Consider the following 144179-nt stretch of genomic DNA (forward strand, 5'->3'; position numbering starts at 1 on the left):
TCCCGTTGTTAACCAAGTGGCAGGTAGTAGGGTGGGGGTTGGGGGTGACGGTGGTGGTGGATGAACTGTCCAACTGAGAAAGGGGGATGACGGAAGTAGTCATCCCCTCCTCCTCCTCGGATGCCGCGTCAGACACTTTGATTCTAGGCCCAGTTTTTAGAACAAGCTTCCTCCCAGGCTCCCAGACCCAGGTCACTTCTTCCGGTCCTGCTTTCTTCACCGAAAGTCTCCAACCTTGACTTCAGTACCCCGCACGCAGCAGGGCAGGACAATGCTCTGCTGACCCCTGGTGGTCACAGGGAACAAGGCAACGCATTCTCTGCAGGCTCGGACTGATGCCAATGCTGGCATCTCCTGCACCGGTCCTTACAGGTGCATGTGATTGATATTCAACGGAGTCTGTTGCTTGGACCTCTGAGATGCACAGAACCCCACTTCTCCTTTCAATGCTCACATTCCCACTGTGTGCTAATTCACTCAGCTCTCAGCTCAGCACCCCAGGCTGGGATTCACTCAGATCTTTTCTGGCTTGGGCTCTGATATTCTCTATCCCTGGTTACTGACGTTCTTAGTGATTTTATTTTTATTTTTGAGATCAGGTTTCAAATTGCCCTTAAACTCAGAGTCCTCCTGCCTCAGCCTTTTGATTGTGGGGATTGTGGGCATAAGCTTCCATATTTGGTTTAAGACTTTGCTGTTCATTATGGAATATTTTGCCACTTATTTGCTGTGCTGAGGATTGAACTCAGCCTTCTTTCTGCCTTGTGCATGCTAGGCAAACTCTACTACCGAGCTACACCCCTAGCCCCTCACTTGGGGAGTCTAGGTATATGCTCTACCATTTAACATCCCCAGCCCTTTCTATTACTTCTTATTGGGAGACAGTCTTGAGTTCCTCTGTGCCCAGGCAGGCCTGGAAAAGGCTCTTCTCTCGTCTCAGCCCAAGTAGCTAGGCTGACTGGTCTATAACACAGGCTTGGCTACTTTTCATGGATTTATTTTAAAATCATGTGTGTGTTACATGTGAGTACAGGGGCTGATGGAGGACAGAAGAGCAAGAACCGGTAGTTAGCAGCCAGCTGCAGGTCCTGGAAACTGAACTCGGCTCCTCTGCAAGAGCAGTATATGCTCCTAACCACTGAGCCACCCCTCCGGCCCCGACTCTGCTCCTTCTTCTCCTGGTCCCTTCCTTTTCACTTCCCCACGGAGGCCTTCTTGAAGGCCCACTGGTCGGCTTGGTCACAGCCGGCGTACACACAGCTGGAGCTGCAACTGACATCAGGAGGCTTGTTCTTCCATTGGGGGTGGGCTCTGGGATTCTGTTCTAAATGGGTGGAGCCTACCTCAATAATCCTAAATCGAGTACATTAGAGAAGCTTCCCAGCCAGGGGTGGGTGAGTGGCAGGAGAATCAATTCAAGGTTACTTTCGGATATATATTGAGATCCTGGCCAACATGGGCTCTACCAGGTTAAAAAACAAAAAGAACAGAACAACTCGTGGGAACCACTTCTCTCCTTCCACTGAGTGCCCCAAGGATCACACGCAGGTCTTCAGGGCCTGGTGGTGCTTCTACCTTATGAGCCACCCCACCAGCCTGGACTAAGGTGAGTGAGTGAGGGCGTTCTGGATGAGCAGACAAGCCAGACATGCCTCTGGACTTGGGTGAATGGTGCCTTACACCTGCCACCTCAGTACCCAGGAGGCTGAGGCAGGAGGGTTGCATGGAATACAGAAATCTAGGCTACACATTATACCTCGGGGCTGGAGATGGTCCAGTGGCCCAGAGTGCTTATACAGAGGACCAGAATCCTCTTCCCTATGTGAGACAGCTTAACAACTCTTCCAGTTCCAGGGGATCTTATGCCCTCTTCTGGCTTCCACAGGTACTGCATTTACCCACAAACATTCGTATAAAAATCTTTCATATCATGTCTCAAAAACTAAAATTTAGGGCTGGAGAGATGACTCAGGGGTTAAGAAAGCTTGCTACTTTTGCAGAGGACCCAAGTTCAGTTTATCAGGTAGCTCACAACTGCTTGTAACTCACACTTAGCAGAGGTAACGGGTAGGTTTGTTTCGTTTGAGGCTGCCTGAAGGTGTCTCCCCATCCATTGGTGGGACCATGTCTGTTATGGTCACAAGGCTGAGAAAAGACATCTTGTATGAAAAGTTTCTGAGCCGCTGCCATAGGAAAAACCAAATTAAGCAGTGGTAGCACACATCTTTAATCCCAGCACTCAGGAGGCAGAGGCAGATGGATCTGAGTTCAAGGCCAGCCTGGACTACAGACTTCCAGGACAGCCAGGAATTACATAGAGAAACCCTGTCTCAAAAACAAAACAAAAAACAACCAAAAACCATAAGCCCTAAAACTTCAAAAAACCAAACAACAAAAAAAACAAAACCCCCAAACCTTAAACAAAAACCACCCCCCACCCAAAACCAAACCACTGGTCTTGGAGTAGCACCTGGGAGGTAGAGATCACACAAGTAACAGGTAAGGTAGATCCAGCATGGATGATTGTGTGTGTGCACATGGGCACACACACACACAACAGGGTCCCCCTCTACAGCCCAAGCAGACCTTACTTGAAATCCTCCTGCCTCAGTACACCCAGTCCTAGGATTACAACAGGGGCGGGTGGAAATGCCTTTGGTGGTGGTTTCTTTGGAAGGCGGCCACACCTGCTCTTGTAGATGGTTTAACTGGCTGACTCCATGGACGGGCACTTCACCCAGGCCGGTGGGGGGCTGGCCTTCTGACTTCCGTCCTGGGGGACACTGCTGCAGAGGGTGACTGGAGGACAGGCTGCCCCTAGCTCACCCCCAGGCTGCGCCGGAGACTGCAGCCCCTTCATATCTCTCAGGCCTGTGTTTTTATTTTTTATTTTAACAAGATTGATTTATTAACTATGGTACATATCACATAAGGCCTTTTCATTTTTTACACCATTCCCATTGAGACAAGTACAATACTTTGTAGCAAATACATCATTTTAAAAAACAAAACCAAACAAAAACACCTCTGTCAGAGATGCCTTGGCTGCCAGGATGGCCGCCCATGCACTAAACAGGCAGGAGCCTCGGAAACCCATGACTTGTTTAAAAAAAAAAAAGGCCTGGAAATGAAGCAGACATTCCTAACGCCGACTAGAGAGGTCCTGGTCCGAGCTGCCACGACAGCCAACCACTGTTACACTCGCTTTACAGACAGGTTTCCACTTTCGCTGCAAGACAGAAGTTTGGGCACACAGCCAGACTACCAATACACTTCAACACCATCCACGTTCCTGTGCGTTCTCAGGAAACTCAAAATATTTGTTAATCCAACACATATTAGGATCATAAAACATGTGAAAATACAAGTACCAGAAAAAGAAGCCGACAGAAGCACTATTCCAAATTTTCAAACAATTTTTATTCCCATACAATCCCGAGACGTTTCCTTTGCTTAAAATGTACACAGGGAACATGATTCTTTAATGTGAACAATAACTTATGTCCTGGCTCCACTACTTGGGTGGCTTCATGGCTGGGGTGGAAGGTAAGGGGCCATCTAGGCCTCTAGCCTGGACCTCTGAGGCGTCCTCAGCTGGCGCAGTCCCCGCCCCTCCCCTGCGCATGTGGTGGGTGTGGAGTGGAGACCCACCCCTCCTGGACCTGCCATCTGTGGATGACTTTGGAGAATGAGGATTGCAGCTGGCCCACTGTGAAGTCTTATCTGGGGGCGGAGTACAAGGTACCCTGTGGGGTCCTCACTCAAGGGGTGCAGGCACAGATCACAAGAGGGCTCACCCCACGTAGTGGTAGACAGTGTGAAGGTTCTAGAAGTCTGTTGCTGCCGCCGGCGCCTGCCTCTCCTGGGGAAAATGGAGAGCACAGGGACAGACACAGCACCAGACCTTCCACGTCCCTTCAAGGGCCGAGATGCGAAGGGTGAGACAGTGCAGATCTGTCTACCACCCAATGTGCAGCACAAAACCCAGCCCTGGAGCTCTGGTGGTGTTGGGTGGCACTAGGCTCATGTCACCTCCAGGGCTGCTTTCCAGGCAGGGCAGCAGCTGACCTGGCCACCCACCCAAGCCCTGAGTGCTCTCTTCTGTAGGTCCCCAGGATGCCTTGCCACGGTCACTCAGTGCCTCAAGAAGCAGGAGTGAGGTGCTCCAGCCTGGTGTTTGCAAGGTGAGGACCCAGGCAGGGCTCTACTGGCCGTGTGCCTGCCTCTCCGTCTGCCCCTCACTGCTGACATTACATATAGGCACAGGCAGCAGCCTCAGGCAGGGGGCCGGGGTCAGAACTCTGTTCATGGCAGGATGGCTCCGCCTCCATCTCCTTAAAGACCCAACACAGAAGCTACTGAATGGAAGCCACTTCAATAGCATGGGGCTCAGGGCATGAAGTCATGGGTGGGGACTGTCTGACCTTGGTGAACACAATCCACATTATGTTCCTGCTGACCCCAGGCCTACAGCACCCAGCACAGACCTTGAGGAGGGAAAACACTTACGAAGACCATGTTTGTACCTTGGGTTTGGTTTGGTCTTGGAGATTACACTTTGCAGGGGCAGCGTAGTGTTTGCAAGCACCTTAGGTTGCCAAGTACTAGACAGGGAGACAGCCAGCTTCTCCAGGGCAGGACCCTTGGCCAAGGGCCAGCCATCCTCCTGCCCTACAGAGGAAAAGGCAGGGTGGGAGTCCACCCGGGGACCCTGGGAACACCCCCACATGCTATTTCTAAAGTGCAACGGTGAGACCCAGGGCAGTGCTGTGCGACCCATGCCCTCTTACGCCCGGGGTACCTTAGTGTCAGGTTTCATGGCCCAGTGCTAAGATTAAAGGAGGCGGCAGAGGCAGGAGCCGGCTAGGGCTGCCACATCAGGAGCAGAGTGGGGAGGCTGCTGGGGTAGGGTGGGGTGGTGACAAGCCAGGCACGGTGCCTCTGCCTGGGAACAGGATCCTCTGCATACAACCAGATGCTCACTTCTGGAAGGTGCCATGCCTGCCCATGTCCCAGATACCCTTGCTGGTTACATTTACAGCATGGGATGACATGACCTCACTTCAACCCCAAGCATGCCAACCTGGGTGCTGTGTGCACACACCTGCAGTGTTTCTATAGATGTAGTGTTTCTGTAGTGTGCTGGTTAGCAGGAGGGTAGGGACCCGCTAACATCCCTCGGGGTGGGTCTATGGGGGCCCAGGGGGTTTGCAGTCACTGCCCAGGTGTCCGTCCTTTGCTGTTACACACAGACAAGGGGGCTTTGTACCCAGTGTCCACCTGGCAGGCGGAAGTGGAGACTTGAGGTCTGTTTTCTTCCGTGTTTTCTGCCTTTCTGTCTCTGTGGAGGGTTCCATCTTTCTTCCAGTGTTCCTTTGCTGCTCGGAATGGATCAGACGCCCGGGAAGGGGCTGGAGGGAAGCCACACACAAGGTCTAGGCACAAAGCTCTCGTCTTGCTGTGCTGATGGGCCATGCCAGCGCCCCAACGTGGACTGTGGGGCAGCAGAGCCAGAGCCTACATGTTTCCAAGGACCCCTTTGCAGGTGTGTGTAGGTATGGAAAATGAGAGAGGACAAACTGGGAAGTGTCGTCCTCTCTAGAGGGGCCAGCCCTGCTGGGGTATAACCTCTGCCCCTGGCAGAGGCTGGGGTGATGTCCCGACATTGGGGCCCTGACGCTGGTGCAGGCAGACAGGCTGGGCAAGGGGTCCGGGGAGCAGTGCGGGTGGGCCGCTGTCTGGTCAGTTCAGTCCTCAGAGTGGCCGGGCCAAGGGCAGGGCCCCACAGCCTCCACAGCCAGTGCCAGGTGAAGAGCAGGCTGCAGGGCGCTTGGCTGCCCAGCCATGGTGGACCCTGGCTAGTGACACCACTGAAGTCTTAAAAAGGCGCTTGGCTGCGACCTCCACCCCAGGGGACCTGATTGTGTCCAAGGCCAAGTGCCACCCTGTCAAGAAGACGACTGGTTTTCCTGCCTCCTGGACTGTGGTGGCTCACAGCGTGTGTTCGGCTTGGAGCTGAGAGGAGAGCAGTGGCTGCATTGGGGACTGAGGGGTTGGAGGAGGTGACTGGGGAGGCGACGGCTGACTGGTAGCAGGTGTAGAGGTGAGGAAGGGGACAGTGGGAGCCACAGCTGAGGGGGAGCCGGGTGCAGCCCCTGGAGGCTCGCTGATGGGCCGGTTGTAGAAGAAGAAGGGGCACTGCTGGATGAAGAGCTCGATGATGGTTTGGTAGGAGCGTGTGGCTGTGAGCGCGTCCATGCTGCTGAAGTCGGGCCGCATCAGGGTGGGCCAGAAGCAGATGGACAGGTTTTCACTGGTCATAAGGTTCACCTTGTTGTTGTGGCTGACTCTGCAGGTGATAGCAAAGCCAGGTCAGATCTGCACAGGGCTTCCCTGCCTCCTAGCCCTTGGCCTGATCCTGCCACTAGCTCTAAGGAGCTGCAGGGTCCAGGGGGTGAGGACACATGGAGCCCCTACATGACCTGGAAGGTGCAATGCACAGACCATCAACCAAAGTGGTGACGATGTTTGGGATGGGCAGCAAGTTAGTGCATGGTTCCAAAAACTACCCGTCTGCCAACAGGCTCACCATGAGTGGACAAACCTGTCCCCAGGCCCTCCCGACACGTGTTCTGCCTCACACCAGTGCACCGGAGACACGGACAAGGAGCAGCTGTGAGAAGCTCTTGAAACTTTTGCTTCTGGGAAGTTTCTAAAGGCACCAGCACCTGCCAGGACGGACACCCACCCCCCCCCCCCGAGGCTTGGAGTCGGAGCCAGAATGGAGACTACGGAGGCCGCTGCAGCCGAGGGTGGGCCCTGCTGGCCTTCTCCCTCAGGTAACTAACTCAAGATGCCTGTTTATTACAGGAGGAAAACCACCCAGCAGCACGGAACCTACTTGTTCAGGTGGGAGATGACGTATTTGAAGACTTCGTGGTTTTCCTTTGGGAATTTCTTCAGCACCTCCTTAAGAGCATGTAACTTCTGTTCTCGGTCGTTGATTTCTGAGAGAGAAAACCACAGGCTTTCAGGGCTGTGTTTGGTGGGTGTTCTGGAGGTGTAAAGCAGCTGTGAAGCAGCAGTAGGTGTGCGGCTGGCGGCCCCCCAGGTGCACTTCCTGACAGCTCTATCCCACCCTTATGCCCGGAGCCTGCATCCATGGCTGCACACCTGGCCTGGGGTCCAGGCCACTTCTATGTCCCAGGCCCCTACTGAAGGACAGTACTGTATGCCTGGGCTTCCTGCCCCCCTCCTGCCCCCCAAGATGAACCATCCACAGACTCCACCATAAAGAACACCATTCTTTGCTCATCGGTTGCCCCTGGAGACAGGCACCCCGATGCAGAAAGACTGTTTGCTTCCTGGCCAGACGGGAGGGCGCTGTCACCCACCCACACTGACAGACCAGGAAGGAGGGGTCTGCCACAAGACCGGGGCTCTGTCCTTCCCTGCAGACATGAGGAGCTTTGCACATGGTGCTGCGGAGGGGCGGATGCAGACAGTGGGCGATTCTTATGCAGCTCATCAAAGGACCACACGCCCCTGTTCTTACTGCCGCCCACTGTGCCCACTGAGGGTTCAATGTGCTGTGACAGGAAGCATGTCATCCATGCCACACCAGGTCAGCCATCTCTACAATCTGCACTGTTCTGAGGATAGGAAACAAGAATCTGAACTGACCAGCTGCAGATGAGCTGAGTTTGGCTCATTCTGACAGGGAGGCAAAAATGGTCCAGACTCCATCTAGAGTGACACCTGGTCAACCCAGATTCCTCTGCACACGGAAAGACATCTTTGTGGCCACTGAAGTGTGGGCTGACAGTGGCTAGTAGACTGCTAAGTCTGATGACCTGAGCTGGGACTCACAGGGTAGAAAAAACTGACTCCTGTAATACATCTGGTGACCTCCACTTGCACGAACATGCCTAAACACATACACGAGCCCTTAAAACAAAACAAAAACAGACTACAATGGCCTTCGTTTGTTTTGGGCACTATCTCCTTGGACACTGATAAAACTGCCATGTCCTCTTGCTTCAAACTCCTGGTGGTTCAGAGACTCTCACACTACGGCTCCTAGGTAAAGGTCATGCAGGGCATGTGGTATGCATCTGTAACCCCAGCCCTTGGAAAGCTGAAGTGGGAGGACTGTCAGGAGGAGGTCAGCCCAGGCTATAGAATGAGACCCTGTCTTAACAACAACAAACTAATATAATTAAAAATGATTAAAAATAGGGTAAGAAGCCCACCCCTAACCCAGAGGCTATTTCCAACTGATTAAGTGGCATGTGGCAGGTTCTCTCTCAGTGCCTTGTCAGCCCTACCGTCCCCACCCAGTGCTCTCCACATATATTGTGGTTTCTCATTCTGTGTTGTTTGTTTTGTCCTGTTCTGGTTTGTTTCTATTGTAGCTTATTATTATTATTTTTTAGATGCTTGTTTGTTTTCTAATGAGAGAAAGGGTGGAGAAGTGGGGAGGAGAAACTATAATTAAAATATTGTATTAAAAACAAAATCTGGCCGGGCGGTGGTGGCGCACGCCTTTAATCCCAGCACTCGGGAGGCAGAGGCAGGCGGATCTCTGTGAGTTCGAGGCCAGCCTGGTCTACAGAGAGAGATCCAGGACAGGCTCCAAAACTACACAGAGAAACCCTGTCTCAAAAACCAAAAAAAAAAAAAAAAAAAAAAAAAAAAAAAAAAAATCTGACTGGATGGTGGTGGCGCACACCATTAATCCCAGCACTTGGGAGACAGAGGCAGGCGGATCTCTGTGAGTTCGAGGCCAGCCTGGTCTACACAGTGAGTTAGTGAGTTCCAGGGCAGCCTGAGCTACATAGTGAGGGCCTGTCTTAAAACAAAACAAAAGAAATCTGTTTTCAGTTAAAAAAAAAAAAAATAGAGTAAGGCCACGGTTTCCTGGTTGGGAACCTTACGGTGGAGGACACTCCAGGAGGCTGTAACCGGGTGAGTCACACAGGCGTGTGCTGCAAACTGGCTACAGTTCGGAGCCCAAATCCAGCTCAAGCCCTGACCTGGATGCCAATCCTGTCTCAAGCACCCAGAGGCTGTGAACCTGGGCTAGTGACCTGTCGGCAAAGGAGGTTGGAGGCAGCAAGAGGGCCAAGGTAGACTCAGAGGTGGGCACATGAAGGGCCTAGAGCTCCTTTGACCTGCAGGGACCTGAGCAATGGGAGCTGTCTGCCTGTCGAAGCCACAGGAACTGAAGTGAACCGTCAGTGTCGCTTTCTAACCCAAGAGTTGTTTCAGAGGTTCAGCCTCCCTGGCTCATCTGTAGCCCCGAGTTTAAAATCATTTGCTGTGGTGTTTCAGGAAGCAGTCTGTTTGGCAGAAGGAAGCCCCGGGAGGGAGGATGGGTGATTGATCACAGGAGAGCACGGCTCGCTCTCACTTACTAGAAGTAGTGTACCCCTTCCTTTCAGATGCAAGCATGCCTAGGTCCCTGTGGGTACCCCGTGACACAGACACAGCAGTGCCTCTTTCCATCAGGCACCTGGGTAGCAGCAGTGATGGCGTTTCCTTTCCTTCTTCCCTGGGGGTAGTGATGGAGCCGTTCGGACACTCACTTATGCCCCTCCCTGGGAAAGCTCACCCTCCTCGGCCTCTTGAGTCACATGCCCAAGAAAGGCCTAGATGGTTCCTGACCTGTACTCCCTCTGCCTTCCCACCTGATTCTCTGCTGGGTCCCTGCATTCATTACACTGAGGAGCACCAAGTGTCTGGTGGGAGGACCACAAAGGGAGCTAAAGGACCTTCCTTGCCAAGTCTGGCCCTGGGCCTATGACACTAAAGCAAGGCTGATTTGCCTCTTCTAAGGTGCTGGGGATGGAACCGAGGACCTCGCACACGCTAGGCAAGCGGTGTACCGCTAAGCCGGATCCCACTCCACCCCTGCCCTTTTTAATTTGGCCCATACTCTCCTCAGCCAGTACCTAGCATGAAATTCCTCCTGTGGAGGAGGCTCACACCTAACCATGTCCAATCAGAAAGAAGCTGGTTTGAGCTGTAACTGTCATGCCACTACTGTAGCAATGGCCACACCTTGCCAGGCAGGATGGTACTGTGACATGCAGGGCTGGATCCTAGGTGAACTACTGATATCTTTCTCCCACAGCAGCCTGCACAGCACCTTGAGCACCACGCAGGCTGGCCAGCAGGGAGTTTCTGCTCAGCTGAGGCTCAGCAGCAGGATCCTGTTGAGCCATGTGGGCAATGAAGCATCATGGTGATATCCTGTGGGGTTCTGGGTGCCTCCCTGACCACTAACTGGTAGGGAGGAATCCCATGACTGGCAGTGAGATTTCATTTAGTGCCCTGTCTTCTGGGAGACAGAGGATGCGTCTCTCTGCAGGTGTTTCAGTGCCCTCAGGACCAGGTGCTCTCTGTGCAATCCTCAGCAGGCATCCAGGCAGAGAGTGGGGCTGGACCTCAGCCCCGCGCTCTGCTCCAGACCCGTCATGTCGTGGAGCCAGTGAAAGGAATGGACTGGAGCCCTGAGCAGGCACTCAGGGGCCAGATGAACCAAGGTGAAGTCTACATACACACGATGCAGCTGCTAAGAGTTGAGTCCTCAGGAGCCCATAAAGAAGCAGAGGGGAAGGCAGGACTATCAGGGCCCTTACAAACACCCTCAGTGTACACAAACCAGGGCTCTAAAAGGTACAAAGAGCCAGATGTAGGGCACACACCTGAAATTCCTGCACTGGAGAAGCTGGGACAGGAGAATCTAGAATTTGAGGGCAGCTTGGACTATAGAATGAGAGACCTTGCCTCAGGAAAAAAAAAATAAAACAAACAAACAAAACCCCAAAGTAGCTGGGCAGTGGTGGCTTACACCTTTAATCCAGCACTCAGGAGGCAGAGGCAGGCGGATCTCTGAGTTCGAGGTCAGCCTGGGCTACAGAGTGAGTTCCAGGACAGCCAGGGCTACATAGAGAAACCAAACCAAACCAAACCAAACCAAACCAAACCAAACCAAAGCACCACCACCACCACCACCACCACAATAACCCCAAACTAATGAAAAAAGGTTCAAGAACTTGCTCTGGCCACAAAACCTGGCAAGGGCTCTGACCCTACTGTCCACCGTCCCCACCCTGGCTGCCATCTGAGGTCCCCTCAGGGCCGAGTGGCGGCTGCTGGCCCTCTGCATGCTTGTGGGCCTGGAAAAGGAGAAGGCTGTGCAGAGGCAGGCAGGCCCAGGTGTGTCTCCATCTTCTCCCATGTGGCACACAAGGTTATGGTAAGGCCAGGCCGGGGCCACCCTCTGCTTGTCTTAGAATGGAAATTCCAGACTGTTCTGGAGGCATGATCATGCAGCAAGCTGGCAGTGTCCCTTCTCCACCAGACTGCAGTTGGACACCTTCTGTCTGTCACTGTCACGTGTCTGTCCACACAGGGCCTCACACATGCATGTGCTTGTGGTGGGGACACAGCACCTCTGAGCAGCTATGAGGACAGACAAGAGAAAGCAATGTCCTGAGGTAGTGTGGGAACACGAGCCTACAGGGTAGTGAGGGCCGTCTACCCCTCACTACCAAACCAAACCAAACCAAACCACCTGGGCTGCCTCGTCTGCCCAGGGGGAAAGGCAGACGAGAAGCCTGCACGGAGAACAGTTTCCCTTGGACGACTACACACAGTAGCACAGGTCCTTGGCCTGGAACCCTGTGCCCAAGGTGGACCTAGCTCTAGGACTCCTGTCAGTACAGAGGCCACAGGCAGCTTGTGGGGACCGGTGAACTAGAGGGACTCTGGACAGGGAAGGGATTGGGGTGCTGGGGTGCAGAAGAGGAAAACATGCAGGCTGGGACAGTTCCAGCTGGAAGGAGGCGCTGGAGAAGAGAGTAACCCAAAGGCCTCCTCTCTTGCTGCCTTACAACTCTGGCCCACCTGAAGCTCATGATCCTTCCTCCTCACTACTCCCTGCCTCTCCCCCGTCATGGGGCTTTCTGCACTTGCAGCTCAGCTTGCTTGAATCTGTCACAGAAAACACCAGCTTCCACCCAGGGAAGCAGGGACTCAAGTTCCAGCTTGCCAGTTCCCAGCGTGTGACCCGGGCCTCCAGCCAAGCTGGGTCACTCTGAGAGCCTCAGGCTCCTCTGTGCCATGAAGAGACAACCCTCTACCTCACTGGTGACTAAGAACACGCACCAATTCCCAGCAGAGCCTGCTGCACACAGCAAGCAACGATCTGTGAGCTCTGCTGGTGCCTGCGTCTCCGTGTTACCTTGACTAAGCTGGGAAGACAACTAGCAAACAAACACACAGATCCCACTTGGTGGGCCCTCTTCAGTAGTGCTCAATATTGTGAAATTCTGATGCTTACACAGCAATCAGACAATGACCTTGATATCTGTTGTGATGGGATGTGGAGCCGCATGCAAGCCTGAAAACACAGACACTCTGAGGCAGAAAGGGAAAAGAGCTGGTCAAGTTGCTGTTGCCATGGAAACCTGTGCTTCAATAGGGCACGGCAATCTTCCTCCTGCCATGTCCCTCGACACAACTTTGGTATTGCCTGGAGTCTGACTCTGCTAAGTCCACCTTGATGCCGAGGAGCCCCGTGCTCCACTTGCCGCTTCGGCTGCCAAGTGCCATGCCAGCGGTGCCCCCCTCCCTACCTCTTCTGTCAGGCTGTCAAGAAAGCATAGACAAGAGGCGGCCCAGCTCACTAGCAGGGCCCAGAAAGCATACAATGGAGAGGAAGCTATGAGACTCCACCCTTCCCAGGCTGCTGCAGCCACCTTCTGAGCTGTGGGAACCTACAGAGTGGGTGGCAGAAGTGAGGGGAGGAAGGGAAGTGGCCCCTACCAGCAGCACCCTCTCCTGGCCCTCCCCAAACAAAAAGGTGCCATGTCAGCTGTTCCAAGAAACAATGGCATTCTGTTGGGTGCCATTACTCAACATGCCTCTAGATGGCGCCAGGTCAAGACAAATGTGAGAACTGCGTTTTCGGCAGCTGGGTACCAACCAGTGCACACCTTTTGAACTTCCTCCAACTTCCTTTAGAGACAGCATGAGTCTGAGATGGTCCCCACCCTAAGTGCTGCCTCCCAGCCTTGGTAGGTGGGTGAAAAGGAGAGGCTGGCAGATGTAGGAACAGACCATGTGCAGGTAACCTGAGTTCCACAGCTGGAATGGCATCCTTAGAGGAGCAGGGACTTGACCTACAACCTCACCACAGCCTTGAGAATACACTGCCCGAGTCAGGCATGAGCTAGCCCAGGACCACACTTCCCCTTTTCTTGCCTCACCTCTTTCTTGTCACTCTCTCTCCAGGCATCCCCCCCCCCCCCCCCCCCGCTTAAATTTTTATTTTATGTGCATTAGTGTTTTGCCTGCATGTATGTCTGTGTGAGGGTGTCGGGTCCCCCGGAGCTAGAGTTACAGACAGTTGTGAGCTGCCATGTGGGTGCTGGGGATTGAGCTTGGGTCCTCTGGAAGAACAGCCCGTGCTCTTAACTGCTGAGCCACTCTCCAGGATGTCTTATTATGTATTCTGGCTGTCCTCGGACCCACAGACGGATACTCCTTTCAGCAGCTGTGGAGGAATTGCTGTTTCTGGGTCTTCTTGCTCTTTCCCCTGCAAGGGCAAAGGCTTCCTTTGGCTAAATAGTAAGTGCCCTGTGGTGGGCAGCTCCAAGAGGTCAGGCCCTTCATGGCACATGACAAACCCAGACAGTGAGAAAGCGTCCCACACAATCCTAGAGCAGTAGAATTCTCACCCTTCCTAACGCTGTAGCCCTTTAACACAGTTCCTCATATTGTGGCAACTCCAACCACAGAATTATTTTCATTGCTACTTCATAACTGTAATTTTGCTACTGTTATTAATTGTAATGTAAGTATCTGATATGCTTGATATCTGATATGTGACCCCCATGAAAGGGTTGTTGGACCTCTAGAGGGGTCATGAACCACAGGGGGAGAACCGCTGCCCTAGAGACCGCCAGTAAAGCCGGAGGTTCCAAGTCAGGTATGTTGGCACATGCTGTGATGCTGGCCCATGGGAGGCAGAGGCAGCAAGGTAAGGAGTTTGAGGGCACCCCGGGATATACAAGCCACTACCTCAAATAAACAAATCCCGGAGTGCAGCCCATGTGCTACAGAGCCCTGTGATCTTCCGGCTAAGGCCACTGGAGAGCATCCCCCTCCAAACGTAATTTTTTCTTTTTTTTAAAAAAAATTCATCTTTTAGATTTGTGAATTCTACTTTGTATTTTGCCTGCATACATGTTTGTGCACCACATGTACGCCTGGCACCTCAGAAGTCAGAAAGGGGCGTTAAGATTCCCAGGAACAGGGTTATGGATAGTTGTGAGCCACCCTACCAGTGTTACTAGAAACAGAACCTGGGTCCTCTGGAATTCCAGCTCCAGAGGTAACTTTCTGAGAGTTCCTTTGGCCTCAGATGACGGGTTTGCTGCCTTACATGAGGCAGAAGAAAGAGAAGGGTCCAGGATAACCTGCTTCAGAACAGCAGCTGCAGCTTTACCCCCCAGAGCACACTGGGGCGGACACGGGGAGGTCAGCCACAGCAGAGGGACAGGGACGGCACCCGAGTCAGATGCCAGGTCGGGGGCCTGCAGCTGCCCTGGGGACTCTCAGAGAAGTGCTCCTGTCAGAAAGGCAGGGCTGCCTAAGCCTCTCTCCAGCGGCCTGTACTCACTGTGCGCTTCCACCAGGTCAATCTGCATGCTGTACGGTACCAGGGGGTCTGGCAGCTCCGAGAAGAAGCTCTTCATGGCCCCCGCCACAGTGTTCACGGTGAAGTCTTTCTCTGCCAGGTCCAGATTGTGGTCTGAAAGCAAGTCAAGAAGTGAGGCAGGATCCACCATCTAAGTTAGCAGACGCCACAAGAAAGCTCACAGAAAGGGTTTCTAGATGCTCCTCAGGGCTGGAACTCTAGAGGAGCTGGCAGCCTGGTTCACAGACATGACTGGAGAGGTTTCATCTAGTTCCCCAGGGTACCTGCTCACCCACTGGGTTCTGATGAGCTTCAGCTTTTTCTTACTTCCCCTTCTTGCTGGCCACGCGGCCGCTGCCTCATCCAGATCCTGCCGCAGGGGGAAGAATCCCCAGTGTTCTTCCCCCTGGTTCTTCCCAGCTCATGGCTCTACTGACCCCTCCTCTCATTTTCCTTCTTTCTCTGGCCTCACTCATGCTTGATTCCCTAGGACTTGTCTACAGATGGACATCAAGTGTCCCTTTCTGGACTACCCGCTGGTAGTCCACTCTTACAGGTGCAGTCACGCACGACAAAACCACTCTGGTCGGCCAAGGTCCTATGAGGTAATTCCATGTGGCTTATTGAAGCGTGCTATTTGACACTCGCCCGATGAAGATGTGTTTTCTCAGGACACATTCCTGATGTTCTGACAGTGGCACATCGTCACAAGGCGTCACTGTCTGCTGGTCCTCCTGTCCCTCCACTTTGCCCACTCTGGATGCTGACAGCTGAGAGTATTAACTCTTCTGCTCTGGTCTGGTGGCATGGTGTGGCATTTCTCACATTAAGAGCTTAGTCCCTAGCTGGGAGCCTCTCACACCTGACCTAACTTAGGAGCAGGGCAGCCACACCCAAAGCTGGTGTGACTAAGATTTCAGCTTCGGAGCTGAAGTCCAGGTGCCTCAGTTATCTTGAAATGTTGCCTTACTTTCTCACCCACAGGCCATTTTGAGGAGAAATGTAGTTGATATAGACACCTCTGGCTTGTCAAAAAAAATATATTGGATCATTAATTCAAATGCTACTACCCCTGGCCCCAGCCCAGGGAGGCCAGGCCCTTCCTGAAGTGAGCCAGGGCCGGGGAAACCTCTAATTGCGGCTGTGAATGGCAATGGGAAGGAACAGCCTTGGCAGGGACAGTATGTTGATGGACCTGGCCCCCCACAGGGGGCACATGTGGCCTCTGTCTCTGAGCCAGGACCTCTTGGTTCAGGTTCAGGTTTATGGGTGGCAGGAATACCCAGGCCCTGTTGGCAATCCAGCCATGGCATCTGTTTTGGACTAGTGATGTACAGCCAGGCTGTGACTCACCTTGATCGAACTGTCTTTGCAGACTTTCCATCTCTGACTTGTTCCCGCTGACCCGGTAGATGCCCTCAGTGCTCAGTCCTGTGGAGAAAGAATAGGCAGGTCCATGAACCAGAGCCAGAGAGCTGGACAGGAGCTGACTGGGAGGCTACAATTTCCCACTACAGTGGAGGGAGGGCGGGGCTAGCAGTGCTTTCTTGTTTGATGCTTCACGTAAAAACTCCATAGTACCGGGACCCAGCCTCCTTTTACTTTTAAAGGTAAGGGCTCATGTAGTTCAGGCTGGCCCTGAACATCTCACCTTCTTGCCTCCAGTTTTCAAGTGCTAGGACTGCAGGTGTTTGCTACTACACTTGGCTAATACTTGTTGGAACTTGATATGTAGAGCAGGCTAGCCTCAAACTCCAGAGATCCACCTGCCCCTGTTTCCTGAGCATGCAATACCACACTCCACATTTTAATGTACAGTCTTGAGTATTTTACTAAAAACACAAAACAAAACAAAACAACACCCCCCCCCAAAACAAACATATATATGTATGTATGAATAAGAATTTTGCCGCCGGGCGGTGGTGGCGCACACCTTTAATCCCAGCACTTGGGAGGCAGAGCCAGGAGGATTTCTGTGAGTTCGAGGCCAGCCTGGTCTACAGAGTGAGTTCCAGGAAAGGCGCAAAGCTACACAGAGAAACCCTGTCTCGGGGAAGAAAAAAAAAAAAAAAAAAAAAAAAAAGAATTTTGCCTGAGTATATGCCTGGTACCAATGAAAGCCAGACAAGGGTTCTAGAAAATTGAACCCAGGTCCTCTGGAAGAGCAGTCAGTGCTCTTAACTGCTGAGTCATCTCTCCAGCTCCTTTACCTTTTTCTAAAAAATAAAAAATACTTAGTTTCGTGTATGTGTGTACATGTCACATGAGCTGCAGTGCCCATAGCATACCAAAGGAGCTGGAGTTATAGATAGTTATGAGCTGCCTGACTTCAGGTCCTCTGGAAGAGCAGCCAGTACTCTTAACCACTGAACTGTTTCTCTAGCCTGAGTGTTTTTCTGTTAAAAATAAAGATAAAAAGCAAGGCATGGTGTACACACCTGCAATCCTGGATCGTAGGAACAGAGGTAGAAGGATCATAGCAAGTTCAAGGCTAGTCAGAGATACATAATGAGCTCGAGGTCTCCATGGCTGACAGAGTGAAACCCTGTCTCAGAAAGCCAAAGAGGGGCTTGGTGAAGACAGATCAGCAGGCAAATGCACTGCCAAGGTTGACAGATTGAGTTTTTTGTTTTTGTTTTTTTTTCCTTTGAGACAGGGTTTCTCTGTGTAGCCCTGGCTGTCCTGGAACTAAGCAGACCAGGCTGGACTCAAACTCAGCGATCCGCCTGCCTCTGCCTCTGGAGTGCTGGGATTAAAGGTGTGCCCCACCACCACCTGGCAACAGCCTGAGTTTAATCCATAGAACCCACTTACCTCCATCCCCAACAAAATAAATAAAAAGGCCTAGAAGTGTGGTTCAGTGCTAGAGCACTTGCTTGCTTTCAGTGGGCTGCTGTCCCAGCGCCAGAGCCACAGAAAGCATAAAGGAAGGCAGGCGCAGTGCGCCTCACCTCAGCTGCTGCCTGGCTGGGCACTCAATAAGCTTTTTTTGACCCCAAAGAAATGAAAAAACACCTTCCCTTCCTTCATATACAGAGCGTCCTGTGAACTTTTCCTGTATGATTCAGTGTGTTCATATTTTTGTAATACAGTAATTCTTAGAAGCTGGAGTGCAGCTTAGTGGTAGAGCACAAAACAAGAAATGTCATGAACCATGAGCTTAAAGATCCCAGTGTACACAATGACTCCAGAAACAGTTCCATCTTTGATTAGGTTTTCTCAGGCTTCCATAGGTAGAAAGCCTTAAGCAGCTTTTTTTCCTGGTGTTTCTGAAGTGCTGGGAAGGAACCGCCCAGGTCAAGCGCTCTCCCACAAAGCACCCCCCAAGCCCCAGCCTAGGTCTATTTCTTACTATTCATGCTGCTGATTTTCCTCTGCAGTGCTTCTCACTTTGCACTTGAAAGAGGTCTTTGAGTATTAAATGTTTGTTTTCCTACCCCCTTTTCTATTACTTTTCTTTTTAAAGAAAATATTTATTTTCATCCATCTTCTTTTCTTTTGCTCAAGTGTCTGCACAACAAGTGTCTCAGTGCAATGTTGTTCTATCTACTCAGTGGCCCGAGCAATGGGAACTCGAGACCAGTCCTCAGTGGCGGGAGGCACCCGTACAATGTCAGATCAGTATGTGAGCTGAGGAGCTGGTGTGGTCCGTTCACCCAGACATTCTTCCCTTGGTCACAGCCTTTTTAGCTTTGCTTGTTCTTTCTTCTCCATTTCTTCAGGATCTCTGCAGAGGTAAAGATTGAGCATAATCTCCCACGGGTGCTCATGGGAGATAGTGCTACTCATGTGCCGAACTTCTGGGGCCATCAACCACATCAGACCCACTGAGTGAGCCTGTTGCACGGGATGGCAATGTCCACACAGCAGGAGAACCTGTGTCACACAGAGCGATAGCAGGCAGACTGATGTAAGACGCCTTAGGGAGGGCTGGCAGTCGGCCCTGAGATCTGTCACCACCAGAAGCTGTGGCTTCCTGAAATTCCTGAAGGCTGCTTGGATCTGGTAAATCAAGGACATGAAGTCAAGGGGCCAGCGTTCCTGGAGACGCTGCTGCTATCAGAGCTTCCCCAGGTCTTCTTCTGATTTACGATGCAGATGCCATCACCTTCCCGTTTGTAGATACACTGCTCCACTTGGAAGCCAAGGCTGCTTCACCTATTCAGGTTCCTGCTGTGAGGAATTTAAGAAAAGGCTCCTCCACCACTGGCAGGACATCAAAGACTGGATATGGTGTGAATTTTTAAAAGTTAAGACAGGAATCTAGAACAACATTGAGCTGGGCATGGTGGTGTACACCTTTAATAATCCCAACATTCAGGAGGCTGAGGCAGGCAGATGGATCTCTGTGAGTTCCAGGACAGCCAAGGTTGCACAGAGTAACCCTGTCTTGAAAAACCACCAGCACCATGAACAAAAACCCTAAACAAAAATTTGTGTGGCTGGGGATGTCCATGGGAATGCAGGTGTCTTTGGAGGTCAGACATATCAGGTCCTCTGAAGTTGTGAGCCACACGGTGTGAGTGCTGACAATCAAACCTGGGTCCTCTGTTCTTTTCTAAGTTTTTAAAAACTCATTTACATTATGTGTGTGTGTTGCCTGCATGTATGTATGTGCACCACGTAAGAGCCTGGTGCCCTGAGGCCAGAAGAGAGCCTTGGAGCCCCTGCCATCATCATTTGAAAAGGCTGTGAGCCACCACGTGGGTGCTGGGAGCCAAATTTGAGCCCTCTGCAAAAACTGAAGCTCTATTTGAGACCGGGTCTCACGTACCCAGGCTGGCCTTTAGTTATCTCTGTGTGCTGTGTCACCAGAGGCCTTTTACATGGTAGGTAACGATCCCCACCAACTGAGCTACATCTACAGTTTTTTCATAAAACAATGCTGTTGCTGCTGCTGCCGCCGCCGCCGCCGCCGCCACCAAAAATGGCTGCCTTGACGATCATGGTGTCTCACGAAGTAGCCCAGGCTGGCCTTAAGCTCATGGTGAGATTACGGCACATGCCATTACGCTGGCATTAGTCAGTTTATGATGGACTCGTTCTTCAGTGACTTACAAATGTTCTCAGACACATTTAAACTCTCTACCCATTTCACGTCTTAGGTGACACATCACCAGTGTACAGATGGAATTGGACATATGTTGATAAGCCCTGGATAAGTGCCAGCAGTTTCCAGTTTTCATGAACTAGTCTGAAACCATTTTCTAAGCTCTCTTCCTTGTCCCTAAATATCAGCACCCTTACCATGGTGATATGATGGAGTCCTATGTCCCAGGATAGAAAGGCACTCTTGGCACTGTACAGGAGCCTAACAGCTTCCACTGGGTTAGGCGTCCCCATCCTCTGCACAAGAGGGCAGAAAAGAAACCACACACTGGCTGTCTGGAAATGAACCAGGGTGTGGGCTGCAGCTTCACTACAGGATCATTACAGGGATGGCACATCTGAGAATAAGAGGCTAGCTCCAGAACATCAATTAATCATCAGCTCAGCATTTCCTGTAAGCGGCCTGCCTGTTTGTTTTACCAAACCTCATTTTAAAATAGCAATCCTGCTGCTGTTGTACCCAACGCCATGGCATAATTTAGGAAAGGTATCATTAGCCCAGTGAGCACAATTTATTACAACTACCACTTAGAATCAATTAAAAACAAACAGCACTGAAAGCTGACTGTGCCTATCATGATGTCTAAAAGTGACCAGTAGCTGGCAAATGGGTGGAGACCAGGATGCAGGGTCACTTGACTAGGGCCTAGGACTACCCAGAGAACAGAGGGACTGAGCAGAGTCCCATGCACATACCCCAGAACCCAGCAGGGTAAGCTGGGATCATCACAAACATGGACAGGGAGTCTAGGGTGACAGCTAACACCTGCCAGCAGGATTCTCACTAGTCGTGGCTGGTATGCACTGTGCCACTCTATCAGAGGACACCAAATGGAGACGGAGGCACCCTGCCTATCCTAAGTCTCCAAAGAACCCTCTGTATTAAAGCCCATCTCACCCAGCAGCCTTCCATCTTTTTTCTTTTTTTTCTGGTTTTTCGAGGCAGGGTTTCTCTGTGTAGCTTTGCGCTTTTCCTGGAACTCACTTTGGAGACCAGGCTGGCCTTGAACTCACAGAGATCCACCTGCCTCTGCCTCCCGAGTGCTGGGATTAAAGGCATGTGCCACCACTGCCCGGCTTCCATCTTTTAAATACCTCTATTGGTTTCGAACTTTTTCTCTGGGTGCTGGAGAGAGGTGGATCCTGGGGGCTGGTTGTGCAACCAATATAGCTAAAACAGTGAGTTCCAGATTCAGTGAGATCTGGTCTCAAAAAATGAGAGCCAAGTGAGAAAGACACTTGATGTGTTAACCTCTGGCCTATGCGCGCGCGCGCGCACACACACACACACACACACACACACACACACACACACACAGAGTTGACAACATCACTATTTTCAGAGCAACTGCCATGTACAACAGTCTTGTTCCAACAGATCTAGAGAGCAGAGGTATGATTAAGAATGGAAATTACCGGATGGCAAATACTCTCTCAATACATAAAATAACCATTAATAGCCATGGAAGTCATTTAAAGAATGGTCCAGAACTTTTCATTTCCCGCCTTAGTGGATAAGCATCTGACTGGGATGCTATTTAAGATTAGTATCTGGCCCAGGGAGGTGGTACCCAACAATAATGACAATAATGAGCCATGTCCTGAGTGCTCACTCAGAACAGGCCCAGGTGCTCAGTGCTGGCTATGCATCTGTACAGGAGTTCTCACAATATCCTTAAGGCAGGCTGCCACCAGGTCCACTGCACGGATGGGGACACCGAGGTTAACAGATGAAGTAGCATATTCGAAGTGGAACGCTTCCACAGACATGATCTTCATTAATCCTGCTCTAGTCTACCATTTTAATTGGGTATTTCAATACACTCTGGCTCTCCAGTTTCTGAAATGCAGCCTGCATCAAGAGTGGGGAAGGTCTTGTACAGAACAGGCACCCTGGTCTACTTTGGAGGGGAACACCACATTCCTAAATGTGGCTCTAGAAGGGGCCATTCCAGAATTTAGGTCTCTCCACTACCTAAATTCCATGAGTATCAATGAAACCGGGGCAGTACAGGCAAAATAAAAAAGATGCTTTAGGAATAAAGCTTATTCTGGAAACGCTGTGACTGCTTAAAAAAAATTACTTTAAATTGTTTATGTGCGTGCATATGAGTGCAGGCGACCCAAGCCAGGTGTTGGGTCCCAGAAACCAAACCCAGGCCTCTGGAAAAGTAGCACACACTCTTAACCACCATTTAAGCAATCTCCCCAGTCACCCATAATTGCTTTTTCTATGTAACCAAGCCCGTAGGTACCACTAAATTTTTAACCATGGTCACATATGATACTGATTTAAAACAAACAAACAAACAAAAAAACCCAGCCAGGTGTGGTGGTGTACACCTTTAATCTCAGGATTCCAGAGGCAGCTAGATCTCCATGAGTTCAAGGCCAGTCTGATCTACATAGTGGGACCCTATCTTGACTACTGCCCACACCACGAAAGAGACAAAAGCAAAATCTATTCCTTTTTTTAGTAAGAAATCACTATTGCTTCTGTCCTTTTGGCTGTGACCAAGTGTGACACCGTGAACTTACTGAGTGTGCACATGGCAGGCAAATTACTTTGCAGAGTTTTTAGGCTTGCTCAAAAACTAGTTTGTCTATGAATGGCCCATTTTCACTCCTCAACCTTCCAGTTCCCGAGAGAAGCCAGAGGCATGAGGTCTTACAGGAACCTGAAAACTGAAGGGGAAAATTGGCTCTTGGACTAATTCCCCTTCCCCAACACAGGGTTTTTCTGCATAGCCTTGGCTAGCATGGAACTCACAGAGAGCCATCTGTCTGCCCCTGCCTCCAGAATGCTGGGATTAAAAGAGGCATACAGTACCATGCCCCGATTTCTGGGCAAAATTTTAATATCCAAATGAGCTTTTCTCTCCCCACTCGCAGCCCGCCCTCGGGGTCAGAAGTCCTTCTGTAAGGCCCTGCAAGGCTAGTGCACTGTCCCTGCATCACCACCACTCAGGTTCTTCTCACTTCCTTTTTAGCAATGAATCAATGCTTCCTCCGAGACAAACTTGGAGTTGCTTATGTTTTTACTTTCTATATTTGGCTATATATATTAAAAAAAAAAATCAGCACTTTAGCTTCTCTCTCTCTCTCTCTCTCTCTCTCTCTCTCTCTCTCTCTCTCTCTCTCTCTCTCTCAAGTAACTAATGCTGTTAGCATGTTAAAAACAGACAGGATGGACAGCAAGCGTTAGTGAACTTGCCTGAGGATTGGTCCTCTGGGGCCAGCAGTAGCTCTTCCTTTGGGAAGAGCCCACAATCTGCCACAGTTGCAACTCCTGCAGAGGACCTGCTGTGCACTGCCGTCAACTCACCAAACAGGGTATGGGGTGGTGAGGGTTGGGCCCAAACCAAGAGCAAGCAAAAGAGCTACATCCCCTTCTCTGGGCACCGAAGGTACAGCCGCATCGTAGCAGAGTGGTTTGTGTCTAGAGTGACTATTATTCTAATGTAGCACTAGCAGGTGTGCAAGGGCACAACACTGAGTCCCACTGCCTGAGCTCCTCCATCGAGCTGCTTCCATAGTGTGCATTCTTTTCTGTTTTTGGAGATAGGGTCTCATGTCTCCCAGTCTGGCCAGAAACTTGCTGTTTAGCTGACGGCCGATCCTGAACTCCTAATACCCCTGCTACTACTTCCCAAGTGCTGAGATCACAGACTATGACATCATGCATGACTTTGCAGCCTGTATTTTTTTTTTTAATTTAAAAAATATTTATGTATATGAGTGTTTTGCCTTCACATATGTCTATGTATCATGTATGTGCAGCACCCTTGATCCAGAAGATGGTGTCAGATCCCTGGAACTGAAATTACAGATGATTGTGAGACATCATGTGAGTGCTGGGAACTGGACCTAGGTCTTCTGCCAAAGCAGCAAATACTCTGAATCACCAAGCCACCTCTCCAGCCCTGTGGCCTGGGCTGTCCTGGAACTCACTCTGTAGCCCAGGCTGGCCTTAAACTCAACAGAGATCGGCCTGCCTCTGCCTCCCGAGTGCTAGGATTAAAGATGTGCGCCACCACTGCCTGGCTTGTAGCCTGCACTCTTAACAAACCTTAAGAATATGCCTGTAGGCACAGCCTGCATTTTGAAATAGCAGAAAGCACTCAGAAACACTTGGTGCCTGGGTGGGTGATGGTGGAGACGCCTTTACTCCCAGCACTAGGCCAGCCTGGTCTACATACTGAATTCCAGGCCAGCAAGGGCTAATTAGTGAGATCTTGTCTCAAAAACAAACACCCAACCAAAAAACCAAACCCACACAAGTGTTCTCATTCAGGAATACAGATACTAAAATTGGAACAATTCAAAGAAGATTAGCAAGGCCTCTACACAAGAATGACACACTGATTTATGACATGTTCCATATTCTCTCTCTCTCTCTCTCTCTCTCTCTCTCTCTCTCTCTCTCTCTCTCTCACACACACACACACACACACACACACACACACACACACACACACACACACACATTCCCTTGGTTCACATCTGGCTCTGCCTTACAGCTGAGCTGGGCAGCTAAGAACACACTGCCTGTGCATCCTCTGAGCCTGGAGATCTTCACTGAAATCAAGATAATTGTGAGCCTGGAGATCTTCACTGAAATCAAGATAATTGTATCATTAGTAAGTCTGTTAAGAAGGTGTGAAAGCAGGGAGATGGTGGCGCACGTCTTTAATCCCAGTACTTGGGAGGCAGAGGCAGACAGATTTCTGTGAGTTCGAGGCCAGCCTGTTCTAGAGTGAGATCCAGAAGAGTCAGGGATACACAGAGAAACCCTGTCTGGGGGGAGAGGGGAAAAGTATAAATATAAGATTATATAAATCAAAGGCATACTGAAATGATACAAAAATGTCAATAACAATCACAGTTAAAATGGCAATAATAATCTAACTTTCAGGTGAAGACCTATATGGGCCAGACACTGTACTAACTCTTAACTAGAAGCAGAACGCCAAGTCTTCCCTCCCACTAATTCTGACATAGATTACTGCTGTTGTCATGGGTTTGTAAAGCAGGAAGGTTTTCCTTTGGTTCATAGTTTCATGGTGGAAGAGTGTGGTGGGATTTGTCTGTGGTTCTATGAATGTGAAGCAGTTTGAGTTACATCTTGGAAGATCAGGAAGCACCAAGGGGCAGTAGATTTGTTTTTTTTTTTTTTTTTTAAAGGGTCTCATGTAGCCCAAGCTAGCTTTAAACTATTTATGCAGCAGCGGATGACCTTAAATTTCTGATCCTCCTGCCTCTACCTTCCAAATGCTGGGACAACAGATAAGTGCTACCACATATAACTTATACATTATTTTTATTCTCATTTTTCAGAGCAATAGAATGCTCAGAGGCTAGGCTGTTGGCCCAAGGCCACAAAGGTGGCTAGGTGATGGAGCTGGGATGTGGCCAAGCTAATCTGGGTGTATTTCAGCTGATGGAGCACAGAAGCAACATGCTATAACCAAAGAGGACCAGACTCAAATGGTTACCAGGAATCCCCTCCCCAGTTCTACTTCAGGGATTCACCTGTACCTAAGGGGAACAGATGCTCCTAGATACCCCTTCTCCCCAGCCAGTCCTGCTTTGCAGGCTTCCTGCTACAGTGTGGGAAGGTCAGAGGAACCCTACTCGCCGGGTGGCTGGCCCTCCAGTCTCTGTCAGTTGTCCTCCCTAGCTAGGTTCCTTCTGCCAACACCACACCTTTCTCCCCGACAGTGTCACACACACTGCATTACGACAAGCCTTGTATCAGCTGCAGCACTGTAGGCAGTGTGACCATACATTTCCAGTGCCATGGTACATCTGCACAGCATGCCATCAATCCCAGGACTGAGGAGGAAGGGCAGGGTGATATGAGGAAGACACAAAGTCCTTGCTCCCAGTTTGGGCATCAGACGGTTTGGACATCTGGGTGGGGCTTGCTGTGAATTGTGAAGCAGGGCTTTTGGATGTAGCTCTGAGCAGAACACAAGCCCTGTGCTCCCCTGATGTCCAAGGGAACACACCCCAGGTCCCGAAGTGTGAAATGGGTATAACCCACAGTGGAGACAAGCACATTTCTCTCTGAGGAACAGGAATGAAAGGACAGCTCAGAGAGCCCTCCTGTGAGAATGTGAGGTGCCCTCTCACTCTAAGTGACTCCTATCACCATACCCATATGAGCCTCGTGGCACAGGGGTGGCCCAGCGTGATCATGAGTGGGGCCGGTGTACTACTCCAAGGGAACTCATGGATGAACAGACCTGTCAAAGCCACAGTCTCCTAGTACCTGGCTGCACTGAGTCACTACACTACTGTCACTGTCTCTACACAGGGTGCCAAACTCCCCAGAGCAGCCAGGTGGAAACGCATCTCAAGGTCACAGACACACGTCTCCAATGCTGCAAGGAGGGTAGAGGTTCCTGATGCACAGCGGCCCATGAAAAGTCACCTCTGGTTTCTAAGGAGTGCTTTTCATAGTCAGAAGCCTCTGTGACAAAAGCAGGTCCCAGGTTTTGAAAAAAACAAAACCCAAACTTGTCTCTGTGTGGCCAGGGGAGGGTGCTGTCACCTGACTTTACTTGAATGTTCACAGACTTCTGTGGAACATCCCTTGCTCCTGTCGACACTTCAGTTAACTTTGTGGCTAGACAGAAGGAAAAAGTTCTCTGTTATAATAACATCACCTCCAAGGTGCAGCACTTAACAACTCTGGGGCCAAACCAGACCCAACCCTTCCTATATCCTCTGCACAGACCCTTCTAGTTGTCCAGAGTTCCAGAATAAGGAAAAAGAGCAGAGCAGGCACGAAGAAGGCAGAGCTGGGGAGAAGTGGGCAGCCCAGGCCATACACCACCTTTTCTGCACAGCACCAAGGATGTCTACAAGCTACTGAATACTGGTTATCTGTGAAGTGCTGGGCCAGGGTCCCACAGTCCAAGAGGGCCACTAGTGCTTTCCGATGGCTGTGTTTAGCATGCTCCAGCACCTAGAAGCTTCAGTGGCTGTGAGAGGAGAAGGGTTGATGTGCAGAATTTCTGGGGCAACAGGAGGGAGGTGGTAGGCGGCAGAAGGCCATCATTCTATCAGCCATCATCTCTTCTGCACGTACATGTGCAGCCTCCACCTTCCCAAAGGCCTTCCTGCCTCCCTGAATCTAATGTCTTCTTCATTAGTTCACTAGCTGCCATTTTCTGCTCTCCACGCTGGTTATGAGCACAGGGCCATGGCTTGTTGGTATCTGGGCTGTCCCACAACAGGTGGCACTCCTCTGAGAGCTTACCTACGCTCTTGGCCTCTTGGCCCCTTTGATACACTCAGTCTTCCCAGTCAACCTATGGGTCTTCAACATTTTTACAACTGGCCTTAAAGAGAGGAACAGGGCCTACTGCAGAGGTTTCTTGGCTTAGTGATGCCAAATGACCTGCCCTCCCAACTGCCCATAGTCTCCCCTCAGATCTGTATGTGAAAAGTGGGAAACTAAAAGACCTCCGTGCCAAGGCTATTGTGCCCGTGTTGCCTACAGAGCATGAGCAATGAGCTGTGCTTGCAAGAGCACTCAGGACCCAGGAATGGCACACTAGGGTGGCATCACCTGCCAGCACCCTCCTACTGCCACCACCAGGAGGCGGGACACCCAACCTTTAGTTCCTGGAGAGTTCAAATGAGGTTGGGAGTGGAACACTCCACCAAAGTAAGATGGAAGGATGAGAGGGAGGGACAGACACCTCAAAAGGTGGCCAGGGCCAAAGGAATCCCCCAGATCCCAGCTAGATGGAGCATCAGGCCAGCTCTAGGAAGGGACACTCATATAGGACAGCCTGCTGTCCCCAGGACCCTGCTTGTCTTGTATGGAACAAAATCTCCTCTCTGTTCACTCAGGGCTGAGCATCCTGTCTTTCTGATCTTCCCCAACACACTGAGGGCCAGGACAGTCAAGACAGCCAGGCAGAATGGGCCTGTTGGAACTATGTTGGGGACTCGGGCTGACACCCAGACTATTTCTGTCTTGGATGGAAGGCAGGGTTACTTGGTGAGACACGCTCGACTTCTCTTTGGCTGCTGGGCTCTCCGGGCAGCATGCCAGGGCACGCTGTTCTGATCATGAAGGGCACTAGGTCCTGAGGAAATCCTCTAGCAAGGCAGAGTCACAAGCTAAATGAACTCCACTCATCTGGATCACGCAAAAGCTGGCGAGCCGACCGCCTGGATGTGTGGCAGTGAAGAATTTTTGGAATGTAAGCGACTTGTGTTTGCTTCACTTACAAGGAAGCAGGGAAACAGGAAGGTGATGAGGGACAGGTACGCAAAGGTAGGGGAAAAAAAGCAACCTAGGACAGGAGGTGATATTAACTCACACAGAGCCCTCCAAAAACAGTGTATGAAATTACATACCTTATATTCTAGCATTTTATTAGCAACGGAAAGGCCACAATGAAAGCGATCACTTGCAGTGAGCTTGCTAGTGTGTCCAGCCTTGTACTCACACCTCCTATAGGCCACAGTGCATTTGGAGGCGACTCTAAGGCAAAGAGCCCCATGAGAAGCAGCTCCAGAGCATGGGCCTGACGGCCTCAAATAGCTCATCTTGAGGCTCTCCCAAACAGCTCTGTCACACCTAGTGAGGTGTGGAGGCTTCCTGGGTTAGAAAGAGCTCTGGTAGTCCAAAGACTGTAAATCATAGTCCCATTAGCTCAAAGCAGAGGAAGGCCTGCAATGATTCTCCGAGCAGCCAGTGCCCAAAGGACCCTGACATTTTTGTTTTCTATTATAAGAAGGGATTAGTGCAGCTCAGAGGAACACTGTCCAGATCACGGGAGATTAGCTAATGTACAGTGAAGCCGGTCGGTGATGAAAAAGCTCTTAAGGAAGAAGACTATGTTGATGAGGATCGTGCTCCTCCCAGCGCACTTTTCAGTTTCAAGTCACGGCCTCTGGTCTCCTTGTGGTTCCCCTCAGGGGCTGGAAGAAGCCCACCTCCAAGGTATGGGATGTAGGAATACTGAGGAGAGGCTGGGCAGGGTGTGTAATAGGTGCCTGGTACAGGCTTCTAAATGCTCTGGAAATTTCCCGCTAACGCTGGGAGGCAGGCTCTGGCCATGTTGCCTGCAGATGCTGGGCTGGCACCTTGTTCACCAAAGGTGCTGCGCAGTGTGCTAGGTCCAAATAAAGTGCATTTCCTAACTGGACTGGGCAATCTGGGAATTCACCAACAGCTGTGAGGAGTCAGTTCAGGCAATAGTTGGCCTTTTGTCCCGTTGTCCCCCATCAGGGTGACACTGTAGTTTGCTCTGTTAGTTATAGAGCTGAAAATATTTGCATATCTAAACTCTTAGCAGCTATTTTCCATTTCATAGCTTGGTGGAATTTTTTGGAGACTAGTTCCAGGAAAAACTGGGCTGGTATTTTCTGAACTGTGCATCACACTCTCAAGTGCTCCATAATGCTGGACATTTATTTCCCAAGATCATGTGGAACCTAGTACAGGAGTGTGCTACTGAGGGGAGATAAACTGAAGCTGTCTTCAGAGTCCAACACTTCCAGATCAAAGTCTATATAGATACTTGTATTCCTTCTGTTACATGGAGGTGAGATGTGGGAGGTAAAGCCAAGGGCGAATCTGGCACTCTGCCCAAATAGTTACTGTCCGCACTATCCATGTTTATTGCCAGTACACTTGGCCACTGACTATATTTTAGAAAGGGTGCAGCTGCAGGAATGGCACTCAGCACTACTAGAGGTTGGCTTCAGTAACATGGGACCTGCATCAGGTCACTGGGACTCCATCAGGCCTCCCATCTTGGAGAGCTGTGAAGAGCAAACTACAATTCATAGGCTCAGTCACCCTGACTCCTTCCTCTTGGGGTTTCACCGATCTCTTTACAACATTATGTTCTTTACCTTTGAAGACAAGGATCTTTGTCTACACTGAACCACATGGTGGGTAGTCCACAAACACTTTGGTCAGATAGTATGATGGTTCACATTCATTGATAGCTGGACTAGATTTACTATTACCTAGGAGACAGGCTTAATGGAGGTTGAGAAGATCCACTGTGAATGTGGATGGCACCATCCCAAGGAAAAACGGAAGAGGCAAGCTGAGCGTCAGCCCTGGACATAATATAGTTAACAGTGTTATACTTCTCATCAAAATAAACCTTTCCCTCTTAAAACTGCTACTGTCACAGCAATGAGAAAAGTAACTAATACAGACAGTGCCCCTGGCAGGTGGAGACATCCTTTGTTTTTATTACCAGAAAGAAGGATGTAAACATTTTGTAAGTGTGGGCATGGCATCTCCATGGTGACTTGCAGATTCAGATCTCCAGAAACTCACCCCAAACACCTAACCAAAAACACCAAGGTCAATACACGCGATCAGTCTTCCAAATGAAAGGTGGCAGGGGTCTGACAATCGGCTATCCCCTTGCTCTGTACTATGCTGGGGACTCCATAGAGCAAATGCTTAAGCAAACTCTAAAGATAGCCCTAGAGCAGCAATACCTTGTAACACAGACCAACACTGTCTTCCTCCCTAGTCTCCAGTGCTCCAAGATGTGAACAACACCGTGAGCAGGCCTCTTCTCTAAGGATCCATCTCAAATCAAACAAGCAACTGTAGACTCAGTGAAAAATGACCAATCCTAGAGGAAAATATCTATTTATTTACCCTCCATTTACTGTTACTATTAACCAACAATTCATTTATTCAATTAATTCAAAATATACAACATAACAGCTTTCCTTCCCCGCCCTCGGCATATCCAGAAAAATCAGTCATTAGTTTTACAGCTTTTGTATCAGTCCATGAAGAAACAAACTGTCCCCCATAAGCAGGCACTCCAAATCCCTGCTTCCCCGCAGCTGCTACCCTACCTTCTGAATGGCGGGTTTGCCTATCTGGACATTTTGTGTAAATGGGAGCATACATCCTGGTTTTTGTAACTGGTCTATTTCACTGACTGCACCTGTTCAACGAGATTTTAGGTAACCCACCATTCCATCCCCTCTGTGGCCAAGTGGCAGGCTAGTGTATGGATGGATGCTACTGTGTTTTGTTGCCAGGCACGGGCTTGCTAGCTGGGCACTTACTACTCTGGCTGCTAAGGATAACAACGCTCACACAGTATTTTATTGCTTTCCTTTTCCAGCCTGAGGCAGCTATCTTGGACTCTCTTGTTAGCTCCCACCTAGAGGACACTAACTATGTTTCCCATCAGCCTGTCCCAGCTGATTCCCTTTTGCTCCGCTGGCTGGCAGCTACAAGTCTCAGGCATGCCCCCTGTCTGTAATCTTCCCTTACCCCCACACCAAAGATAGCGGGCATTTGTTCCCACCCAGATACTGAAACCTTACTTAGGACCTTAGCATGATATGCATCACTCCCCTTCTCCTTTTCTATGCACATAGTCCACATTTCCACAGCTAAATAGAGCTTTTGAGGGATGGGGTCTTTTGAATGCTTTACACTATTCAGTCATTCATAATCATTTACTAGAGTCTTGTGCACTTGGCTTGAAGGAAACAATGAAAAGCCAGTTTCTTCTCTCGAGGAACTTAGGGCCTATTGAGGAGACAAACAATAAGGGTCTCGTACATAGAGTGCTTGTAGAGAAAGGTGCAGGGCACAACAGACAGTCAGTAGGGGCTCTGGCTTGGAGGACAGGGCAGAGAAGGGTTCTAGGTAGGACTTTTGAGGGATGGCAGCGGTTCTGATAGTGACCTTAAGTTCGGGGTGAATGAAGAAAACACCAAGGGGCAAGGCTGGATGTGAGAAGACAGCAGACTCAGTTTTGTCCAGGATGATGGAGAACACTGACAGGGGAAGTTGACAGAGGCTCCACTGATGTTAGAAAGACACTGCAGCAACTGGGAGCTGGAAAGATGAGACCAGAAGCAGAGAGACCACTCAGGAAGAAGCTATGCTAGTAAGTCAAGGACAGAGGGAGACTACAGCTGGAGGCAGGAACCACATTCAGGATACCTGGAGCACGAAGACACAGAAAGACTGGCGGACAAAACTGATAGCTGCTGGAGTCATTCCCCGGGTCAACTGAGGCAGGCCAGCAACTTCTCCCACACAGCCCCCTCCTCGAACTCAACTTTTCAAAACCTGTCTTCTCACTGGACATAATGATGGGGAAGTGAGAGAAGAAAAAACTATTTTCCCCAAGACAATCTTGAACAGACCTGTAAGAGTGTAAGCGCCCCAGCACCCTGGTGGTACGGCCATCCTTAGACTCTAAAGAAGAGCCCGCAAAGATCTGAGCAGCCCCAGGCGCTGCAGGCTGCCCTTCAAAGGATGAGAGTAGTGTGTCGTCTCTACCTGCCACCACTGACTTGCACTAGCCCACCTTCCCCTCTACGAAGATTCTCCCATCCTCGGTCAGAGGTAAGCCTCCACCAAACATGCCTGCTGCCTTCCTCAAGTTTCAAGCACTGAAGGCCTGAAGCTACACAGAAACTCCCTTTGATACACCAGCTGGCTCTAAGACATACCATTATTCTTCCAGAGCTCAAGGTGTGAAAGATACCGTCATATGGGCAGAGCCTCCCCTGTGCCAATATTAATAAGGCCTATATTGGCAAGACAGGCTCTTAGCTGCTGTAGCTAGCAAGGAAACCCTACAACTCCCAGGTCTTAGCTATATAATGAAGAACTGGGTTAGATGCTTAACCCAGACTTTTATGTAAGGTACCCTATGTCCAGCAGTTTACAGAGGTATATGGTGATGAAGTCTCAGGCTGACCACACCCATAGGTCAACAGAGATGGACACACATGAGATTTAACCACAAGAGCCGGTGTCTCCTCAGCTATAGACAGCTGCTGCAGTGTGACCTGCAACAACACCACACAAACACACACCGTTCAGCTGCCAGCTGATTAAATAACCTGATACATCCAGACAAAAAAAGACTATGCTGAGGAAGGGAAGGTGTGGGGAAGGAAGGAGGGACTTATATAAGATGGGCTTAGGGGAAGAGGCCCACAATCCTAACACTCAAAAGACCGAGAGCTTGAGATATTAGTGAACGTTTTGTCTCAAAAAAAGCAAAGCAAACAAACAAAACCCATCATACGACTGTATTGTGTCATTTCAATTGGCTGTTGTTTTTTTAAACAATAACAACAAAACCAAGATTATATGTACATGTAAAAATTTCTTTAAGGGGTGGCTGGAGAGATGAGCCAGCAGTTAAAGAGTGCATATTGCTCTCAGCACCCACAAGGGTTGGCTACAGCCCCTGTAACTGTAGCTCCATGGGATTCAACATCCTTTCCGTGGACTCTGACCAGGACTCACAGGTTCATAAACCCATATACAAATAAACATACATCACAAAATTAAAAATAAATCCAGAGGCTGGAGAGATGGCTCAACAGTTAGGAGCACTTGCAGAGGACCTAGATAGAGGACCCAGCACACACAACACATACACACAAATAATAAATTAAGTAAAAAGTTAAAAAGACAGAATTCCAGTTCCAGGGGATCCAATATCCTCTTCTGATCTCTATGGGCACCAGGCACATATGGTGCACAGATATACATGCATGCAAAACACTCATACACATAAATGTCTCCCGAGTGCTGGGATTAAAGGCGTGTACCATCACTACCCAGCCAAAAAAAAAAAAAAAAAAAAAGGCCAGGAATGGTGGTACAATCTTTTAGCCTTAACACTCAGGAGGCAGAGGCAGGCGGATCTCTGAATTCAAGGCCAGCATGGTCTACATAGTGAGTTCTAGGTCAGCCAGGGCTATGTAGTGAGACCCTGTTTTTTAAAAACAAAAACCAAAAAGCAACCTTGGTTAACAAGGACAAAAAACAAAACAAACAAACAAACAGAAACCCAAAACCTGTCGCCTGCTATCCTTACAATGTTAAGTCCACGAAGGCTGGGAAGACGGCTCAGTTAGTCAGGAGATGGGGAGTTCAAATCCCCATCACGCACACAAGCTGGATACAGCAGTGTGCCTGCGACCCTGGCACTGGGGTAAGAGAGAAGGCTGAGACAAGTGGGTTCCTGGAGCTTTTGGGCAGCCAGTCTAGTCAATCAGTGAGCTTCCGGTTCAGGGAGAGACCCTTTCTCAAAAAATAAAGTAGAGCATGTTTGAGGAAGACACCTGACACCCATCTCGGGCCTCCACATGTATGTTTCATGCTCATCCACATGCTCACCCAGGGGGGGAAATATATATATGGCCAATAAACACGCACGCACGCACGCACGCACGCACGCACACCACAGGATATAGAATAGGTCACCCTCGGGCTAGAAAGATGGCTCAGCCATTAAAAGCTAGGCTCACAACTAAAAATATAAGAATAGGTCACCCTCAGTTCGTCTCTCTCTCTGTATGTATGTATGTATGTATGTATGGATGGATGTATCTATCTAATTTTTTTTTTCGAGACAGGGTTTCTCTGTGTAACAGCCCAGGCTATCCTGAAATTCACCCTGTAGCCCAGGCTGGCCTCAAACTTACAGAGATCCCCTTGCCTCTGCCTCCCGAGTGCTGGGATTAAAGGTGTGCACTACCACTGCCCGGCTCACTCCTTGTTTTTTAATGGCCTCTAATCTTGCTTGTTTTGCTGCTCAGGCTCCAGGCATGCAGGGCATGTGCTGTCACTGAGCTGTAAGCACAGCCTTACTCTCAATCCCTGTAAATCTTTATGTCCTGTCAGAAGTCAGCCTCCCAGGGCTGTTGCAAAGATCAGAAGAGACAGACCCAGTAAGGACCTAGGTTAAGTAGTGGAAGTCCTACTTCATGTTTTCACATCACGAGACTAACATAGTCTCAGACAAAAGTAAGTTGTGAGATCACCTTTCTTCCTAGGCAGAGAAGACAGGGCCTCTACTTTGCACACAAATTAAGGACAAGAGAGATAACTAGTAACAGTACCCTTCCCTGCTCAGGTTTTATTTTTATGGTGCTAGGAATACAACCCAGGGCCTTGAGTACATGCACACACTGAGCTACACTCTGGCCCTTTCATAGCCATCTGAGCACAGGCAATCTCCATCCAGTATCATCCATTTCTGTTTTCTAACTGCTAGGGACTGCCAACTGTGCCCTGGTCACTCTCCTCATTGAAAGAGACCATTAAATATCTTCACACACAAAAACAAAAGAATGACAGATCCAGAGCTAAGACCTGGATGTAGTCTGACACTGACACATAATCACCTTGCCACCATCCATAACAGTCACAAGGTTCTAAGGTCACAGAGGAAGCCTGAATCTGAATGAATATATCATCTATTCTAAACCATACCTATAATAACTCAAATAACACCCCCCAGAAAAAAGAACAAAGAGGAAACCATTTTAAATGATTTTTGTTTTTCAGTGATGACCAGGCAATCATTCTACACCTAAGCCACACTCTCAGCCTCAGTGGCAGATTACACGCAGGAGGCTCTACCACTGAGGCACACCTCAGATCTGTTCCTGCTGGGGTCTAAGCAAGCACTTCTGTCGCTGAACCATGCCTACAGCCCCACTTCCTAACTCAGTCTAACTTGTAAATTTCTGATGCTCCTCTCTCCACCTTCCAAGTGCTGAGATTGCAGACATGTGCTATCATGCTTGGCTTTAAAAATCTTTTTAAATGTAGAGTGTTAAAACCTATAAACAAGTGTTTCCTAAATACCTAGAAACAGTTAAACAAGGACAAGCAGATGCCATGGCATGCGCCTGTAGTTCCAGTTACTTAGGAAAATGAGGGTTAAGGATCTTTAAGTTCACAAGTTTAAGTCTAGCTTGGGCACCCTAGTGAGTTCTTGACTGAAAAACTAAAACCTCAAGACAACATAATATGAACATATTAGAGTCAATGAGATGGCTGGCAGATAAAGGCATTTGCCAAGCTTGATGACCTGGAATTCCATCCCTGGGATCCAAATGACTGAAGAAGAGAACCGGCTCCCTCAAGCTGTCCTCCGACCTCTCCATGTATGTTGTGGTACTTTCATATCCTGTACCACAAAGGGGCGTGGGGAGAGACTGCATGTCAATAATACAGCAATTTCTATTTTCTGGGGGGAAAAAGTAAAAGAAAAAGAAAACATATAGTCCTTTCCTTCAGAGATCATTCTAAAGATATAGCCTCCCTGCCCAACACAGGAAGTATGAACCAGTGACGGTCAGATGAGGAGATATGGGACTACTGTCAAGTAGTAAACATTGCAATCGTCCTTATTATTAAAAGAGCTATTACCACCTTCTCCTCATCTAGCCTACACCCATTTTAATGTTTTCCAAACTGGGCAGATTTAGTATTAATGCCTCAGCCCCCCACTACCACCCATCTCAGCCAACTTTAAGAGCAACTATGGAGGAGGCAGCTTGGGATAGATCAGAAAAGTGTTCAGGGGCTAAGGAAATGGCTTAGCAGATAAAAATCAATCCCCTAGAACTCACATAAAACAGGCAGATGCAGCAATGTGCATCTCTAAGTCCACCACTACTTTGAGATGGAATGTGGAGAATGCTTGGTACCTCCCAGGCCAGCCAGAATCAGAGCCTGAACCTCACCATGGTAGGTGAGAGTAGATTCCTGAAATTTGTTCTCCGCCTTTCACATTCATGCACCAGTGCCCATGCCCATGCCCATGCCCATGCATACAGCACACACAGAGAAACTATGCTTAGGCTGAACAGAGTGGTGCAAGCCTGTCCTCTCAGCACTTAGAGGAGAGCCTGTGGCAGGAGCATTGACAAGTTCATGTCTGTCAGAATCGGTAAGTGAAATCCATTCCTACTTTGGAATTTCTACTTTGTTTTTCCTACTCTACCACTACACAACTTGTTGTTCTAGCATGATGCGCTAGGGCCATGCTGAAAATCACCTCAGAAGACTTGTGGACTTAGGGTCCTGGAGCACCTTCTAGTTAGAAGAAAACACGGGCTTCTCTCCTCTCAGAGCAGCCAGCCACAAGTGAACACCTCTTACAGACCAAGCTGCTCTGCAAACACTGTCTTGCTGTCACTGCCCAAATGCTGGCTCCTGACGACCACAACAGAAGAAAGAGTTCTCTGTTGTGGCTTTAAAACCCGCAAAGTAGATCACCAAGCACAAACAGCAACTGTAGTCTCACTTATCAGGAGCGCTGAACCACGTACTAGAAAGGTCTCATTTCAACCAAACCGCTGCTGACGTGAAAAGATAAACTGTGTTTTGTTGTGTTTTAAGCTGTCAGGAGGTCACTGAACTTAAACAGCTGAAGGATTCCAGCCAAGAGCTAAAGTACCCAAACCAGGGTGAAATCACAAGGTCTTGTGCCACCTCTGTTTGCAAAAGTGGGGTTCCATTATCCGATTCCCAAGTCATCTTCCATTTCAAACCAGCTCAGCAGCTGAGAGCCAGGCACTATACAAAGAGTACCTTTATCTTTTCTGCCTGGGGTTCTCAAGTATACACCGCCCATCTCCATCCCCGTCTTGTCCTTCTGACTGTGGCCTCAATTCCCATTCCTGCTGACCCACTTCTCTGCTGTGGTCATATAGGCTGGGGCTGGGGCGAGGCTTCACGTGTTCTGACGCCTGTAGCAATCCTTGTGCTTCTGACCCTAAAACAATACTCCAGGCACTGGGAAACAACACAGCTGGAAAGTTCAAGATCAAACTGACAACTTAGTTTGTGGTGAGGTCCTCCTCCTGGCCTGCAGAAGGCCTCCTTCTTGCTATACCCATGCATGGTCTGAAGAGAGCAAGAACAGGCAAATTCTTCGGTGTCTCTTGTATGAACGGCAACAGACAAGGCACATGACGCCCATCTACAAAGAGAGGTGCGCTATACTTGCAGCCTTCCAGAGTGGATGGAAGGACACAGCCCATCAGACAGGAGGAAGTGATGAGCAATGATGTGGAGACATGGCACTGAGAGTGATTGTGTAAAGACATCGAGCTTGGGCAGACAAGCTCCACTCTCCCAGGTTAGGCTGCATCATTTCATCTGGGACTGCAGGTCTGGGGATGTAGGCTAGTAACGAGGGGGACCAGGACCTCTATGCCTTCTCTCCTTCCAGAGAAGGAACAGAGTGAGACATGTAGAAAGGCAGCTACAGCAAGAGCCCTTGTGCCCTCTAGAGTTAGGTATTCTACACAATGGTGGAGTTGCTTTACTAGAAGGAAGCCAAATCCCACCTCTCCACTCAAAGCCCTCAACCAACAATGACCTGCCTCAGAGTGCCCTGGGCTCTGCCAACAATATCCCAGTCTCAGGACATTCCCACTTACAATCTCTCTGTCTGAAGGACATAAAATGACTCCAAATTTCACCACTTTTACCCTCCTCAAAAGCAACTCAGCCTAATGTGGTAGCACATGCCTGAAATCCCAGCACTTGAGGAGGAGACAGAAACAAGGATATCCCAAATTGGGAGTCAGCCTAGGCTACATAGTGAGTATCAGATCATCCAGAGCTGTAGTGTAAGTTTCTCTGGTCCGGCCCGGCCTTGTGGTCCACCCACTGCAGTCGCTTACAAAATAATCACTCAGAGGCTTAATATTATTTACAAACTATATGGCCTATGACAGGCTTCTTGCTAGCTAGCTCTTTCATCTTAAATTAACCCATTTCTATTAATCTATGTTTTGCCACATGGCCATGGCGTTACTGGTCTGCTGGCATCTTGCTGATCCTTGGGCGGTGGCTAGGCGTCTCTCTCTGGTCCCTGGAATTATCTCATTACAGAGCCACATAGCAAGATCCTGTATCAACAAACCAATCAATTAACAAACGAATCTATTCAAAAGCCTATTTCCCCAAGCCTTATTACATGAAACACAGAGGCTCAATCCAGAGAGTTCATATTCCTGGGGAGAGGCTTCATTTCTTTTCTCTGGAGTACTAATGAGACCCTTCCTATTTTACTTATTATCAAGCACTGCCCTCCTCTTGCTCGATTGTACTGTATGCTACAGAGGGCAGGAGTTGTGTCTGTTGTCCAGCAGTGGATGTCTAGTGTCCTCAACACAGCACTTGGGATGAGATGCTCAGTCTCTACTTGCAGAGTCTCCATCGCCTGGGCCTTCTACTTTGACTCTCTGGAGCAGGCAGAGAATTAAACACACAAGAATGAGATAAAATGGAGGCATGAGACCTCTGGGGGAAAGCCAATTCCTAACTTACATGGCAGGCCTGGACAGCAGGGAGGACTATGAACAGAAGACCAAATCCTAACTACAAGAGTGAGCAGCAAGAAGTTCAAAGTGAAATTCACAGCATGGCTAAAAAAAAAAAAAAAAGTTTCCCACTTCCTGTTCTGCGGTTGACTGAGCTAGGCAAGCATCTCACACACAGAATTTCTGAGTTAGTCCTAAGAGGTGGGTAAGGAGGCTTTGTAGACAGAAGCAGTTCAGCCTACATACACAGTAGAACTGGGATTTTAAAGCAATTACAAGGGTTCCAGAGTCCATGCTGACCCACCCTGCTATGGTCTCTAGCAATTCATAAAGGAGTGTCCCTCAGGCAAGCTACTCTGTGTGGAGTAGCCTATTCTGGACCCTGAAAGCTGGCACCTCTGTGCACGGGGGTAGATAAGGGTGCAGTATCCTGGACAACGTCAACAGAAGCAGCAATGGCTATGAGCTTACTACGTATGGCCACAAGCTACTGTAACAAGGTCTGTAACATGAGTCATCCTACTGACTCAAAGTGCTTTAAACATTAGTCCCATTTTATAGCCAAGGGAGTGAAGGCAAGGCAAAGTTAAACATCTGCTAGTAAGCAGCAAAGCCGAGGCTTGCCTTGAAGTTCATCCTGTACAGAATATCTACTAGAAAGAAAACCACCACCGAAATGTGTGGAATGTACAGCAGGGGCCTATGCTGAGGGCCTCTGCAGCAGACGCACTGTTAATGACAGCAGCATTCTATGCCCTGCCCCCACAGGGATGCTCAGTTGGCCCTGAGAGTGTTTGTTGCCAGGCTGTCTCCCAAAGGCCTCTATCTAATGGCAAGAGCTGTTCCCTGAAGATGTTTCCATCAATTAGTAGTGAAACCTGAATCTGCCGCACAGACAGCACTCGACACATTTACCCAGGCAAATGAGCTCAGGGGAAGGTCACAGTTCTGAGTCTTTCTTTTTATGGAGGGGTTCACTTGAGTTGAGGAGCTGGGAGTTGCCTCTGATGAGGGACATAATACCGAACCACATACATAAGTGCACAGGGAGTGACAGAAGTGTGGCTGCGGGCCACTGGATTAGCTAAAGCTTGCTTCCTAACTCGTCTTCCCATACCACCTGAGAGCTGACCCTTCTGTTCTGCAGTCTTGGGAAGACCTATACATCACTGTGAAGTGCCAGGGAGAGTGTCACTTGTCTGTTCCACACATAGGCAACATTTAAGCTGACAGCAATGGCTGGGCGAGCCGGATCCTGGGATCATCAAGATTGTGTGTCAGTCTGAACTGGAAACCACAGAGAGCCACAGTCAAGAGAGTCACTGCAGGGCACAGGTAGTAAAATTCAGCTACTCCAGGAATGCAGGTCACTGTGGCATCCCCATTCTCATCCCTGATCCTAAAAGACAGCAAATTACAAAGCCCTTATATTCAGCATGCTAACCCGAATTCTTCAACTCTGCTTCCTTCTGGGCGTGTGCTGAGTTAAGTGTACCAACCTGTGTGCACAGAAGTGCTCACTGCACACTATTCATAACTGCCCCACAGATGCAATGCTGAGGGAGAGAAGCCAGGGCAGTGCTTATCCTTCCTGAGGAAAGAACTACAGGGCAGTGCTCCGGTGCTGCTCTCCTGCTCCCTCTCTGGACTAGCTGCAGTGGCACAGACATACTCCACCACGCACATCTGTATTCATGAAAGGTACAGTCAACTTTAATGATAAGTGGTGGTGCTGGACGCCTTTAATCCCATCATTCGGGAGGCAGAGGCAGGTGGATCTCTGTGCATTTGAGGCCAGCCTGGTCTACAGAGAGAGTTCCAGGACAACCAGAGCTACCCAGAGAAACCCCGTCTTGAAACAAACAAACAAACAAACAAACAAACAAACAAACAAACAAACAAACAAACAAACAAACAGAAAAAGAAAAGAAAAGCAATCTACTGGGGACACAGTCTGTGTCATTTAGCCTACCGTTCTGGGGAGATCTCTAGTCTGATGCTTACCCCACAAGTCACTGTTATGTGCCACTGAAACGATGGCTAACATCGAGCAAGCTATCACCAGGCCTCCTGCTAAAAACACAGACAAGATTTTTGATTCTCAGAATCTGCTGACTGACAGTCTGGGTACAAGGGTAAAGCTGGTGTGACTTCACAGCCATGGCTTAACACTGGGCTATGCAGAGAAAGGGGTTCACTGACAGAGAAATCATATTAGGTCCCCAAACTCTTCTTCACAACACTGACTTTGTTGAGGCTGGGCCAGTTGTGTTGTAAATACAGCACATCTGCTTTGTTCAGTCACTGTCTCCTGAGAAAGATTCAGATGAAGTATTTGGCAAGGGAGCTCATAGGTTAGGGTGCACTGCTAGTGTGCAGGCTATGTCCAGTCATGCTATCAGCATGGCAAGCTTAGCCCTCTCAAGCATAAGGTACTCCAATCACTAATTAATATGTCATTGTTTTTTCTTTTTGGGAAGACAAGGTCTTACTGTATAGCCTTGGCTGGCCCAGACTCATTACAGAGTTAGACCAGGCTGGCCTCAAACACATAGATCCAACTGCCTTTGCCTCTTGAGTGCCAGGATTAAAGGAATGTGCCACAACCACCAGTTATTTATATCTACACACACAATAATTTGTTGTTGAAACAGCATCTCCTGCTTTAGTCTCCCAAGTGATGAAACTAGAGGCATCAACTGTCACAGCTAGCTTAGGTTGTAAGATCATAATCATCAAGTGTTCTAAACCATTCAGCCAGCAATTCTTTGAGAATCTTAAGATCACCTTCCTTCACTAAAGCAAGATTTACTGAGGTATCTAAAGTGCCAATTATAGAATGTGTTTATGAACAAAATCACCACAATCAAGACACCGAATGCTGCCCCCCCTCCCAGTTCCATTCCTGCGCCAGCTTCCAGGTTGCACTGACCTGCTTGCCACAGAGTGGCCCTCACTCTACAGTCATGTCTGTGCTTTTGTGCCTAGCTTCCATCATTCTTGGCAGAGTGGCAGTCTATCATTCAGTGGGCGTGGCAATGCTAGTACCTTTGGGTACCAAGTTGTATTCCATGGGGTGAATGCACCACAGTTTGTTCTTTCACCTGCTGAGGGATGTCTGGGTTCTTTCCAACTTGGGGCTCTCAGGAACAAAACCACTACAAACTGTGGCGTCTAAGTCTGGGTGAACATATGTTTTTATTCCTCTTGGGTAAATAAATACCTAGAAGTAAATGGTAAGTGTATATCTAACTTTTCATAGTGTGTCAAAGAGCTCGGCACAGCCGGGCGTGGTGGCGCACGCCTTTAATCCCAGCACTCGGGAGGCGGAGGCAGGCGGATCTTTGCGAGTTCGAGGCCAGCCTGGGCTACCAAGTGAGCTCCAGGAAAGGCGCAAAGCTACACAGAGAAACCCTGTCTCGAAAAACCAAAAAAAAAAAAAAAAAAAAAAAAAAAGAGCTCGGCAAAGCCACCCGCCTCCTCTATGGCCCTGGGTGGTTTCTAGAGGGTGCTAACAGCTCCACCTCCTTGCCAACACTTGATCCTGGCAGTAGCTTTATTCCCTAATGATTTTAAACCCCAATCATTTTCTGTGACGTTTAATTATGGATGTATGATTATGTCTATCTCTCCCATCCCGGACATGATGAAGGTAATCCAAATTCAACACAGTGCTTAGCACACAGCAAGTACTTAATAAAAACATCCACTGAGGCTGGGCGGTGGTAGTGCACGCCTTTAATCCCAGCACTGGGGAGGCAGAGGCAGGTGGATCTCTGAATTTGAGTCCAGCCTGGTATGAGTTCCAGGACAGGCTCCAAAGCTACATAGAGAAAGAAACCCTGTCTCAAAACCCCAAAACAAACAAACAAACAAACAACCCAAAACAAAACAAAAACCAAAACCAAACATTCACTGAATATAGACTGGATGAAATCTGCCACCTCCACCAGCAGATTATTTTTAGACCTACTCATGAGTTCTCAGGAAGTTTCCATCTCTACAAGTATGTGGTCCTATATCTGGGACTTCACCACTCAGGCAAGCCTGACCAGTGTCCCTGAAGGCGAGATAGGACAGCACCACTTGTCTCACAGAACCACTAAATGGCCACACACTGCACCATTACCAAGGAAGGGTGGTACGGTTCCATTCTAGCACTTCCTATCAAAGTTTTTTTTTTTTTTAATTAATTTAATTTTTTGAGACAGGCCTTCACTCTGTAGCCTTGGCTGGCCTATAACTCACTATGTAGACCAATCTAGCCTTGAACTCAGAGAGCTCACCTGCCTCTCTGAGTGCCTGTCACAACCACGCCAGCCCACAACGAGCTTTAAAGGCACGGGACTCAGCTGCGGCACTGCACCTAACTAGGAGCAGCCCCGTAGGGTGCCAGGTTGTCCTAAGGTTTATGCACCACTGTTCCTGAGATCAGGGGATGGGAACACACACATTGCCGTCTTTTTGCCAGTGATGCTAACCTTGTACTGGGATGACACCAAGGTCGTCCCAGAAGGACTACAAGGTTAAGCTGTCCCTGCCCCATCCCAAGGGCCAGCTTTCCACCACACCCAGGTTTTTCAAGCAATAAAACAAGCTATCTTAAAAGGCAAACAGAAACACAAAGTTCCTAAAACAATGACAGCTCACACCAACATCTGCAAACAGGTACAGATTAGAAAGTGGGCTGATGGGTATGGCATTATTATTTGACAGATGCCAGGCTTCTTGTGACTTCAGGGATTTTTTTTAATCCATAGGAGCTAACTAAAATTAAAATGTACCAACAGGGGGCTGGAGAGATGGCTCAGTGGTTAGGTGCAGTAGCTTCCCTTTCAGAGGACCCAGGTTCAATTCCCAGCACTCACATGGTGGTTCACAACTGTCTGTAAGTCCAGTTACAGGGTTCTGGTGTCCTTTTTTGGCCTCCTAAGGCACTGTACACACATAGCACAGACGTACACGCAAGCAAAACAGCTATACATATAAAATAAAAACAATGACGCTTAAAGAAAAATGTAACAACAGATTTGGGGCCTACCAGTTATGTGCACAGAATGGTCTGAGTATTATGATTCCAGATGTCCAACGGGTACCTCCTGTCCATGAAACCACTTCACTATTCCCCACGAGGCTGCCTGCCATGCTACAGGGCTAAGGACTGGGTACCTCTAAGAAAGCAAACCAGTAAGAAAAGACTAGCAGATGGGAACACTGAGTATCACCCTATCCCCACCCACTCTCGGAGAACAAGGTTGGAAGTCACAGGAAGGTTTGGTCTCACACATTACTCTATGCCAAGAGAACCGTTTCGTTAAGTGGCTACAGATGAAGAAGCTGTGTCAGAGGCGAGGAACGACTGCTATGGCAAGTGCCAGGTGTTGAGTATCTGGGATGCACTGGTGAGTGAGGGGCCCCTGAAAGCTCCCTCATGGGTTCCTGTGATATGCAGCATGGTCATTTCCTGAACCACAGGAAACCCTGATTCAAACCTGACTGGAGACTCAGGTTTTGAAATTTATTTAATTAACCAGGGCAATTCCAAATTCAAGCCTTAGTCTGAGCAGGTACTCTCAGAACAGCAAGGTTCTGAAGTGACCCCTTGCCCCACTTCCAGACACACACACTGTGCAGAACTGAATACTCTACTTCTTGTCATGAACAGGGAGCTCAATTAACTTGGCCAGTCTTCTCTGTTACTTAGGAGTCACACAGGCTCCACAAGGGAGCAGTGACTCTACAGCCTCAACCCCTTTTCCACATACATGAAGGCAAGGGCCAGGGAGAGCATGACAGAAAGACAGGCCGGCCTCCCCATGCAGAGGACTCTCACGGAGGTCCCCGAGCAGCTCTGGTAGGGACACGCCCTTTCCAGCCTCTCCATGTAACAGGAGCTGAGAGGATGAAAACCTAACGCCCTGTTAGCACAGTAAGCACAGAGGCTGGCCCTGCAGCTGCCTAACAGCGTCTGAAAATCAATGGGAAAGAGAGCTCTTCTAACCACTGGCCGCTGCTTCAGCACAATGCCATTTCAGGCAACATGAAACAAAAGTCAAGGAACTGGTCATGAAGAAAACAAGAAGAAACCAGAATCAATCCACACCCACGACGTTCCAAGTTTACGTAAGGAGGAAAACATACTCAGGAAGAGCTACAACAGAAGCCAGGTTATAAATAAAACAGCTGGGATGACAGTTTTCACGTGAGAAAGCCACAATCCCAGCATGTGGGAGGTGGAGGCCGAAGGATGAAGAATTCACAAGTTCATCCTCAATGAACTAGCCAGTTCAAGGCCAGCCTGGGCTCCATGAGACCCCGCCTCAAAAACAAAACAAACAACAACAAACTCCACAATTTTTTTTGAGACAGGGTTTCTCTGTGTAACAGCTCTGGCTGTCCTGAAACTCCATCTATAGAGCGGGCTGGCATCGAACTCACAGAGACCGCCTGTCTCTGCCTCCTGAGTGCTGGGATTAAAGGCGTGCACTGCTGCCACCACCGCCCGGCAACCTCCACATTTAAAGGTACTGGGATGGCTTCAGTTGTCCTGACTTGCATACTATTAAGTCCTTCTTTCATCACAAGGTTCTACTCTGCTGTCTGTGCCCTGGTTAGGCTGAGAGGTGGGTGGGCAGTAGTATCATGGGCCCTGAGGCTGAGGTCTGAGCTCTCAAGCCCCGCCTCTGAGATGCAAAGCGCAGTGCATTGTTTTATCTGCCAGGGCCATGTGTCCGAGTGCCAAGATGAAGGGGATAGATTCGGAAACTGGGATACAAGTTCTTTTGACGTTGGTCTGGCTCTGACAAGGTTTGGTGGGATGTTGTTTCTGCTTGTCTGGGAGGGCTTGCCTGGACTCTATACTGCAGTTATAGGACTATCTTCCCATGAGTGAAGAACAAGAGAGCTGAGAGGCCACTGACAGCACCCACTCTCCTGAAGGCAAAGGCCAAGCTGGAGAAACAGTTCATCCAATCACTCAACACAAGTCACGTCACAGATGCGCACTGCTCCGGGGGAAGCAGTGGTCCTGTGCCCACTGTGTGCTGGGGATGTGTCCAGGACCACACTCTGCGGAGGGTATAGAGAGTGCTGAAAAGGGCTGAGGGTGACGCGAGGTCCAGACAGTACTCTACATCAAAGGGCTACTCTGTAAGGTCGCTGTCTAGACACTTCAGAAGAGGTCATGGTGGCAGCAGGAGGCTGGTGTGCCTGGGGCTGAGTGTAGAGAGGACAAGTCCACTAGTCAAATGTAGTGTACAACTGTCTGCATCCTGGAATAGGAAAATTCAACCAGAACACACAGTTATAAGTCAGCCGAGCAAATCCAAGCATGGACTCTACAGGAAATGACACCATCAGTACCATCAGGGATGACAATGTTTTTCTTTCAGGTGCTGGAGGTGGAAGCCAGTGCTCAGGCTGAGCAGGTGCCTGAGTACTGGGATGTGCCCCAGCCTTGGCAGACACGGTTTTATTTTAAAATATTATTATTATTATTATTATTATTATTATTATTATTATTATTATTTGTGTGTGTGTATACATACTTTCGGGCACATGTGGAGGTCAGGGACTCTTAGGAGGTGGTTTCCACCTTCCACTATTGATTGTAGGTTTGCCACCGAAGGCTTTTATCCACTGAAGGCCTTGCCAGGGCCCTGGTGAATATTCTTAAGATAACAATGCCAGTATAGCCAGTGTAGTATGAGGCCTCTTTCAACTTTTCAATAGCTTTTACTATCTTCAGATTGGCAAACCAAGAGAAGGGGGTGGGTGGGTAAAAAGTCACCAGTATGGTAACACACACCTGTAATCCTAGCAAAGAGAAGGTAGACCAAAGAAGCCAGCCTGGTAGTCAGACCAACATTCAGGTCTTAAAAAAACAAAACAAAAAAACAACCAAAAAACCAAAATATAAGACTTAATTCACTTTGTTTTTCTTATATATAAAAACCCTTATGAGGAGCTGGAATGGTGGTATCACACGTTTTTAATTCCAGCACTTGAGGGGCAGAGGCAGGCAGATCCCTGTGAGCTGAGGCCAGCTTGGTCTACAGAGCGAGTTCTAGGACAGCAAAGGCTACACAAAGAAAACATCTCAAAAAACCAAAACAAACAAACAAAAAGCAACAACAAAAAACCCCTATATGGTAGCCACAGCTGGAGTCTGGGTCCTCTAAACAGAGACACTGGTGTGGTTTTTCAAAAAAGTGGTCAGTGAATTCCTGATAATGAGACTTGGTGAACACAGTCTCTTTCTAGAAGTCAGGGGTCAGGTAGCTGTAGGTCTTGGAGATGGCATTAAAGGTGGCCTTGGCAAAGCTGCCCAGGGTGGCAGTGCAGTCCCTGGCTGATGGGTAGCAGTCATTAATCAGTAACTTCTTGGGCACAGCAGAGATAATGCCAGTGCCTCTGGGCGGAGGGATGAGACATACCAGCACAGAGCCACAGCGGCCTGTCAGGATTCAGGACCCTTGGAACATGTCTGATGACTAGGCACCACAAGCTAGGGCACTCAAGTGGGTCTCCCTGACCCATGTGGTCCCTGCACGAGGCAGGCCACTCATCAGTGCTCACAATTTAGTGATGAAGAGATGACAGAGCTCAGACTCTGATCAAGCAGGGCTATGTGTTCAAAGATTTATCAGGACTACAGAAGACCTCTACTAGCTATTCTGCCTCTTTTTTTGACACAGGGTCTCACTGTGCAGCTCTGGCTGGCCTGGAACTCAGGAGATCTGCCTGCCTCTGCCTCCCAACTCCCAAGATTTAAGGTGTGAACCACTCCACCCGGCCCCTGCTTCTTAAACACACAAGGAGATGATGTTTCACAATCAGCAGCAGAGGCTGCTTATACAACACTGCAGTAAGATACAATGCAGTTAGGCATTTCTGTATTTCAAAACCAGTTGTACAAAATGTATAGTTTTTGTCAATTACAGTAAATAACTTTTTTTTTTTTTTTTTTTGGTTTTTCGAGACACGGTTTCTCTGTGTAGCTTTGTGCCTTTCCTGGGACTCACTTGGTAGCCCAGGCTGGCCTCGAACTCACAGAGATCTGCCTGCCTCTGCCTCCCGAGTGCTGGGATTAAAGGCGTGCGCCACCACCGCCCGGCAGTAAATAACTGTTTTTAAAAGGCATGCTTTCAGAATTTAGGTGCTGAGGAACATACACATAGAACAATGTCTTGTTGAACATAAAGGGGTCAGGAGTGCAATGAGGAAGAATGGAGAGGCTTTTCTGCGGCAGGATCACACCAGCAGGACGATCTTAGACAAGGATGACAGTAGGGACAGAGACAAGAGATGACACAGATCTAACAGGCCTGGGATGAGGTCAGATGAGTCAGTGTTTGGGGGGACAGTGATGCAATCTGGCGGAGTCTGCAGAGTAGCAGAGTGGCTTGGCAGTGACTGAAGGTGGACAAGGGTCAGGGTGGAAGGATTTAAGAGGATATAGATTTGAGTGTTTTGTGAATGAGACTCAGGACCTTGCACATCCCAGGTCTAGTACTGAGCTATACACCTAGCCCAAGCCTCTATATTTTCCACCTTAAAGATTTATTTATCTACATTCATGCAGTGCCTATGGAGCTAGAAGATGGTGCTCCAGAAGGCATTTCGGATGGTTGTGAGTTGCCATATGGGTGTTGGGAATCAAATCCCAGTCTTCTGCAAGAGCATACAGTGCTCCTAACTGCTGAGCGTTCTCTCAAGCCTTCCAAGTCTATATTCTCTCTCTCTTTCATTTTTTTTGGTGGAGGAGAGTTGAGATAGGGTCTAACTGTGTATCCCTAGCTGTCCTAGAACTTGCTATGTAGAGCAGACTCACCTCAAACTCACAGAGATCTATCTGCCCATTTTATGTCTCCCTAGTGCTAGAATTAAAGGTGTGCGTTACCATGCCTGGGTCTCAAGCCTACATTCTTAAGCTCAACCAATGATGCTTGGGAGTCCACAATGACAGCTACCTGCAAGACCTTCTCCTCAAAGATCCCTGAAAGCAGCTAGGAGAAGGTAGAAAGAAACAATGATGTAAAACTGGGAGACAGAGAGACGCGTGAGAGCCCTAAGTCAGTAAAATGTAGCGCCCACACGTAAGATCCTAACAGTCCCAAGCACTTGTTCCTAAGTGAGTGTAGCGTGTGCTCCACATAAAGCCCTTTTTCCTGCCCTCACGCAATCTACAGACCCACAAGGGCACACAAACTACCAAATAACTAACCGTACGCTAAAGCTGACTGGTTTGAGGACAGAGCTGCTCCCACATACTTTTAGGTCTAGTTAGTGCCACATGCTAGCCTCCTGACTGAAGCCTCAGTGGTCAGATCACCCAGCTCCTCTCTGTTATTTCCTGAAAGTTCACAAATCCCAGCCCCCTTGGAAGCTCCCTACAGGGAGTGGAAGGTACTATCTGCGATGGGAGATGCTTACCTGTGGCTTCAATGTACTCAATGCATCTTTCAATAAAAATGGGGATTGGCTTCTCTGGAGTCACCACAGTTGTTAAGGGCACCCCAAAATAGTTGCTCTCCCAGGTTGCCTTCGTGATGGATGGTCGGGGTTTGGGCTTTGGTTTCTGTCCAGGAAAGAAAAAAGGAAGCACAAAATCAGAGTGAGTATCATATGTATCTGCAAAGGTTCCAGAGAGGAACTGGCAGTTGGTAGCAAGTACTGAAAAGATTTCAAGCAAGACAAACAGACCCAACTTTGCTCATCTCCTTAACAGCATTTTCTGGTCTCCAAATACCACACAAGAAGGTTGTCACATAGTTACACCTTTAGTGAGAGTGCATTATTAGAACAAAGATGTTTATAAGAACCAGGCCAAGTTTACTCAATAAAGTAACAATATAATGGCATCCACATCCTCCACTGGGGACACAATGGAGTAAACAGGAAGTTTTCCAAACAACCTACATGATGATAGATGGTATATACTCAAGAGATGGATGATGCCTTGGAAAGACCAAACATGGGTGCAAAAACTAGTAATTTCCTCTTTCCAGAAAAGAAACATAGCATATACTGTTAAGAGCTGACAGTCTCAAATGAGAATTCCCTTTGCTATATTAGCTGGGATTAATTCCTGGTATTTTCCACATTAGGAAATAGTAAAGCCAACTAATCAAACAAAACAAATAACATGACCCAGGCCCATGCCTATAATTCCAGCCCTTGAGAGGCTGAGGCAGGACTAACAGGAGTTCCAGGCTAGCCTGGACTACAATGTAATTCTGTCTATTCTTTCAGTCCTCATGAAGCAGCCAGCAGGGGCAGTGACAGCCATGGAGACTTTACCACGTTACCAAAGAAGTCCCATGTGCACATCCTTTAAAACCTCACAACCTTTCACTTTTCCAAGAAAAAGAAGTCTCACAGGCCTAAATGACTCAATTAGTGACAGTGCTTTATACCAAAGCCCATACTATAACTGACAGAGCTGAACACTACAACTGATATAGTCTGCCTTAAAAACCACTCCAAGTGTGTGTGTGTGTGTGTGTGTGTGTGTGTGTGTGTGCGCGCGCGCGCACGTGTCCCGAGCCCTATATACTAAAATATACATTTAGTATTTTTATGTTGAAGCTCATATTGGGGAGGAAAACATGCTCACCAATGGGAACTCCCCCAAAGTCAAGAAAACGGGCTTAGAAGGTTGACCTTTCTCAAAGTCTAATAAAAGAAGAGGGCTACAGGATAGGGTCCAGGTAAATTAGAGTGGTGTGTCTCTAGTAATCAGGTTTCATTTCTAGGTAGCTCTGCCCAATGCAACAGGGCAGATGGCTTCCCTTCACAATGTGCATGGACTATAAACCTTTAGGGATCTTTCCATAAAACCCATGGAAGGAGACATCCAACTGCCGGGTCACAGGCCAACCTTTCCCTTTTCTTCTGCCCATTTTCATCCATTTTAGTACTCCTTATAAGGGAGTAAGTAACTTCCTGTTTAGTCTGAGATTCTGAGAACTTCCTGTGCAAATTAAGAGGGGTGGGAGTGGGGTGTAGGATTGGAATTAGAGAGGGTAGAAGCAAATCAAAAGTATACTGGGCTGCTAATTGGTAATACCCTAGAAAACCACCAAAAGGCAAAGAAAGCCTAACCATCAGCCTGCTAAGTAATTCAAAGTGGAGGTTCATGGTAGGTACCCTACATGGCTTGGCCCTGCCAAACATATGCCCAACTCTTGAGGTGAGCAGGCACTGACTTTCGGGAAAAGCAAACTGGTGACTTTATGGACAAGTCCAGACTGCCCAGCAGTGTGTGATGCATGCCTGTAACCTGCACTGATATAAAGCTCAGCACGAAGATTCTAAGCTTTGCTACCAGACACTGTGCAAAGCAGGGGCAAGAGTGGCATGGCTGCTGTGAGGCTACCCACTGCCTTCTGACTGGACCTGAGGCCTGCTCCCCAGGGCTGGTAAACATTCCAGCTGGGACAGGACAGACAACACACCCGTGACAGAAGACCTACTGTTGCTTTGCCATCACATTGCCTTCTAAATATTTATATTACACCCATAGATTACTGCTTCTTCCAACTGTAGTTGGAGAAGTTTCTGTATCAAGTAGATGTTACTGCAGAGACACAAAACTTGTCAAAGTACTGAGAATAAGTGTTGAGTGATGCCCAGCTCTAAATGGAACATTGATTATCAAACTCCACAAGGCTCAAAGGACACCTTGAAGAGGGAGACAGAGAAAATATAAGAGCCAAAGGATAAGGAAGGATGCTGTGAAGTGCTAACTTCTGGAGAGAACATATTTCGATTATAAAGTCACAACAGCTCTAGTTAATTACCCAAGACCTGCACAAGATCAAACCAGCAATAATTCTAGCATGGATGGAGGAAGGGCTCGTAAGGCTCCACTTAGCAGAGGAACTATTGACAATTGATGGCTGGTCTGGGAGAGGAAGTAATTTTCCTTCTAGATATGTTGCCTATGTGCAAGCAGGCAACACCAATTGGAGTCAGTGTGTTTAAAAAAAAGACATGAGAGCTAAGTGGGTGGTTTGGGGGATGGGGACTGGTGAAGGAAGATGTGATCAAGATACCTTGTGTATATATGCAGGAAACTATCAAAGAGCCTGGTGTGGTGGCCACACCTTTAATCCCAGTGCTTGGGAGGCAGAGGCAGCTGCATGTCTGTGAGTCTGAGGCCAGCCTGGTCTACATGCAGAGTTCCAGGACCTGTCTCAAAATAACAACCACAAAAGTCAAAGAATTAAAAAAATAAAAGCTTGGAGTGATGGTACAAGCCTTTGATCCCAACAGGCAAGAGGTAAGGGGCAGGTGGATATCTGTGAGTCCGAAGGCCAGCCAAAAATACACAGTAAGACTCAACCCCGGTCCCTCTTCCCAAAAGAATTTAACCTGCTGGGGATGTGGCTCAATTGGTAGGACACTTGCCCAGCATGCATAAAACTCTGGGTTTGAAGCCCAGCACCACATAAAACTGGGTGCGGTGGTGCATGCCTTTAATTACAGCACTTAGAGGTGGAGGAAGAGGATCAGTTCAAGGTCATTCTTGACTAGTAAGTTTGAGACCAGGCTGGGTTATGTAAGACCCTATCTCACAAGAGAAAAACAGACTTCAAGGTTTCAATCTGATTGATGTAGCTTGGGACAAGTACTGTGTCATCTCTATCTATCTCCCTGACAGCACCCTGGTCGTATGGTGTTATGGGCAGGACCTTTCAGCTGATGCACACTGCTGCAGCCACATAGTGTTGGGTAAAGCAGTGCTCTCCCTATAAATGTCTCTGCCATTTAAAAGGTCAGTTCTGCAGTGTGAATAACCAGTGACTGACCATCTGTATTAAAAAAAAAAAACCAAAACAAAACAAAAACATCAATCCCACCAAATTTCTCTGTCAAAAAGCAGGAGGTGACCCCGATTCTCCCAGTCATCACTGGGATGCTTTCTAGCCCTAGTTGTAGAGTGTAGTCAAACTGAAACAACATACTCCTTGGAACAATGCTCAAGTGCATGCTTCCAAGTCACCGGCTAGAGGTCTGTCTTCACCTAAGCACTTTCTATGCACCAGATCCCGAGTCTCTCTCTCTTTGGTGGGCCAGAGAGTGAACCTAGTGCAGAGAACCTGATAGGCCGGCACCCCACCACCGCAGTCGCTTCTAGTGGAGTGCAGGATAGCATGCTATAGCTGGCCATGCCCCTAAGACACCCACTTCCACAAAAAGCATGCCTACTAAGAACCTTGGGGTCACCGAGTTGGCTCAGCAGATAAAGGCAGCTGCTACTAACGCTGAGGGCCCAAATGGTGAAGGAGAAAACCTATTCTTAAAAGTTGTCATCTTATCTCTACAGGCACAAGACATGCCTGAGCCTACATAGAAAATAATGGAGCGGGGAAGGGAGGAACTCTGGAGATGAGTCCTGGGAGACCCCACGAGGCAGGTCTCTGTGACTGCAGAACTTGTGCTTCATAGCACTACAGTTTGTGCAGGTTCTTGGGTTAGGCACAACGAGTGAATGGATGCTGAGTAAGGAATACAGGCACATCAACCATCTGGAGAACTTCTAAGGGTAATATACAAGGTCTACTCAAAATTTACTAGGGAATTTTTGAAGATTTTATTCGAGTGTGTGTGTGTGTGTGTGTGTGTGTGTGTGTGTGCGCTTGCTTTTTATTGCTGTGATAAGACCACAAGCAACCTGTGGTGGAAAGAGTTTATACTTGGTTTACAACATCCCTATTACAGTCCATCATTCAAAGAAGTCAGGGCAGGAACTCAAGGCAAGAACCTGGATATGAGAACTGGAGCAGAGACCTTGGGGAAGGCTCTTCCAGTCTTCTTTTCTCTTCTCTTCTCTCCTCTCCCCCCTCCCCCCCCCCTCCTCCTCCTCCTTTTCTCTCTCTCTCTCTCTCTCTCTTTCTTGTTTTGGTTTTTGAGACAGGGTCTCACTATGTAGCCCTGGCTTGCTTTGTAGACCAAGCTGGTCTCAAACTCAGAGATCCACTGGCCTCTGCTTCCAGAGTGCTGGGATTAAAGGTGTGTGCCACTATACTCTATGCTAGTTTATTTTCTTATGTACCTCAGGACTACCTGCCTGGGTATGGTACTATACCCACAGTGGGCTGGGCCCTTCTACATCAATCATCAGTCAAGAAAATGCCCTGTAGACCAATATGATGGGGATGTTTTGTTTGTTTGTTTTTTGAAGACAGGGTTTCTCTGGAACTCCATAGACCAGGCTGGACTGGAACTCAAGAGATCTGAGATCCACCTGCCTCTGCCTCCTGAGTGTTGGGATTAAAAGCATGCGCCACCACTGCCTGGCAATGGGAACATTTTTTTGAATTGATATTCCTTCTTCTCACATGACTCTATCTTGTGTCTAGTTGATTAAAAAACAAAACAAAAACCCCAAAAACTATCCAACCCAGTGCGTGTGGCATGTGTGCCCACTGATGCCAGCGGTGTCAGATTCCCTGAAGCTGGAGTTACAGGCATCTGTGAGACATCTGATGTAGATGCTGGGATCTGAACTCTGACCTTCTGATAGAGCACTAAGTGCTCTTGACCTCTGAGACATCTCTCCAGCCCCCAGATGATGACGATGGTGATGATGATATTATTTTAAAAGACAGAATCTCGTATAGTTCAGGGTGGCCTTAAGGTCCTAGATCCTTTTGCCACTGTCTCCTCAGTACTGGTATTATAGGCATGAGGCACTATGTCCAGCTTCTATCAGGCAATTTCAAGCTGGAAAAAGAAAAGCCCTAAGTAGTTATGTTCAAACAGTTGCAGAGCCACCTACTGCTACTAAGGAGCAGGCTTATTTTGTATAGTTGTGCTGCAGAGATGAGAGCAGATAAAAGATAAACTAGACTGCTTATCTCCTTCGCCTCAAAATAGTCCAAGATCAAGTTCAACCCTCCAACTTATGAATGTGGCAATGGAGATAGCATTTAGAGACTATCAATCCCCTCTGCCTAGTGACATGAATTCCACCCCACCTCTTCATGTCCATCCTCCTAAGCTTTAAACTCTGGATCAGAGTGTCAAATACATCCTTTAGACAACTGAAAGTTCTCCAGAGCATCACAGAATTAGAAAGAAATTCTTGAACAACTATTCTAAACCTTCCTCATCAGGAAGTCAGTCTGGAATGCCAGGCCAAGAGCTGGGCTGGCTTCTGATATTACCAACACTTCTGGCATCTGAAGGGTTACTGAGCACATTTTAGCTGGAAGTGTCATTCTCCCAAGTGGCTTGCCAGATGTCTCATGTCCCCAGTCAGGCACATGTCCCTCTTTAGGGAATCACAGGGAGCACTCTCACAGCAGGTGCTCTCAACATCCATCTTCTTTTGGGGTACTCACTTAGGCAAGCCAAACTAGAAAAAGCAGGAGAGGCCAAGCCCTAGAATGATCCACACATCTGTGCCTCCAGTGGGTCAAACAATACAATAGCAATTCCCTAGGAAGCTATCGAGGTGCTGAAACCTCACAGCCATCCTGCAAGGCAAAGGTGTTAGCAGCTCCTTTCATAGCAGAGATCAGAGACCCTGCAAAGGGCTGTGAGCAACTGCAGCAAAGCCAACACTACTTTCTCCAGGATGAAATGTCAATGCCCCAGATGAAGGCAGGACCAACTTAAGTCACCTCCTCCTTTCCTTTTAGATAGATTCTGATAGAATAGATAATGTCTCCACTGTTCCAGACCTCTTGGTTTCCTTAAAAACAAGCTTAAAGCTATGTGTACTAGCTTATACCAGAAATCCTAGCACTTAGGAGACAGAGGCAGGATTGCCCAAGTCTGAAGTCAGCTTGGACAGTATAGTGAAAGCTTGTCTTGAAAAACAGAACAAACAGCATCACTCAAGGTTTCCTCCACCCCTTGTTGTACTCATGGCCGACACTGTGATTTTCTAATTAACAGTTATTCTCTCATGTTTCTAACAGAGCTTCAAAGGGGGCCCTTTCAATTAAATTACTTTAAATTACTCATGCTCCTGGCACTCCTCAGCTCCGAGCACCTTGATTTAGGGCAAAACAGGAAGGAACCCTGGCCTTCCCACCATCTAACCCTTCCATATGACAGGAAAGGGAAGGCGGCTGTGTCATCACACTGCAGAATGAAGGAGTCTGGCAAGGACGCGAGGATCTTGAGACTGAATTCTTGGCCAGTGCAGCTGGGGGAAAGGTAGAAAAGGCCACTGGATCCAGGTCTAGGTATGTAATGCCCTGCCTGGAATCCCATGCACACTGACTGGAGCTGACCTCACTTGGGTCCTGCAGAGGTATTCTGGTATAACCACGTGGTGGAGGAGAACCAGCTGGCTTGGGGAAGCATCACAACAATTCTTTGTCCTTTGAAAAGAAGATCTGGCCTCCCTGCTTTATTTAAAGAACAGGTGTGTGCAAGCTAAAGCAGACAGTTAAAAGATGTTCTATTTTTATCACCAAAAACACACTACAGAAGTTCTTCAGGCTTAGAATAAAGTAAGAAACCAGGCATGATGGTATACATAAGCCTAGTACTCGGGGGTCTCAGGCAGGAGGACTGTGAGTTTGAGGCCAACCTGGGCTACATAGAAACGGCCTCAAAAAACACAATAAAATAAACTGAATATCCACTGGCATAGATTTAAAACAACTTGTTAAAGTTCCAATGGCTAATTCAGTCCCTCTATGTCTATTTTGGCCTTACTTGACTAGCCATTGAAGGCAGAAACAACAGCACCATGCTGTTCTTAGGGGGGACAGCATAAAGAAATGGACTTAATAAGCTAGACCCTGTTTGAATGAACACACTGAATGGGCTCACTGGTCTAAACATGTGCACATGAACAGTGAAAACTAGCAACTTTCTTGCACATGGGAGAGACAGCTAGAAGACCGGCCTCAAAAGCTCACTCACTCTATGCAGTGGTGGTAAACCAGACAAGGTGTTCACTTGTTTGGTTTTGAAACAAGAGCCCATGTAGCCAGACTAGCCTCCAAGTCACTATGGACCTGAGGCTGGCCTTGAACTGACTGTTCTACCTTCACCTCCCAAGTGCTGGAATTACAGGCAAGTACCATCCTGCTCTGCTGGGAAGGGGTTTAATCTCTCTGAGCCTTAGTCACCTCATCTCTAAGGCATGAATGGGTTCTGTTTCCTGATCCAGCCAGCTGTGAGGAAGCCAGCAAGCCTCACACTCCTGCCCTATTGAGACCAAACCTATTCCCATGCCTTCCCCACCAGGATACCTTCAGATGCGCTCCAAAATAAACTCATCTATAAAATGGGGCTGGGGTTAAAAAAGAAAAAACATACAAGTGAAAACATAAACCTCCAGCATATTTTCTGTGATCTGGCCTTGTTTTCCCATTTCTGTGGCAATCACACTACAGACTGCACTCATATGAAAAGATTCTGGTCTCTACTCCCCACTCTGAATTCCACACCGTACCTGAGAAAGCTTTCCCCATGAACTCTCCATCTTCAATTGTCTGTCTGCCTGGTGCTCCATCCATGTTAGCTTTACATTACCAATTCCTCAGGGAACTTCCCTAGATGTCTCAGCTCAGGGCAAACTTTGTTCAATAACCCCTCGGTATCCAGTACCTTCTCATCAGATAGTATTTAAAATACATACAAGTTTATGTTCAGAACCTATCTCCAAGGAACACATCTACATCTAGGACACCTAAAACACCACGCAGCAGACACGTGCTCGCTGGTCTCAGCACTAAACCAAATGTTGCCTTCCTAAAAGGGTGAAGGTGCTTGTACATTGAAGTCAAAATGCTTCTTTAGAAGAGGTATCTGGTCTTACAGTTCACTCAGTAGGACTAAGCTCAGAAGCACACACTGAGTTTTTCTGAGCAAATTACAAAGAGTTCTTATCACACTGCACTTGTCTGTCAAAACCAATATCCCTCCCAGGAGTGTGGGCAGTCCAACTCCCCAGCTGGTTTTCATTCACACTAGAAACCTTAACTCCGTTCTAGGCCTCACAAAACGAGAGCTGTGTCCACACAAAGCCACAACAACCAGCCAATTCACTGAATCCAATGAAATAAGCCAATTCACTGGGGGGACACAAACTGTCAAACTGGTTACTTGGTGCCTTATAGACCAAACAATGCGTGATTCAAACAGTTCACTTTTCAATAGGTTGTCTTGTCATGTGGCAGCTACAGTAAGTGAAAGATTTTCTTTATCACTGTTTTTTGTCTTTTTATTAAACACCAGAGTAAGAACATATCTGACAGAAGGGTAAATAGCCAATAATGTCTAGCCTTTAAATAGTGGTCAAACACAGCAAATTTCAGCAAACTGAATGAGCCTCAAGGGCACAATTGTGGAACAAGGCTCTGCGGCCTGCTTTTTGGCTTTAAAATAAGAGCTGCTGGTCCCGATCTCATCTTTGCAAATGCACAGCCTTGGGAGACAGAGACATGAGCAGCAGCAGCTTTAGACAAAGCTCTATTCACAGCCGCCCAAGAGCAATCTTGGAGTTTCAATTTCATTCAGTTGAGTGCGGAAGGCTCCCACTGAGGGTGGGCTGCTGAATGGTTCCGTTGGGAAAAGGACCCAAGAAGCACTGGCTTTACAGTCTGTACTTTCATTAGAAGAGATGAAAGCATCCCTCTCTCTGACTCCAGTTCTACAGTAAGGTACTAATCTAGCAAATTAGCAAGTGTACTGAGTGGTTTTTTTTCTTCTCTTTTTTCTCCTCATCACATTGGTACCCAGAGCAGAGCTTCTCTTCATTAAGGTGGTTGCCGGGGCAAGCACAGAGCAAGCATCCGAATCACTGTGGGTTAAACCTTGCACCAGAGAGGAAGTAGTGTGGTCAGGAGGCCCACAGCAGTCTCCTCCCTAGCAGAGCGCCGTGTTCCTTCCACCTGCTGCTGGGGTATCTCATCTTAGGCCACGCTTCAGCCTCGTCCCTCTCCCAGGTCTAGTTCCATGGTGAAAACAGCCCAAACTTCTGGCCTACAATACCCATCCCTCTGAGGACCATGTTCCCTTTTACAGAAGGAACCAGAGGAGGGATATCATGTGCTCAAGGTCCAAATGAGAAAGCAGGGAATTGAGATCTGATCCTAGGACCTCATTCTCAGGGCCTAAGCAGCTAATATTGACCCATATTCTACCTGAGCCATCTTAACATGAGCTCTGTCCACAGGCCATCCCTGGCAGACAGATGATCTCTTCAAAGCCACTGTATAGATCTGGCTGCCCTATCTGGGTGCTATGGCCTAGGCCAAAAAAGGGGGGGGGGGGCACTTCCCCTGCAGGAGGGTCTGAGTTGTTTTCTATGACCAGCTGAAATCCAGAATGCTCCCCCCAACACTTCAAATAAATGCTGTACTGCTTTGTCATGCCAATAAAAATCAAAGGATAAATTCCCCACGGAGGGTGGTTTGCACTCTCTGCCCTGATAGTATCTTGCTCTTCCAGTAAAACAAGTGTCAGTCTGCATTCCCAGTGGCAGCAGTCCTAACAGTCCTTGTTCTGTGGCAAAGGCTTTCATCTTCTCTGCAGGGATGACAAAGCAGCCCTGCTCATTCCAAAGCACCACTCTCCAAGTGTTTCAGGGAAACACAAGGCCAGCTTCTACCCATTTTTCCCTAAGGATACTCCTAAAATGACTGCTGGCACACCATGGTTCTTGGGACAGAGGAATCACTTCTGTCTGATTTGGAAGCTGGTACTTCTTGTCTGCTGATCTAGCAGCCGGGGACATGTTTGGTCCCCAGCAGGGATACAGCTCAGGATGCAGAGACTAGCTGTTTCTGCTGAGTAAAGCCTTTGCCACAAAGATATCTAGAAATCATGTCTTGTTTGACAATTAAAAAAAAATATTTATTTTGATTGAGAAAGGTTCCAGGCTGGCCTTAGGTTTGGTAGGCTCCTCCTGTCTCTGCCTCTTGGCTGGGATTACAGATGTGCACCACCACACTTTTATTTTGGGAGGGGAGGGGCTTCAAGACAGGGTTTATCTGTGTAACAGTCCTGGCTGTCCCGAACTCACTCTGTAGACCAGGACTGTCTCTGACATACTTGGTTTTATGTGGTGCTGGGCCTGGAACCCAGTGCTTACTAAAGGCTTGGCACACTCTACCAATTGAGCTACATCCCCAGTCTGGGAATGTGTTTTCAAAGCATCATTTGCAGTATTAAAAATATTGCAAGAAGTCAGAAAAAGACTTATAATTCAGTGTGCTATTATGCCACCTTCCTAATTCCCAGGTGTGCAAACACCTCCACAAATCAGAAGACTGTCAGCATTCACATAAGCTGTTCCAGGAACAGTTTTTACCAGGAGTGGAGGTGGAAGAAAGCCAAAATGTTCAAAATGCTCAGATTCAGTATCATCAAACAGAAGAAGTTGGGGCAAACACAGGGAGGTTGGTTAGCTTCCTAAACAAGAATGATTTTCACTGGGTCTTCCCTCCAAGCTTTGAAAAACAAAATCCAAAAGGCAGACACAGACCCCGAGTAGACAGCAAGCTGTGGAAAAACTAAATTAAATGGGAAGAATGTAGTGACCTGAGACAGGCACCCAAAACCCATACAACACGGTTCTGCCCTTTCTGACACTGCACAGACAAGAAGGCCATGGAAGCCCTGGCTAGTAGTGACTGAGGAGTACTCTGCATGTCCAAGGTCACAATGGTGTTATGCTCCTCCACCTCCCAGGGCCCTGGGCTACCACAATGGCCTCTATGCTACCTCTCAGTACTCCAGATTATACTCCAGATACTTTTGATATGGTGTGTCTTCTAAGGGATTCATTTTTTGGCAACTTCCCTCTCCAAGGTCCTTGTAAAACCTCACTTGAGTGACTGGTCTCCGCTGTTTCCTGGCAGGGAGGGGAATGAGCACCATCCTGTGTATAATGCTGACCATAGGTTATTATATCTCGGTCAGAGTCTCACCAAGATGTCATTCTCTGAACAGTACTTCCCTACTGCAAATGGCAAGGGGAGGGGGGAGAGGAGTGGGGGTGGGGGTGGGTGTAAGTGGTTGATACTTTCTGTCTCAAAGCCCAGGCCTAAGAGGACAGGGAACTGCCTCTAGCTCTCTCCCTTGCAAACACCAAGCTGTAGTCTACAGTAAGAAAAGACATTTCACCTGCTACTGACATGTAAAACACACTAGTAACTTCTTTCCCTTGTTGATCCCTATCCCTGTAATGCTTGTGGTCCCTGAAGTTCAGAGACTCAGCAATGGAAGAACTGATTGCAGACAGATGAAGTAAGGAGCATGTAAAATCTCCTTTTACAAATATGGATAAACTCCATGCTGAAAATTTTTTTTAAAGTCATTTTATTAGCACTTGCACAGATTTGTGTGTGCAGAGAACGATCCACTCCTCAGTAATGTAAAATGCAGCACCCTTTTGTGATCAGCACGGGAAAGCAGCATTTTAGAGCCATACAGATGATGTATGTTCAGGCCAAGGGGTGCAAATCTGCAATCTTCAAGGGAGGAAAGAGTATCTGTAATGTCACTGGCTTGGCCACTTGTCGAGACATTTAAGAGCTCTGTATCACCTGCTCATTTGGGTAATGACTGTTCAAGGCAAAGGCACATCCAGGGTACCTATCCTAGGTGCTAACCACATGAGACCGGTCAGTAGTAGATATCTAATGCACAGGTTGACTCTTACCGCAAGGCCAAACAATAAATGCACATCCAGTGTTTTTTAAAAACCATGTTGTTCCTTGAATAGTTGTCATCAACCAAATCACCAAGACGCTGTGCAAACCCCTACTGAGTCATCCTAAACTGGGTCTTACCTTGGTGTTCCTCCTTAGACTTCGAAGGATATTCCTCCTTCTGGGGTCCTCATCTGTTTCGTATGGAATGACAGCATTGTCCCCTTTATAACCCTGGGATGCCTGATCCTCCTCTTTCTTCCGGATGGGTCCCAGCTCATCATCACTCCCCACACTAAAGCTGGTGCGGTAACTAGCAAAGCGCCCCAGCCGGGTGCATCTCGTCCTGTACAGCACAGGCTTACTCACGGCTGATATCTTTCGGCCTCGCTCTAGAGAACTCGTGTCCATTTCACTGTCAGAACCATTGCCACTACCATTAGACTGGGCTTTGTTGATGTTCCGAATGGTTATGATCTTGCCCTGGGTGCTGTCGTGGGGCACAGAGTATATGTTTTCTTCCTCATTCCTCGGCTTGACCACAGCATCCATTGGCTCTGCGTAGTCAGAAGGATCAAACCCATCCTGAGGCAGCCAGGGGCTAGAAGACACAGACTTCCTCTGTCCCTCCCGATGGCCTTGGTCTAAGTAGGAGAGATCTTTTGTGATCTCAAAATGGACGGGAGGCTTTGGTTTGACTGGTGGAGGTACTTTGTTGTTCAGTTTACTCTCAAAATTGCTCATTATGAAAGACAGCCCATCATTTCCCTCCAGCTCCATAGAGAACTTAGAATGGTCTTTGGACAGGGAGGGCAATGTTGCATCTTCCCGAAACAGGTGGTACGATGGAGGCTCCACATCTTCTTCTGAATCCTGCAAGTTTGAGTTGCAGAGTGGTGACCCGGCCCTGGGGGAGTTGAACACTTCTTCAGTGGTGCTGCAGGCCTCAGCAACATTATCATACATGTGCGTGGCCTCGATGATGTTCTTTTTCTCCACCACGTCCTTAAAAAAGGGGTGAAAGATCTCAAGTCTATGCTGGGGCTGGCTACAAGGGATGCTTGTGAACCTCCCATCAATTTCTTGTGCAATTTCCTCCCCCTCTGTCAGCTGCTCTCGACTCAAGTCATTGTCCAGGACATCTATAGCGCCATCAGTGAGTGCAACAAGCTGGATGGGGATAATATCCTGCACTTCACAAAGAAAGGCACGTAACATTGCCAAGGAGGCCTTACGTTTGGCTGAATAAAAAACAATGTACCCATGAACCAACCGGCTCTTTCGGATGCTGAACGAGGAATGGTATGAAAGAACAGATAGCTCAATGCGCTTCTTGTGTAGTCCAATCGGAAGTTCAAGTAAAACAGAGTTGCTGCTCCCACAGTGGGAAGATTTACAGGTTTGGGACTGCAGGACAGGAGAGAGTATGTCATCTGCACTAAAGGGATCGCCACACATCAGACACATGACAATTCGAAGGTCCACATCAGCCAAGTCTTTGATACTAGCAGTGGAGCTGACCAGGTTTAAGTTGCGCTTAGAATCCAGGAGTCCCTTCAGAACTTGGCTGATCTGCTTCTCATTAATATTGCGTCCGTAACCAATGCCAGCAGAAGCAGGATCAAGAAAGACACACTGCAGTTTGCTAGCAATCTGCTGGCCTTGTTGTATTAAGCTGTGCAGAGTCTCTCCACTTGTGTCTCCTCTCTTGTTCACTAAAATTAAGGTCAAGGGGAGGTGAACTAAGTGATTATCCCGCCTGCCCAGTGTGGACTCTCTGCTCTTCTCTATACTCTCCACCACATAGGACAGCGACTCCTTTGAATTGTAAAGGCAGAGGCAGCCATGGGGTTGGAAGGTTGGCGTCTGGAAAGAGTTCACAGGAAGCCTGACGTTACCCTCTATTGGCCTCAGGGAAAGCTCATACATTTTACCATCTATCACATACTTGTCATCATTTGTACAAAGAGCTCGGATTTCATTGGCCAACTCTCGGGCAAGGCCATCTTTGCCTAAGATAACCAAATTGATCCTATCGATATTGGGGTCCGACAGAGAGTTCTTCTGATTCCTGTCAGATGGTCGGATAAAGCGAGAACTGATCAAGTGCTCAATCTTAGCATCTACACAAGCTGGGCAGCTTGGGCATGTCTCCTTCGTGGGGTGGTACACAAAATGAATGTGCTTCAGAATGAGGGCATCACGCTCTGCCTGGAGCTTCTGCAATGCTTTAAATCTCTGCTCTTCCCCCAAAACATCCTGGATGACACCCATCTTTTCCTTGCTGGGTTTGGCATCCAGCTCCAACTCATAAAACAATTCTGAGTACTCCAAAAGCAACTCCTGGAACTCTTCCTTTGCTCGGTCTATAATCTGTTTTTGGTGTTTGCCATAGATGTCCATGTACACTGATTCTTCCAGCCACTGGTAAAAGTCTTCATTCATAATAAAACTACGAGCCTCTTCCCAAGGTTTCCCAGGAGTTATGAAAGGAGAGGTCTCCAGGTTTTCTTTGAATGCCTTTCGCATCTCAGCTCTCTTCCTCTCATTCCTCAGCTTCTCCAAGTGGGTCTCATACAGCTGCTCAGCAGGGACAGTATCCATCAAATCAAAGGGAATCCTCTCATTCTCCATGTTGTCAATGTGGCTGGTGGCATCCCATGGTGTCTCTTCAAGCACAACAAACCACTTTAAGAACTCTGGCTTGGTCTCTAAGAGTTTTTTGGCTTTAATGCAGCTCAGGTGGTCTACTTCATCTAGATTAGGTATGAGGGCTTCAAAAGCCAGCGGCAGGGCTGCCAGGTATAGTTTTCTCCGGCGCTCAATATGCTCGTGCTTGAGGCGGTGGATGTGCTGCAGGAAGAGCTTCTTGGCCTTCTGTGTCCCTTCCAGGTAGACATAGTCCTGGTACTCAGGGGAGGCCTGCATCTTCCGGCTGACGCTCAGCCAGTTCTCGTTGTGATTTTTCACAATTCGGCTCACCAACCACTCATATTTGTCCTTTGCTGTAGCTATCTGCTGACTCTGCTGCTTGAGAGCTTCAAAGTAAGGAATGATTTTTGTCTTCCCTCGACTCTTATCAATGAGTTGCACTAAAGTACTGAAAGCCAAGTCCACATTCACATTGGATCTTGCTGAGGTCTCTACAACCTGGAGGTTCTTTTTGCTTAAGGCAAAAGTATGTGCATCTCTAATGTACCGCTCAACACCCTCATCACACTTAGTCAGGACTACCACTATGGGCTTTTTCGTTTTTGCAAGCTGATTGTAGAGATTGGAGACAAACTTGAGCTGGTCATCGAAGTTCCTGTTCATGCCCCTGCTAACATCAATGCCCAGAAGGAAGCCGTCAACCAGCAGCTTTCCATCTGGCATCTGTTTCTGCTCAAAGTCCTGTTCCAGCCCCAGCTGGTCAGTGCAAAAATACATGAGTTTTTCAGCTGATGCGAGCTTGGTGGCTGCAGCTCTCTTGATGTAGGGCTGCAGTGCCGTGCTTCGATGAGGTTGAAAAGTCTGATCATCAATGAACTCAGTCTGCTCCACAATGTGCATTTTACATTCCACACAGTCCTCCAGGGAGCGGCTAACTTCTCCCCAGTAGAGAAAGTGGTCATTATTGACCACCCGCCCACCAAAGTCACTGGTGCTGAGAACAGAAGTGTGGTCCAGGTGAAAATCATCTGCACTTGGGCGCACGAAGCGGTTACATAGACAAGACTTCCCAATGCCGCACTGGCCTTTCTCCTTCTCAGTCCCGGACAATCCCACCACGCTGATGTTGTAGGTGGGGATTCGAACATCTTGCTTTCTTGCCATCATCATCTTCGAAACATCCTGCCACAATCAGCTACTTCCAAGATCAGATTAGTGTTCTGCAGTAGAGTGAGAAGACTTCTCAGCAGTGCCGGTGGAGGCCCGCTGCCCAAGCAGCACAAGTGTCAGGTCCCATAGTGTTCTAAACCAGTATGATGTCAGTTCTTTCTTCTTCTCATCGCCAAATAGCCAACATGTCTGCCTAGATGGAGGGGGGAAAGAAAAACCATCACCATCCAAACTCTAGTTTAACCATTAAATTACAATAAAAGTATTTTTTAAGCAAAATTTTTAACAAATATTTAGTAAGCCTAATGTGCTAGGCCTTATGCAGGGTGAGTGATTAAGGCTGACATCAGAGTTGTTGAGACAGTTCAGAGGGTAAAGGTGTGTGCTGTGTAAGCTTGACAACCCCAGTTCAATTCCTGGATCCCAATGAGAGAGGGGGAACCGATTCCCCAAAGTTGTCCTCTGACTTCCACACACGCTGTGGCACGTGCATGCCTATACAGGAGGGGGTGCACACATACACCATACACAATGATAATGATAATAATAAAAAGGCTAATATCAATGTGTTTTCAAACAGGTATAGTCTAAACCAAGACAGGAAGATATAAATAAGGAGAGTGTAAAACACTAATGTGACAAGTGAGGGCTCTGTAGGAAATGTGGCTAACTCCAAGGCAGGGTGAACACAAGAAATGTCTTTTGTTTTGTTTTGTTTTTGAGACAGTTTTCCTGTGTAGCTCTGGCTATCTTGGACTTGAACTCAGAGATCCACCTGTCTCTGTCTCCCAAGTGCTGAGAATAAAGGCATGTGCTACCACGCCTGACTGAGCAAGAAATGCCTTGTACAAGTAAAAACAATGGGACATTCCACAAGGGCAATGGTGTCATCTTACAGGGGCTCCCATGAGTAAGGTCTAGGATTATCTGTGAACCAAAAAAATTATACATTAATGAATTACAGCTTACTGCAAAAAATATGAACTAAAGGCCAAACAAGTGGATCAGACAAGAGTCATGATGGAAGGTTAAATGTAGGAGAAATCTTTGAGGGGCAGGATGTTGACAGATAATTCATGTGTCTCCTAAGACTGCCTATTAATTATCAGGAAGAAAAAAGCCCTCAATAGTAATTATAGGGGAGAAAGCAGACAACACCTTCGCTCGGTAATCAAAATTCACATCATCAGTGTGGTACGGAAGCACTTAGGAGACTGAGGCAGGAAAAGCACTAGTTCAGGAGTAGCCTTGGCTACAGAAAAAGAATGGGGAGGAGAGAAGAGAAAGGAGGAAGGAAAGGGCAAAGCTTCCGGGGAAGACTCATAATATTGCTTTCAAAATTTACTACAAAGCTACAACAATCCAAACAGTCATGCAGTGACATAAAGATAAAGACCAATGAAAAAGAAACAAAGCTCACAGCTAATGAATGACTTTTGGGGGTGGCGGGGGTGGGAGAATGTGGTTTGAGACAGGGCCTTACTTATGTAGCCCTGAAACTCACTATGTAAATCAGGCTGGCCTCAAACTCAGTGATCTACCTGCCTCTGCCACTATGTCTGGCTGGCTAAATGACTTTTGACAAGGCTGTTGAAAACCATTCATTGGGAAAGAACATACTTTTTAACAGTTGGTACTGGGGAAAGTGAATCTTCACACAGGAAAGGACGGAGGGAGGTCTTTATCTACATCATATACAGAGGCTAACCCTAGAGCTGAGGATGTGACTCAGATGTCAGAGTGCTTATCTAGCATGTGATAGGCACTAAGTTCAATTCAACAACAAAAACAACTCTAGCAATGTGTGATGGTGCACACTTTTAATCCCTTAAGCACTTGGGAAGTAAGAGGCAGGCAAATTTCTGTGAATCCAAGGTCAACTTAGTCTACATAGTGAGTTTCAGGGTATCCAAGACTACACAGTAAGACTGTGTCTCAAAAAAACCCAACCAACCAACTAAACAAACAAACAAACAAACAAACAACTCTAAATGGATCAAAACTAAAACTACAAAATGTAGAAGAAAACCTAGGGCAAAAGACCCCGTGAGCACTGGTGGGTGGTGTATAGATGAGAGCTGGCCACCAAGCGCGTCGAAGATGTAACCCCATCAAGCAGATACTCTGACTGTACATGCATACTGCATGCACAAAAACACATCTACACGTGCACATACATAATACATACACTCAATTCTGAAAACGATTTGTAACAGTAGACTGTTTCTATCTTAAGAGTTGTCAGAATGAGAAAGTGTAATACTGGTTGCCATGGCTGAGGGAAGGAGTGAACAAGGACCCTGCATTCACACAAAAAAATGAAGTCACAGGGATGAGATGGTAATGGTAAAATATTATGAATATTTTAACACTTATGAACTGTGTACTAAAAATGGCTAATTTTGTGTTACATGCCATTTACACAATAAAATTAATTGGGTTGAGGGAATGTAGATCAGTGATATAAAGAACACTTGATTAGGAAGAATAAATCAGAAAAAAGTCAATACAAGTGTTTATGAAGTGAATGGCTATACTGAGATAAAGTATCCCTACTTTTAGAGAAATTATACTAAAGTATTTGGGGGGGGAAGAGCAAAAATGAATGTAAATGTTCAGAAAAATGTTTTCAAAAATTCTGTTTGAAAAAGAGTAAGAATGCTAATGAGGGATGATAGCTGTGTCTCACTAGAGTGCTTGCTTGGTATGAACAAAATCCTGGGCTTGATCCTCACCGTAAGTGGTAGTGCCTGCCTGTAATCCTAACACTTGAGAGGTACAGACAGAAGATCTGGCTATGCAAAGTCACAGACAAAGCTGCACGTCATATGAGAACCTTTCAAAATAAAACAAGCAAAAACAAACCATTGCAAATGAATAAAATGTTAATAGGTAAATCTGGATTAAAGTATGTATGCTGGCTAGTTTTATGTCAACTTGACACAAGCTAGAGTTATCCAAAAGGAGGAAAGTTCAATTGAAAAAAATGCCTCCATAAGATTTGGCTATATGTCCTTTGCTTAATTAGTGATTGATGGGGGAGGGCCCAGCCCACTGTGGGTGGTGCCATCCCTGGGCTGGTGGTCCTGGATTCTTTAAGAAAGCAGCTAACCAAGCCACGATGAGCTAGCCAGTAAGCAGCACTTCTCCAAGGCCTCTACATCAGCTCCTGCCTCCCTCCAGGCTCCCGCTCTTCGTGAATTCCTGCCCTCACTGCTTTTGAAGATGAACTGTTATATGGAATGGTGTGAGTGAAATAAACCCTTTCCCCCTCAAGTTGCTTTTGGTCATGGTGTTTCATCACATCAATAGTAACCCTAACTAAGACAGCATCTATGATGCTCCTTTGTGTTGTTTTTACTGTTACAACAACAAATTCTCAAGAGTGTAAACATGCAGTGTAAAGTTTTCAATTTTGTCCATCTGTGACACTTATAAAGGAACAAGTACCGCAGTGGCTTCAAAGGATGAGCAAGGCTCTTGACAGACAGACAGCCTTCTAGACTGACACAGCTCCACCACAGGTGATCACTGTACAGCGTGCTAGACAAAGGGAGTGGACTCTACAAAGACTGCTTCCTCAACAGACAAAAAAGTCAGCCTAGCTGGGGGAACCAGCAAGAATACAGAGGGCATGGAGAGAAGATGGGCGGAACACAAAACCAAGTACACAGGGGCTGGGCTGAGCCACTTAAAATAATGCAGTGTCGCCGGGCGTGGTGGCGCACGCCTTTAATCCCAGCACTCGGGAGGCAGAGCCAGGCGGATCTCTGTGAGTTCGAGGCCAGCCTGGGCTACCAAGTGAGCTCCAGGAAAGGCACAAAGCTACACAGAGAAACCCTGTCTCGAAAAAACAAAAAAAAAAACAAACAAAAAAAAAAATGCAGTGTCTGTCTGTCTGTCTGTCTGTCTGTCTCTCTCTCTCTCTCTTCCCCTCTCCCTCTCTCTGGTTTTTCGAGACAAGGTTTTTCTGTGAAGCTCTCTGGCTGTCTTGGAATTCACTCTGTAGATCAAGCTGCCCTTGAACTCAGAAATCCGCCTGTCGTTGCCTACAGAGTGCTGGGATTGAAGATGTGTGCCACCATCATGTGGCTAATAGTCTTTCACTGGCCAGGACAGGAAGAGGTACGCACAGGATGAGGGAGGAATTATAAGGGACCTAAAGTCTTAACAATTTCAGTCATTAACAAGCTGTTACCATGGTGTCACATGAAGTCTTCAGCAACCTCTCAGCTGAAGTAAGTAAAGTAAACTGCCCTTGGCTACCTTTGCACACACGGGCCTCTCTGGCACCAGTCTTCTGTGGCATGGACATTTACTTGCACACTAAAGTGTGACTGCCAACTCTGCAGCCAAGAAAACAGTCTCCTGAGACTATCTAAAATAGCAAGCAGACCAATTTTCTTTTGAATCTCATTTACATCTGGTAGGAAGCTGATATTCCTATAAACTTCATGCTTTTGTGTGCCTCACAGAAATGTCAAGAAATCAGATCCTTAAACTTTTTAAAGATTATTATTTTATCCCATGTGTATGAGTCTACATGTATGTATATGCACCTTGTACATGCCTGATGCCCATGGAGGTCAGAAGAGTGTTGGATTCCCTCCAAAATAGAGTTATGAATGTTTGTGAGCCACTATGTGGGTGCTGGGGGGGGAAAAAACAAACAAAACTCAGGTTATCTGCAAGAGCAACAAGTGCTCTTAACAGTTATTTTTCTTGACCAGTGAGTGGTTCTCAACCCGGGGGCCATGACTCTGTGTGTGTGTGTGTGGGGGGGGGGGTGTCAAATGACCCTTTCACAGGGGTTACCTAAGACCATCCGAAAAACTCAGATACTTTCATTATTATTCATAACAGTAGCAAAATTACAGTTAAGTAGCAACAAAAATAATTTTATGGTTGGGGTCACCACAACATGAGGAACTGTACTAAGAGTTGCAGCATTAAGAAGGTTGGGAACGGCCGGGCAGTGTACGCCCCCAGTGTATGCCCTTAATCCCAGCACTCAGGAGGCAGAGGCAGGTGGGTCTCTGTGAGTTCGAGGATAGCCTGGTCTAAGAATTGAATTCCAGTACAGCCAGAATTGTTACACCAAGAAACCCTGTCTCGAAAAACCAAAAAAAAAAAGGGGGGGGGGCATTGAGAACCACTGCTTTAGACCTAAACATCATGGTTTTCTGTTTGTTTTTGTTTTGGTGCTTTTGTATGGTGCTAGGAGTGCAACCACATACTTTGTAACTGCTGAGCCACGCCCCCAGTCTCTTCACTGGTGAATTCTAAGTGAGCTCTCTGTTGAGCCACGCCCCCAGTTCTCTCCCTTCCCCCTTCCTTTTATTGTTCCAACTTGGTGTAATCCTCCTGCCTCTGCTTTTTACTTTGACACAGGATCTCACAGGCTCCTGTCCCAGCCTCTTACAGGTGTGAACCACTCGGCTCAATAACACCACATTTTATTCTGAGGAACAGGAGAGGGAGCACTGCTGTCCACTGTGATGACAACCTCAAGTGGTCACAAGTCACGTCTAAACATTTTCCATGACAATTTGGAAAACCAAAACTTCTAAAGAAATCTGAGAAGATATAGTATGTAAAAAACGACTATTTCAAAAGAGAAACTACAAGGTCTATGTGTGAACAGCTGCCTATAGATGACAAGCTTCAAGTCAAATTGCAGAAGAAGTCAGCAGAAACAAGCAGGCACCTGGGAGAAACCCTGCCCCTCCACTTCTCTAATGACTGCCACATAAACAAAATTAAGAGCTGCTTGTAAATATCTCAAGGGTATTTACCCCCCCCCCCAACACAGAACAGGAAAGAGCCATACAAAAATCAACGAGCTTGGGGGGCGGGGGGGCTGGCAGCAGTGCACAGTTTGTTTTCATCTGTGACAAGAGGGTGACAGAGCTGGGAAAGGACTGCTGATGAAGCCCCAAGAAGTCAAGGGTGCTCACCCAACAAAGCTCTTCTCTATGAAGTCCTCACCCCAGGGACAGGGGTCACAAGGTCTCAAACTTACCTATCTTGAAACATACTTAGCAACAGCGTCCTCCTTGGAGTGACTACTGCATGTAACTGGCAACCTGTGACTTGGCTCTCTGTACAGTGGGTCTAAGAACACATCCCTTCCCAGAAACCTCAGGGAGGACAACGGAACAACAAAAACACGGGCTCAAATTTGGAGCAAATTGCATCACCTGTACAATCCTTGCTTCGTTCTAATTTTCAAATGGCAGGATGGTAAGCTGCAGTAAGCTGAAATGAAAAAAACAGCTCTAACTCTGAAGAGGGTAGCTACTAATACGAGACAGGGACTCGTCAGTAACTGAGGCTAGCCTTGAACACTAATTCCTGCTCAGCCTTCTGGGCACATTAGGATTCCAGACAGATAGGTGCCACCTTGTCTGAATACAACTGATAATTTAAACTCAAAATTATGTTCACAGCCAAAAAAGTTACCAAACTTAAAAACCAGCTGGCATGGAAGTAGTTAATTTTGGGCACCTGATACCTTCTACTTGTAAGAAGCCTAGTAAGTTCCTCGGGGTGACCGCACTCTCAGCTTTGATGTCTGGATAATGCAGTTTTACTAGTTCCTCAATTGGACTGAATTACACAGTAAACAAAGCTGGTTATAAATCTAAGGATGTCTCAAACACTTAGTTTAGAGGAAATAACTTTAAGTGCCTGGCCACATTCACGTTCAGCTTTTCAAAGAGGTGGCTAAAAAAATTAGCAGAGCCACTAAACTTAATGATCAAAAGACCATAAAGAGAGCAGAGAGAACAAGGAAGGTGTGTCCAAGACTTCATGATGTCCAATGTCCTCAAACTCACACCTGGTGAGAAACAATTTTTTTTTTTTTAAAAGAGACAGGGTTTCTCTATGTAACAGCCCTGGCTATACCAGAACTCCCTTTGTAGATCAGGCTGGCCTCAAACTTACAGAGATCTGCCTACCTGCCTCAGGAGTGCTGATACTAAAGGCGTGCACCACTAAACCCGGCTGAAAAACAAATTCTTAATGGGAAACTAAGGAACAAAATTAATTATGCATTCCAGTGATTTTCCAGCACTAGTCCTTTCAAAAGTGGAGAGTGAAAACAGAGGAAACACATCTTTAAAACTAACTCAGGGGATGGAAAGATGACTCAAACGGTTAAAAGTACTTTTCGCTTTTGCAGAGGACCTGAGTTTGATTCTCAGCACCCACATGTGTGGCTCACAACCACCAGTAACTCCCTAGCACTCATATGGTGAACATTCATACACATACACTAAATCTAAAAAATAAACAAAAGGAACCCAAGCTGCTGTAATGGTTCATGCTTGTAATGCCAGCACTCAGGATGCTGAAGCAGTAGACTGCTGTAGGTCCTAGCCACCCTTAGCCATATGACCTGTCTCAAAAAATATAAAAACAAATAAATAAAGATCTAATAAAAGGTTAAAAAACAGTAACTCCTTGTATTACTGAATTCTGCAGAACTACTGATACTAGGAAAACTAACAAAACACACAGCCTAAAAGCTTAACATTTAGTGCTAGGAATCAATTTGGAGAGAAAGATACTTCAGAAGTAGCTTCAACTTTTTAATCACAACTGTATGCTGCAGTAAAAACCATGTAAACACCTGTGTGTTCTGCAAACCTGGTCACCGGGTGTCTAGAATTATCTGTGGAACATGTAGCACCGACTCTAAACTAGAGCATCTCCTCTAGAAAGGGGAAGACACTTTTTATCCGACACGCAGAGTAAGAAGCTTCACCATTCCCAAGATGGCACCAGAAAATGCCACTGTGACCCAACAGTACATGGACCACTACAGCTCAGGGGCTGTGCCTGGACAAATACGTACACGTACTACTCATAACACAATGCTCCTGAGCTCTGGTCTAGAATGACCCACAAGACACAGAATTCTTATCTCTATCCATAATCAAAACTACAGTGTCCAAATATGAGAATATGTAGCAACCCCCAATGCCACCACTTACAGCTAGGAAAAAATCATTTCAAGGGCAACAACCCTTGAAAAGCACAGCACTTGCTACTCTCATTTTCCTTCATCCCAGTTGGGAAAAGAATGGAGACACATGCAAGCATCACAATGGAAAGGCATCTCCTAAACCTCTTCAACTTCCGTTTCTGAGTGTGTTTCAGAGGTGTCAATGATAGACAGTCAGTAAAATGTCTGTTACTCAGCTTTAGGGAAGCAAGCAGAAGGAAGAGATATATGCAGGATGCATATTCCCTGTCCCTTAAAGGAAAATAAAGCAAGCAGGGAGCACAAACCAGGTGTCACAGTGCACATCTATAACCAGGAGACTAATCAGAAACACAAGTTCAAGGCTTGCTTGGACAACTTAGACCCTGTCTCCAAAGGATGGGGGAAAAAAAGGTAGGGCTGTAGCTCAGTGCTAGAGTATCTGCCTAGTATGAGAGGCCACGAGTGCAATCCTCAACACCATTAAAACAGCAACAGAGTAGTAGTAAGCCCTGTCCTCAGGGGTAGAGGCAGGAGGACTGTTGGTGTTCAAGATCCAGGCTGGGCTACAAAGCAAGTTCAAGCAGCATGGTTACAATGAGACACTGTCTCAAACAAACAACATCCCAAAAACCTCTGGGCTGGAGAGATGGCTGTGATGAAGAGCACATTTATTCATCTGCTATTTGTCTAGAGGACCCAGGTTCTATTCCTACAACCTGTTCATCAACTCAAAATGGGCATGCATGCACATGGTACACAGGCATAATGTAGGTACAACACCAATACACATTAAAATAAAAATGAAAAGAAAGTCAGAAGGGACTTATACTATCACCCTTCTCAAAGGAACTATTAGCAATTATTGGTTGGTGGGATAGAGGGAATCCTTTTTTTTCAGTAGTGTTGGGCATGCTCCAGTAAATAATCTCCCACCTCTGCTCATGTAAACAAGTTTTTGCCTTTCTTTTGGAATAGAGAAAAACTAGAGATAAAAAGACAGAAGTACAGTCCAAGGTTGTTATCCATGCAGTCTATGCACATGTGAAATCTAGCTGAACATGCAGAACCTCAAATCTGCTGACTTTTAAAGACATGGAAGCAAGCATCCGACTTAAGTACATGTGATAATCACTGGGAACAGACAGATACCAAGGACACCTTGTTTCTGGGAATCCGAGTTATAAGGGAATCTTAAATAATACCTTTAATTCTACTCACCTGCTTACCGTGAGTGCTTTAGTTAATGACTGGTCAGAATCAACATGCTGACGGCCCCCAGGATGGCCCAAAAGAAAGGCCTCACTGGGTGGCCCGTCACACTACCTTCCCCTATCCTGCAGAGTCCGAGAAACATTTGATGTGACTCTTCAGAACTGGGAGACAAGCTATCTATCAGCCCAACCCAGCACTCACCCACAGCGCACGCAAACCCAGCGTGCTGCAGTAAGTGAGTGCAATGGCTGGAGACGGGGCTCAGCAGCTGAGAGCACTGGCTGCTCTGCAGAGGACCTGGGTTCGGTTCTCGCACCCACATGGCTGCTCACAACCATCTGTGACTCCAGGTCTAGGGGATCCAATCCTGTCTTCTGACTTCTACAGTCATCAGGCATGCATGCACACAGTGCACAGACATACATGCAAGGCAAAACACTCATACGTAAGATAAAAATGTTTAATTTTTGGAAAAAAATCTGAAATAAAAAATTTTAGCCGGGCGATGGTGGCGCACGCCTTTAATCCCAGCACTCGGGAGGCAGAGCCAGGCGGATCTCTGTGAGTTCGAGGCCAGCCTGGGCTACCAAGTGAGCTCCAGGAAAGGCGCAAAGCTACACAGAGAAACCCTGTCTCGAAAAAAAAAAAAAAAAAAAATTTTAAATGATGCCTGTCCCCCTTGATGTTATTTTATTTTATTTTTTGTTATATTATTTTTTTTGAGACAGGGTCTCAAACTGGCTTCAAACTGACAGTGTAGCCATGACCTTACACCACTCCAGGGTTACTGGGATTAAAAGCATGTATCACCTCAGCCAATGGATGGGGTGTTAATCAAGGGCTTCATGTATATCAGGCAAACACTCAACCAACTGAGCCTTATCATTAGTCTCATATTTCTGTTGGCAATATTGCCACCTAAACGCTTTACCCAACAAATTATCATATTCTAATGAATTAATCAGCTCATGTAAAAGAAAATTCTACTTGAACATGGCAACTATAATTCTACCTTTCAATCCAGTAAGAGAGCTGAAATAATAGTATCTGGGTGTGCTGTGTGGAAAACCCTGGGTTTATAAAGGAAGGAAAGACTCTGGCAGACAACACAGAGTCCTGCTAGCTGCTGCCTCTCATACAAGCTACAGATCTGACTCCTCCCTTCTGTGGGAGGGAAGGGTTCTTACAGCTAGGGAATCTAACAACACACACACACACACACACACACACACACACACACACCCTGTGAAATATATCCTTTGGATTTTTAGGAAGACTGAGTTACCTGTTACCTGAGTTCCCTGTCTCATCTTGGACATTGGGCATGAGCCCTCTTGGCCACGCTGTACCCTCTGCAAACTCCAGAAAGCCCAGCCAGCAAAGCACCAGAAATCGAAAAGCTTTTAACTAAGAACTAAAAATTCAGATGTCTGTTTTGAAAATACTCTGGCCTAACGTTAATTTTTCAAAGAGCAACTATGAAAGACCCTGACACTCTGTTCAGGGTATTTGCCAACAGCCTCTCTCCATTCGTTTTCCCGAGTCCTGGTGAACGTACCCTGAATTCCAGGGTTGGGAACAGAACTACAATGATGCTCTTACCATCCCTGCCAGCCCACACTCGGTACAGCATGTCTTTTTTCCACCCTTAACACAATTCTCAAGCTTTGAGGATAGCCAAACTCTACAAACTGGTCCTAAAGCAACAACATTTCTAAGCCAAATTAGTCAGAGACTAGAATCAGATTCCCATAATCAATGAAGGGGGCCTTTCAGCAAAAGCACTTCCTTAAACTTTATCCTCAGCAGCTGCAAGCAAGCAGCTTCAGAATCCCAGCCAGCCTATCTGGTCAAAGTATAAGACAAAAATAAACAAAGACAAATCAGAATCTGAGGAACTGCTCTTCCTGATTCATTGGATTTCTCTGGGTTACCTGCCTGTTAGATTGTAAAATATGTATCTGATTTTGTTCCTGTCTCCTGGCTTACTAACATCTTTGGCATCTTCACAGTAATAAATGTTCTTTTATATGATGACAGCTTTCAAAGGGAGGCAGTTCACAGGGAAAATCAGGGTAGGATTAGATTGAGATCTGTAGTTCCAGCCTCTACAGAGCTGAACACAAACAGCCAATGATTTAACTAATAATGCCTATCTATTGAAACTCCATAAAACCAAAGGAGAGGGCTCAGCCAGCTTCATACAACTGACAACATCAAAGCTCAGGAGGCTAGGCTCATGGCCACTCTGCATCCCTTCCAACTCACCCTGCCCTCTCCATCTCATCTGTATCCTTTTATAACATCAACAGTGTGCTCTGTGGACCACTCTGGTAAATTAACCAAACTGAGAAAGGAGCTGTGGGAAGACTGGTGTTCAGTCAGAGTATGGATAAAATAAAACATTAGGACTTACATGGGAAGCGGGAAAGACTCTCGATGGACTGAGTCCTAAATCTGAGATGTGACATTATCCCTGAGGATACGGTATCAGGGCTATATCAAATCTGTGAGACTTGTTAGTGTCCGATGCAGAACAGACTGCTTCTTGATGGGTAGGTTGGGGGTGGGGGTGGTCTTCTACATTCTGATGTTAAAATTGAGGTGTCAAAGTATAGTGGGGAAAAAACCAGAATTTATATTTACTCCTGTATTCTCAGAACTGGTGTCATAACAGGGATTTGCCGAGCCGGATGTGGAGGCACATGCCAGCTCTTACAGTGGACACAGAAGGGTCAAGAGTTCAAGGTCATCTTGGGCCACATACTGCGGCCAGCCCAGCTACATCCTGTCTCAAAAACCAGAAAAAGAGTATTCCTCTCTCGAGCCCTTTTCTCTCTCAGGAGTTTATTTTCCCTAATAAAGCTGTTTGCTCTGCTTTTTAAAAAGGGAGATGGGGATGCTAAAGAGATTGTCTCAGTGATTAAGAGCACTTGTTGCTCTTGCAGAGGACCTGAGTTGGGTTCCTAGCATCCACATGGTGGCTCACAACCACCTCTAACTCCAGTTCTAGGGAATCTGATGACTCTTCTGACCTCTGCATGTACCAGGCAGGCCCATGTGTGTGTATATACATAGGCCAAAATACTAATACACAGAAAGTATCTAGGTCTAAAAAGGAGGGGAGGCAGACAGACTGACGTCTGGCAGTGGTGGGACACACCTTTAATCTTAGCACTTGGGAGGCAAAAGCAGGAGGATCTCTTGAGTTCGAGGCCAACCTGGTCTATGGAGTGAATTCCAGGACAGGCTAAACACAGAGAAACCCTGTCTCTAAAAACAAAACAAAAACAAACAAACAAAGAAAGAAAGAAAAAGGGACTGGACTCCCTAGGATAATGCTGGTTCACAGAAATATGGACTGGGAAGGAAAATCAAGCGTAGGAGGTGAGGAAGTTTTTACTCCTGGGGGCCATGTGATCTCAAAAGACATGGAGTCAAATGTGCTTGCTGTGCGAAGTCAATGAAGGCAAAAGCTAGCCAAATTATTCAGAGGCGTGTTTGAACTCCGGGAAGCCGGTCTGGTGGTTGTGTAGGAAATCACAGAGGCACACAACTTTAATCCCAGGACCCAGAAGGTAGCAGACCAGCCTGGTCTACAGAGCTCATCCTTGTGCTGAAAGGCTTCACCTGAGAAGCCGTGACGGCTAGGTGAGTCACTCCTGGGGAAGGTGGAGAGGAGTCCTTAGGAACAAGAGGCACTCTTCTCCCTCGGGCTGACTCTAAGGAATTTCGGGTTCTAGTAACACGTGGACAGTGTTCTATAACCGTTCAAACAGTCCCAGAAACTGAAGGATGCACAATCAGCTGCGCACTGGGAAACAGGGCCGGGGGAATAACGGCACAAGGCACTGCACAGTATGGGTCTGGGTCTATGTGGACACACATGTAAGGACCAAAAGAGTCTGTTTATTCCCATATTCTCAGACTTATGGCAAGGAAAACAAAGGCCAGTATTTAGGACATGCTGTACAAGCACTACACATGAAAGACAACACAAAACCTAAGCAAATTCAAACTTAAAAGCATTTCAATAAGCCACACATCACACAGCCTATGTGGCCATTGACATACTGCATTTGAGTATCTTTCCCAAATTAAAAAATAAAAAAACAAGTGAGCCTTATCCTCACATTAAGACCAATTTTCCTCAGATTGTGAAATAGAAAATAAAACCTATAGAACTGCTTTTTATTACATTTTTCTTTGTTGGAGAGGGGCATATATGCTATGATTTATATGTGTCAATGAGAACACAACTTGTAGGAGTTACTTCTCTCCTACCATGTAAATCTCAGGCATGGAAGTCAGGTCATCAAGCTTGGTGGCTAGCACCTTTAGCCACCGAGACATCTTGTCAGCCCTCACCATTTGCTTTACAACATTTATAATCTAGAGGGTGTATGTGTGTACCCAGAAGTAATTATAGAAGAGGTCATGAATTCAAGGGGTAGTTGGTGATATGGGAGGAATTGGAGATGGGAGAGGGAGGAGTAGAAATGATGCAAATACAGTATACTCACGATGACATTCTCAAATTAGCAAAAACACGGTTAAAGCTAAATACTGTGGTGTGAATTTGTAACCCTGGCAATCCTATGGTGAGATGGGACAGATATTAGAATCATGCAGAAGCTCAGTGGCCAGGTGGCCTGGAATATACAGCATGGAAGGAAACAAAAGAGACCCCGCCTTAGCAAGTCAAAGAGAGAAATGGCTGTCAAAAGTTGTTTTCTTGGGCTGGAGAGACGGTTCAGCCATAAAGTCTAAGTTTCATAACCAAAACAGTTGTTCTCTGACCTCCATGTGAGCACCTTGGTACAGGTACAGCTCCCCTTCCCCCTTAAGTCTCTATCTCATACACACATGCACAATAAGAAGAAAAACTGTGGTTCCTCATAGATTTGTTTAGCATCAATTTTTAATGCATCTCCCAAAGTGACTCTAACATACAATGAAACTTGGAAATCACTGGGGCTGTCATTTCTAAAGAAATGCTTTATCTGTGCTTTAGCTGGGGTCTATGATGTCTTAACACAAAGGAAATTCTATGGATGAAGTACATGAACTGAGTCAGAGAAATGTTTTGGATCTGTTTGGTACCACATGATGTAATAGGTTCCTGGCTCCATGAAGGCATAGGATGCCAGCATTGTTTCTAAAACACACACACACACACACACACACACACACACACACACACACACACACACACACACACAGTTTTCTACTTGCTAATTTCTTGTCAGAAAACAGTTCTTTTTGAAAAAAAGATTCTTGCCAGGCGGTGGTGGGGCATGCCTTTAACCCCGGTACTCTGATCTCTGTGAGTTTGAGGCCAGCCAGGGCTATACAGAGAAACCCTGTCTCAGAAAAACCCAAACCAAAACCAAACAAACAAACAAATAATAAAAGATTCTTAACTCCAGCATTTGGGAGCTGAGGCAAAAGGATCACAAGTTCAAGGGTAATCTGGGTTCCAGAATGAGACCTCATCTGACAAAAAGAAAATGAATATTCTTCATGTTTCTGGATATGCAAGAAGACTGTGCACAGTACAGAAGACACTGGCATTGCTGTTAACTTACACAAAGAAAAAAGGAAAGAAAAGAAAAAGAAAAAATATATTAGCCTAGTTTTAAGTCAAGCAGTAAGCCTTACTATTTCCTTGATAGCATTTCAACACAATTAGGATTTCAGTCCATTATTTCTAATTATTCCTCACTATTCATTTGCATTATTCTATAATCTGCCAGTCCTAAAAGAGGCTACTGTGCAAGTAATAAACTTATACCAAATGCATAACCTTTCAAGAGGGGTGGGGGAGGTGGGGTTGGCTTCCACTTTATCTAATATGCCTGAACTGAAGGACAATGTCACAGGCTAGAACAGTCAATTTCCACGCCCAGCAAACTTTAACAGGAAACAGTTGGATTCACATGTTTACAAACCAATTTAAGTCCACACAGCCAAAAACAACACTCATATTCATCTTGGCCATTTTCTGGTCCCCAAAATTATGTATATGCCCGTCTTGTTTAAAATGAAGTTGAAAGCAGCATCATGAATTAACAAAACAAAACGAAACACACACAACTGTGGTAAAAGAGCTGAACAAATGACTGGAATCTGTACAAACTATGCCCTAGGCCTAATCTTATCTTAAAATATGCTAAATTGGGGGGGGGGGGGTTGCTCTTTGTTCTTCTGCAGAAAACTGTGTTTCAAATAATCTGAATTTTCTTTTTCTTTTTCCTTAAGACAAGGTCTCACACCTTGGTAGCCTCCAACTGGCTATGTAGCTGAGGATGAAACAGTTGATCCTCCTGCCTCTACCTCCTGAACACTGGAGTTTACTAGTATATTCCATTGTGCCTTTAGTGATGCTAGGACTCAAATCATAGTCTTGTGCATGTTAGCCACACCCTCTACAATCTGAGCTACACTTCCATCCCCAAATAAACTGGACTATCTGAGAAAAAAGTGGTTTTACTATTAGCAAAAACATTACAAGACTAGCTACACAGCACCTACTGCTAGGCCTAGGCCTGGCAGTCTGAATCCCACTCTGGAACCCACATGATGGAAAGAGCTAACTCTACCACGTTCACACACATGCGTGCGAGCGCACTCTCTCTCTCTCTCTCTCTCTCTCTCTCTCTCTCTCTCTCTCTCTCTCTCTCACACACACACACACACACACACACACACACACACACACACGGAGGTGGGGAGGGGGTGACACACTTCTACTTATTCACTAAATACCATCTTTCACAATGTACAAAACCCATTTCAGTTCTTCTCTGAGCCAGGACACAGAGGCATACTTTCAAACTGTGTAAGTTTTATACACTTTTATACTGTGTTCCAGGAGACATGGAAACCAAGTCCACACATTTAGCAAGCACATTTGGGACTCTGATATATTGACCCTTTTCCTCCAAGCCCCTGCTGGGATCTATGGTAAAGAGGTGACACTAATCCTCACTGTTGGAAATACTGAAGCCATGCCCTGAGGAGCCAAGGATGTAACTGGCAGTTCTTCAGGTAACTAAGCAGGCTCAATAGATGATATACCAGGACAATCAGCCCTTTGTGGGGTTTTTTTTGAGACAGGGTTTCTCTGTGTAGTTTTGGTGTCTATCCTGGATTTAGCTCTGTAGCCCAGGCTAGCCTCGAACTCACAGAGATCCGCCTGCCTCTGCCTCCCGAGTGCTGGGATTAAAGGCATGTGCCGCCACCACCCGGTTTATATGCTGAGATCCCACATTAAAAAAAAAAAAAGTTGCCAGTTGTGGTGGTGCATAGCTTTAATCCTGGCACTATGGAGGCAGGGGCAGGCAGATCTCTGTGAGTTACAGATCAGCCTGATCTACAGAGCAAATTCCAGGCACTGTGGTGTACTTAGCACTTGGGAGGCTTAGGCTGCATAGCCAGAACCTGAAAGAAAGAAAGGGGGAGGGGATGGAAGGAGGGAGTTGGGGATGTGGTTCAGGAGACAAGAGTGATTGGCTAGTATTCGCTAAACCCTGGATTCAACCTCCTCCTACACTATCTGGACATAGTGGTATATACCTGTAATCTTAGATCCCAGAGGCAGAAGCAGGAGAAAGAGAAGTTCAAGGCCATCCTTCACTACATAACCCCAGAGGCCAGTCTGGGTTACTGGGGACCCTGCCTCAAAAGGCGCGCGTGCGCTCTCTCTCTCCCTCCCGCCCCCAAATAAATTCTATGCTTTTGTTTTTTAAACACTGAATGCTCAGACATTTGGTGGTATACTTCCCAAGAGTCTGCCTAAAGGTAAGAGTCAAACAAGTTGCTGTTATTCCCTCAAATCCTTTCTCCTCCTCCTCCTCCTGGGAAGCCGATCCAGGTAAGTGGCCCTGCGACAGAGGAAGAAAGACCTGCTTAGCCGGGGCCCTGGCACACGAGGGTGCCAGCCTTCCCTCTGAAGAACCACTGCTTCTGAGTGTGCTTGTACAAGCACAGCAGGCAGTCCGAGTGAAGACGGACGGCCATCTCTGTGCTCCTCCCCATCTCCGTCCTGCTCCTTCACCCTCATGGGAACCCACTTCCCATGTAAAGGCCAAGTCCAACCCGCTTTTAACAAGTGCTGTGCAGACAACTGCCTCCAACGGAATCACCGACACGGTGGTAGTGTGGACACTCCTTTGAAAAGCCTTGTCAGGCCTCCCTCGGCTGTGTAATTTAGTGGTGGCTCACAGGAAGTGCTGGGAGCCAGATTCTTTCTGCCTGTGCTCAAGGCAGTAATTTCCTTCCCATACTTAAATCAATGACCCTGTGGCTCTCTGTCAAGGGAGTGGGCTGAGGGTAAAGGGCAGAAAAATAAGAAGCAAAATCTGAAGAAAATGGGCTGATCTGAAAAGATTCCTAAGATTCTTCTCAAGATTAACTAAGGAGGACTGCTGGAAGAACACAATCTGCAGCTTCTCACCAAAAACCCCTACATGGCAGGCAGGGCTGGTGGTCAGCTCCTCAGTAAGGCCCAGAAGCTAACCAGAAGAGACAGTCCCAGAAGTCATTTCAGACTGGCTGGGGTCATCCTGTGCCCAGCCAGCATGGGAGAGGTTAACCCAAATCCTAGAAGCGATATGACTAGGAAGGGAGGGGGATCACTGCTCAGGGCAGGCACGGTGGTGCACCCCTGCCGCAGCTGAGGGGCCGGGGCAGAGAGCAGGGTCCCGGAGTTTGAGGCCAGCCAGTCTCACTGATTTACAGCCACACGCTCTGCCTCCACCACGGCAGGTCTTACGAGCCTGTCGGTCTGTCTGTTTCATACAGCACCTGTTCACCCTTCAACACTTAAGAGCAACTTTAAACTGTAAACTATGCCTCGCTGTAAAGTAACATAAGAAAACAGTTGTGCTCCTATGAGGACTCTAGTAAACAAACTTTTCTGTACAATGCTAGCTTCACGATTTCCCTTCAGATAACAGACCAGAATAGTAACTAGTTCCTCTTTATCAGCCACCATTCCTTAGAAAGTGCTTGGCCTGTAATTTTTGAAGATCAGTGAGTCATGTCTTATCACTGCTGCCCTCAGACTAAGAAGGAAAACAGGCCCAGCCCACTCTTCCGAAACAGCAACAGCTGACCTACCTGCAGGAGGAAATCTCCTTGACCTCATGCATTTGGCTGCCCTTCAGAATACCTCCTCTCCTGGTCCAAATTACCAAGAACATGCACAACTTTTCTCAGTTGCACACAGGACACTGCACTAAATCCAGAGCTTCCCCTCTGACCTTATGCCTTGCCCTGTGACACACAACCTATAATCCTGAAGAGCAGAGCCAGCCACGGCTGCTGTGATGTTAAATGTAAGTGAAAACGGGAAGCATGGCTAATGTGCTTTTCTGCAGTCTACACCATTCAGGGAAGATTTGGAGCCCAGCACCTCCTGACCACTTCTATCTTCCTTCTCAGACCTCAGCTCTGCCCCGCCTGAATCCATATTTCTATTGCCTCCCGAGAAAACCTACCATACAAGATGTCTGTTCAGGGCTGAAAATGCCACCTATAACCTGACAGACAAGCCCTTCCTGATTTTAACCCTCAGCAGCATGGTGTGGGATACAAATGTATATAACTTGTGCAGGCCAAGATGCTGCAGACACAGTAACTCTTTTGCGGTCTTTATGAAGAACGTCATAGGTCATACTCAACTAAACAGATGACACTTTTCTGTCCAGAGAAGAATCACATACAATAAAGAGAACAAGATGAGGCTCCTCACTGTGTGTCTACTTTGTGAGGGGAAGGGTTCTGTAACAATCTGTCAACTTGTAGGCTTATAAACACTTCAATTGCATCTGAAACAAAAAAGCAAACCACTTCAGGCTGGGGAGATGGCTCAGTGGGTAAGAACACTTAGAACCTGACTCAGATCCCTAGCACCCACATGAAGCCAGGTGTGATTTTGCACACCTGTACCTCCAGTTGCACTGGTAAGGGTGTGGGGTTAGTGAGGCATGATGGGGAATAAAGCAGAGAGCAACACAGGAGGGCATGTGATTTCCTGTCCTCCAAACACAGGTACACACACACAGTGGACCGTTTCAAAAATGGAGACAAAACATGCCCCCCCCACCATTATTTAACAGAGAACTCAACTCAGTTGAATCATGAGAGCTGAAGCCAAGACAGGCCACACAAAAGACAACTAGGATCAGAAGTTTAACTACCCTACTCACACAGTAGGTCTACTGTGTGTAACCCAGCCTTCTTGCACCACCCCCGATCCAGCACCCTTTATCTACAGGTGTACACCCCACTGCTGTCTGCGTCAAAGCTCTATCTGTTTGCCTCTAATTAAAGGCCATTTGATTTTTAGAACTTTAAATAGTCATAAACCTGAACTACTCTGTTAGAATGTTGAGAATTCAGTGTCCAACTAATTTTCTTTCAGAGTGACTTGCATGAAGGACTGCCTCTACTACTTTGCTAACTAGCATGTCAGGAGGCAAAACATCGCGACCACAGGCTACTAGAAAGCAAAGACAATAGAAAAGTGCCCCCCCTTAAAAATCAGAGGCTCAAATTCTTCCAGAAAAAAAAAAAAAAAAGCAGAATCATGCTGAGTGTGGTTGCACACACCTTTAATCCCAGCACTCAGGAGGCAGAGCAAAGTGGATCTCTCTGAATCTATGGCCAGCCTGACTCCATAGCCAGACCCTGTCTCAAACAAACAATACAAAAACGTACTTTAAAAAGCCATCCCATGTGAGTGAGCATCAGAGAAGACTTCTGACCAAGGTGTTATTAACATTGTCATGGTGGACTCCTGTTAGCTGGGTCATCAAGTCCTGCTGTGGGGAGGGAAAGCACACACAGATAAAAACTACTCCAATGGCATTTCACAGCCAAGCTGTCTTGACAACTCTTTCCTGTCAGCAAGATCTGTGGACAGTAATGTTCTTCAAGAAGGCAGGTAGAGATCTGAGGCTAACCTAATAAAAACCTAAGTGCATACCATTATAATCAGCCTGATAATAATCGGTCCCTACTCAGGGATGGACACTTCAGAGACAACAGCTAAGAAAGACAATACATCTGCTTCAAGGTAAGCTGACCTGAATCCTGCAGCCTCACAGGTTCCCTCCCATGCCTACTCTGCACTCTTGCTCTCTGTCAATCAAAACCAAACTCCCTACAGCAACAGGTTACTTTTTAAAGAACAGATCTCATCTTGTCAGTACCTGGCTCACAGCCTCCCTCTGCTCTTATGTTAAAACCCAAATCTCAATTCACAGCATGGCCCTATGTGGTCTCATACCAACTTTTTCCTTACTGGATTTCAGCTACTGTGGCTTCCTTTGGTTCCCAGGATGCACTCCTTTATTTACTTTCATTTATCCACCTAATCACTGGACAAAAAATTATCAGAAAGCACACCCAAGAGTACCACTGTATTGGACACTGATACAACACCAACAATAATAAGCTTAACATACCAGGATGCCTGGCCTAGGAAGCTGGGTTTGGCAAGGGGAAATGGACAATGCAAAACAGGCATAATTCAGGAGATAAACTCTATGAGGTAAATATCAAATAGGGTGAGAGCTTCAGCAAGTAGGAAAAAACAGCACAATGTTAGAAAAGACAGTCAAGGGCCAGCAAAAGGGCTCACTGATCAAAGTCCCTGGCCCCAGGCCAGATGACCTGAGTTCTTCCCCGGGGGCCACAACAGAGAACTTCTGCCAATTTTCTTTGACCTCCACATGTATTCTGTGACATACACAAATGTACAGATGCACATGTGCACACAAGACGTCATAAAATGTGGAAAAGATGGTGAGAGCAGGTCTCAATGAAAAGGCTGAGGATGAAGTCACCAAGTGGACAAAGAGAGAAGGTAATAACGGAGGGCTGCCAGATGAACACTCCAGCGGAACACTAGCAACTGCAGAGGTCCCAATGTCAGAAAGTATCACTTAACTCCAGGAGAAGAGTCTGCCCAGCTCCCATTTAACCTCAGCATAGCACCTAGTACCTGGCAAATTAATACCTGCTAAATAGAGTGAGTCTGTATCTAAAGAAACGAAACAAAACGAGTAGAAACAAGGCTCAATAGAGTACTTGCCTAGCAGGTGTAAGGCCCTGGGTTCAACCCCAGCTCAAAACCCAAACAAACACCTGTCTCCAGTACTTGGGAGAGAGAGCAGGAGGGTCAAAAGTTCAAAAGCACCCTGGCTACACAAGACCTTCATGACTTTTTGTTTTGATTTGTTTTGTTTTTGCTTTTTGGAAACAGGGTTCCTTCCTGTAGTCCTGGCTGTCTTGGGGCACAATATATAGACTAGGTTAGCCTTGAACTCACCAAGATCCTCCTGCCTCTGCCTCCCTAATGCTGGAATTAAAGGCCCAGCTTTGTTTTTTGCTTTTTTTTTTTTTTTAAAGAAAAAACATGGGCCGGGCAGTGGTGGCGCACGCCTTTAATCCCAGCACTCGGGAGGCAGAGGCAGGCGGATCTCTGTGAGTTCGAGGCCAGCCTGGTCTACAAAGTGAGTTCCAGGGAAGGCACAAAGCTACACAGAGAAACTCTGTCTCGAAAAACCAAAAAAAAAAAAAAAAAAAAAAGAAAGAAAGAAAAAAAAAAGAAAAAACGTTTTCAGCTTGTGCAGGAAAACAGGAAATCATATTTTATTTTTTGTTATTTATGCTAATCACTTACCTCATCCCGTAAGAAGTTTATCAGTTAAAAGCTTGCAGTTGGTGGTTTTCTTCAACTCCACTACGAAGCCCTAGTTCTGCCTTTAACTTCAAAGCTCATCCTGCTGTGAGGTCCCTGATGGTTGCCCAGGTCACAGCATAGATGTCCTGAGCTTCCTTCCCTACCCTACTCCAACCATCCTTGACAGGCAGCTGAGCCGCTTCCACACCCCCGGCCCCTTATCTGGAAAGTCTTTGCACCTCTGCACCACAGCTGCAGTGTCTCCGCAGGAAAGGAGGCCTTCCCTGCCCATCCCCACCACACGACATTCATCACCCCAAACACCCACAGCAGGGGTTCTCAACCATCCTAACGCTGTGACCCTTTGATACAGCTCCTCATGTTGTGTGACCCTCACCAAAAGGATTTTCATTGCTACTTCATAACTGTAATTTTGCTACTGTTACAAATCATAATGTCAATATTTTTGGAAATAGAGGTTTGCCAAAGGGGTCACAACCCACAGGTTGAGAACCACTGACCTATAGCATTCAGCAAGTCACACTTGTAGAGAATGGAACTAGAAGCCTACAAATTACATTTCCCATATCCCTCTGCTACTTGGCTCCAATCAGGTTCTGCCAATGGACGGATGGAAACTGGATGGCAGGAAGAGGACGACGACGGAGCTGGTCTGTCTCCAGCAGCAAAGGCAGTGAGCCACTGTGGAGGAATACAGTCAAGTGCTCAAAGCACAGGCTGCAGTAGCAGCAGAGCTGACTTAGCCATGATAGCAGGTTCCTGCACTCCAGCACAGTTTACTGGCTTTTAGTAACATCCCTTTCCAATCCTCTACAGCAGAGTCTTGGTGTTTAGTACTTTTATGTCCAAGTTATAATGGTTTCCACTTTCCTGCTTGGATAACAGTGAGGATGAGAATGAGAAATAAAAGTAGCCAGGCGGTGGTGGTTCACACCTTTAATCCCAGAATTCGGAAGGCAGAAGCAGGCAGATCACTGAGTTCAAGGCCAACCTAGTCTACAGAGTGAGTTCCAGAACAGCCAGGGCTACACAGAGAAACCCTGTCTCTAAAAACAAACAAATCACCACTACTGCCAATAGAAATAAAAATATGAAGTTGTAAAATTGAATATAAAATAGGAAAATGTAGTTTTCAACAATCATTATTTTTGGTATCCCAGAAATCCAAAGTGCAGAAAATTTCTCCCTAGGGCTATACCACTACAGGCCTGAACTGAAACGGTTAAGGTGCTGAGTTGGTTGGGGTTGGCAAGAGGCTCAGTGGGTAAAGGTGATTCTCAAAAAGGCTGGATGACCTGGGTTCCATCCCCTGGATCAGAGAACTAACTCCAAGAAGTTGTCCCTGACTTCCACAGACGTGCTACGTGGCACCACCTCCGCCCTCACAAGGAAAGAAACATTAAAAAGGGCACATTAGCTGTGTACGCAGCTGCTCCTTCTGTTGTTTTCGAACAGGCCCTGTAAGCCCTCAGTCTACCTGCCCTGGCTTCCCAAGTGCAGTGAGTACCAGCACAGATGGCTGGCTGCTCTAGCTCTTGCTGCAGTTTTAAAAAGAAGACGACACAAGCCTATCTCCAGGGCTAAATCAAGCACCTGCAGATAAGGAAGAGTCTGCATTTCCTCACATCTCAGCACAAGTTGGTTTCTAATATTTTTTTATTTCTCCTATAGCCCAGACTGGCACTGGGCTCTTGAGCCTCCTGCCTCCACTTCCTAAGTGCTGGATCCCAGTGCATACTCCCAGCCACTCTGGCTCTCAGCAAGTACTTCTTAGATATTTGTGAGTGCACCTGCCTGGTGGCTGTTCCACAGTTCGGAGACAAACAAACCTCACAGCACTCTCAGCAGAGGATGAACCGCTTTCACTCAAAACTCGAGTCACTCTTTCTTAGCTTCACACACACCCATACACTATCCTCTATGAATTCAAAGCTAAAAAAAAAACTCCAGCTTACTGTGCTGAGCCCTGTGGGGGAACGTGGGTGGTGGGGGGTGTCTAGCAGGAGGGCTGCTGGCCACACACAGTGTGGGGATTTTCACCCCTTCCCTGCTGAAGCCTCCTATGAAGGTCATGTCCTCATTCCTAAGAGCCTGCGCTCTCTGGTGGAAGAGCTAGTCTGAAACCACTTTCCAGCAAACTGCTACTGTCTCAGGAAGGATGGAGAGCTGTGTGAATCTAAAGCAGATCCTGAAAGTCTGGCTCCTCAAAGTCTATGTGTTTATAACCTGACCAGAGATCAAATGGGTGTTCCTATGCCTTACACCAAATTCACTTTCAGGTATGATAGTAATCCAAGATAAAGGTATCAGCTGGAGGTTTTTAAGGAAAAGAAAAAAGCTAAAAACCAGTAATTTGGACTCAAGAGATGGTTCAGCAGTTAAGAGCATCAGCTGCTCTTGCAGAGGACCTGAGTTCAGTTCCCAGTACTTACACAATAGTTCACAATTATTGTAACTCCAGTTCTAGGGGATCTGATGCCCTCTTCTGGCCTTCAGGGGCACAAGATATACACATGGTACACGGACATATATGCACAAAAACACCCATACATATGAAATAAAATCAAAACAAAAAACATAACAACAAAAAACTTACTACTAATTTCACAACTACTAACCTTATACTAAAGGCCTGCATCAGTTACCTGCTGGCCCCGTTGTCCATGAGAGAAAAATGCTTCATGAGATAGACACCTTAGAGCACACTGAGGCTTGCCTCTTGCTGCTTTCCAGGCTGTCTGGGGTAAGTGGGCCAACAGTAGTGGGTGTCGGCACATTTCCTTTGTTCTGATTTTGTCAGAACTTCCTGTTGCCCAGACTGGCTTCAAACTCCTATCAATCTTTCTGTCTCCACTTCAAGGTACTGAGGGTCTAAGAGTGCATCACCACATCTGCTCTAGCCATTCTTCGACATGTCTCTGCAGCTGAATCAAGTGTCTATACAGAGACCACTATGCCCAGCAGATAAACACTACAGCAGCTCCATCATCTCCTCTAATAAAGGACCACAGGAAACACTAACACAGCCAGGTACTAGCTTTTCTCAAGAACTGCATATAATAAATTCCTTTCAGAGAATGTAACTTCTGGTAAAAGGAAAGTTACTGGATGTTTCATTGGGACAATACTGCTAAGAATTCCTCACAGAAAACACTTCTCAATAAATTAAATGTCAGTAATGAAGCTACTGCTTTGTAACATGGGCCCCAGGGTCACCATTTATTTGAAATTTGTTCAGGGCCTCCTGGGGACAGCTAGAGCAGGAGTCCTGTGCCAATGTGAGGTCTTTTCACTACCCAGAAACGGGCAAGAGAAACAAGATGTCTCAGAACCAACTTCAGCATCTCTGTCCAAATGTCTCCTCATAAGCCAGGTGCAGCACCCATGAGAAGGGCTGTGGTATGACACAGCCCAGGTACCTGTGACTTTACAGAATTATCCACAATAGCCCGACAGGGCAGGCACTGCCATAACCCTCACTCTACAGAGGATAACAGTGTCTTAAAGACACTGACTGACTCATTCCTATACCTAGCAGGGCCACAGCTGCAGACCTCTAAAACACACATGCATGACTTAACCATACCCTTTCCCTACTGTACAGATGAACAGATGAGAGCAACTATGTAGTGTGGCTTTCTGGGAACACACAAGGGTCCAGTGCCACACCCCCTTGGTCATTTGGCATGGGGACAGGCTCTTGTCTGCCTAGACCCACAACTTTAATAACCCACTCCCCATAGCACACTGTTAATGTACTTTATGCTGCTCAAAATATTACTAAATGCTTCAGGAAGGAAGGGCACGTATCTCTTCATTCTATATGTGAGAACACTTGAGGCCTGGGAGAGGTCACTCAATCCGTGTCATGCCTACTGAGTACCTAGCCTCACAGAAGAAACACAATTTCTTTTCCTTTTTGTTACTTTTTTGAGGCACAATCTCATGAAAAACCTAGGCTGGCCTGGAACTCGTTATATAATCAAAGCTGCCTCAAATTCTTGGCAATCCTCCTGCCTCAGCTGCTTCCTTCTCAAGTTCTGGGATTATGGGTGTAAACTCAGAATTTCTTCCACGGGGTTAGCCACAGATACCATGTCCAAAGTGAGACTGGGGGATGGTGGATTTTCAACTTCAGCAATAAGAATATAGGGCCAGGAAAATGGCTCAGTGGGTAAAAGTGATGCTGCCAAGATTGACAAACTGAATTTGATCCTCAGAACCCATATGGAGGAAAGAGAGAACAAACTCTGCCAAGTTGTCCTCTGACCTCAGTATGTGTGTTATGAAGCACAGCTCCATTCCCATCCCCTGCATCCAACAAGCACAATAAAGTAATTACATGTAAAAAACATTTTATAGTATCATTTCGGTTGTTTGAGAGTTAAGGCTGTGAAGAAGCCTCATTGTGCATCTTTCTTCATTTTCCAAACCAGAAAAAGGGTAATACCATAAAGGTTTTGCCTTTAATTTATCCTTAATTTTCCTCATCCTACTGGAAAAAAATTCAATTTTACTTACACAGAAGGAATACCTCTTAAAAGAAAAAACAATAATTATGTAATGGTACTATTTTAGAGATAACATTGAAGGCTCCAGTACTTCTTTCCAGTGTTACTGTGAACACTGAGGAGTTTGGCCCTTCATGAGGAGAATGATACAGTTAAGTACCAGAAGAAGAGAACCAGCCATGACTTTATAAAGGAATGAAAGTACCATGGTGGGGACTGGAGAGAGGGCTCAGCGGTTAAGAGCACTGATTGCTCTTCCAGAGGACCTGGATTCAAGTCCCAGCACCCATATGAGAGCTCACAACTGTCTGTAACTCCAAGATCTGACACCCTCACACAAGCATACATGCAGGCAAAACAGCAATGCACATACAAAGAAAAAGAAAGGACCATGGTAAGAATAAACAAGGAGCTGGAGGTCTCTTTCTATTACCTTGCTCTCGAAAAACAGCTACTCATAAAACAGCAAAACAAGACACTGCACAGGGGACAGCTGGAGCAAGGGCCTAGGCTCCACTGTTGTCCCTACGAGAGGAAACAAGAACAGGACCAGACGGAGTGCAAGTGAAGTCCGTTCCATTTAAAACTTCAAAGGGAAAAGTAACACCATTCCGAGAATAAGAAACCGCACTGTTTTACTCATAAGTCAGAGCTACTTAACACATCTCGCAGTCGTACTCCATGTGCAAAAGTCTTCTTAGGAATCTCTCTTTATAGGAAGCCATGGGGTTAGGGATGTAACTTAATTGGCAGAATGCTTGCCTAGCACACAAGCTAGAAGCCTTAGGTTCCAGCTCCAGCACCACATAAACTGGACATGGTGGTACAGGCCTGCAATTCCAACATTTGAGAGGTAGAGAAAGGAGAATCAAGGTCATCCTCAGCTACACACAGAGTCTAAAGCCAGGGAAAGAAGGAAGAAAGGGAGGTCATTTCACCTGCGAACTTTCACGCTGTATGTAAAGTTTTCCTTAAAGTCCACGGGCAACAGATTGCATCCTCATTGCATCATTTGTTCTTTGTTTTCAGAGTGTCAGGGGCAATCCTAACACTGGAGAGAGTTGTGCTTAAAAATTACTCATCCTTGGCCAAAAATCAATCATTTTTTTTCCCAGCCAATTTTTAAAAAATTCAGTCTAATAAAAAAAATGGAACTGCTTAGAGCACAACCTGGATTTATGGTCAAGGAAGCAAAGCTCCAGCATAAGAAGTCTGGTTCCCCTTAACAAATAGTCTTGGGCTAGAGAGATGGCTCAGAGGTTAAGAGCACCGGCTGCTTTTGCAGAGGACCTGAGTTCAATTCCCAGGAACTACTTAGTGGCTGACAACCATCTATAGTGGGAGCTGATGCCCTCGTCTGTCATGCAGGCATACATGCAAATAGAGCAACTCATATGCATAAATAAATAAATAAATCTTTTGTCAAGCGGCGGCGGCGGCGGCAGTGGTGCACGCCTTTAATCCCAGCACTCAGGAGGCAGAGGCAGGTGGATCTCTGTGGGTTCGAGGCCAGCCTGTTCTACAGAGCGAGATCCAGGAAAGGCACAATGCTACACAGAGAAACCCTGTCTTGAAAAACCACAAAAAAAAAAAAAAAGAAGAAGAAGAAGAAGAAGAAGAAGTAGTAGCTGACCCAAACTGCATTTAGCACAACGACAATCTGTTATCTTAAAAGGAGGAACTCATGGAAAGGGAGAAATAGCCCAGTGCAGAAGCCCTTTAAAATTTCCCCTCAAATAGGTTTTGCATGGTGAATACGGTATTATAATTCTACACCAAGTCAGTCAAGGAATTCACTTATTAGTAAGGATTTAAGGCCTCAACTCTGCCTAAACCCGGACACCTTCAGTTCATGCTCTAGGGTATTAACAGCTTCTTTCCAACTTCAAATAATCTTCATCTGTTTAAGTTATGGGCAAAGACAAGAGGAGAAGCATTCATAATTACCAGGGAAGCACACTTTTCATCTTTGTTTCCTTGTGTGCTCCTTACCAAATCCCAACTGCAGAATTTCATGGCTGGAAAGCATGACTTGATCCAAGGTCTCCCCTGAACAGAAGCCATGCATCCTGGCTTGGTTCTTACGCAGGCTCATGTCCACAGTACATCGCGGTACAGGGGCAGCTCAGCAGCAGCACCTACACCCAGATTCTTCCAACGACATGCTCAAGTCAGGGCCTTTCGACTGCCTACAGACTATCCTTTGAGAGGTTTACCAGCTCTCTCCAGATTTCAAATGGGCACCAGATAACTTTTTGCATTTTCAGTCATTTTGACTCCTTAAGCAGGTGCTGTTCCTTCATATGCAATGTTCTTTTTCACTCAATCAAGTTCCAGAACCCTCTATTAGTGTCAACTCTGAGACAAGAAAGGGGATGCTCTAAAGCAGAGAGACTTCATGAGCTGACACAGCCCGGAAGCACAGTGAGGAGAACGAAAGTGGTCCAGTGCAGCTGGAAAGGGAGGAGGGAATTTCCAGCTGGAGGAGCTGGCGAGGGAAATCTTCAGATAGTTCCTCACTTCCTCCAGAGAGCCCCTCCTCCCCACTTATTCTACCTCTACCTTCCACACACCTAACAAGAGCATATGAAACTTATCAAAGTTTCTATGGCTTCCTTATATTCTTTTTAATTGGGAAAAGCTCTCTCCAGTGACACTGTATTAAAATACACAACTGCAGGGTGAAAGGTAAACTATGGCTTCACACCACCCAACAGGAAAATGAGCCAATTCTTCAACAGTTAGGGATGGCTGCTGAGAATCGAACCCAGGTCCTATACAAGAACAGATGCTCTTAACTGCTGAGCCATTTCTCCAGCCCCAAAAATTAACCAGTTCTTAATCTTACAAGGACCCCTTAGATAACCTAATACCAATTTAAACAATCTGATCTAAATTTGCACTTATACAAAAAAATTCAGGAACACTGGATTAGGAACCTTTATCTTAGGATAGCCAAGGATACACAGAGAAACCCTGTCTCAAAAACCAAAAAAAAAAAAAAAAAAAAGGAGAACAGCAACCTTCATCCTAACCACATTATGTAAGAAAAAGGCCCAAATATACTTAATATACAAATATACTTAAGCCACTGTTTCTAACCACAATATCTACTTCCCCATTCTTCTTTCTTCAGAGTGACTCAAGTAATTTTTTTGAGTACGCATGTTCAGGTGTGCATACATGTTCGTGTTCGTGTTCGTGTTCGTGTTCGTGTTCGTGTGTGTGTGTGTGTGAGAGAGAGAGAGAGAGAGAGAGAGAGAGAGAGAGAGAGAGAGAGAGAAGGCTGAAGGTCAATAAAAAATGTCCATCTCAACTGTTCTCCACCTTCTATTTTGAGACAGGGTTTCTCATTGAACCTGGAGCCCTGGACTGGCTGGCCAATGCGCCCCAGGATTCTCCAGTCTCTGCTTCTCCACCATGACTGGCTTAAGCGGGTGCAAGGGACTGAACTCGGGAGTTCATGCATAGCAAGCACTCCGACTGAGCCTCTGCAACAAAAGAGGTCACACAGAGGATCCCATATCCTGCCAAGCCCTATAGGGCAAGTAACAGTTATAGCGTCATTTCACAAAGAGAAAACAGAGGCCTGGCCAAGGCTAATGACCTGGGTTTAAAGCTCTGATATTTAGATCCCAAAGCCCACCAAACACAACCTGACACCATATTGATTACTGGGACAGATAAAAGACACTGCTCAGAGTCCACAACCCAATCATCTCCATCTCCTCTTCTCAGCAAGTACCATCAAATACCTGCTGCTTGCTGTATGCCTTTAATTCCAGTACTTGGGAGGCAGAAGCAGGAGGATCTCTGAGTTCAAGGCCAACTTGGTCTATCTACGCAGAGAAACCATCTTAAAAAACAAAAAACAAAACAAAAACCTGTTGTGTGACAAGAACAAGGAGAATCTTAAGACTTGTCCACAGAACGAGAAAACAGTCTATTGTCTTTAAAACTTAAAAACCAAGGATAGGGGTCCAGGCAAAAACGGGGGGGGGGGGGGGGGATGATGGTGGGCAAGGATAGGCCAAGAGTGGTGGTTGGTGCATGCCTTTAATCCCAGCACTTGGAAGGCAGAGGCAGATTCGTGGCTGTCAATGAATTTGAGGCCAGTCTGTTCTACATAGCAAGTTCTAAACCAGCCAGGGACATTGCCTCAAAAAACAAAGAGCCAAGAGTTGTGGTGCACACCTGAAATTCTAGCATTTGGGAGGCGAAAACAGGAGGACCACAAGCTCAAGGCCAGCCAATACTACACTGCAGCCCATACTCACCCCAATAAAGTTCCTTCTGAATACTCATGTCATAACTAGGGTTTTAAAATCACTGTCCTGTTTCCAACTGAACCTCTCCAGTTCAGCAATTTCTACAAGCACCTAACCTGTTACATCCTCACAAGATTTGCAACACAGCAGAGCCTTAAGGAGTCAAAGTCCCATAAAACATCAAGTTAGGCTGGTCACCGTTCCCTGAGTCCCTCACCTACTCCTCATGACTTACCCATGACACCCTATGATAGATGTGCTATGAAACACAGCTACCATTTCTGTGCACTTATAATAATGTCATTGCCTAAAGTGTCCAGGAGATTGCACCTCCACTTCAGCTCACTGATGCCCAGGATAGTGCCCAGATTATGAACATAAGATGAATGAATGAATGAATGAATGAATACCTAAGCTTGAAAAGCAAGACTGTTTCAAACATGAAGACATAATTAGTAAACAATCAGAAGAGACAAAGGTTTCAGAATCAAATTAACAAACTTTCAAAAATAACAACTTACACATTTCACTTACAAGCTCCCAGCAGAGTTCTCCTGCACCAAGGACCTCTCCAATGAGTGTAAGGAAAAAACAAAATAGCACTCTACCTCTTACCCTACAGTAAGAGACAAAATGAGGCCATGGGGCTCAGCATTACTTTAAACCAATGGCTCTGAGCTTTTTTGGGTCATGAATTCCTTTGAGAATTTGATGAAAGCTACAGATCTGCTCTCTGCAGAAAATAAAACCAAATTCAGGATAAGAAACTGCAGCATCAGAGATACAGCTCAAGAGCATCACAGAGTCCCATGTTCATCGCCTGTGCTCTGCATCTGTACTTTTGGTCATGTCTAACTAGAGGCCACACAGAAGGAAACTTGAAAACTGGAGATAGGAGTCAGGGTCTTACTATGTAGACCTAGGCATATGCAGCCTGGAACCTACTGTGGAGCTCAGACTAGCCTCAAATTCAGCCACCTTCTCCTTCAACCTCTCCAGTCCCAGAATTTAAGGCATGTGCCACCACACTTGACTACATTTTAGATAACTAACATTTACTGACTAGTTTACTAAATAGCAGGCTTAAAACAACACACACATTATCTTTTAAAGTAAAGTGAGCTGTAGATTCAAGTAGAATGAGAAAAGATCATGCTGTATAACTAAGCAGGGTTTTAAAAACACATTTCTTCAAATGGGACCCCAGGGAGCCTGAAATACAAGGAAGCCTACATAAAAACTATTTCTCATCTCTACAGAGCCAAGCTTCCCCCTCTGGTGGAGCTGTGACTTTCTTCAGCACACATAGATACAGAGAGACCACAGCTACTCATGTCCAGGATATGAAGGAAACTGCGAGTAGACACCGAGGTGTGGGCAGGAATCTTGCTTCTTATTGTAGGAGGTATTTCTTCCACCAGAATTTCCTGACCACTGACAATGCCTAGACTCCTGGGTTATATGATACATAACCATCAGCTACAGTGACAGAAGACCCTGACCAAAGATTCTGGCATGAAAAGGAGAAGAAATAAGCCACTGGAAGACAGAAGAGTAACTACTGAAGGACACTCAGCGTGTAAGACAAGGCACTTCCTTCTGCATATCATGAAAGGCTTGCTGGGGGAAAAAAATCTCTAGGCTATGTATCAAGAAGTAAACAGCCGGGCGGTGGTGGCACACGCCTTTAATCCCAGCACTCGGGAGGCAGAGTCAGGCGGATCTCTGTGAGTTCGAGGCCAGCCTGGTCTAGTTCCAGGACAGGCTCCAAAGCTACAGAGAAACCCTGTCTCGAAAAACCAAACCAAACCAAACAAACAAACAAACAAAAAAAAAAAATCAATCAAGCTGTTTAAGGTTTTTTTTGCTGTGTTTTCTTCAGTTTGACTGGGGAAGCAGGTTATAGAAGACTATCTCAGATACAAGGCATATGAAAGGTTGTTGATGTAGCTCAGTTGGTAGAATGTCTAGCCTGCATGAGGCCCTAGGACCAATTCCCAGAACCCCAAAAGCTGAACATGGTGGGGCATACCCATAACCCCAGCACACAGGAGGTAGAGTCAGTATGATCAGGAGTAGCTGCATGTGGTATTTCATGCCTTTAGTCCTAACACTTGAGGTAGAAGCAGGCATAGTTCAGTGAGTCCAAAGACAATCAGGTCTACACAGTGAGACCTTAGCTCAAGAAAAAGGTGGTGCAGTGTGTGTGGTGTGAAAGTGTGTGTGTGGGGGGGGGGGGGGGCGGCGGCACACACCTTTATTCACAGCACTCAGAGGCATTCGCAGGCAGATCTTTGTGAGTTTGAGGCCAGTCTGGTCTACATAGCAAGTTCCAAGATAAATGGAGCTACGTAATAGAGACCCTGTTTCAGAAAAAAAGGAAAAAAATGGGGGTGGGTGGGAAGACTGCACTGTGTGAGCAAAGGCACTTGCTGCTGAGCCTGATAACCTGAGTTCCATGGTAGAAGGAGAGAATCAATTCCTGCAAGCTGTTCTCTGACCTCCACAAGTGTATCTTAGCACATGTGCCCCACCCCCTTAAACATGAAAAATGTAATACAAATTAAAAACAAAAAGATTATCAAGAGTTCAAAGTCAGCTGGTGGTGGTGGTGGTGGTGGTGGTGGTGGTGGTGGTGGTGGTGGTGGTGCACACCTTTAATCCCAGTATTCAGGAGGCAGAGGCAGGTGGATCTCTGAGTTCGAGGACAGCCAGGGCTACACAGAGAAAAACCAAAAAAAAAAAAAAAGAGTTCAAAGCCATATTGGGCTACACAACTAGACGGGAGAGGGGGCATATGAAGAGTTCTGGAACAAGGACATCTGGGGAGCTATAGTGTTAAAACTAAGGAACATTGAGTTCAAAGGGAGACATAAATAGATAGGCTGGTTTTGAGGGGTGGGGAGGCTAATATAAACAAGTTTCACCTACATACATGCCTCCCTGGGTACTCTTGCTAGTCATGGCTTTTAAGTACAGTTTAAAATAATTTGAGAGAAAATGCAGAAAATCCAGATCTGGTGGCCTATGCATGTCAAATACTCAAAAGACTAAGGCAGGTGGTGGCTTACACCTTTAATCCCAGCACTCGGGAGGCAGAACCAGGTGGATCTCTGTGAGTTCGAGGCCAGCCTGGTCTACAGAGTTAAGATTCAGGCACCAAAACTAAACAGAGAAACGCCATCTCGAAAAACAACAACCACAACAACAACAACAACAACAACAAAAAACACAGACAAAAAAAAAAAAAAACACCCCCCCAAAAAAAGATAAAAGCAGGATGATTGCTGTGTATTTGATGCCAGCCTGAAGTATACTCAGAGCTCCAGGCTAGTCTGGGTTACAATGAAGAAAAGCTTCATATATTACAGTGTTACCATATGTCCTTTGTCCAGCCCTCCCTGTCCATGGCCATCGAGATGACTCAGGTTGTAAAGGGATTCCTATAAAGCCTTAGTTCAGTCTCCAGGATCTGCATGATAAAGGAAGAAAACTAGCTCCTAAAAATTGTCCTCTGACCCCACGCAAGTGCACATACAGGACTCAATCAATATATAATATAATGGTCGAAAGAAAAACTAAGCCAGCCATGGTGACACACACCTGTAAATCCCAGTACTTGGAAGGCAGAGGCAGGAGACCTTGAGTTCCAGGCCAACCTGGGCTACAAAATGAGACCTTGTCTTGAAAAAAAAAAGGGGGGGGGGCAGGAAAGGAAGAAAGGAGAGAAAAGGAACTTCAGGACAAAAATTAAACTATAGGCTATGGAGGTGGATTCAGGGGCAGAGAACTTGCCACTTCTGGTCAAAGTCCTGGGCTCTGTCCCCAGTTCCACAAAAAAGGAAAAGATTTCTTTCCTATTTCACCAATTATCCAGCATCCATTTTCTCTTCCAGAATTCAACAAGATCCTACACCCATTTCACTTATTCAAAGACTCCCTAAAATTCCTTCCTTTACTTCTGAACATTGTTGTTTGACTCTTTACTGTCAGTCTCTAGGCCTCCCCATCCCCCCCCCCCCACTTCAACACATTTCAGTACAGAATACAAGGGATAGAACCATGACCTGGAGTAAGAACTAGGGGTTCTCAGAAATGTAACAGAACGAGAACTCACCTTTAAAGAGATGTACACACACACACACACACACACACACACACACACACACACACACACCCTACAAAACCAACTGCTGTTTCTCCAATGCAAGAAAAAAGACCTGTTTCTGCTTCTTCAGCTCTGCCCACAAAAGCTAGGTAGGTCCTTTTCATCTCTCTCAAAGACTCCAACACAAGCACCAGAGAACCCCCAAAGAGCCCTCAGAACAAAATGCTACAAATCTACCTGGGGTTCTGGAAGGCTGGGAAGGATGACTCATCTCGTTCCCAGGTTTTCACAGAGGCCTCTGATTGTTAAGACAGTGATCCACTGCATTGTAATAATCGCTGTACAGAGACTTTACCAGCATTAGTCATACTTCTGCTATATATACTCACTCAGCCTCCATCTCCCAAAACTCCCCAAACCGACAGCCTTGGGCAATGTCCACTTCCAGGGACCAAGAATAAATCCTGTGGTGTGGCTCAGGTTGAGTGCCTAACAATATGTGAGTCCCTGGGTTCCATACCCAGCACCACAAAAAGAAAACAAAAACCCCATTGTGCAGAATCATTCCAATGCTGATGCAAATGGTCAAATCTGTCCTTAATTTTTAAAAGAGCTGGGTATAATAGCACACATCTGTAGTACCAGCACTCAGAGGTTGAGGCAGAATGATTCATAGTTCAAGGCCAACATGAGCTACCCAACAAGATTTTAATCTCAAAATCAAAAACATAAGAAAGCAACCCTCCTCCAGAGGTGGGATGGGGGAAGTGAGGGAGGGAAGAAAGAAGAGGAGGAGGAGGAGGAAGAGGAAGCAAAGTGGGTGAGGGCTGTCCTTTGTGGTTCATTATCATCCAGACTGTACCACATTCTCTAGGTCATTTTGATAGTTAAGTTAATCAAAATTAAATAAAATTAAAATCTTGGCTTCTTTATCTGCTAGCTACATTGCAAAAACTGTCAAGTACTAATGCAGAGCACACTACTAGACAGTTTAAGTCACAACATGCCCAAGTTATCAAGCACAGGCCTGTGATACCAGATACTTAGGAAGCTGAGGCAGGAGGATTGGAAGTTGAGGGCCTGCTTGAGCTAGACAGTAAATTCAAGGTCATACTGAACAACTTACAGAGACCCTAAATAAAAAAACAATCAAACAAATCAATGGGATGAGGATATAGTCTAGTGGCACAGCAATTGCCTAGTTTATGCAAGGTCCTGGGTTCAATCCCCTGGTACATAAAATAAGTCCAGATGCTAACTCAGACTTGAAAATACAGGCATGGGGGCAGTGGGGGGGGGGTATGGGTAATGAAACAGGCATAATAGTATGTATTCCAGAGTATGCTGGTAACACAAGCCAATGGCATTGTAGCAGCATCACGAAATACCAGAGCTCTTTCCCAAACCTAAGAAGCAAACATTTCAAGGAGGCATCAGAAAAATGAATAAGCAACAGACTCTAATTGAATTTTGCTAAGTTAAGCAGAGATTAAAGTGAAAAACAAACCAAAACCAAAAGCCTAACAACAAAAACTATAGCCAGGCATAGTTACCCATGCCTGTTAGCCCAACGTTTGACAGGTAGAGGCAAGAGGAACAGGAATTCAAGTGTAGCCTTAGCTCCAGAGTAAGTCTGAGGCCAGCCTGGGTTATATAAGATACTGGTTAAACACAGATACATACCCACACACAAATGAAACTCCATTAAAAAGTCCAACTAGCCCCCGCCCCCCCCCAAAAAAAAGTGAAATAGCTGGAATTAACTATCCATCCTTCATCTGAGTCAAGGTTAATGTGGAAATCAAACTTCAACTCTGAACTAATAAAACACGTCCTTACCTTCCTCTGAACCCTTCAGCTATGTCACCTAGCCATACTGCCTCAGTTTCCTCATCTGAGAAATGGAAGCAAACACAGTATCAAGTTCATAGGGTGTGTGTGTTATGTGCATGGCGCCTGGCAGACAGGGCCCTGGGCCTGGTGCTGGCTGTTATTATTACAGTCATCTACATACAGCTTGGAGGATCTAGTTTCCCTGGCTGAAACCTCAAGGGGGTTCTTTCTGTAGGGGTGAGATCCCAGGGGAGAGGGATGTTGTGTTGACTGCTGTATTAGGAGGTGGTTTTTGGAAGTCTCCTCCATCCCAACAGACACTTTCCAACCATGTCCTATGGGCTCTAAGCCAGCAGCTGTGAGAAAAAGCTGCAAGCTGGAGGTTTCCTGCAGGCCTTGCACGCAGGTAGTGCTAATGTCAGTTTCTTTCAGTTATCTATCTCATCTCCCCAGCTACAATACTCCCATCTTTTGTTCAGGCCTCAGGGGACAGCCTAGCACAGAGGTGCTGGGTTCAATCCCCAATACTGACAGGAAATAACAACAACAGAAGGAACCAGTCCCAATTAAGCACTCATGCCAGGCACCTTGCTAAACACCACCAACAACAGGAATGAACAAACCTGCATTCAGAAGGGAGAGCTGGGCTGGATGTGCTGTCTACACCTTTAATTCCGGCACTCAGAAGGCAGAAGCAGAGATGGGTTATCTCTGTGAGGTCGAGCCTAGTCTGGTAAGTTCTAGGATAGCCAGGGCTATGTAAGGAGACCCTACCTCAAAAAAAAAAAAAAAAAAAAAAAAAAAGGAAAGAAAGAAATGAAGGAGAAGGCATGGCAGTTTATAGCAGTAATCTCAGCATCCAGGAGGAGAGCAGGATTACCTTGAGTTTCAAGCAAGACTGCACTGCAGAATAAGGCTCTGTCTACAGAACATAAAAGGGACTGGGAACCAGCTCAGTTGACTAGCATGCAGGAAGCCCGGGATTTACTTCCCAGCACAGTGTAGAACTTAGTATGATGCACACCTATACTCTGTACTCAAGGTGGAGGCAAGAATATCAGAAATTCAAAACCAGCTTAGGCCACATGAGATCCCATCTTAAGAGAAACAAAAAGATATTATCCACTCCTCAGAGTTCTCCTACTGGATGGCAAATGACCCCCAGAAGTTTTCTCTGCAGCACTGACTGGGAGCACACCAGCACTGCACTTGTCTAATGGAATACCACGAAGCTGCAAGCAAAACCAACCCCAACCCCTCTGTGTTAGTATGAAATGATCTCCCAAGACATTAAACAAAAAAGATCGAGGCGCAGACCACAGCATGGACTACTCACGGGCAAGGAGAGAGGCTGACACAGCTACACCTCTAGTAACACAGGGGTGCCTGCCTCTAAGGAGGGCAACAGGGCAGCTGGGGACAGGGCACGGAGCAGCACGGGTGTTGTGTGACCCTGTCACGGAACTCCATGAACATGGCACTATACTGAAACAAGTGACCACTAGAGTTCATGAACAGGAGAAGACCCAAACATTCGAGTCTCAAAACACAGACCCCGAGATGCTGGAGGATGAACAGGGAACTCACCAAGCAAAAGGACTGAGGGAGCACTTCCGAGTTAAGAGCCAGTTCACCAGAAACCAGCGGAGTAAGAACACTGTTCTGGAGCCCTGCTGGCTCCCCTTGGCTGAGGGCAGGCATCTAGCTGGGAGGGAAGGGCAGGCCAGGCCAAACTGCCAAGTGTTCTGCAGATCACACAGGAGCCCCGAGGATTCAATCTTCGGTTTTTTAAGACTTATCTTACTGTGTGTGCACCACTAGCATGCAGTGCCTGCAGAGGCCAGAAGTAGGCAACAGAACTTCTGGAATCTCCAAGACCATTTGGGGCCCTGCAGAAGCAGCAGTGCTCTTCATGGAGCCATCTCTCCAGCCCCAGGCACCACGGAAATCAACTATCACGGTGTTTCCCTGTGACCCCAACGGCTTGTAGTGAGACTGAAAAAGGAAAAGACACAGGATGCCTTGGACTTGTATAAGCAAGCAGAATACTTTACAATACTTACTCTTTGGGAATAAAAATCCCTATTACGTGAACACTTACTATATGAAAATACTGTTCATTACTACTTTCATAAACACCCTGTTAGTTACTGAATTAATAACTTATTTTATGGTGACAATGGAGGAACCTTGGCATGAATCTAAGCTGCCTGAGTACCTAGCCACATATTTTGTTGCTGGTGTGTGGCAGTTTCCCATCTATGTAAAGTGAGACTTAAAAACACACACCTTCCTATGTCCATGCAAACCCACCAACTTTCTTGGGAAAGTCTATTTCTATTCTGCTCCTGGGGCCTGCTTTTTAATAAAACAAAGCTGAGCAATTTCATATTCTCCCCCAAGCCTCTCCCCTGGTAAAATTAAGAACTTGTGTTTGGTAAGCTTTCCCACCACCATCCTCTCAGTTGGACCTCAACAGGCAACTTCAGGTATCACAGCATTAACAAAGGCATTTGCTAAGCATGGACCATGACCCAGGCATTCATTTTTCCAAGCTTCCCAAATCCGCCCTGAGAACTTGAATTTGCACTCTGCCCCTAAGAGCAGACACTGAGGCAGTCTGCTCTGCTCTACTCAGGAGGTACTTGAGGCACCACAGTTTGTCTTGCCTGAGGCGGGGATTGGGGGTGGGTGTTGGCCTTAGGTGAGAGGAAAAGGACTGAGAGAGAAAGTGGCTGGGGCCTGGCCTGGAAGGTCTGACAAACATTAACAACTGATACTTGACCTGTGACCTGGAGTTAACATCTCCAAATATGAGATACCTGCTGATAAGACCCAGGGTCACTGTGACCTGGGGGCAAGTGACTAGCAGTTGGACTGCAGAGACAGCTGTTGCACAGACTAAGAGATAACAAGCCCAGCAGCAGGCCTGCTCCACTTACAGGCAGCCCAACGCTGACCTGAACATTCCTACACTGTCTATCCTCTCCACAAGCTCAAGGTTTCTCAATTTAACAAGAGTTCTCATCATCACTCTACATTTAGTCCACGATGATAAAAGACTAAGCAGGCAGTCAGTACTAAGCCCATTTTACAGACAACTCACAATAAAAATAACAAGCCTGATATCACAAGGTTGGTCAAAAAGGAAATGGAAACAGCAGAGGAAAGGTTCCTCCCCCAAAACAGCCTGAGGAATCCCAATACTCTAAGGACCAAGGCACTCAAGCTGCATCCTCCCCAGGTTTCTCCTAAAAACCTTACCTTCTGGGAGACAGGATGGTACAATAATGACAGGGTCTCTTGTAGTCCAGGCTGGCCTCAAACTCAAATGCCTGATTTTTAGGCAGTGGAACCTAGGGTTTTACGTATGTTAGGCGGACCCTCTTATAGATAAATCTCCAGAATGCTTCTCCACCTTTTCTGGAGACAGGATCTCATGCAGCTCGGGTTGGTCTTAAATTGTAACCCTTCTGCCTTGTGTTGGATTATAGGTGAACATCGTCATGTCCAACATTCACATTTTGTATTCAGCAAACACTAAACAAACAATGAACAGATTATCTGTCAGGTGCTGCTCTAGAAGTAAAAATTACGCAACAAGGCTTAAGGTATGAGCCTGGAGGCCCTGGGTTGCTTCGGTCTTGGGACCAAAACAAGAGGAACAACAACCAAAAAAATCCCACAGAGCGCCCAAAGTCTCTTCTTACTTGTTCTGCTTGTTTGTTTTGTTTGTTTATTTTTGGTTTTTCAAGGTTATTCGAGATTTTTCGAGGTTTCTCTGTCTGTCCTAGAACTCTCTCTGTAGACCAGGCTGGCCTCAAACTCACATAGATCCACCTGCCTCTGCCTTCTGAGTGTTAGGATTAACAGCGTGCATCACCACCACCTGGTTTTATTTATTTTTTTAAATAGGGTCTCGTTTCCTAGAAGTCAAATGCCTCCGCCAGCACTTAGAACAAAGGTATCCAACACCATACCCAGCCTTAATTTTTTTTTTAATTTAAAACAGAAACTAGCTATGTAGCCCAGGCTAGCCTCAACTCAAGAACCCTCACCTCCTGAATGCTGGAATTACAGGTATGCCTCCACGCCCAACCCCAAACTTGCAATTTCACGATCATACACTCCTCTGCACTGCAACTGACCATCAAGTCTTCTGGAACTAACCCCCATGAGCAGAAATAAGTGGCGAGTAAAAATGTGTTGCCATGCATACAGCTGTTCTGCTAAATAGCTACAACAAAAGCCAATGGGGTAAACATAATTTCCAAATTATTCTTTCTTCCCTATGGTGCTAGGGATGGAAGTCGAATTTGTGTACAGACTAGTGCTCTATCACTCAGCTACACACCAGACCAAATTATTCTTTATTCAAGAGAAACATGAACTGGACCAGTTTCCTAAAAAAATTTTTCATCAGATGAAATCTGTCTTAAACCCAGTCAATGCATTCTTGCGTTGAAATGTTTAGTCACACTTAGTTCTTTAAGATAAGATCAGGAAGAAAGAATCAGGCCACTGGCCTTCTAAAATTTGTACTTTCTGGTACAGAAACAGTATGCTCCTTGTGCTACCTGTAAGGGAAGAGCAGCCTTTGTTTCCTAAGTGGCCCACATTCTCGGGGAGAAGGACGCTCGATTTGTGTAACTGGCACCCTCAACTTATCATCATCACCCAAGCAGAGGCTAAATGGGGAGGGAAAAGGATAAATAAAACTTCTGTTCTCCTACAGAGGAGGAGCTACAGGGAACCAGCCTGCTCTCCTCTTCTGCTCAGCAGCTCATAACCACGTAAATTATTTGAATAGATGAAATTAAACAGATTAGATATTAAGTAAAACAATGTAGATTTTTTTTGTTTGTTTGAGACAGGATCTGTAGCTCAGGCTAGCCTAAACTCCCAATCTTGCTGAGGAAGACTCTGAACTCAAGATCCTTCTGCTTCCACCTCCCTGTGGGTTTTCTGTGTTATTTATTTAAATTACTTAGCTCTTTAAAAACACTTTTGGCCCATAAAAGACAGGTGACCTGTTCCTGTACTCCCAACACCCAGGAGGCTGAGGCAGGAGGATCTCCAGTTCAAAGTAAGCCTGGGCCATCTAATGAGATGAGACCCCTGTCTTCTCACTGCAACCACCGCCACCAAAGCCCCCTAAGTGAAAAAGACACAACTAACTTCATGGCTACTCCTGACTCTGACCAAAAAGTCTTTCTCCTTAAACCAAGAACACTTGGGGGCTAAGGGATTTACTGAGCAGAACTACGTTCCAACTGCCAGCCGCCAAACGGACTCTTCTTCATCTGGGAGAGATCCCTCTGTGTAGTGCATGCTGGTAAAGCAAAGGCAGACCAAGTTTTGCATACAGGATCGTTGGCCAGGGAACCCTGGGGCCAGTCCCTCACTCCCGTGCCTCAGTTTCCCACCTAGAAGCTGTCAATACTCCACACTCGGGAGGGTGATTGTGAGGAAAGAAGGAGTACTTGGCAGCATCTAGTACAAAGTAAGCAGTGGCTGTTGTTAATAATTAATTTGATTACTCTATGAGAAAGTGACTGCCCTGGAGGGACTAGAGTCCAAAAGATCTTGTCGTTCTTAATTTCTTGTTTTTCAGCACAATTTTTCTTTCATGTTTATATAGAAAAATATATAATACAACCAACATAGTTAACTTTATTTTTCTTAAATCAAGAATAAAAGACAATAATGCCGGGCGGTGGTGGCGCACGCCTTTAATCCCAGCACTCGGGAGGCAGAGCCAGGCGGATCTCTGTGAGTTCGAGGCCAGCCTGGGCTACCAAGTGAGCTCCAGGAAAGGCGCAAAGCTACGCAGAGAAACCCTGTCTCGAAAAACCAAAAAAAAAAAAAAAAAGAATAAAAGACAATAGCCAGGCAATGGTGGCCACACCTCTAATCCGGGCACTCGGGAGGCACTCTCCAGCAGCAGGACCCACACCCACCCCAGGTGGTCCTCTTGCTGTGAACTATTCTGCTGAAGACATGAATTTCAAAACTCCAATAATCTTGTTTTAATGCAGCACTGACTTTCATTTGTACACAATCAATTTGTTCCCGAACAAAGAGCCCTTTTTAATTACCTGTGGCAATTAACAGTGATCATTTCCTTTTGTCTCATGCCTAACACGGGCTGCAAGAGATAAATCCATGATCTTGACCTTTCATGTAATCACAGATAGGAAAAGGTTCAATACAATGTATTTTTTTTCTTCATCTTCATTTTATGTGTATGGGAGTTTTGCCTGCATGTATGTCTGTGCACCATGTGTGTCTGGTGTCCATGGAGGCCAAAAGAGGGCGTCAGACCCCTGGAACTTGGATTACAGATTGTTATGTGCCATCATGTGGGCGCTGATAATAAACCAGGTCCTCCAAAAGAATGTATTCTTAAATCTTCTGTACTTAGGAAGGCTATGCATTAGCTCTAGCTGGCTAATATACTCTCACTCCAACATTGTTTTCCAATTGCAATTCAAAAGTTACTAAATAATTACAGCGGGCTGGGCTAGCAAAATGGCCAAGTGGATGAAGGTACTTGCCACTAAGTATGACAACCTGAGTTTGACTGAGTTCGATCCACACCAAGTCCCACATGGTGGAGAGAACTGACTCTCATAATCTGTCCTCTGACCTCTGACCACGGGCGTGCGCATATACACACACACACACACACACACACACACACACACACACACACACACACAAATGTGATCATCATAGTCAGCAATGAAACAAACTAGAAATAAGCAGTAGTGTTTTCTCTCCACACACCTGCATTCCCGTGTCCTTTTAATGTTTTCCTTTGGTTGACTGCCGTGCTAGAAATGGACCCCAGGACCTTGTGCATGCCAGACCAAAAGACGACCACTGAGCTACATACCCATTTCCTCATTTTTAATTGTAAATTGACAAATTGTGGCAATACTCTATTTGTACATTTCTAGTTGTCTAAAGAACATTCTCAAAAGAAGAAAATCTTGGCCTTAAAAGTCAGTGGTGGGGCACATGCCCAACCGCAGGTGTTTGGGTTCCTCCCCAGCACCAAAAAGACTCACTCAAGAGGTACTTAAAGATCTTCTGGTCTCCCAAGAAAATAAGAGTTAAAAGAAAATAAAGAGTTAAGCCGGTGGTGGTGGGGCACACCTTTAATTCCAGCACTCAAGAGGCAGAGGCAGGCGGATCTCTTGAGTTCGAAGCCAGCCTAGTCTACAAAGTGAATTCCAGGACAGACTGTTACACAGAGAAATCCTGTCTCGAAAAATCAAAAATTAAAGAGTTAAGCAGACAATACTTGGCCAAACATTTGTAGCTTCTTTCTGTTAGACTAAATTTTACCTAATTTTGTGATACCTGGATTTGAGTCTAGAACAGAAATAAAATTCTCAAACTTGCCATTTTTGTCTAGCTGGCTAGACAATAATGCAGAGTAGGAGCCATCTGATAAAATCCCTTCTTTCTACAAGAAGGACAAACAATCTGCCCTAATCACACAGCTAGTAAGTTCAAAGGGTCAGAATGGGAGTTTTTTTAAACATTTTTTCAGCTGGTTTGGCTTTTTGGGTGTTTTTGAGATAGGATCTCATGTAGTTCAGGCTGGCCTTAAAACTCATTAAGTAGTTGAGGATTGCCCTGAACATCTGATCCTCCTCCCCCTACCTACCTCTCAAGCACTGGGACCATAATGTACGCAACTGTGCTTGGCTTCGTCAACATGTTTTTACAGCATGGGAAGCTTTCTCTCAATGGCTCAATTTCAATCACCAACTCACTACAGTGACCAGGAAAAGGTATAGTCCAAGTCAGGAGAAGGCCCGAGGCGAACAAAGATGAATGAAAACACTACAAGAGATGCAGAAGTCGCAACTGCTGCAGAGTCCATAACACAGAGGCACTCCTTTCACAAGGGAATGTCAAGGATTTAGGCAAGTTGGCTATTTCCAGCAAAAACAAATATTACATTTCTGTAATGATGCTTCATGGCTGAAAGTGCCCAGTCCTCCATTATGCTCAGTGGTGTTCCTCAATATCAGAGATGCCCATAAATGAAAAGTCAAGATTGACAGGTACCCATTGATTTTCAAGACTTCTTTATAGATAAATTCTGATAAAGTGTTGTATCAAAAGTTTAATAGAAATAAACTTTTGGGAAGATGAACACCAATGGATCTGTTTGCATTTCTTAATACCAGCAATTCAAGTACTATTCAGACCATTGCTATTTGAGAGTCTAGGTCAACAATGACTCAGCTTGAGAAATTCCCTACCATTTTATAAAAGAGGTGTAAGCTGAGTTATGCAGCTAACACAATCTGGAGAGCCCATCCCCCACGTTATAAACTAATTTCCATGTGAATGGCTGAGAAAGTGGCAGTGTTTATTTTCTACTAAAAAAAAAAAAAGTGTCCCGTTCAGTGTCCTCCAAGGCCAGGAAAAGCCCATCTCAACCCTGTTTTAGGACATAACAAGGGCGGGGGTCCAAGCCCCAGCCCCCGCTCGTCTAGCAGCATGTTCTGCTGAACGGAGTCTACATCTGGGCTGGACTTCAGACTTCAGACAGCGGTGTCCAGCCCAGCGGAGAAGCAAGCTGTCCCCAGTCCTAATTAATTAGGACAAGGCCTAGACAGGAAGCAGGCCCCGCTCTTGTGTCCAATCATCTTCTAATACGGCAGAAGCCTACAACATCACCTCAGGTGAGCCTTTCATTCCCCACCTGCACACAGGGTACTGATTTCCAACTAGGTTCTACCCAACTCCAGGACCCACAACGGCATTTCTGCCATCCCTCAACAGGCAAAGAATCTTGGGGTTTATGAAAGGCAGAAAATGTAAGTAAGTGAAGCAAATGACTAATCAAATGCCACACAGACTAGATAAATTACACCAGGTGTGGTAGTGCATATCTGCAACCCGAGCATCTCAGAGAGAGGCAAAAGGATGACTTGAAAGCTACCCTCAGCTACAGATCCAGACAGAAGCCTGCCGGGGCTAGTGAGAGCCTGTCTCAAATAAATAAAAATATACATAAATAAATGAACAAAAGACACTATCTAGATTGCCAGGTGGCAAATGACACCAGTCCTAGGAGATGACAAGAAGGGTTGCAGGAGGTCCGACACCCTTCAGGGGACTGCCTCAGACCAAGGATGGGAAAGCAATCCCGACGACACTGCCCACCTCAGCTGGGATGACGCATCCCTGGAAGACTGACCACACACAGCCATGAGTGAATCTCCATGGGCTGTGTAACCTACACCCTTCCCAAAGTCACCATGTGAACCAGATACTGGCACCCATCTACCTGCTATGAAGAGGAATGGTGGTTTCTGACTTGTTATTCGTCCTGGGGCATCATCAGGCCAATTAAAAAAGGAGGTGATGGGCAAGAGAGAGGAGACATGAGTACAAAGAAAGGTTAGTTTTAAAGAGGGGGTAGAGGCTAAGAAAGGCTAGTTCTAAAAATCTAGACAGGGTTAGGAGCCCTTGAAGACATGCTAGTACACTGAAAAAAGTCATCTGCTGCCGCCTCTTACTTCACACTCCACCCCAACTGGCACAGGAGCCGTTCCAGAAGGCCAAGGCTACCACCTCACATTTCTGTAGCACCCAATTCCATCATGAAAGCAAATGTCAATTCCAGGATTGAAGTCTCCACAACCATAGAGAAATCTGACAGTTTTTGGAACATTAGTTCCCAGTTTAGGAGGAAAAGCAGCTCTTTGTTCTTTCTGTCTCTCCTCTTCCATTCATGTGGACTCCAGCTTTGAGCATGCAGAACTCTTTAGGCTGTCAGTGTGAGGAAAACTCTGGAAGCACACACTGTAGTGGTGCTGCACACACAGCAATTGTTCCTATTCTTAATTAGGGGTCACCTCCACATGACGAGAAATGAGAAACAAGACAAGTAAATGTTAAAATACTAACATGGAAAATACAAACTCTAAAATAAATTCAGGAGAGTAACTGTGACACAAGGCCAAAGACGCAGGACTGGAAACAGACCAAAGCGCCACACAGCATCAAACTCCCCAGACTCTCCTTGTCAGAGTTTAAAGTCCTGCAGTTCTGTCAGGGGCAGACCGAGCCTAGCAGTGTTCATGACACCGACTTCCAACCACAGTACACAACTGAGAAGATTAAAAAAAAAAAAAAAAAAAAAAAAAGACCCAAACCCAGAAAACCTACAGTCCTAAAAAGTTAGAAGAGCCACACAGATCTATTATGCAGTTCCTTAAACGCTCCAACACTGGATGAGTCAATGGTCTAATTCTGTAGATGACAGTGAAGGGTTTTTATTTCAAATGTGTTCACACAGAACTATTTCTAAGCAGGTGCTGAAATAAACAATCTGATCATAGCTCAGTTAAGAAAGAAAGTCCTTCCAGTAAATGTGCCTACACAGTTAGATAGCTGTTTTAATATGCAACTGCCCTAAGCCACAGGGAGGAGGAAAACAAAAACAAAAAAACAGACTTTTGATGTGGATTTACTTAAATAAAATAAATACATCTACAACACACCAAAGGTAAGGTACTCCCTACCAAGTTAAAGAAGAATGTGGTCAGATGGCTTTTTTATAAAGGACACCTACCTCTGAATGAATTTTCTAAATCCCACCACAAAAATCATTGGGGAACCTGAACACAGACCTGAATTATGTCCAAATCCATTTTCATCAGCTAGTTCTTGGTAGCTGTCTCCAATTCTACCCAAGCAGGTCCTTCATAATGTCTGGGGATATCAGACTCACTCACTGGTTCCTGCTCCTGCTTCCTCAAGAGCCCAGGAACAGCGCCCATCTGGGCTCCTGTGGCTCGAGTGCCGGCAATAACAGAGGGCAGAAATCTGAGTGACACTTGGCACTTTCAACAACAACAACAACCACCACAATCACAAAGTGCTTTCCACACCAAGGCTCTCACCATTTTGAAGACCAGGAAGCTGGAGCATTCCAGGGGGCAGAGGTGAAAAAGGAAGAAGAAACCCACTGAGTCTAGCCCCACCCTCAAGGTCATGGCATTAACCAAAGGCCAGGAGGAAAGGCAAAAGGCTGCTTCTGAGGACCAGAGCAGTCAACACCAAGTGTGGCCACAACACCCCGGGGACCTGCAGAACTCGACAACTGGCATTTCCCTGGCCTAGAGTAAAACAACTTTTCAGTGGGGAAAAAAGAAAGACAAAGCAGCATACTCCTGAACAGTCCCCAGGGTGCCGGTGCGGAGGTGGGAGAGAGAGAGTACAACGGAGTGTCTACAACTGCAGAGGCAAGGAGGGGAGTGAGAAGACTCAAGAGTCCTGAGCAGCTGCAGTCCCCTTTTCCAAGGACACAAGGCTGTGAGGTTCAGAGGGGAAATGGGGCAATGGATGAGGCCTACCCACCATCACTAACCTTGGTGCCAATCAGAGAAATGGGAAGAAGCTTCCAAACTGCAAAGAGTTGCAACCCTATCTACCCCTCCCTACCTCTGCAGCAGCTCTCAGAACTTTGGGGATAAAATCTGAAACACTCCGGGCTCCACGGAGAATCTGCAATTCTCTGGATCAGTGCCTAGAGAACCTGGCCCCAGCCTACCCTGGCAAATGCTGAGAGATGCATAACAGGTAAACACAGACCTAAAGGGGGATAGCCTCAATGGGGAGCCTGCTGGCAATGGATAAGGAGCCCCAAGAAGCAGGTGCCATATTAGATGTTAGAAAGGGAGCCTGACCGGCCATGAAGACAAGGCGGAAAGCCACAAGGGAGGTCAGAGGAAAGGAATGGGAGAGAGGCATCAAGAGAAAAGGAGCATCCATTCAAGAACTCGGAGGTGCCAAGCAAGGGGAGACGGAAGTAATAAGAAAGCAGTGATTAACAAGACACCGTCAGGTCAGAACTGAGGAAGAGGGCTTAAAAGGAGGTAGAGTCAGAGCAGACTAGGGAAATTCCGGGGAAAGGCTGAATAGGGGAGTGGGGGGGGGGGTTGAGAGGGACCAAAGGTGGGACACAAGCAGATCATTTTAAAGATGATCACTTTGACAGGGACAGCAATAGTCAAGTTAAAAATGGGTCAAAAATATGGAAATGGACAGCTCCAAAAGGGAGCTTTGGGGAGGGGCACCTACTAAAGGAATGAGTGGGAAAAAGGCAAGCCCAGGAAATGCAGAAGGGGAAAAGTATGAAGGGTCAGAGCCATCTGAGGTGCAGAGGCACACCAGCAGCAAGAAGACATAGGCAGCAAGTGCTAGGTGGAGAGTAACCTACTGCAGACAGGCTAAGGGGAGGGGGCGCAAATGAATGGAGCAGAGCAGAGGAGCGCTGAAATAAAGGTGGGAAAGAGGGACAGTCCAAGAAAACAGGGGCAGAGATTGGGGCACAACCAAGATGGAGTTAGGGTTAAGGGCAGAGGTCTGCTACAGGGCATGGCAGAAATGAGACACCCCGAGGGACAGAAAAGGGGGGAAACGAAGAGGCGGAAAGCCAGGCACTGCAGGGGAGTGCGTGCAAGATCGGAGCTGCGGCCAGGGGCAGAGCTGGCAGGCAGAAGGGTCTGGAACAGAAGACAAGGTCTGAATGGCAATCGGCGGCAAGCACTGAGAAGGGAAGGAAGCCAGCAGGCACAGAGGATCTAAATCCCTGAACGGTTGGAGAAGAAGCCTAGGGGCATCCCAAGGAGGCGCAGCAGGTTCCGTGGTACGGCCGGGGCAGAAATGTGGGGCAGTTGGGCCCAAGTGGAAGGAGGAACTGTGTCCAAAGCAAAGACCGGAGGGCAGCAGTGCCTCTACCAACAGAGGTCTAATACGGATCTCCACGGAGGTGAAACCGCAGGTCCTAAAGGGACAGCTCCTGGGGATGCAAGAGGTTCTAAGTCAAGAATAATAACAGTAGGTAGGCCAAAGAAGGAAGCCGGTGACCTCACCCCAAAAGTGATGTTAACAGAAAACAGATAAGGTAAGAGGGCCACGGATGTCCGAAGTGGGAGCCAGAAGGGATACAGAGGGGTCAGTGAGGAGGTAGGTCGTCCCAGGAGCACAGCCGACTCCAGGAGGCAGCGAAGGGTATGCCTGGGGGGGGGGGTGGATGTGGGGGGGGGGAGTGGGAAAGGAGACGGCTCAGAATTGGGAGTCGGTTATCTCGAGTGGAGGCTGAGAGACACCGAGATCCCCCATCGGGTCGTGGTGGGGCGTGTGGAGGCAGACGCCGGGATTGCAGGGCTGCAGGGACAGTGGCGAATAGGAAGGGCAAGCAAGGCGAGCCGCGCGGGCCGGGCCCGGGCATGCAGCGGCTGGGACGCGGGGACCGCGGGGCGCTGGGGGGGGGGCGCTCCCTCCCCTCCCCCTCCGGCTCCTCCATTGTTCGCGGGCTCCGGGCCCCGCGGTCCCCGCCTTTCCCCCCACCCTTGGATCCCGCAGCGGGGCGGCGCCCGGCGCCTCGCCCGTCCCCACATTCCCCTTCGCCAGCTCCGCGGCACTCACCAGCCTTGGGGGCGCCCTCAGCGCGGTCCCGGCCTCCGCGATCCCGGCCGCAGCCACGGCGGGCCCGGCGCCATGTTCCCCTGGCGACTCGTTCCTGAGGCGGCTGCAGCGGCGGCGGCGGCGGCGGCTCCGGCGGCGGGGGGCCGGGCGGACCCTCCCTCGCGGGCTCCCTCCTCCGCCTCCTCCACCTCCTCCTCCCGCCGCGCCGCGGCTCTCCCTCGGGGCGGGGGGCGGGGAGGGGACGGGGGAGGGGCGGGAACTAGGGGGAGGGCGGACCAGCCTCGCTCGCTCGCTCGCTCCCTCCCTCCCGCGCAATGGCGGCGGCGGCGGCGGCGGCGGCACCTCCTTCCTGCGGCCTCCGCCGCCGCGGCCGTGCGCGCGCCTAAGACCCTCTCGCTAGTGCGCGTGCGTGTCTGAGGTGCCAGCGGCTTTGGGGCGGGGTGGGATGGGGTGGGGTGGACGGTGGATAACGGCCCGACGGGGACGAGCGAAGCCGCGGACGGTAGCCCGCGGCGGACGAGCAGGCGCGGGCACCAAGGGCGCCGGCGCGCGTGCGGGTGCGGGTGCGCGTGCGCGCCGGGGGTGGGGAGGGGGAGAGCGCCGCTAGCCCGGCAGCTGCTGCTACTGCAGCGGCGGCGGCGGCGGCGCGAGATTCACAGCGCGAGGACCCCCGCGGGCCGGGCCCAGGAGGGCGTGGGGGGGGCCGCGTGCGCGTGCGCAGAGGCAGCCGCGGCCGGCCCAGCGAGCCGGGGGGGGCGGGGGGGGGGCGGGCGCGCGCTCTTGGCGTCGCGCGCTCCGGGCCCCAGGTCCCCGGCGCCCCTCCCCACGCACACACCGCCCCGCGCGCCGGCTTCTGGAGAAAGCCAGCTCCGAGAGGCATGGCCCGGCTCCTGAAGGCGGGGACCTGGGGCTCCATCCCGCTCGCGCGGGACCTCAAGAGCCAATGGGAGGCAGGGGGAGGTTGGGTTCGCCTGGGCGAGCAGCAGCCTCGGGATAACGGAGGTGCGGGGGGGGGGGGGGGGAGTGGCGGGGAGGAGAGGGATGGACGTAACGTGGGGTGGCGAGGCGGGGCTGTGAAGGAGGGAGCGTACCCAGCGAGGGAGCCGATTGGGCAGGGGCAGGGGGCGTGGTCCTCCGCGGCCCAATCCGGGCCCAGCAGTTGGTCAGCCCGGAAGAGTGGGCGGGGACTGAGGGCACGTGCTCTTTCCCGGGCGCTGAAGAAAAACCTGTGGGCCTGGCGCGTTGATACAGGTTACTGGGTGATTTCACCCAGGGCTTGATTCCGGGCAGAGGGAGGGCAGGCCTTGCATGGCAACCCTGGCCTCCAGGTCAGCATCGGGCAAATGACAGCAAACCGTATGTCACCTTGGGTGCTTTCAAGGGAAATGCTGATGTGAAGCAAGGGCTCCCCTCTAACCTCGATTCCTCTGGGAGTCCTCCGGAAGGATGGATTGTGAAAGACTGGCTTTCCCGGCGCCCGAACTATGTGTTTGCAATGCATGAAGGAAGCACGTGTTTCCAATTCAACATTGCACTTCTTTCCAGTCTTTTCATCTGTCAAGTGGGATAATAGTCCCCAACTCCAAGGGTCGCCCGGAGAACTGAATGAGATGTAAAAGTCCCTATGGCCATGATTCCCAGTGGGATCCTCAAACCACTAGAATCCTGTTAAACGTGGGGAACTTCCCCCTATACGTTAACATCTATAATAGTTGATGAATTACTCTCAACAAGGGATCAACCACAACAGTAATAAAACGACTATGAATATATTAGGCGGTAGTGAGAGTAATGTGAATGTGATCTCTTCGGAGTCAAGACAGGTATTTATATCTCCCTCTTGGCCAACTGGAACATCAGAATGTACCATGGGAGTTAGGGGAGAACTACTGTGTCTTTAAATGTATGGGGGAGTGGCGTAGGGGAATGACTTCCACATACTAAGTACTCGGTAAGCATTGCTAAATAAAACTACACGTGCTCAAATTTTAAAATTTGAGTGATGAAGCCAAGGAAGCCTCTCATTAAAGGTTTAAGTTAGGAGGGCGGGTTCTGGTGGTGTGGGCTGGAGAGATCAGCAGCTAAGAGTGGGTTCTTCCCTTGCAGATGGACCCAACTTCAGTTTCCAGCACCCACGTCAGGCAGTTCATTATAACATGTAACTCCAGCTCCAGAGGAACCCGAAGCTGTAGCCTCCCTGGCACCTGCACTCAAGTGCACAGATACTCATATCGACACATAATTAAAAATAAAAAATAATCATTACCTGGGCTTGAGAATGTAACTCATTTGTAGAATGCTTGCTTACAGACACAAGGTCCCGGGTTCCATTCTCAGTACAGAATGTCTCAAAGTAAACAAAAATAGAGATAATTTCCATTGAAATTTTTCTCACTAGGTATCCCTGACTGCCCTAGAATTTACTATGTATCTTAGACTGAAATAGAGTGTGTGGCATCCCGCTGCCTCTGCCTCCTGAGTGATGGAAAAGAATGATGTTGGCATTGCACAGAGGAACACAAGAACAAAGCAAAAATAACTCAGCAAGACAATTTATTATCATCATCATCATTAATTTTGCAAAAGTGATGCTTGCAGGGAGGTGTCAAGATGGACCAGAGATGAAGACCACTGGTAGCGCTTCACAACTGCCTGAAACTCCAGTTCCAGGGAAACTGATGCCCTCTTCTGGCCTCCCCAGGAACTGCAGAGATATACGCAAGCAAAACACCTATGCAATTAAAAATAAATCTCTACAAAGTGTGTGTGTGTGTGTGTGTGTGTGTGTGTGTGTGTGTGCGCGCTCGCGCGCTTGTGCCAAGCCCAAACCCAGTTCTTGAGCGCACATGGATTCGGTCTTTTATTCCTGATGGAGGTGACTTTGTCTTATCCCATTGATGGGAGCTCAATCTGACAGGATAAAGGGAAAGAGGAAAGGTTCAGGAAACATGGGCCCTTGTTGGACTACCTACCTGGGATAGAAAACAAGCAAATCCTATTTCCCACATGACTGCATGCACTACCACAACGGAGTTCAGAAAACTATGACACCCTTGCAGGACTGGAGAGATGGCACAGTGGTTAAGATCACTGGATGCTCTTCCAGATGGACCTGAGTTCGATTCCCAGCACCATATGTAAGTACAGTTCTGGGGTTCCGATGCCCTCTTCTAGCCTCCACTGGCACCGAGCACGAATGTGGTGCACAGGTATACATTCAGGCAAACCACTCACTCAATAAAATAAAAATCCTTCCAAACCCCCCCATCCTCCACCCCCGTGCCTGAGTCTTGCAAATTATGTAAACAGACAGTGTTTCTCCTTTTTGGAGTTTGTCACCTTTTCTTCAAGTCTCAAGTCGAAATCACTTCCTCAGAGTGGCTTAACAGATGTGGCCCGGTCCCAGGTCTTTAATAAATGTGTATACTGGGCAAAGAGTTCAGCTGCCAGAGTGCCCGCCCAGCATGTCCTGGGTTCGGTCACCAGCATCACATAACCCTGGTGCGATGACACACACCTACAATCACAGCCCTTCGGATACAGCCAGGAGGATCAGAAGTTCGAGGTCAACTTTGGCTACACTGTGAGTTCCAGACCAGCACAGGCTATGTGAGACCCTGGCTCAACCAAAAATATATATAAAAAAATGTTCATGAATAATTAATTGATGTTAAACAAAAAGATAGTGGGCATTCAATCTCACGGTAGTTAAAAAAAGACAAAGTCTTTGTCTGCTCACTTCTACTTTCAGATGTCCCCCCAGGCTGGGTCAGGCGGTCCCTCTAGGATCCTAAAGCCCCTGGACCAAGCTGGGTCTTTTCTCTCTCTTCATTATTCTTTCCTGTCGCATAACAGCAGGCTCACAGTCACCATCAAAGTCTCTAATAGGTCGAAGCAAAAGGGAGGGGCTCAGGAAGTGTTTTGTTGTTGTTGTTGGGTGAAGGTACCTCTGGGCAGGGCTTTCCCAGCTCTGTAATTCTTTCCAGTGCTTAAGAAGGAGAATCGTAGCTGAGTAAGCCAACGACAGGAAGCAGGCTTTCCTGGGGGCAGCCACCCCCGCGAACCCGGCTCCCCTCCACTCCAGTATAAACAAACATCCGACTAAACAATTAGCTGACAGAGAGAAGAGCGGGCTGCCGGCTTGGCTCTCTATCAAGATTTCCCAAGCGTGGCCCTGCGGGCCCAAATAGCTGGAGGTCACGTCAACCAAAGTGCTAGGGACCAAACAGGGCTCCAGGTCTGGACGCGTATCGCAGACATGGATACGCAAAGGAGAAAAAAAAATACACACACACCAAAGTTTTCAGAGAAATTAGCGATGGTGGGACATATTCGGTCTCCATTCCGAGAATTACAGAGAGGGTAGCGACCGGGGCCGAGCATGAACAATAAGTCAATGATCCTACAGCGCCGCCTACTAGCAGAGCAGAGAAAGCCGCATCTCTCTGAAGCTGCGGGAGAATACGGCAAATGATGAAATCTTCCGCCATTGGGCAGAAAGGCAGCCAATCACGTGGAAGGAATGAGAAGCCAGGATGCTGGCTGTCGCCGCGGAACGACTCAAGACGTGCAGTGTGCAGTGCGCCAGACATTTGATGGAAGGTTGCACGATGAACCCATTTCTATAAATTTGTAAAAAATTAGCCGGGCATGGCATAATCCCGGCACTTAAAAGGGAGAGGCCGGAGGATTGGAAAAGTTGAAATGAATTATAGGCTAGCCTGGGCTACTCAAAGGCAGCATGGGAAACATAGTGAAACCCTGCCTCGGAAAGCAAGAGTGAGCAGGAGGGGAGATGGAATAAATTTGACTAACGTAAATTTGAGTAAGGCACAGTTCATACCTTGTTGATTCTGAGGCCGTTTGCTTTTTGGTGCTGGGGTGGCAAAAGCAAGCTCTCTACCAGTGAGCTACATCTTCAGGCTTCTTTTACCTTTAATTTCAAAGCAGGATCTCACTAAGTTGTCCAAGCTGCTCTGTCTATAGTCCTTACAGGCTTGAATTTTCAGTCTCCCTGCCTCAGCCTCTGAAGACCCGGAGGTTAGCAGGCGCGTGCCATCAATCGTTACTTTGTTTGAGACAGTGTATTCTGTAGCAAAGGCTACCTCAGATTTGCTATGTAGCCAACACTGGCCTTGAACTTGTGATCCTTCTGCCTTCACCTCTCAAGTAATGAGATTACAGGAGTACATATCCAACCTGCCCAGGGAATACTTCTTTGTGACCAGTCTATAAATAAAGGAACCATGTTAGGCCATCTCTCAGATGCCTCTAATAATGCCTCCTTCTCTTCCTCCTCTCCACAGCCAGTGGGAACTGCTGTTAGTCATGACTTCCATTACTGTGGATTCCTTTTGCTTGTTTTAGTACTGTCTTAGTTAGGGTTTTGTTGCTGTGAAACAACATGATACCATGACCATGGCAACCAAGGAAAACCTTTTTTTTGTTTGTTTGTTTGTTTTTGTTTTTTGTTTTTTGAGAAAGGGGTCTCTGTGTAGCCTGGGCTGTCCTGGAACTCACTCTGTAGGCCAGGCTGGCCTTGAACTCACAGAGATCCGCCTGCCTCTGCCTCCCGAGTGCTGGGATTAAAGGTGTGTGCCACCTCCACCCGACATAAAGGAAAACATTTCCTTGGGTTTAGTCCATTGTCATGGCTGGAAGCATGGCGGCATGCAGGCAGACATGGTCTGGAGAGGCAGCTGAGAGTTCTATATCTGGATCTGAAGGCAGCAGGAAGAGAGAGAGAGAGCAACACTGGGCCTTGGCTTGAGCTTCTGAAACCGTAAAGCCCACCCACCCTCAGTGACATGCTCCCTCCAGCAAAGCCACACCTCCTAACAGTGCCACTCTCTATGGGCTTATGGGGGCCATTCTCATTCTAACCACCACAGCGCTGCCTGTAAGTGTGCCGAGAGCTGCTGGTTGCCATGGCTTTACCAGAGGCTGTGGGAGTATACAGCAGGTGACAACTAATGTTTAACAGGTCGACCCAGCAGACCCACCTGATGGGGAGCCCCACCTGGCAAAGCTGGAGAGTTACTGACTCTTATTGACCGGGTGCTCCCATCTGCACTGTCTCATGGGCCACCACTATACCCCCCTAAAGAGAACAGTTGAGGGGTTCTTTCCGCAGCCCCTTGGTAGTGTGTTTTCCATCTTTGGGTATACATACTGCTGTGGATGGTCAGGAGGATGATTTCTGCTTCAGCTGTATAATTCTAACAATGTTAGAATATTTTTCATAACTGATACAGGAAAGTAAGAGTATTCTCGGTCACAAAGACAGCTAATTTTAGACTTCAGGACAAATTCAAAATAGACTAAGCTGCCCCTGCAGAAAATACACAAGAACAAGTTCCCAGGTGTTTATTGCTAAATCAAGGTCAGACGGTTTACACTGAGACATAACCCCCTACAGTAATTAACTGCAAGTATTGTTCTCCTAGGCTCAAGGTTCAGCCACCTAATCGTTTATTGCTAGTCCTGAATTTCAATGTAATTTTCTGTCTGGGAACGCTAACCACTCAGGCTATGTGTTTGGCCAAGCATTACTCACTGGCCGGTCAATGTGACCTACCTAGCCTGAGAGAAACTGTGTGACTTAGCATGTGTTATGAGAATGGATTGGACCCTGGAAATGTAGCATATATAATTGTCCAGAGTTTGGCTGTGAGAGGGTAGTGAGTGTGTGAGTGTGTGTAGGGTGGCATGCTGAGTGAGGGATTGTAGCTGAGTGGGCAGAGAGAAAGTGTAACACACAAAGTTGGGCAGAGAAGAAAAAGTGTGAGAGTAGTGTGAGGGAATGAGTGAGAGAGGGGACGAGTAAAGAGAGAATGAATGATGCAGTAGTGAGAAATAGAGAGCCACATGTAAAGAGATGTGAGGGGGTGCTGTGTAGCGCTATGTAGGGGAGCTGTGAGAAAAAAGAGCTGTGCAGTGTGTGTGTGTGTGTGTGTGTGCGCGCGCGCGCGCGCGCGCGTGCGCGCGCGCACTCGCACAGAAGGAGCTGAGAAAAGAGAATGAGTAACTAGGCAGGAGAGAGAGCAACAGAGATTTTCAGAAAGAGATGCTGAGATGTATGTATGTTAAGAAATGTAGCTGTGTGGAAACAGATTTTCAGAGAAAGACTTTTTAACATGAAGTAAAAGAGAAAGTTGCCATCAGAAAGCATGTGTGTTTCCATATTTTTTCACCTCAGATAGAAAAAGTCTAGCCTTCAGATAGGATATAGAATTTTTCCTAAGCTCTAGTTGCCTTCATGGATTTTTTTTTTTTTTTGCATACCCTGGTATGTAGCACAAATCCTAATTGGTCTTAATAATAAAAACCTAGAGCCAGATATCAGTGTAAATGCTGAAAGATCAGTAAAGGAGCCAGCCACTAGAGAGACTTCTTACCTCTACCTGAAGGGGATCCAGTTCCTGTCTCCCCCCTGCCTTATTACTTCCTCTCTCTGCCCAGCCATATCACTTCCTGTTTCCTCCTCCCAAGTGCTGGGATCAAAGGCACAAGATCCCAAGTGCTGGGATTAAAGGTGTATGCCACCACTGCCTGGCCTCTAGTGGCTTGATCCACACTTTGATCTTCAGGCAAAATGTATTTGTTAAAGCACAAACAACATATCACCACACTGGTGGTGATGGGAACCTGGCCCTCCAGTTACCAATAACAATGGAATCCCCCTGTAAGTACTTTCACGGATAGCTCTGTTGTATAACTGTTTCCTCTCAGCTTGAATGAAACAGTCCACCCTGAAGGCAAGCTCCTTAAGCAGGAAAGTAAACAACTCAAAACAGCTTCAGGAAGTCCCTGAAACTGAGCAGACTCACTAGGCTCCTCTCTCCCAATGTAAGCATGCCAAGCAGGAAAGAAGACTCTGAGAGAGACCAGCTGTCGGGAAGAAGCAGAACCACCTGAGATGCCTGGAAGAGGTTTGGACCAACTGAATCAACCTGTTGAGCTGCCTGCAGGCTATGAGGTGTGATCCTGGTTCCCAGCTTTGTGAGCTCTCACCCATGCTGGGGTGGGCTTTGGTGATACCACTGTCTTTGAGTCACTTCTGCTCCTGTAAGTGACCCTCAAATACTCTTGTAAGTAACACCAATAAAATTCACGGTTCAACAAGTTGGACTTTGGTGGTATCTGTACTTTGGTCTCTTGAGGGATTTTTATCTGGGGTGGGCAAATGTGTACATTGTGTCTCCCCAGGAAAAATGTGTCACACAAGCTCAGTCTTTTGAGTCTTAGGGTTTGTGAGGTCCAGCCTGGCCACTGTGTGTCAGGGTAGAACATTAGTTCTCCTTATGGTCATACTGTCAGACGCTACTTAAGAGTGTAACAGCTGGGCTGGAGAGATGGCTCAGTGGTTAAGAGCACTGGCTGCTCTCCCAGAGGACCTGAGTTCAATTCCCAGCAACCACATGGTGGTACACAACCATCTATAGTGGGATCAGATGGCCTCTTTTGGCACAAAGTTGTACATGCAGATAGAGTGCTCATATACATAAAATAAATAATTAAATCTTTTTAAAAAAGATGTTCACCAACGTCTACACTCATGCTGTAGCATGCATTCACTTGCAGTCACACACAGGCCATATATACACACACACACCCATATAAACTAATAATAACATATAAATTTTTTTTAAAGAGTCTAACAGCTAGTCTTTGCCAGATGTGGAAGTAAAAGCCTGCAATTCTAGCACTCAGGAGGCTGAGGCAAGGATCAGGAGATTCTTCAGGCCAGGGTTTGGATAGCTGCCTCAGCAGTTTTGGGGTACTTCTTGCTCATGGCAGAGGACCTGAGGTCAATCCCCAGTTCTCACATGATGGCTCACAACCATCCCTAACTCTTAATTCCAGGGGATACAATGCTCTCTTTTGGCCAGGCATGCACATGGTGCACGTATATACACAAAGGCAAAACACTCATGCACTTAATAAATCCTTGAAAGAAGAGAAAGGAATCCAGGTCAGCTCAGCTCATTCTATCTGTAAGGGTCCGAGAGAAGCCCCCAAGAAAGATCATCAGTCACGTATGCAATCAACAAGAGCATTTATTATTTCCAACATGTTGGGGTGGCAAATAGCGACCCCAAAGGGAGGTCACAAGCGCCTTTTAAGCAGAGTTAGGGGAAATCCAGGGAGGAGGGATTAATCTGGAGCTGATTGGTGGAGGGAAGATTAGTCTGGGGGCTGATTGCTGGGAGGCTTTAGTGGTTAGGGACCTTCCAGCTGCAGGGTAGGGAAAGCTATCTTTAGCTAGCAGAAAGCTGGGGTGGCTCCTGCTGAGCCAGCAGAAGGCTGGGGGGCGCCTGCTGATTGGTTGCCTCTGAGTTTTAGTCTTCCTGAGAACTGCTTGCTCAGCTCCGGCCAGTTCCAGTAATCCAAAACTAAGGCCTGGTCCCTAGCAGTGCTGTTAGAAACCTACCATGGCTCTGGTCTGGCTCCCTGGCCCTCTCACTATTCAATAAGATGTTATTACAAAAAATAACTCTTGAACGCATTAGCACAGGAGACCACTTCCTAAATATAACACCAGTAGCACAGACCCTGAGAACAACAATTAATAAATGGGACCTCTTGAAACTGAGAAGCTTTTGTAGGGCAAAAAACATAGTCAATAAGACAAAAAGACAGCCTACAGAATGAGAAAAGACCTTCACCAACCCCACATCTGACAGAGGGCTGATCTCCGAAGTATATAAAGAACTCAAGAAACTAGACATCAAAATACCAAACAATCCAGTTGAAAAATGGGCTACAGAGCTTAACAGAGAATTCTCAGAAGAAGAATCTCAAATGGCTGAAAGATATTTAAGGAATTGCTCAACATCAGAGCAATTGCTCAACATTAGTCATCAGGGAAATGCAAATCAAAACGACTCTGAGATACCACCTTACACCTGTCAGAATGGCTAAGATCAAAAACACTAATAACATAGCCGGGCGGTGGTGGCGCACGCCTTTAATCCCAGCACTCGGGAGGCAGAGCCAGGCGGATCTCTGTGAGTTCGAGGCCAGCCTGGGCTACCAAGTGAGCTCCAGGAAAGGCGCAAAGCTACACAGAGAAACCCTGTCTCGAAAAAAAAAAAAAAAAAAAAAAAAAAAAACACTAATAACAGTCAATGTTGGAGAGGATGTGGAGCAAAGAGAACACTCCTCCACTGTTGGTGGGAATGTAAGCTTGTACAACCACTGTGGAAATCAGTATGGCGGTTTCTCAGAAAATTAGGAATTGAACTACCGCAAGACCCAGCCATCCCACTCTTGGGCATATACCCGAGGAATGCTCAATCATACCACAAAGATACATGCTCAACTATGTTCATAGCAGCATTATTCATAATAGCCAGAATCTGAAAACAATCTAGATGCCCATCAACTGAATAATGGATTAAGAAAATGTGGTACATATACACAATGGAGTACTATTCAGCAGAGAAAAACAATGACAGCATGAAATTTGCAGGCAAATGGATGGAACTAGAAAATATCGCTAGGCGGTGGTGGCGCACGCCTTTAATCCCAGCACTCGGGAGGCAGAGCCAGGTAGATCTCTGTGAGTTCGAGGCCAGCCTGGACTACCAAGTGAGTTCCAGGAAAAGGCGCAAAGCTACACAGAGAAACCCTGTCTTGAAAAAAAGCAAAGAAAATAAGTGGATTCTAGATATAAAGCAAAGAACAATCAGACTGCAACCCACAGAACCAGGGAGGCTATATAACAGTGGGGACCCTAGGATGACTGTGGCTTTTAATAAGTTTTGGTTTTACTCAGTTACTGGGCAAGCCTCAGTGAAACATTTCACTATTAGGATAAGATTTTGTACTGTATCAAGCTGATTATAGAAAAAAATTAAAAAAACAAAAAAGAATGAGCCATATGGTCGTGGTGCACACCTTTAATCCCAGCACTCGGGAGGAAGATGCAGGCAGATCCCTGTGAGTTCGAGGCTACCCTGGTTTACATAGTGAGTTCCAGGACAGCCAAGGCTACACAGAGAAACCCTGTTTCAAAACAAACAACAATTTTTTTTTTAAAGTGAATGAATGAATCTGCTGCTCAAAGGGTGAGTTTTGTACATCTTCCCAAGGAAGTTCTGTAAAGTGGGCATCCAACTGACTTCTTTCAAATTAAGTAAGTGTGTGTGCACAGGCCGGTGCCATGGCATGCGTGTGGATGTGAGAGGGTAACTCGGGAATCAGTTCTTGCCTCCCAGCTTGTTGAGGGGGATCCTGGGGATTGAACTCGGGTCCCTAGGCTTGTGTGGAGCCATGTCACTTGACCCATGCATTGTTTTGTTTTCAGGTTTTGAGAAGGGCATAAGAAAGGAAGCCTAGGACAGGCTTGAACTCCTGATTCTTTCAGCTTCATCTCCCTAGTGCTGGGATTACAGACGTGGGTCACCATGCTCAGCTCTCATTAATGCAGCGTTACAAAGTCAGTTAAGAATTTTAAGGCAGAGGAACCTAACTTACTTGGTAGAATGCTTGCCTAGTGTGCCTGAAATCCTGGTGGACCATACTGGTAATCTTGGTACAGGCAGGAGGGTCAAAAGTTTAAAGTCGGTTGGGGATTTAGCTCAGTGGTAGAGCGCTTGCCTAGCAAGCGTAAGGCCCTGGGTTCGATACTCAGCTCAAAAAAAAAAAAAGTTTAAAGTTGTGCTTGACTACATATTGAGTTCTGGTCAGCCTGGGGTCCATGAGACCCTATCAAGAAAACGGGAAGGAAAGGAGGAATGGGGGAAAAAGAATTTGTGTTGTTCTATTATTTCCCAGACACTTGATACTGGCCATTTATTCCCTTTCTTTTTATTGTATGTATATGGGAGTTTTGTCTGCATGTGTGTGCAGCTACGCATGCCTCCTGCTGTCTGGGGTGGGGGCAAAACAGTGCATCAGACCCCCCTGGAGCTAAAGTTAACAGACAATTGTGAGCAGCCAGTGTTCTCAACCACTGAGCTATCTCTCCAGTCCCAAAAAGTCAACTTTAGCAGGGCGGTGTTGTGGTGGCGCATGCCTTTAATTGCCACACTTGGGAGGCAGAGGCAGGTTGGTCTACAGAATGAGTTCCGGGACAGCCAGAGTGACATAGAGAAACACTGTTTCAAAAACAAACAAACAAAAAGATCAATCTTAAGTGTTTTGTTAACAAGATAACAAGGTCCTTGACGGGTCTGGAACTCACCAAGTAGTCAGACTAGACTGGCTGGCCAGTGAGCCTGTGATGGCTAATCTTGGTTGTTAACCTCAATTGAGCAATTCCCTCTATCAGATTGACCTGAGGCCATATCTGCAGGGCACTATCTGGATTGCTAATTGGTGTAGGAGGTCCCAGCCACTGTGCACCCTCAGGGGTGAAGAGACGGGGAGATAGTGAGGGGCGGGGGAACTAGTCTGAGTGAGAAAGCTAAAGGACTAGGGACCTTGGAAGCAAGCCAGTGGGCAATGTTCTTCAAGGGTCTCTGTTTCAGTTCCTCTGTCCAGGTTCCAGCCTTGAGTTCCTCCTTGGCCTCTTTTTAACAGTGGACTGTGACCTGTAAGCTAAATTAGCCTTTCTCCCCCGACTTGCCTTAAGCCAGTGTTTTTTTTTTTTTTTTTATCACAGCAACAGAAGACAGCTAGGATAGAAATCGGTATCAGAGGATGGGCATTGCGGTAATAGACCTGACCATGTGGTGTTTATGCCTTAGAATGTTTTGCAGGAGGATGGGGCGGCGCGGGGGGTGGGGGTGGGGTGGGGTGGGGGGGTGGGGGGGGTGGGGGTGGGGGGGTGGAGGGGGGCATTTTCAAGCTCTGGGCTGGAAAAGCCACCAAGTGCTCAGAGCTTGATGAGCTGCTGTGGGAATGAGGAAGATAATTCTGGGAACTATGGCGGCTTGCTTTGTAAGGTTACAGGGTGTGTGTGTGTGTGTGTGTGTGTGTGTGTGTGTAAGTCTCTGTCAAGGCCATTTGTGTGTGTGATGTATTTGAATTAAGAATCTGAGGAACTGGGGCTGGAGAGATGGCCCAGCAGTAAAACAAACAAACAAACAAATAAATAAATGTAGAATTAGGGCCAGGTGGTGGTCGCACACATCTTTAACCCTAGCGGTTAGAAGGCAGAGTCAAACAAATCTCTGAGTTTGAGGCCAGCCTGGTCTACAGAGTGAGTTCCAGGACAGCCAGGACCATACAGAGAAACCCTCTCTCGAAAAACAAAAACCCAAAACAACCCTGTCTCAAACCCCAACCCCTCAAATCTGTGGAATTGAATTATTCTTTGATTTCCTGGCTCAGTTGATGCTGGAGCTGAAGAATCAGCTGTGATTAACAAGGGCCAGCATCACTAAAGGGAAATATCCCAGGAAGCGGTTCCTCGGGGTTAGCACACAGAGGCTGTGGTCCAGAGAAGCCAGGGCTGCATCTGAAGCAAGAAGCAGAACTTGGTCATGTGTAAGTGTCCCATGTTGCCGGGCGGTGGTGGCACACGCCTTTAATCCCAGCATGCAGGAGGCAGAGCCAGGAGGATCTCTGTGAGTTCAAGGGCAGCCTGGGCTACAGAGTGAGTTCCAGGAAAAGGCCCCAAAGCTACACAGAGAAACCCTGTCTCGAAAAACCAAAAAAAAAAAAAAAAAAAAGAGTGTCTCATGTTGTACTGGTTTTGACAGCATGAAAACTGCAGGATTGAAGGTGTCATGGAGAGACTTCTGTGGAGGATATTGGGTGTACCCTTGAGACGATGGGACCTGCCCAGGATGATGGGATCTCTGCCAAGAACAGCTTTTTTCCTTTAAAAAAAAAATTGTGTGTATGCACGCGTGCATGCATGTGCATGTAAGTGCAGGTGCCTGCAGCGGTCAGAAGAGGCTGTGAGAGCCCTTGAATCTAGAGTTTTACAGACGATTGTGAGCCACTCCACCAGAGTGCCAGGAACCAAACTCTGGTCCTCTGGGAGAGCAACACACCCTCTTAACCACTGAACTGCCCCCACCCTCTATTTTCCCGTCTGTTTTGTTTTCTTTCTTTCTTTTTATTTTATTTTATTTTTTTGAGACAGTGTCTCAGCAGCCCACACTGGCGTTGAACTCACAGGAATCCTCCTCAGAGTTCGACTCCTAAGTTACAGGACTACAGGCATGAGCCATCCATCCCAGCTGGAAGTAATGAGATTCATGACAGCATTTTTATACACAGACTGTGCTAAACAGCCTCCCCACCCCATCTTCATGTGTGCCATTTGAATAGCATCTTCTGTGATGTGCTTACCCAAACCTTTTGTCTATCTCCTACTGTGCTACATGGACTTGACATGATTTACCTCGTTGCTATGGTGCTAAGGATGAAACCCTGGGGCACTGCACCTGTGAGGTCAGTACTATGCTAATGATGGACTTGTGTTGTTGTTTATTTTTCCTGTTTGCTTTAAAATTTTTATTGTGTTTATTTATTGGTATGGGGGTGGGGGTATGTGGGGTGGGGGTGTGTGGGGGTGGGTGCTGCATACCTCTGACAGGGCATGCATGAGGAAGGTTTTACGTAAGGATAACTTAGTGGAGTCCATCCTCTCCTTCCATTAATATGGGTCCCAGGGATCGAACTCAGGTCCTCAGCGTTGACAGCAAGAGCCTTTACCTGATGATCTCACCAACACTGTTTGATGTTTTTTTTTTTTCTTGGTTGCTTTTTACCCCAAAGCTAGCCTCTTAACTCCCTATGTAGCCAAGCATCCTAGTTACTTCTCCACTGACGTGAAGAGACGCCATGACCAAGGCAACTTATAAAAGAAAGCACTCAATTGGGGGCTTCTTTACAGTTTCAGAGGGTGAATCCATGATCATCATGTTGGGAAGCATGGCAGCAGGCACGTAGGTGTGGTGCTGGAGAGCAGCACTGGGAGCGTACATGTTGAGACAGAGAGCGCTAACTGGGAATGATGTGGGCTTTAGAAACCTCAAAGCTCACCCCCAGTGACACATTTCCTCCAACAAGACCACACCTCCTAATCCTTCCCAAACAGTTCTGCCAAATGGGGACCAAGCATTGAAACATATAGTCCATCGGGGCCATTCTCATTCAAACCACTACACCAGCAATGAACCTGGACTTCCGGTCCTCTTGCCTTCTCCTCCCAAGTGCTGGGATTACAAAGCAGCACTTCCGTACCGCTGGGGATGGAAGCCAGAGCTTCATGCATAAGATGGTACATGCTAGGCACGTGCTTACCATCTTAATCCTCTTTGTGGTTGTGTTTCTGGTTCTGCAGTGCTGGCTACTGAATCTGGGGTTTTATAAATGTTATGAAGGGTTCCTTCCACAAGCCACCATTTTAGGAAAAAATAATTTGGACTTTCTTTATCTTATGCATATTAAGATCAATCCATGTGAGTCTATTTAGTGGGGAGTAGGGATTTATTAAGATGTAAATTGAGGAAATACACTCATGAATACAGAACCGAGTGAACAGCTGAAGTTGTCCTCTGTTCTGACCGGGAGCCAATCCACCCGGTGGTTTAATCAGACCAGGAAGCAGGGAGAGGGGGCTCACGACCCTTCTCCCTTACCTTTTAAGAGGTCATTTACAGCGGCAGGAAGCACTGCCTCCTTCGGGTCCTACAGCCCAAGGTCTTGGGTGGAGCAAATGCCACTTCATATGTATGTGAGTGTGTTGCCTACATAATATGACTGTGCACCTCATGCACGCCTGGTGCCCATGGAGGTCAGAAGAAGGCATGGGATCTCCTGGAACAGCAGTTACCGATAGTTGTGGACTGTAGTGTGGGGGCTGGGAACTGAACCCAGGTTCTCTGTAAGAGCAATAACTGTGCCTGTCACCATCTCTCCAACCCCTCTTTTTGACTTCTTGAAATAAGCTGTCATGTATCCCAGACTGGCCTCACGCTCACTGTGTAACCAAGGATGACCTTGAACTCCTGCTCCTTCTGCCTCTGCCTTGGAATTACAAGTATGCACAACCACACTAGCCTACTTTTAATTTTGTTGTTTCTTCATCTACATACATAAAGTTTCAAGCTAGGTGGTAGTGCAGGACTGTATTCCCAGCATTTGGGAGGCAGAAGCAGGAGGATCATCACAAATTATAGAAGCTAGCCTGGTCCACTGAGTGAATACCAGGCCGGCATGATCAACATACTCAATGAGTCATGTGAGTGGCATGCAACTTATTTTTTTTTTTTAATTTTCATAGTTTTTGGTTAGACAGTGTCTCCATGAAGGCTGGTCTTGAACTCCCAAATACTGACACGGAGACTTATTATTAATTATGAAAACTTGGTCTTAGCTTAGGCTTGTTCCCAGCTAGTTCCTCTAACTTAAATTAATCCATTTATATTAGTCTACGTTCTGCCTTGTGGCTCATCCTCTCTCCTCAATACAGTATACATTCAGCTTCCTCCATATCTCGCTGGTGAATCCCCTGCCTCAGATTCTTCCCAGAGTTCCTCTCTCTGCCAAGAAGTCCTGCCTAGCTATTGGCCATTCAACTCTTTATTAAAGCAATCAGAAGGTGCCTCAGGCAGGTGAGGAAGGACAGAGACCCATCTTCACACTGTGTGATCAATTATCCCAAGCACAAGTGTACACAGCTGTGCCCTGTTTCAAGCAAATCATTTATCAGTAATTCATTTTTGAGACAGGGTCTCTCTGCATAGCCCTGGTTGGTCTGGAACTTGCTATGTACACCAGGCTGGCCTCAAACTCAGAGGATGCCCACCTCAGCCTCTGGAGCATTGGGATTAAAATCCTGTGCCACCACACTTGGCTATAGCTGTTATTTTTGACACATAGTCTCCATAGTCTCCATATATAGGTCAGGCTGACTTTGAACTGAACCTGAAAATCCTCCTGCCTCCTCTTGAACATTTGGTCATTTTCTTTTTATTTTTTCGAGACAGGGTTTCTCTGTGTAGCCCAGGCTATCCTAGAACTCACTCTGTAGACCAGGCTGGCCTTGAACTCAGAGATCCACCTGCTTCTGCCTCCTGAGTGCTGGGATTAAAGGCGTTTGTTTTGGTGGTGCATCCCTGTAATCACAGCACATGGGAGGTTAAGGTAGGAGGATCAAGACTCCAAGAGCATCTTCCACAACAAAGCTAGTTCCAAGCCAGTCTGGGCTACACAAGAATCTGTCTAAAAACAAAACAAAACACATCTCCAAACCAAACCAAAGCCAATTAAAAAAAAAAAAAAACATTGGCATCGGGATGGATGTTGTGGGGTGAGGCCGATTGCTGTCTGGAGGAGGGAGGGGGTAGGTCATAGAGGAGCTGGGTTGGCCTATCAAGTAAGAAGGAACAGGGCCCCCGTTTCTTTTGATAGTCGTGTAACAGTTCACTGCATGGATATACCCTATCTTTTTATGTTACGCTTCATGTGAGTTTTTCAAAAGCACCTCAGCCTGAGTTCATCGTAGACACCTCTGCTTCCCCAGGGGCTGAGGTCAGGCTCATGCCTGTTGAACATAATCAATAGCTAACTCAAACGTGTAACCCCAGCTCAAAACTGTTGGTGGAAGCCTCTCTCCTCTCCATCATCACAAGGACCAGCGGGACCAGCAGCAGCCTGTGGTAAGGATCCAAAATATCTGATGCCCTGGTCCCACTCCAGACCCTGGTCCCACTCCACTCCGGAAGTTATCAACCAGGCCCAAGCATTAGCCTGTGCATAGCTACATTCTCCCATAGATGGAGCGCTCTCTCGCTCTTTCTCTCTTTTTTCTTTGTAATGCTGCCTAACAAACCCAGGATCCTCATTCGTGGGGAAGGAAGGCCTTACCACTGACCTCCATTCCTGTCTTCCCGAGGCATACATGCCTCTTTCTTTGCATGGTTATTTCCACATTTGAGTCTCTGATTTTGATTGATGTTCCCTGAAGTAGGGATCCTACTTTCTTAATTTCTGTGTCTTTCATGAGGATATTAAACCAGGAGAAGATGCTCAGGGTACCTAGCTCATGTCCTGCAGGAAGTTGCAGGTTGCTTGTGATGAAGGCATGTACGACCCTCCCTGCACTGCAGAGAACAGCAAGATCACATTCTGGCATTGGTTTTTGGGGGGAGATTTTTTGTTGTTGTTTGTGTTTGTTGTTTTGTTTTTCAAGACAGGGTTTCTCTGTGTGGCCCTGACTGTCCTGGAACTCACTCTGTAGACCAGGCTGGCCTTGAACTCACAGAGATCCTCTTGTCTCTGCCTCCCCAGTGCTGGGATTAAAGGCGTGCGCCGCCGCCGCCGCCGCCGCCGCCGCCGCCGCCGCCGCCGCCGCCGCCGCCGCCGCACCTCCGCCACCACCACAGTTTGAGGGAAGATTTAAATGCACTGTGGGATAGAAGGACAGAGAGACAGATCTAGTTACAAGGAAGGAATTGTGCTATGTGTTGGTGATGATGAAAGGAATAACTATCAGTGAGAAAAGAAATCTGACCCGCATAATCCACCACTGCAGAATCGTGAGGAGGAGATAGGCTACTTTTTGGAAAACCGTTTATTTTGTTTCTTTGTTATTTAGACTTATTTATTTCATGCGTACTGGTCTGTCTGTATGAACATATTTGTGCCTGTTGCCGTTGGAGGTCAGGAGGGGGTACTCGATCTCCTGAAACTAGAGTTACGGGTGTTTGTGAGCCATCATATTGGAGCTGGGAATCGAACAGTGTGTCGCTTACAACCACCTGAACTCCAGCTCCAAGGGAACTAAAGCCTCTGAAGGCACTAGTACACACACACACACACACACACACACACACACACACACACACACACACAGAAAAATAAGTCTTGTTTTAAAATGAAGTCAGACTGAGTCCATGCCCACTGTGTCTTGGGTCTCTTCCTGTGCTCCCTTTCCTGTACATTCTTTCTTCTGTGGGCATGGCGGTCCTGTAATGTGTCCCTGTAATACCAGCCATGGTGGGATGTGAGGTGAGACATCTGGACCCCTGCAGCTTGCTGGCCAGCTACCCTAACTTACTTGGCAAAGTTTGAGCCAATGGGAGCTGGCCTCAGAAAAAAGGTGGAAGTGGCCGGCTGGAGGTGACGCCTACCTTTAATCCCAGCACTAGGGAGACAGAGGCAGTCAGATTCCAGGATAGCCAGGGCTACACCGAGAAATCCTGTCTCTAAAAAGCCAATAAGTAAAATTTTTTTAATTAATTATTTTTTTAAAAGGTGGAAGACACCAAGGGATGACTCCAGGTTGTCTTATGACTTCCATTCTCACCACATAGAACATACACACATGCACACACATGAAATAAAAATATAATTTTTTTGTTTTTTTTGACAGGGTTTCCCTGCATTGCTCTGGCTGTCTTTGAACTCACTCTGTAGACCGGGCTGGCTTTGAACTCACAGAGATCCCCTTGCCTTTGCCTCCGGAGTGCTGTGATCAAAGGTGTGCACCACCACTGCCTGGCTATCAAAATTTCATGCTTGACTTTTGGGTAACATTTATTATTTATTGTGGGTGGTGGGGTGCTCACCTACCATTGCCGCCCACAATTCCTCTCTTGAGGATGGTTAAATGTGAGGACCAATCATGGACACTAGGTGGCAGCAGAGCACCGACAGTGTTTCCTAAGAACCACCCGGACTTCATCCTAGGCTAATTCCATCCCAACCCCTGCCTGAGAAATGACAGGCTCGAGACGAGTGTGGAACACTTGCATTTAGAACTGGATGAGGATTCACAGAAGAGCTTGTGAAATTTCAGTGTGCTTACAGACCACTCAAGGTCATTGGTTTCCATTATTAAGAGTTATTTTTTTAGTCATGGGGATGTGCCTGTGTGTGTTATGGGTGTGGGTGGGTGTGTACACGAGGGCAGGTGCCTGCAGATGCCAGAGGTGTTGGGTCTCAGCAGAGATGAAGTTACTGCAAGAGATTCGTATTGGCTCAGGACACCCCAAGACCAAGTTCTCAGCACAAAGGAGGTTTATTTGCCCCAGAGGGAGAGAGGGGAGGGATGAGTGACAAAGACAGGGGACAGAGGACGTGGTGCTTTGAAAGAAAACGGCCCCCAAAGGGAGTGGCACTACTGGGAGGTGTGGCCTTGTTGACGTAGGTGTGGCCTTGTTGGAGGAAGCGTGTCACTGGGCGGGGGGCGGGCTTTGGGGTCTCCTATGCTCAAGATACTGCCTAGTGTCTGAGTTCACTTCCTGTTGCCTTTGGATCAAGATGAACTCTCCAGCACCAGCTGCCATGCTTCCCACCATGATGACAGTGAACTAAACCTCTGAGACTGTAAGCTGCCACCTCAGTTAAACATTTTTCTTTGTAAGAGCTGCCATGGTCATGCTGTCTCTTCACAGCAATAGAAACCCTAACGAAGACAGAGGGTGAGGGAGAAGGGGAAGGGAGCAAAGGAGAGGGGTACAGGTATTTGTTCCAGAGGAGGGACAAAGGACAGCCTCTGGATAGAGGAGACAGACGTGGCACACAGGAAAATGGCGGTTTACAAAGGTAAAGGGGGAACCCGTGTTATGATGAGAAGTTGAATCTTAATTGGGCATGTTAATTAGGGCAGCCAAAGAGGGCTTGATGATACCTTGGTAGTCGGCCTCAGGAGGAGGAAGTGGCCAGATAAGGGAATAAACCTTGGTGGCCAGCTTTAGGAATGAAATCTAATGGTTTTTAGCAAGGCAGAGGGAGTGGGGGAGAAGGGCAAGGCCTGCCAGAACCGTATTTGCTGTGCTGGGGTTGGCTAGAGTCCCTTCAGTTACAATCTGTTGTAAGGAAGCTGAGACTCAAACTCAGGTCTTCTGCAAAAGCATATAGGCTTTTAACTGTTGAGCCATCTCTTGGCCCCCAAAAGGTTTTTTTTTAAACATAGATTGTAGATGTAACCAACCGTCTTATTAAATAAGAAACACAAAACCAATGTAAAAGAGAAAGCCAAGAGGTCAGAGCTCAGGGCTAAAATCTCACCCTTCCTTCTGTGGTGGTCCTAGTTCTCCGAAAGAGAGCTACTTCCTGTGTGTACGTCTTTTCATAGTCTTTTTGTTCTGCCTTCTCATTGGTTGTAAACTCAAACACGTGACTGCCTTGTCTGTATGTACAGCCCCCCAAGTCTTAAAGGCATGTATCTCCAATGCTGGCTGTATCCCTGAACACACAGAGATCTACCTAGCTCTTCTACCAAGTGCTGGGATTAAAGGTGTGTGCCACCACCGCCACGCTCTTGCTATGGCTCCAATAGCTCTGACCCCTGGGCAACTTTATTTATTAACATACAATCAAAATAACATTTCAGTACAATTAGAATACCACCATGATAGATTCTAATTCTTTTGGTGGGAGCCTGAAAACCTCCCCTCCATTCCTCTCTCCTCCCTCCTTCTCCAAGGAGAGAGAAAGGCGGAGTCTGGAGAGAGGCCAGCCTGCCGCCTAAGGCACATCATGTCAGCAGACCAGTAAAACCACAAAACATGTGGACAAAACAGAGATTAATAGAAAGGGGTTAATTTAAGATATAAGAGCTAGCTAGCAAGAGGCCTGACATAGGCCATACAATTTGTAAATAACATTAAGCCTCTGAGTGATTATTTTATAAGCAGCTGCAGGACTGAAGGGCTGGGCAGGCTGGAGAAAACTTTCAACTACATTCAGTGCCCCTTGTGGCTCCCCCCTAAAAATAAAAAAAAGAGAGAGGAGAGAATTGGCTCAGTGGTTAAGAGCACTGACTGATGTTCCAAAGGAACCAGGTTCAATTCTAATCATCTGATCACACCAGTATAATAATAAGTAAATAAATAAACAAATAAATAAATAAATGGGAGGAGCATGTGACCCTTCTCCAACTCTTTGAAAGAGGTCATACACCACCTCCTTTGGGCTGTATAGCCCAAGGTCATGAGTGGGTGAATACCACCACAGGTGCTTTTGTTTACCAAACAGGGGTAAAAAATCTTTCGGGAAGGTTGAATTGTGTCAAGAGACCTCAGAAACCTGAGGATGTCCTCTCTCCAGATGGAGTGAGAATGCTGTGAAGTGAAGGAACTGGTCATGTTGGGCACATCGCTTAACTCTTCTGCCTCAACTTTTTTCATCTATAAGTTGGGGATGAGGACACAGACTCTTCTGAGGGAACCGCAGCTCTGTGTAAAGGCTCAGGTAGTAACTGCACATAGTGGGTGCTGAGTGTGAGCTGTTGTGATTGTGAGAGCAGCAAAGGTACCAGCGTGTGTGTGTGTGTGTGTGTGTGTGTGTGTGTGTGTGTGTGTGTGTGTCTAGGTTGGGATGGCTGCTTGTGGCAGGGTCTTGGCAGGCCAGCGGGGCGTGTCTAGGCTGGGGTGATTGCCTGCAGCGAGGTCTTGGTCCAGGGAGGTGGATGTTCTAGGTCTCAGTAGGTAGATCTAGGAAAATATCTTTGGTCAAAAGGAGGTTATGAGGGATGAGGTCACAGTTACAGTATCCTGGAGGTCTAGGCGTCTACCCTGAAATTATATAGGTTTGTCAAGCCTAGACACAAGTTTTGGGGAATGCCTTGCAAAGACCATTCATCTGGCTAAGAGAATTCCTTATTGTGGCCAGAATCATTATTTTTATCCTTGTACTGTCCTCGTTTATAAGGTGTAAAGAGAAGGACTGAAGTAGGCTCCCATAAGGAAATGAATGTGTATGCACCAGAGCAGATTCCATGTGTTTTATTTGAACATAAACAGGACTTCTTAAAGCTGGATCTCCTTGTATAAACCCAGTGGGCAACCTGAGATGACAGCCGATTCCCTGGAGAAAGCACTGAAGTGGGGTCACAACAGAGGCAGTACGCAGGTCTTTGCTACATGGTAGGTTAGAGCGAAGATGTCATTTAAGACGAAGGAGAAAAGGCCTGGGGAACCGGATGTCGTGAGGACAGGACTGCAAGGATGCTTACGTGGGACCATCACAGGCCAGGCACATGTCACACCTTGCATGGCTTTATTTACTCTCTTACTGTCATTTCCTGATGTGGTAAGAATTATCCTTGGGTTACAGATGAGAGATGAGATGGAAGGGGGTGAAGATTCTGCCCAGGGTCATCCAGGCAGAGCTACAGAGTCTTGTCTGGAAGTCTGTCCTGCCTCTCTATCGGACAATCAAGTGAAAGGCAGCGAAGGAAAGCAAGGGGAGTTCATGTCCTGGTGAAATTAGAAAGGGTTCTTGTGGGGCCGGGAGTGGTGGTGCACCCCTTTAATCCCAGCACTCGGGAGGCAGAGGCGGGTGGATCTCTGTGAGTTTGAGGCCAGCCTGGTCTACAGTGTGAGTTCCAGGACAGCCAGGGAAACTGTCTGAAAACAACAACAAAACAAACAAACAAAGAGGAAAAGAAAAGAAAGAAAGAATACTTGTGTGAGGTAGAATCATGGCTGCCTAATATCCACATGCCATTGGGACCTGGGGATTCTGTTTACCTGGCAAGAAGGACATTGCAGATTCAGTGAAGTCAGGATCTTGGGATGCAGATCACTCTGAGTGTTGTATTTAAAAAACAGTTGAGAGACCTTGGTGGGTTGGAGTCAAATTGCCCCGTGGAGGGTAAGAGACAGAGACATGCCATGCCATGCAGACAGCATGCTCACGTGGAGAGTTTTATTAGTGGCGAAGGGGGAAGGGAGGGGAGAGGGAGAGGGAGCACAGAGCTGCCTCATGGGGGGGGGGGGGAGAGAGAGAGAGGAGCAAGCAGGCAAGGGACTGAAGAAGAGAGGAGAGACCCGCCCCACCTTTTATGAGGGGACTTTGCGCATGCACAGAGAGACCATTGCAATGAGCGCATGGCGTTGTCAGGAGCCTGAGCCGGCCAAGGCATTGCCTACATATTGGCCAGTCCCCAGGGGGCAGGTTTGAATGCTAACACTGGGTGTCTGTGGAAAGAGGTTCTCTGTAAGTCAAGAACAGATGATTAAGCATAAGGAAGAGTCTGCTGTCACTCACTGTTACGGGCCAACTGATTGCATTTTTTTCTTCTTTTTCCTAGTTAGTCTCTAATCATGTCCCAAGCCGAAGGCCAACTTGTTCTTCCTCCATCACCTTGTGAGCTACATGTCACAAATTATTTCCATTGTTTCATGATATGTTTTGAGAACTGACTGACTATAAGATGTTTCACAGTATGTTCCAATAACTAACTGACCATCAACCCATACCACGTAACTTTCCTACGATCATAACAATAACTGCGAAATTCTGCTTCTGTAATCACTCGCTCTGCCGGTATAAAGAGTACTGCCTTTGGTCTCGGCCGCCACTTTGTTCTCCTACCAAAGGAGACTGTGAGTTTGACTCAGCTGTAAATAAAATTTTTACTTTGCAACATCACAGTGTTGGCTCCTGGTTTTCAACACCCTAACACTCACTGGCTTTGAAGATGAAGATGAAGAGTCAAGGGATGTAGAAGCCTCCAGAAGCTCTACCAGGCAGAAATGGGTTCAGCATTCAACCTTTAAAAGGTTTCCTTTTTTTATCCTGTACATGCCTTGATTTTGGCTTAGAGACCCATTTTGGATTTTTGCCTCAAGAAGTGTAAGCATGTCCACGGGCTTTAATCTGTTGGCTGTAAAGTGAGAAATTTAAACAAGTTAAAGAAACTTCAGGAATGGAGAGAGAGAGAGAGAGGGGTGGGGTGGGGTGGGGGGTGGGGGTGGGTGGCCGGGAAGGGACCAGTAGGGAGACTTCCGGCAGAGCTGGTTTGATTCTGGAGAGTTAGCACGCAGCTTTGATCATCTGCCTTTAGTGATTGCTACCTTCTGTCTTTGAAGTCTTATCTGAGAGCTTTCCTAGGGGTTCAAAGCCTACAAACTTGGTTGAGGGGCAACCCAGAAAACTGTGGTATTCCTTAACTGAGAATTTGCATTTGGCGTTGTCCCTCTGGGGGGCTTAGATAAGAGGTTTTGGTATAGGATTGACTTGCTAAAGGTGTGAAATGTATAACAATAAAAGGGCCCTTTGCTATAAGCTACAGCGAGTCAGTCCATGAGAAGTTGATCCCCATGCATCTGGAAAAGGCTAAAATCATCCTTAGAGTCTTCTGTGCCTTCTTTCCACAGACCCGCATGAGCCCACGTCCAACACGACCGGGACCTGTAGCAGCGGTAGACTGGGATGAGACACAGCATGACCCGCAGCCTTGTGACTCTGGGAGGGGCTCCCATGGGGCTCGGGTGTGGAGGAATACGAAGAGCACAGGTGTGAGGCAAGCAGGCGCGGAGACCATGGCGCCCCTTGCCACTTTTCTGCAAAGGGCTCCTGCTCACAGGTGAGATGGGTCCTGAGAGTGGCTGGGAGGAGGGGAAGAGACGCCAAGAGGAGATGGACACCCTGCTCGAATCCCAAGGGGAAAGGACACAGGAAGGGACAGGAAGGGTGTGCTGAAGGACGCCCTGGGAGCTGGAATTGCTGTGGGGAGTGGGGAGTGATGCCAGATTCAACTTTCTTCAATGTGAATCACCATTGCCTGCTGTATTTTCCCTGGATACTGGCTGCTGGGGTCCAGACAGGTGTGCCACAGCACTTGGGAGTGGAAGCAGGTGGATGTCTGTGTGTTTGAGGCCAGCCTGGTCTATATAGTGGGTTCCAGGACCCCCAGAGCTGCATAGTGAGACCCTATCTTGACCCTCCCCACAAAAGAAAGGTGGAGTCGGGGTATGCTTCCAACCAGAGACTGGGGGGTGCAGGAGGGTACTGCAATGATATGGGGTGTGGGAGGCTCTGGCTGGCTGGGTCAAGGTGTCCTGCAGGTGACAGAAACATGCCGGACAGATGTGGCGGCAGGCTGCAGCACGTGAACAGTCACTCACACCCCAGGCGCTACATCCTCGTGGAAATGAGTTTATTATCATAGAAAGATGGAGAGAAAGATAAGGAAAGAAGGAGAGAGAAGAAAAGAGAGGAGGGGAGAGGGGGCCATGGTACACACCTCATGGCGGGGGGAAGGAAGGAAGGGCAGAAGAGAGCAAAAGGGGGAGGAGTTTTCTTCTTAAAGGGAATGTGGGATGGCGTCTGGAGGACATCGGGCGGGTGCCCAAGGGGTGGGTCAGAATGCTAACATTCTTCTGTTTTGATTATTATAAAAAGGTGAGTTATTGATAGCAAGTGGGGGGAAGAAAGAGGGCGCTGAATTCGTGAGACTGCTTCACGCTGACAAGGGGCGAAGTGGGGAGGGGGAAGTTGGAAGTCCGGGGTCACACACGGCAGGAGGTATAAGTGAAGAAGCAGAGTTGGCTGTCATGGTGGAGATCTCAGACATGGAGATCTTAGGCGTCTATTCCTTGAGGATGTTTGCAGGAAAAAAAAAAAAAAAAAAAAAAAAAAAACTAGATTGTTACCCTTGGTCTTATGAGCTGGGCTAGCCATAGGAAGAGTGATAACTCCCAGAAAGAATGTGTACAGAAGTGACCTGGATGTACAGAAGAGGCAAGGGTGAATGAGTGAGACATGAGAGCAGATGTGCCCTTTATTGGGACATCTTGGAAAACCAGGTTCCAGTTGCTGGGCAGGTGCCCACCTGAGGCTGGAGAGGTGGTACCAGGAGTGAGTTGAGGGATGATGTGTTCTTTAGGAGTACAAGAGCCATCACATCTGCCCCTTCTCTGGAGGTGGGGGTGCATCCATCCCAGTTGGCATCCTTGGAGCTGGAATATCTGGAGAGCACCTTGTCCCAGGCAGGAGGAGCAAAACTGCAAAATATGCTTGAAAATGGGTGAGGTCAGCCGGGCGGTGGTGGCGCACACCTTTAATCCCAGCACTCGGGAGGCAGAGCCAGGCGGATCTCTGTGAGTTCGAGGCCAGCCTGGGCTACCAAGTGAGCTCCAGGAAAGGCACAAAGCTACACAGAGAAACCCTGTCTCGAAAACAAAAACAAAAACAAAAACAAAAACAAAAACAAAAAAAAAAAAAAAAGAAAAAGAAAATGGGTGAGGTCAAAATGGGCTCTGGAGACTGTTAGTTTTCGTCAGACCAGATGTCTTGATACAGTAGCAGAACTTTCCCCAGGAATCTGTAGGTATCTGTAAGACAGCTGGAATAGATTTACATCATAGCAAAAGGGTTAAAAATCCATAGAAATTTAAGGACTCTTAAGAACTGTTTGTAGTCAATGCTGTATCAGTTTATCAAAACTGCATTTATCAATATTAAAACTTTGAACCTCCAGCGTTATATCTGAAACTAAACCTGTACCATGAAGTCTGTAAATGAGGCATGCCTGTTTGTATTTTTAACAGGAAACTTATTAACAAGCTGTCAATGTGCTTTGGTCTTGGGATTGGGGCTGTTAAACTGGTACCCTAGTCATCAAACACCATCAGATCTGAGAAGGATAAATTTTAGAATTAGTGAGACAGCTTTCTAGCTACCTAGGCAGCAATCCCAAGTCTCTCTGTGGTCGTTGGGGGACAGAAGCCCCAAAGGCAGCAGTTGTTCAGCTGATAGGCCCAGAAGATCTGACAGATGGTTTTCTGTGAAGTAGAAATTTGGGGAGGTCATCTTACCTGTCTTGGCAGAGAGGACAATTGACTCCTGTTGCTCCTCTTATTCACAATCTGGACAGGATCTCAGCTTTTCACTGCATGGCTGGCCTTGCCATGAGCTTCCAGGTGGAAGTTCTTCTGCGGCCATCCATCTTCTTGGAGGAGACACAGGATGCTGCCAGGAGCTGACATGTCTCTTCATCATAAAAAGCTTTTATATGAAATACCATATTCTTAGATCTCTACAGGTATTTGAGGACTGGGGGAACAAAATCTGTTAGATGTGAATATACAGACTTCCCAGTTAGTTACAGATTAATGATGTTAGCAAGGACAAGGAGATTTACATTCTTAAGCCTGAATAGACCTTGAGTAAGGAGGTGTAGTCGGAAGTTTTCCTGGTCCGCCCACCTCCCACACTCCCCCCACCCCCATAGCTGCTTGGACCCAAATAAACACACAGAGGCTTATATTATTTTTAAACTATGACCATGACAGGCTTTTTGCTAGCTAGCTCTTAAATCTTAAATTAACCCATTTCTATAAATCTATACTTTGCCACATGGCTTGTGGCTTACTGGTACTTTACATCTTGCTTCTGGCAGCGGCTAGCAGCATCTCCCTGCTCTGTCTTTGTCCTTCCTCTCTCTCTAGTTGGAATGTCCCACCTAGCCTTATTCTACCTCACCATTGGCCAAACAGCTTTATTTATCAACCAATCAAAGCAACACATATTCACAGCATACAAAACGACATTACTCATCAAGGAGAGATCTTTTTTAAGCTGTTGGCAGTGATATCTGAATTTGTTACCATTTTTAAGGCCTTGCAGTTGTAGTCCTGATCTTTATTATTTTTATTATATTTATTATAATCCTGAATGATTTATATAGAAATAATAATTTCTCAAGGTTATATAATACCTCATTTGTTCTGCATAAAGAAGGTAAAGTATCTTATCTTATTGCAATATTGAGTCCAGTTTCCTGGTATATCAATGGGCATTTGGTAGCCAATTGGTCCCCTATGCCCTGCCTTCTAACCTGTCTTGGGAACAGGAAACACAGGATGATGCACTCTCCTCCATAACTGCTTCAGGCTGAAACGGAGTGCAGATGGTCAGAGCCCTGGAAGGCAGGCAATGGGGAATTTATAAGAAGTATGTGGTCATCTGACCTGGCTGTAGAGACAGGAAGCAATTACATTCGGCTGAACTGGTCCACATCACATAGACA

The 144179-nt window shown here is 47.1% G+C and overlaps 1 protein-coding gene and 1 non-coding gene across 2 annotated transcripts; one reads left to right on the forward strand and one right to left on the reverse strand.

The window, feature by feature from the left end:
• Positions 1–3398: 3398 nt before the first annotated feature.
• On the reverse strand, positions 3399–115681 carry Arhgap35 (Rho GTPase activating protein 35). The gene is made up of 7 exons (XM_006991467.4): positions 115505–115681; positions 61717–65590; positions 49379–49523; positions 16064–16141; positions 14693–14824; positions 6902–7007; positions 3399–6349 (listed from the first exon to the last, which is right to left on the reverse strand). Exons 2-7 carry the CDS (start codon positions 65395–65397, stop codon positions 5992–5994), a joined length of 4500 nt encoding a protein of 1499 aa, XP_006991529.1. The 5' UTR covers positions 65398–65590; positions 115505–115681; the 3' UTR covers positions 3399–5991.
• LOC121826945 (U6 spliceosomal RNA) lies at positions 24100–24207 on the forward strand. Its single transcript, XR_006069105.1, has one exon. It is a non-coding gene; the product is annotated as a U6 spliceosomal RNA (small nuclear RNA).
• Positions 115682–144179: the final 28498 nt, after the last annotated feature.

This window comes from Peromyscus maniculatus, chromosome 1 (genome assembly GCF_049852395.1).
Source record: "Peromyscus maniculatus bairdii isolate BWxNUB_F1_BW_parent chromosome 1, HU_Pman_BW_mat_3.1, whole genome shotgun sequence".
Classification (NCBI taxonomy): Eukaryota; Metazoa; Chordata; class Mammalia; order Rodentia; family Cricetidae; genus Peromyscus; species Peromyscus maniculatus.

Coding starts and splice junctions, on each gene's coding strand:
- Arhgap35 (XM_006991467.4), bottom strand. CDS start 65,397: ATGATGATGGCAAGAAAGCAAGATGTTCGAATCCCCACCTACAACATC. Junction 16,142..49,378: donor TGAGTACATTGAAGCCACAG/GTAAGCATCTCC, acceptor CTTTCTCCACAG/GACTGAGCACTGAGGGCATC. Junction 6,350..6,901: donor GTCATCTCCCACCTGAACAA/GTAGGTTCCGTG, acceptor TATCACCTGCAG/AGTCAGCCACAACAACAAGG.